This window comes from Chiloscyllium punctatum, chromosome 21, assembly GCF_047496795.1.
Source record: "Chiloscyllium punctatum isolate Juve2018m chromosome 21, sChiPun1.3, whole genome shotgun sequence".
Lineage (NCBI taxonomy): Eukaryota > Metazoa > Chordata > Chondrichthyes > Orectolobiformes > Hemiscylliidae > Chiloscyllium > Chiloscyllium punctatum.
The window spans coordinates 46,278,684-46,422,862 of NC_092759.1; positions in this window are offsets into that span (position 1 = coordinate 46,278,684).

Genomic DNA, 144,179 nt, shown 5'->3' on the forward strand with positions numbered 1-144,179 from the left:
CTCTCTCTCTCGCCCCTTCCCGAACTCTCTCGTCACACTCCCTCCCTCTTTCTCTCGCCCCCCTCTCTCTTGCCACCTCGCTCTCTCTCGCCCCCTCCCTCCCTCTCGTCCCGTCTCTCTCCCTCGCACCCCCCACCCGTCCCACTCTCTCTCACACCCCTCCCTCCCTCTCTCTCGGCCACTACCTCTCTCTCTCGCCCCCCTCCCTCTCTCTCGCCCCCTCCCTCTCTTTCTAGCCCCCTCTCTCTCTCAAACCCTCCCACTCTCGCTCTCCCCTCCCCCTCTTTCTCTCGCACTCCTCCCTCTCTGTCTCACCTCCACTCACACTCTCGACCCCCTCTCTCTCTCGCCGCCCTCCGTCTCTCTCGCCGCCCTCCCTCTCTCTCTCTCTCGCTCCCTCCATCTCCCTCTCTCGCCCCCTCCCCCTCTCTCTCTCACCCACTCCCTCTCTCTCTCAACCCCTCCCTTCTCTCTCTCTTGGCCCATCTCTCTCCCCTCGCCCCTCTGCCACTCTCACTCGCCCCCTCCCTCTCTCCCTCTCGCTCCCTCCCTCTCACTCTCACGCCCCTCCCTCTCTCTCTAGACCCCTCCCTCTCTCTATCTCGCCCCCTCCCTTTCTCTCTCGACCCATCCCTCTCTCTCTTGTCCCCTCCCTCTCTCTCTTACACCCTCCCTCTCTCTCTCTCGCACCCCTCTCCATCTCTCGTACCCATCCCTCTCTATCTCTCACCTCCACTCTCTCTTTCACTTGAACCCCTCCCTCTCTCTCTCTCACTCACACCCCTCCCTCTCTCACTTGCACCCCTCCCTCTCTCTCTCTCCCCATCCCTATCTCTCTCACACCCCTCCATCTCTCTCTAGCCCCCTCCCTCTCTCTCTCTTTCGCCCCTCCCTCTGTCTCTCTCCCCATCCCTCTCTCTCGCACCCCTTCCTCTCTCTTTTGCCCCCTCCCTCTATCTTTTGCCCCCTCCCTCTCTCGCTCGCCACCCACCGTCTCTCTCTCGCTCGACCCCCTGGCTCTCCCTCTCGCCTCTCTTCCTCTCTCTCTCGCCCCCTCCCTCTCTCTCTTGCACCCCTCCCTGTCTCTATAGCCCGCTTTCTGTTGCTGTCTCGCCCCCTCCATCTCTCTCTCGCACCCCTCCCTCTCTCTCTAGCCCCCCTCCCTTTCTCTCTAACACCCTCCCTCTCTCTCTTTCGCACCCCTCTCTGTCTCTCTAGCCCCCTCCCTCTCTCTCTCCACCCCACCCTCTCTCTCTCAGACCCCACTCTCTCGCTGCGTTCCCTCTCTCTCTCGTCCCCCTCCCTCTCTCTCACCCAACCGCCTCCCTCTCTCTCGACCCCATCCCTCTCTCTCTCGCCATCTCCATCTCTCTCTCTCTTGCCCCCTCCCTCGCTCTCTCGCCTCCCTCCCTCTCTCACCCGCACATCTCCTTCTCTCTCTCACCCCTCCCTCTCTCTCGTCCCTCCATCTCTCTCTCACCACTTCCTCTCTCTCTCAACCCTCTCCCTCTCTCTCTCACTACCCTCCCTCTATCTCTCGCCCCCTCCCTCTCTATCTCACCCCTTTCCTCTCTCCCTCGCCCCCTCCCAACCTCTCTCTCACGACCGTCCCACTCTCTCTTGCCCTCCTCTCACTCTCTCTAGCCCCCTCCCTCTCTGTCTTGCCCCGTCTCTCTCTTTCTCTTGCCCCCTTCTCTCCCCCCCTCCCTGTCTCTCTCGCCCCCCTCCCTCTCTCTCTCTCGGACCCTCCCTCTCTCTCTCTCGCTCCCGCCCTCTTTCTCTCGCCGCCTCCCTCTTTCTCCGTCCCCACCTCCCTCTCTCTCTCTTGCTCCCTCCCTCTCCGTATCGCCCCCTCACACTATCTCTCGCCCCCTCCCTCTCTCTCTCTCACACCCTCCCTCTTTTTGTCAACACACTCCCTCTCTCTCTCGCCCCCTCCCCCTCTCTCTCACCCGCTCCATCTCTCTCTCGCCTCCCTCCCTCTCTCTCTCGCTGTTTCCTCTCTCTCTCACCCCTTCCTTCTCTCACCCGCCCCCTCCCTCTCTCGCTCACCCCTCCCGCTCTATCTCTCGACTCCCTCCCTCTCTCTCTCACCCCGTCCCCCACTCTCTCGCCAGCTCCCTCTTTCTCTCACCTCTCTCTCTCGCCTCCTTCCCTCTCTCTATCGCCCCCTTGCCTCTCTCTCTCTTGCCCCCTCGCTCCCTCTTTCTCTCGCCCCCCTCTCTCTATTGCCTCCTCGCTCTCTCTCTCGCCCCCCCTCTCTCTCCCGGCCCGTCCCTCTCCCTCGCACTCCCCACCCGTTCCTCTCTCTCTCACCTCCTCCCTCTCGCTCTCTCGCCCCCTCCCTCTCTTTCTCGCACCCTCCATCTCTCTACACCCCTACTCTCATTCTCGCCCTCCTCTCTCTCTCACACACCCCACCCTTCCTCTCTCTCGGCCTCTCCCTCTCTCTCTCAACCCCTCCCTTCTCTCTCTCTCGGCCTGTCTCTCTCCCTCTCGCCCCTCTCCCTCTCTCTCTCGCCCCCATCCATCTCTCTCTCGCCCCTCCCTCTCTCACTCTCGCCCACTCCTTCTTTCCCTCTCGCCCCCTCCCTCTCTCTCTCACGCCCCTTCCTCTCTCTCTAGCCCCCTCCCTCGTGCTCTCTCTAGACCCCTCCCTCTCTCTCTCTCGCGCCGTCCCTCTAGCTCTCGCCCCTGTCCCCCTCTTTCTCACGCCCCCTCCCTTTCTCTCTGGCCCCACTCCCTCTCGCACTCTTGCCCCCTCCTTCTCTCTCTCTCTCTCTCGCCCCCTCCCTCTCTCTCGCCCCTTCCCTCTCTCTCTCTTTCGCACCCTCCCTCTTTCTCTCGTCCCCCTCACTCTCTCTCGCGCCCCCGCCCCTCTCTCTCTCGTCCCGTCCCTCCCTTTCTCTTGCCCCCTCCCTCTTTTTGTCAACAACCTCCCTCTCTCTCTCGGCCCCTCCCCCCTCTCTCGCCCGATCCATCTCTTTCTCCGCTCCCTTCCACTCTCTCTCGCTGTTCTCTCTCTCTCTCTCACCCCGTCCCTATCTCACCCGCCCCCTCCCTCTCTCTCGCACCCCTCCCTCTCTATCTCTCTTGCCCTCCTCGCTCTCTCTCTCGCCCCCTCTCTCCCTCTCGCCCCTTCCCGAACTCTCTCGTCACACTCCCTCCCTCTTTCTCTCGCCCCCCTCTCTCTTGCCCCCTCGCTCTCTCTCGCCCCCTCCCTCTCTCTCGTCCCGTCTCTCTCCCGTCCCACTCTCTCTCACACCCCTCCCTCCCTCTCTCTCGGCCACTACCTCTCTCTCTCGCCCCCCTCCCTCTCTCTCGCCCCCTCCCTCTCTTTCTAGCCCCCTCTCTCTCTCAAACCCTCCCACTCTCTCTCTCCTCTCCCCCTCTTTCTCTCGCACTCCTCCCTCTCTGTCTCACCTCCACTCACACTCTCGACCCCCTCTCTCTCTCGCCGCCCTCCGTCTCTCTCGCCGCCCTCCCTCTCTCTCTCTCTCGCTCCCTCCATCTCCCTCTCTCGCCCCCTCCCCCTCTCTCTCTCACCCACTCCCTCTCTCTCTCAACCCCTCCCTTCTCTCTCTCTTGGCCCATCTCTCTCCCCTCGCCCCTCTGCCACTCTCACTCGCCCCCTCCCTCTCTCCCTCTCGCTCCCTCCCTCTCACCCTCACGCCCCTCCCTCTCTCTCTAGACCCCTCCCTCTCTCTATCTCGCCCCCTCCCTTTCTCTCTCGACCCATCCCTCTCTCTCTTGTCCCCTCCCTCTCTCTCTTACACCCTCCCTCTCTCTCTCTCTCGCACCCCTCTCCATCTCTCGTACCCATCCCTCTCTCTCTCTCACCTCCACTCTCGCTTTCACTTGCACCCCTCCCTCTCTCTCTCTCACTCACACCCCTCCCTCTCTCACTTGCACCCCTCCCTCTCTCTCTCTCCCCATCCCTATCTCTCTCACACCCCTCCATCTCTCTCTAGCCCCCTCCCTCTCTCTCTCTTTCGCCCCTCCCTCTGTCTCTCTCCCCATCCCTCTCTCTCGCACCCCTTCCTCTCTCTTTTGCCCCCTCCCTCTATCTTTTGCCCCCTCCCTCTCTCGCTCGCCACCCACCGTCTCTCTCTCGCTCGACCCCCTGGCTCTCCCTCTCGCCTCTCTTCCTCTCTCTCTCGCCCCCTCCCTCTCTCTCTTGCACCCCTCCCTGTCTCTATAGCCCGTTTTCTGTTGCTGTCTCGCCCCCTCCATCTCTCTCTCGCACCCCTCCCTCTCTCTCTAGCCCCCCTCCCTTTCTCTCTAACACCCTCCCTCTCTCTCTTTCGCACCCCTCTCTGTCTCTCTAGCCCCCTCCCTCTCTCTCTCTACCCCACCCTCTCTCTCTCACCCACACCCTCTCTCTCTCAATCCCTCCCTTCTCTGTCTCTCGGCCCATCTCTCTCCCTCTCGCCTCTCTTCCTCTCTCTCTCGCCCCCTCCCATTCTCTCTTGCCCCCTCCCCCTCTCTCTCTCTCGCACACCTCCCTCTCTCGCTCTCGCAACCCCCAATCTCTCTCTCTCCTCCACTCTCTCTCTCACCTCCACTCTCTCTCGCACCCCTCCCTCTCTCTCTCGCTGCCCTCCCTCTCTCTCTCTCACCCCTCCCTCTCTCACTTGCACCCCTCCCTCTGTCTCTCTCCTCCATCCCTCTATCTCTCGCACCCCTCCCTCTCTCTCTCGCTGCCCTCCCTCTCTCTCTCTCACCCCTCCCTCTCTCACTTGCACCCCTCCCTCTGTCTCTCTCCTCCATCCCTCTATCTCTCGCACCCCTCCCTCTCTCTCTAGCAGTCCTCTCTCTCTCGCCCCCTCCCTGTCTCTCTTGACCCCTACCTCTTTCTCTTGCCCCCTCCCTCTCTCTCTCGCCACCCTCCCTCTATCACTCGCCACCACTCTTTCAACCTCCTCCCTCTCACTCTCTCCACACCCTCCCTCGCTGTCTCAACCCCCTCCCTCTCTCTCTCGCCCTCTCCCTCTCTCTGGCTCTCTCCATCACTCTCTCGCCCTCTCCATCTCTCTCCCACCCCCGTCAGCCTCAAACCCCTCTCTGTCTCGCCCCCTCCCTCTCTCACTCTCGCCCACTCCCTCTCTCTCTCTCCCCCCCTCCCTCTCGCTCTCTCGACCCCCATCTCTCTAGCCCTCTCTCTCTCGCCCCTTCTCTCTCGCCTCTTCTCTCTCGCCCCATCCCTCTCTCGCTCTCCCCCTCCCTCTCTCTCTCGCCCCCCTCTCACTCGCACCCTCCCTCTCTCTCTAGCCTCGTCCCTCTCTCTCTCTTACCCCCTCCCTCTCTCTCTCAACCCCTCCCTTCTCTGTCTCTCGACCCGTCTCTCTCCCTCTCGCCCCCCTCCTTCTCTCTCTCGCCACCTCTCCCTCTCTCTCTCGCCCCCTCCCTCGCTCTCTCTAGCCCCTTCCCTCTCTCTCTAGCAGACTTCACTCTCTCCCTCGCCCGCCCCCTCCCTCCCTCTCTCGACCCCTCCCTCTCCCAACCCCTCCCTCTCTCTCACCCTCCTCCCTCTCTGTCTCGCCCCCTCCCTCTCTCACCACCTCCTGCTCTCTCTCTCTCCCTCTCGCACCCCTCCCTCTCCCTCTCGCCCCCTCTCTCTCTCTCTCTCACCCCCTCCCTCTCTCTCTCAACCCATCCCTCCCTCTCTCGTCCCTTCTCTCACTGTCGCACCCTCCCTCTCTCTCTCCCACCCCTCCCTCTCTCACTTGCACTCCTCCCTCTGCCTCCCTCCCCATCCCTCTCTCTCTCTCACCCCTCCATCTTTCCCTTGTCCCCTCCCTCTCTCTTGCCCCTCCCTTTCTCTCTTGCCCCCTCCATCTCTCTCTCGCCCTCTCCTTCTCTCTCTCACACCCCCTTCAGCCTCGAACCCTCTCTCTCGCCACTCCCCTCCATTTCTCTCTCGCACCTGTCTCTCTCTCTCTCGCCCCCTTCCCTCTCTCTCTAGACCCCTCCCTCTCTCTTGCACCCTCCCTCTCTCTCTTGCCACCCTCCCTCTCACTCTCGCCCCCCCTCTTTCTCTCTCTCTCGCACCCCTCCCTCTCTCTCTCTCGCACCCCTCCCTCCCCTATCTCTCACCTCCACTCTCTCTCTCGCCCCCTCCTTCTCTCTCTCTCGCCCCCCGCCCTCCCTCTCTCTCTCACCCCTCCCTCTCTCACTTCACACCTCCTTCTGTCTCTCTCACCATCCCTCTCTCCCTCGCGCCCCTCCCTCTCTCTCTGGCATCCTCCCTCTCTCTCTCTCTAGCTCCCTCCCTCTCTCTCTGTCGCCCCTCTCTCTCTCTTTTGCCCCCTCCCTCTCTCTTTTGCCCCCTCCCTCTCTCTCTCGCCACCCTCCCTCTCTCTCTCGCCTCTCTCCCTCTCCCTCATTCGACCCCTCCCACTCTCTCTCGACCACCTCCTCTCTCTCTCACCCCTCCCTCTCTCTCTCAGCCTCTCCATCTCTCACCCCACCAGTCTCAACCCCCTCTCTCTCGCCACTCCACTCCATTTCTCTCTCACACCCGTCCCTCTCTCTCTCAGCCACCTCCCTCCTTCTCTCTCGCCCCCACCGTCTATCTCTTGCTCCCTCCCTCTCTCTCCCCAACCCTTTCTCTCTCGCACCCTCCCTCTCTCTCCCTCGCCCCCTCCCTCCCTCTTTCTTTCGCCCCCACCCTCTCTCTCAAACCCCCTCTATCTCTCCCTCACCTCTCTCTCTATCTCTCTCTCGCCCCCACCCTCTCTCTCTCAACCCTCCCCCCTCTCGTCCATCCCCCTCTCTCTCTTGCCCCTCCCTCTTTCTCTCTTGCTCCCTCCCTCTCTCTCCCGCCCCTCCCTCTCTCTCTGACTCCGTCCCACTCGCTCTCACCTCCTCCCTCTCTCACCACCGCCTCCCTCACTTTCTCGTCCCCTCCCTCTCATTCTTGCCCCCTCTCTCTCGCCCCTCTCTCTCTCGACCCCCTCCCCCCTCTCTCCCTCTCACCTGCTCCTTCCCTCTCTCTCTCTCACCCCGTCCCTCTCCTTCTCTCTCGTCTCCTCCCTCTCTCTCTCAACCCCTCCCTCTCTCACTCTCGCCCGCCACACCCCACTCTCTCCCACCCTCTCTGTCTCACCACTCTCTCCCTCTCTCGCCCTCTCACACACCTTTCTCTACTTTGTGCCCTTCCTCTCTCGCACCATCCCTCTCTCTCTATCGCCCTTGCTCTCTCTCATGCTCTCTCTCTCACCTCCCTCTCTCGACCCTCTCTCTCTTCCCTCCTCGATCTCTCTCTAGCCATCCTGCTTTCTCTTGCCCCCATCTCCCAACCCCTCTCTCTCTCTCAGCCCCTCATTCTCTCTCTCTGTCCTGTCTTTTTCTCTCTCTATCTCTCGTCTCCCCTATCTCCCTTGCCCCCTTTCTATCTCTCGTCTCCCCTATCACCCTTACCCCCTTTCTCTCTCTCGTCGCCCCTCTCTCTCTGTCTCTTTTTCTCTCATGCCCCCTCCCTCGCCCCTCTCTCAGTCTCACTCTCTCTCTCGCCCCTCTCTCTCATTATCTCCCTCCTTGTGTCTCTCTCTCTCTCTCCCTCACACTAACTCTCATCTCCCCCTTCTCACTCTCCACCTCCCTAGGTGTCTCTCTTCTCCCAGCTCCCTCTTTCCCTCTGACTGAATCTCTATCCCTCCTTCTCTCTCTGACATACTCTGTCTCCCTGGTCCTTCCCTCTCCCTGTGACGCAGAGACTGGGGGTGATTGGGGGTGAGGCTGCGTGTGGCGGTTGGGGGTGAGATGTGGGAGGTGGGGTAAATGGGGTAGAGATGGAGTTGTGGGAGGGAGACAGAGACAGTATGAGAGAGAGAGAGGGGGAGAGGGAAGAGTGGAGGCAGGTGGAGAAACCGGGGTTGAGGGTGTGTATGTGAGAGAGAGAGGGGAATGAGGGAGCGGGTTGAAAAAGAGAGTGTGTGCTGAAAGAGAGATAGACAGAGAGAATTGAGGAGAAAGATTAGTGGAGAGGTAATGGGGTGGCCCCGGCTGCAGTGGGGGGGGGGGGGGAACAGAGGGAGTTAAACCCAGCTCCTGAGCTCAGGGCGCAGTGCCCTCCCCTTCCCTGAGGACCAGGACTTGGAGCTGAGTCTGTCTCTCTCCAGCTCAGCTTCTCCAACACAACGACACACAACAACATGGGTCACTCTGCTGCTGGGCACGCTGTAATCAACATTTTTATTGTTTACAAATGGAAGTGATGGATACAGTCAGTGGGATGGTGCCTTTTCTCACCGGCTCCTGAGTTGTGAGAAACATTGAAATGTTTCCCTGTAACCCCCCTGTGGGATAAGGATGGACAAACCAGCGCTACCCTCAGTCTGTTACCATAGCGACAGGCTGCTCCATCGCTGAAACACTGAACTGAAATGAGAAAATTCCAGATGGATTGATTAATGAGGGAATTTGCTGGATGGATGGATTTGGGTGAAGGGATATTTCAGCACATTCTTCAGCTGCTGCCTGAACTTAGTCTGGGTCACGGCATAAATTGCGGTGATTGTGCAGCAACTGAGGAGCTGCAGCATGAAGCCCAATTCCTGCGCAAAGTAATCGAGATACACAGACCTATACCCAATATCATACATCCGTCTGCATATAGAATACAGCATTAACATTGACCATAACAGGATGAAATTGTCCGAGATCACAAACAGTAAAATGATGGAATTTTTCTGGTTTCTCATTTCTGTGTCAGACTGAGCGTCCCCATTGGTGTGAGCGCGGAGTCTCCTGCGGGCTCTGCTGGTCACTAAAATGTGTCTGACGGTGAGAACATTGAGCAGCAGAATCAGGAGAAATGGGACCCCCGGGGTTAGAATGTGGTGGAGGAACTCGATTGTGACCCAGACACTGGAGAATAGAACAGCGTCTGTTACATCACAAAACCAGGGGTCGTTCATCAGCCAATACCGAGCCGTGAGAATAAAATACTAGGAAATGTTCTTTAAACAGCTCAGCACAGTCACAGCTCCCAGAACCACAGCCGCCGTTTTCTCACTGCAATATTTACTTTTCATCTTCTGACAACAAATGGCCACAAACCGATCAAACGTGAAAGTGACGGTGAAACATACAGAGCAGTCAGTGGCTGCATAAAGCAGGACGGCGTAGATATTACACACAGGGACGCAGTATACCAGGAAAGAAAACTGGGACTGTGTCTCAGGATCAGGTCGAGGATATTGACCAGGAGATCTGCCGCTGCCATGGCCCCCAGGTAACATCTGACACATGGAGACAATCCACAATCTTTAAAAAGCAGGACGTAGATGATCACTACGTAGCTGTGAGGAAGGAAAACAAACCCATTATCCATCAGCCTGGAGGCAAAGGGACCCGTTTGATTGGGTTCCAGTGAGATTTTCAAATGTGTCCCTGTATTCAGGGATTTATTAAAATAATTGGAGCTGGAATAACGAATGGGAAGGTCAGAATTACTGACAAAAATGTGACATGAACCACAAGAAACCCTCCCTCCCCAAACACACAGAGACACATCCATAAGGACAGATGGTTTCTAGAACATTTTTACACACTTGATCACTCGAGAGCAGACACAGGCCACTCCTTCCCAGTTCCTAATACGGAGGGTGGAAACGTTGCTGTCCTAAAGGATTCTCTCCCAGTTTCCTGAAGACAAACGGAGTTTGTGAATTCCTGAATTTTGGTCTAAATTGTGGTTGATCCTGTGTCGTGAAGAAATGTAAACGCAGGGAAAACGTATTCACCCCTTTAACTGCCTGAGGGGCCTTCAGAACAGTGTCTTCCTCTCCCTGGAACGGGATCTCTTCCCTCGGGATCTTATCGTTTGTTCAATTCACTGACGTCTGACCATTCGCAAACAATGTCAGGGACAGAACGTTTCGGGGAATGTCAGTTATAGAATGTCAGGGACAGAACGTTTCGGGGAATGACAGTTATAGAATGCCGGGGACAGAACGTTCCGGGGAATGTCAGTTATAGAATGTCAGGGACAGAACGTTCCGGGGAATGACAGTTATAGAATGTCGGGGACAGAACGTTTCGGGGAATGTCAGTTATAGAATGCCGGGGACAGAACGTTTCGGGGAATGACAGTTATAGAATGTCGGGGACAGAACGTTCCGGGAGAATGGCAGTTATAGAATGTTGGGGACAGAACGTTCCGGGGAATGTCACCTTGGAACACTATGTAGGCCCGGCCAGTGTCCTGCTCAGTACAATGCAGCAATCTGTCCAGGTTCATTCATTGCACTGGTCAGTGCCATCCAGCAATCTGGCCAGAGTGGAACACTGCGCAGATAAGATCAGGGCATTGATCTATAAACCCAGATCGTATATCTGTCCAGCACGGGGAGCTGTGGAGACCAAAACAGGGCATTGATGTATCAACCCGGATTAGATATCTGTCCAGCACTGGGAGCTGTGGAGACCACAGCAGGGTACTAATGTGTGAACCTGAAACAAATATCCATCCAGGATGCGGAGCTACACAAACCACATCAGTGCATTATCTATAAACCTCAACCGTACAGTCTGAGCAGCTCAGCGACCTGTGCAGTGATAACCCGTGAATTAATCGGTAAACCAGGAGCAGTTACCCTCCCAGCATGTCGCACTGTGTACCCCACCACAGTGCTTTGAGCAGTAACCAAGGAGCAGTTACCCTCCCAGCATGTAGGACTGTGTACCCCACCCCAGTGCATTGCTCAGTAACACTGTGTTAGATCACTGTCCAGCGCAGGGAAACTTACAGCCCATGCTGGAAGTGACAGGATGTACAGCCCCCACCCATTTACAGCTCCATATCTCCATTGTGCCATGACCAGGGGTGCTGTGGGTGTGAACATTACTGCCAGAGAGAGATGGTGGGGGAATCAGTTTAAATATCACCACATGGGAGGGGTTTGGTAAATAGACAGGGTGGGGGAGACTGACAGACAGTATCATGGAAGGATATGTTCCCAGGTAGCAGAATGCTGAAATGTCAGCTCTTCGATAGCATCCTGTAACATGAGCCTGTCTTCCCAGGAAAGATGGGAAAAAGCGATATTGGAACGAGGTCAGATGATGGAGAATTTTGGATGAGCATTTGTTCTACAGCTTTGTAAATGGACATCCTTCATGGCTGGAGGTACACACCATCACCCAGATGCCCCTGGATATTCCGTGATCCCTGACACTGATGTCATGTTTAAGAGCCCAATGGGCACTCTCCCCCTTAAATTTTAAAATGCCCATCCCTCTCCAGGATGCCTACACACTCCGGCCTTGATTTTCACAAAGACCCTGAGCTTGGGTTGCCTTGTATTGTTAGGGGGAGGAGGCACAGATTGCAGACACAGTCAGTGGGGAGGAGAGGCTGGGCAGTAATCAGCGGCCTGGTGTCATTTCATGGTTTTAGGAAAAGGGGAGTCGCACGTGAGAGTTGGGTAAGAGTGATCGGTGTTTTGGGGTCAGAAATTAAGCTCTTCCTTCATCTCTGGTGTTCAGTAATAAATATCTATTTGAGACCCTTCATTAGGCAGAGTGTGTCTGCAGGATGTCTTTCCTTAATATTGCAGACTACAGATAATAACAAGTAAAGATGTTTATAGTTAGATTCGATGGCAAAGCACGTACACTCAATATCCTACACCTGAGACAAATATCTTGCATTTGTTTAATAATACGAAGTGTTGTTTGTAATTCAGCAATGGTAACCTGAGTATAATAAATCCACACCGAGCTGAAAGTCGGCATTAAAATATGACTCAAAATCTGGATATTGTAGTGTGGTGGGTAGTGTCCCTGTCTCTGAGCCAGAACTCTGGATTTGATTCCAATTCCTGAACATGTGTGGTAGTGTTCCAAGCTCTAGACTAGAAGGCCAGGATTTAAGTCCTGCCTGTTGCAGAGGTATGTCCCAGCATGTCAGGACAGTCTGATGGACAAACACACAGGAGAATACTGTTGCAGATTTATGGGTATTGCTGAGTGATGCTTGTATCCCTACCCCCGGGCACAAAGGTCCAGGCGAAAGGCCCACAGAAGTGTCTCAGGATACATCTGAACAAACTGATTAAAATTGAATAAAATCAGAATGGTCATGGATAGGGTGAGTAGTCAGGGTTTTTCCCCAGGTTAGGGGCGTCCACAACTAAAGGGTATTGGTTGAAATTGAGAGGAAAAAGGTTTTGATGAGGCCGAAGGGCATCATTTCACACAGAGGGTGGTGTGTGTATGGAATGAGCTGCCAGAGGAAGTGGTGGAGGCTGGTACAACTACAGAATCTGGGTACTGAGAGACCTGCCGGGTTTTTTCAGCAATTTCTGTATTTCTTTTAAAAATGCATTCAGTTTAACACAGGTATTCTGAATAAATTAAACATTTTCATTTTTAATGACGCAGGGACATATAAACATATCTTCAAATTGACCAAGACCATTTTCTGCTCAGGGTATGGCTCTGTGTATGACAGCAGCAATGATGCACCTACATGGAACAGGGAATGTGATGGAGACATAGTTTGGACAATGTACAAGGAGACCTCACATGTTCCAGTTTGGGAGAGGATGACATTACTGTGTGATTCAACTCAGAGAGGGAGAAAATGTAATCTGCCTGAGAAGGAATGGCCTATTGCACTCTCTCTCCTTCATTGTTCCTCATCATAGCAATGTGTGCGAGCTAAAAAAAAAAACTCTACAGTCATCGTTAACTGTCTCATTTTTATGGAATCCCTGCAGTGTTGAAACAGGTCCTTCGACCCAATAAGTCCATACCAACCTTCCCAACCCATTTCCCTCTATCTACCCGTGACTAATGCACATAACCTAGAACTCCCTGAACACTTCAGAAAATTTAGCATGACCAGTCCACCGAACCTACACAGTTTGTGGTAGGAAACTGGATCACCCATTAGAAGCTCACACAGTCAAGGGGCGAATGTGCAAATTAAACACAGACAGTCGACCCCAAGTCCCTGGTGCTGTGAGGCAGCAGTGCTGACCACCGTGCTACACTTTGGATGATCCCTAACCAGAATTCACTGGAATCTACTCACTGCCTAAAGCAAAGGGAATTCAGCCAGATCCAAACTCTCCCAGGATGAAATACCATTGCCAGCAGCTGTGTGAGTACAATATCTTCAGAAGCAGAATAACGTTTTGGACAATCTCACAATGTTTCATTTGTCATGAGTTCCAAAAATATTTGGACCAAGTTCTTTCAAACTAAAATTGCAGAGATTTTGTGTGTGTCTGTGTGTTTCAGCATTTTTTAAAAGGGAAATATTAATTATATAATTGCAATACCCAAACAGTTTGCCATTCATCTTTCCATCATAGTTTGAGTAACATTGCTCTGGATCATAAACATGTTGTTTTAGCAGATTAAAGAAACTAGCCTGACTTGTTCCTAAAACTGACCCTGACCCAATCTGAAACCGGTATGATCGGCCATATCGCCGACCTGGTTACATTTAACATTTGTTGTGAGCAGGGGAGGAGTGGGACTAGAAAAGGAAACAGTGACCCAAAAAGCCGGTGAACAAGAGACGGGTGAGCCTGATGTCACTGGTGGGTAAGTTGTTGGAGGGGATTCTGAGGGACACGAATTACATACATTTGGGAAGGCAAGGGCTGATAGGAGTAGATAATGTAGCTTTCTGCATGAGAAATCATGTCTCATTAATTTGGTTGAGTTTTTGGAAGAGCTGACAAAGAAGATTGATGAAGACAGTTTGGTGGACATTGTCCATATGGACTTCAGCAATGTGTTCTTTTAAAGAACAAAGACCAAAGAAAATGTACAGCCCAGGAACAGGCCCTTCGCCCTCCAAGCCTGAACCGATCCAAATGTACTGTCTAAATCTGTCGGTCAATTCCTAAGCATCTGTATCCCTCTGCTACCCACCTACTGATGCAACTGTCCAGACACATCTTAAATGTATCGACCGTGCCTGCCTCTACCACCTCTGCTCGCAACGTGTTCCAAATGCCCACCACCCTCTGTGTGAAGTACTTACCGCGTGTATCCCCCATAAACTTTCTACCTCTCACTTTGAAAGCATGACCTCTCATTATTGAATCCTTCAACCTGGGAAAAAGCTTGTCTCTATCCAACCTGGCTATACCCTTCATGATTTTGCAAACCTTAATCAGGTTCCCCCCTCAATCTCCTTTTATCTAGTTAAAATTAACCTCAACTACTCAGCCTCTCTTCATTGCTAGTATTTCATTCTGATTGGTAGACAGATTATTAAGTTTCAGTCACATAAGATACAGAAGAAACTAGTCACAAATGGCTTGAACGAAGAGGGATATTTTTCAGCCTGGAGGCTTGTGAGCAGCAGTGTGCTGCAAGAATCAGGACTGAGTTCACTGCATTTCATCATTTATGTAAAGGATTTAGATGTGAATATTGGAGCCATAGTTAGTAAGTATACAGATGACATCAGAAAGGTAGTGTAGTAGATTATCTCAGAGTAAAACAAGACCACAATTAGATGAGACAAAGAGGCGAGGAGTAACAGGTGACGTTTAATTTAGATAATTATGAAGCTTTGCATTTTGGGAAGGCAAATCAGGGCCGACATTATATACTTCATGGTCAGGTCCTGGGGAGTGCTGTGAAACAAAGGGACATAGGGCTGCAGGTGCATTGTTCCTTGAAAGTGGAGTCGCAGGTAGAAAGTGTGGTGCAGAAGACATTTGGCACATTTGCCTTAATCAGTCAGAGCATTGAATATAGGAGTTGTGTTGGTCTGTTGTATTTGTACAGGACGTTGGTGAGGCCACTTTAAGAATACTGCGTACAACTCGGTTTTCTGCAGAAATGACTTACACGGATGTCCCAGGACTGGAGGTTTGAGCTGTCGGGAGTGGTTGATTAGGTTGAGGTGCTTCCCCCTGAAGTGTCAGAGGCTGAAGGGTGACATTATAGAGGTATGGAAAATCATCAGGGGCATGGATATTCTAAACAGCCACGTTCTGCTCTCCAGGATAGGGGTGTCCAGAACAAGAGGGCATAGACTGAAGGCGAGGGGGCTTGATTTAGAAGGGATCTGAAGATAAATGTTTCACAGAGAGTGGTGTGTGCACAGAAAGTGCTGTCAGAGGAAGTGGTGAAGGTGGTTACAGTCGCATATTTAAAAAGTATCTGAAAGAGGAGCGATATTGGCCAAATGCTGGCAAATGGGACTGGATCAGATTTGATATCTGATCGGAGTGAACAGATTGGACTAACGGGTCTGCTTTCGTTCTTAATGACTCTCTGGTTCTATAAGAGGAATGATGAAAAATTCTTTAAGGTCCTTTCAAGTCGTACTTCTCTTCTCTGGACGTTTATCGTGCCTGTATGTTCACATTGATTGAAAGCTGCTTTAGTTAAATATTTGGCAAAGAAGTGAGTCACGGATAATGAGATACAGACAGGAAAGTGGGGCTGAGACCCCAACCTGATCTGCCACAATCTTACTGCCTGGTGGAGAAGGCTCAAAGAATCTAATGACCCACTCCAGCTCCTCAGTCCCATGTTCCTGTGTTTCATTCAGCCCCTCATACCTGCTAGACAGGAACAGTTGGAGGCTGCTTACTCCTATAACCTGGTGCACAGAATCAGAGGAGACCATTCAGTCCCTCAAGTCTGTCACACACGCTTTGAGGTGATTTGGGAAATATAATTGGAAAATCAAGGCACGGGTATGAAAGAGGACCCTCATCTCTCTTTAGAAAGCTTCCCCTATCTGCAGCTTGTGCTCCATTTGTTGATCATGTTGTAGACCCAGATTCAATGTGAATACAGCCCAGATACCTCACCCAGAGATGGCTCACAAAATCATCTGGTCTCCCTGACTGCAATATGCAATACCAGGACATGCAAAAAGATAACACCCACGAACTTTCCAATAACAGAATGTGAGAACATCAGAAACAGGGGCATGTCGTTCACTCCCCAAATCTGCCTTGCCCTTCACTAATATCATGGCTGATCTGCTTCTGGCATCAAATCCTCTTTCAAACCCAATTCGTCATAGTCCTCAACTCTCTGACAGGTCAATATCCATCTATTTCCTCTTCAAATACTTTCAGTTAATAAGCTCGCCGAACACTCTTGAGAGGAGGGATCCTGACATTCAATACTACCTGTCTGAAGAAAACACTTGCTGTTCCTATATCATGGCTTATTGATGTGAACAAAAGAGGTTGAGACAAGGGTTCAGGTAAAAATGACTGGCCCCGATATCAAGGCAATGGTTGCCTTCTGTTGACATCAAGGAGTTGGACTTAATGGGAATCAGAGTAAACTCTCCAGTGTTTGGAGTCAAACATGGAACAAAGGAAGATGTTCATCATCTCAGTCCTGGGTCACCTCTGTGGGAGATCCTCAGGGTAGCTTCCTCTTCACAAACATCTTCAGCTGCTTCATCAATGTCTCCACACCCCCACCCTCCCCACCATAAGATCAGAAGTGGGGATGGTCACTGAAGATTCCACAATGTTCAGAACATTTTGTCCCCCGTCCGCTCCTGAACTGGTCTGTGTCCATGTGCAGCAAGACGCAGACTCCATTGAGGCTTCTGCTGTTAAAGTGTCCGTCACATTCATGTAACAGCACTGCCTGGCACTGCACATTGCCACAGTAAAACAAGAGTTCACGCTGGTTTCACTGGAATATGAGGAAGTCATTCAGCCCATTGACACTATTGGGGAAGAACAGGGACAGCCCATTCAGTGCCTCCAGCCTATTACTCAGGAAGGGAAGGAGTCTAGTGTGATGGGCCACACCAGAGCCCCTTGGAAATATTTGACGGCAATAGCCTAGACTCTAATGTACTCTTATTTTAAAGGAAATGCAAAGTGTCTGTTTCAGATGCAATGTGACTGGTCAAACTACTCGGTGTGAAGCTAAATACCATCTACTTAAACACAAAAGAAGAAATAACATCACAGAAAGGAATATAGAATAATGTAATCCTATTGGACAGCTTAACAGAATAATAGATCGAGGAACTATTATTAATGAACTGTTCCAATATAGGGAAATCCCATAAGCACAGCCCTTGGCAAAAAGAAATATTCAGACAGAGAATGTCACAAATATTTCTCCAATCCAGGAATTAAAAACAGCATGAAGAGAAATTTCAGAGAGAGTAGCAGCTAGGAGACATCCACTGAAGCTTCCAACTCTGGAGACGGCAATAGTTTCTGATGTTACTGAGAAACCAAAACACAGTGATCCTACTCTGTGAGAGCTTGCCACACCCATTCAGGTTGCATTGCAATTAACCTAAGGCCTCTCTAACTGTTACTCAAGTGGTCTCAACTAGCCAGCTTGGTAACAATCGTTCAATCTCTCTCATAAAAGAAACACGGACAAAATAACCTCTTAAAGCTGCAGCACTATCACACTTATCAGTACAGCGAGCTGTCAAACAGGAACCAGGGGTAACCCTTGGCCCTGTCTAATTGGACGAGGAAGAAGCCCAGTCAGTCCCTTGAGTCACTTATATAGGAACAGCAGGAGGCCATTCCCACCTCAATGCACTTACACGGGGGCAGAATGAGGTAATTGATGATGATTCCTGATGAATGTCTTATGCCCAAAACTTCGATTCTCCTGCTTCAAGGATGCTGCCTGACCCGCTGTGCTTTTCCAGCAATCGACTCTCTACTCAGATCTCCAGCATTGGCAGTCTTAAGTGTCTCCTAATTGATGCTCTAACATGATGAACAAGTGGAGCAGAAGCTGCACATACAGCCTGTTCCACGTTCTTCCTCGTAGCTCTGTTGCTCATGATACACATATGGGACTTTAACGTGGTTTTCTATTGGTGAGCAGAAAGCCATTGGTCTTGTGTGAAGTCTCAACAGGCACCTTCTATCTCCGAGAAGACAGCCTGGTGTTCTCTATGTAGGGCGGAGGCTGGTGGGAATAGCTACCTGTTTCAGATGGACCGTTTTGTGGCTGCTGTTGGGGATTGTGAATAATCTGACGTTCAGTACAGGGTTCAATCGCCGACTGCACAATTTCATGGGGACAGTTAATGTAGACATATGAACTATTAGGAAAGTCACGTTAGACTGATAAATGGGCTCACTAAGTTCAAATAATGGTGATCTTGTTCATGTTGATCTTGTCTAGTGCACGTCCTGTTCAGTGTAACCTGTGTGCCTTACTCTCTCCAAGTCTATTTCCACCCTATGATCTGTCTGGCCATGCTTACTATGATCTTCCTCCACTGCTCATAAATAAAGTGTTTCCCTGTACTGAGATGCACGTGACAATAAATCAAACTAGTCAATCCTGGGTAAAGTATGGAATTTCTCTCCCTGTCAATGTCTCTTTTGGAAATAAGTGATCGCTGCCACTCCTCGTGTTTCAGCATCACTATTTCTTCGTCTCTCACAGCTCTACAGAATAAACACTCAGCTTATTCACTCTGTCGTCATGTTACTATCACCGGTGTCTGTGGTAAGGGAATCATTCCTTACAAAGGAGATCAAATCTGTACAGAGTGCCCCAAATGCTCTCTCAGCAAAGCTCGACAACAGCAGGAAGATGGCTTTACTTATGTGCTCGAATCATCTTACAATGACGGCCAGCATGAAATTGACTGCACCCATTACGTACACAGGGTTTGATTCGGAGCAGTCAGCAGAGACGTGTGAGTGGGAGATCATGCTTCCCAAATTTCTTAGAGTCCTGTGGTGAAGTGGCCAATAATGTTGATGAGGTCATAGCGGTAAACGTATCTCTATGGATTTCAGTAAGGCCTTTGATAAGCTTCCACATGGCAGGCTGCTCTGGAAGGTTCCATCACGTAGAATACTCGAAGAACTGGCCAATTGGATACACAGTTGGCTTGTTGATAAGAAGCACAGGGTTTAGTGGATGGATGCTTCTTCGACTGGAGGTTGGGTCCATAGCATTTTGTTATCTATGATTTGGTTGAGAATGTACAAGGCATGATTAGTAAATTTGCAGCTGACAGTAAAATAAGTGGGAGCATGATCAGTGAGGAAGTTTATCAGAAATTGCAGCAGGACCTTAATCAGGTGGGCAAGTGAACTGAGAAATGACAAATGGAATTTAATATAGATGTGTGAGGTCTTGCAGTTTGGAATCTCAAATCAAGGTAGGAGTTTCACGGTGAATGGGCGAGCCTTAAGGGGTGTAGTGGGCAGAGAGACCTTGGAATTCAGGTGCACGGTTCCCTGACAGTGGAGTCACAGTTAGGCAGGGCAACACATTCCACCGTGACGTTAAATTTACCTAGACCATCTCTGACACCTCCCTCCCCTTCCTGGACCTCTCCATCTCCATAAATGACGATCGACTTGACACTGACATTTTTTACAAACCCACCGACTCCCACAGCTACCTGGATTACTCCTCTTCCCACTCTACCTCTTGCATAAATGTAATCCCGTATTCCCAATTCCTCCGCCTCCGCCGGATCTGCTCCCAGGAGGACCAGTTCCACCACAGAACACACCAGATGGCCTCCTTCTTTTGAGACCGCAATTTCCCTTCCCACGTAGTTAAAGATGCCCTCCAATGCATCTCTTCCACATCCCGCACCTCTGCCCTCAGACCCCTCCAACCGTAACAAGGACAGAACGTCCCTGGTGTTCAGCTTCCACCTTAACAACCTTCGCATAAACCAAATCATCCACCGACATTTCCGCCACCTCCAAACAGACCCACTACCAGGGAAATATTTCCCTCCCCACCCCTTTCCGCCTTCCGCAAAGACCGTTTCCTACCTGGTCAGGTCCACGACCCCATACAACCAAACCTCACATCCTGGCGCTTTCCCCTGCCATCGCAGGAACTGTAAAACCTGTGACCACACCTCCTCCCTCACCTCGATACAAAGGCCCGAAAAGAGACTTCCACATCTATCAAAGTTTTACTTGCACATTTACTAATATCATTTATTGTATCCATTGCTCCCGATGCGGTCTCCTCTACATTGGGAAGACTGGGTGCCTCCTAGCAAGGCGCTTTAGGGAACATTTCCGGGACACCCACACCAACCAACCATACCGCCCCGTGGCCCAACATTTCAACTCCCCCTCCCATTCTGCCAAGGACATGGAGGTCCTGGGCCTCCTTCACCGCCGCTCCCTCACCACTAGACGCCTGGAGTAAGAACGCCTCATCTTCCTCCTCGGAACACTTCAACCCCAGGGCATCAATGTGGACTTCAACAGTTTCCTAATTTCCCCTTCCCCCACCTCACCCTAGTTCCAAACGTCCAGCGCAGCACTGTCCCCATGACTTGTCCGGACTTGCCCTACCTGCCTATCTCCTGTTCCACCTATCCACTCCACCCTCTCCTCCCTGACCTATCACCTTATCCCCTCCCCCACTCACCCATTGTACTGTATGCTACTTTCTCTCCACTCCACCCTCCACTAGCTTATCTCTCCATGCTTCAGGCTCACTGCCTTTATTCCTGATGAAGGGCTTTTGCCCGAAACGTCGATTTCGAAGCTCCTTGGATGCTGCCTGAACTGCTGTGCTCTTCCAGCACCACTAATCCAGAAAAGGGCAGTGAAGAAGGTTTTTGGCACACTGGCCTTCGTCAGGCAGGCCATTGAGGAAAGAAATTGGGAATTTATGTTGCAGTTCCACAGGACTTTGGTTAGGCCGCACTTGGAGTATTGTGTTCAGTTTTGTCAACTTGTTATTGGGAGGATATAATGAAAGTAGAAAGAGTGCAGTAGAAATTTACAAGGACATTGCCAGGACCCAATTGTCTGAGTTATAGGGAGTGGTTGGACAAACTAGGACCTTTTCTTTAGAGTGTAGGAGACTGAGGGGGGACCTTATAGAGCTGTATAAGATCATGAGGGATATGGATAGGGTGAATGGTCTCAGTCTTTTCCAAAGTTTAGAGAATCGAGGACGAGAGGGGATCAGTTTAAGGTAAAAGGGAAAGGAATAAAAGGGAACCTGAGGGCCCATTTATTTACATAAATGGCTGGTACGTGGATGAGCTGCCAGAAGATGTGGCTGAGGGGGATGTATTAACAACGTTTCAAAAGCATTTGGATAAATAGGTGGATAGGAAAGGACTAGAAGGATATGGACCAAATGCTGGGAATTTGGGTTAGTGTGAATGGACATTTACAAGGTGGAGTCGAACCCCTCTGTTAATTAAAACCAAACACCCAGAAAAGCTCGCCTCACCTCGTAATCTGTTAACATATCAGTGACACAGATCTCCGACATTCCACTACTTAAACAAAAAAAAACAAGTTTGCTTCTTAACTTTAATAGTGAACACTAAACAAAAACTATTCGCAAATACAAGCCCTCTTTTCTTAGCTACTTACTATCTGCCTCCAACTCTGTAAAAATATGCTTTTCCAACAACCCACATATTAAACGTTACAATCTCAAGACCACACAGTCTCGATCTTCCCCGCTGTGTTCACTCTTTCAGCTGCTGATCTCCCTGGGTCATGTTTTTTATAATGCAAGTATGTTTTACACGAACATGTGTCTTTGATAGAGAGTGTTTGAGATGGCCAGTTAGCACTCCTGCTCTACAGCAGTTACTCTGCTGTTGGATGGCAGCAGCTCTCCCTCCAGTGTTCAAAATGCTGGGTTTATGTACGCCCCATGATATAATAATTCTCATAATTTTATTGCTTTCAGGTGTACAAACAATGATATTCAAATTCCATTGGCTTCCGGTATCCTGAGCGTTATTTAAAGTCTTTGATTGTATTTGAATTGTACTTTCGATTCTGCAAACCCGTCCTATCTTAAAGTGAACAGACATTGATTAGATTCCAGGCAGTAACACACCCCAGGCTATCTGTTATTCTGTATACTAACATCCTTGAGCCCCTCGATGAGATTCCAGGCCGTAACTCACTCTGGGCTATCTGTTATTCTGAAAATGACCCATACTGAACACCTTGATTCGATTCCAGTCTGTAACTCACTCCGGGATATCCATTATTCTGTATATAAACAACCCTGAACCCCTCGATTACATTCAAGGCTGTACCTCAGTCCGGAGTATCTGATATTCTGCACATCAACCACCCTGAATCCCTCAATTAGACTCCAGGCTGTAACACACCGCAGAATATCTGTTATTCTGTACATAAACCACACTGAACCCCACGATTAGATTCCAGGCTGTAACTCACTTCGGGCTATATGTTATTCTGTATATAACCCACCCTGAACCCCGCGATTTGATTCCAGGCTGTAACTCACTTTGGGCTATCTGTTATTCTGTATTTAAACCACCCTGAACCCCACGATTAGATTCCAGGCAGTAACATCCTGTCAGGGTTGAAAGAGAAAGCTGGTCGTAATAGGGAATGCTGGCTGACTAAAGAAATTGAGGGTTTGGTTCAGAAAAAGAGGGAAGCATATATCTGGTATAGACAGGCTAGATCGAGTGAATCCTTAGAAGAGTATAAAGGAAGTTGGAGTACACTTAAGAGGGAAATCAGGAAGACAAAACGCGGACATGAGATAGCTTTGGAAAATAGAATTAAGGAGAATCCAAAGTGCTTTTACAAATATATTAAGGACAAAGTGTAACTAGGGAGAGAATAGGGCCCCTCAAAGATCAGCAAGGCGGCCTTTGCGTGGAGTCACAGAAAATGGGGGAGATTTTAAATGAATACTTTGCATCAGTGTTTACTGTGGAAAAGGATATCGAAGATATAGACTGTAGGGAAATCGATGTTGACATCTTGTAAAATGTTGCAAATATACAGAGGAGGAAGTGCGGATGTTGTGAAATGGTTAAAGGTGGATAAATCCCCAGGACCTGATCAGGTGTACCTGAGAACTCTGTGGGAAGCTAGAGAAGTGATTGCTGAGCCTCTTGCTGAGATATTTGTATCATCGATAGTAACAGGTGAGATGCTGGAAGGTTGGAGGTTGGCAAACGTGGTGCCAATGTTTAAGAAGGGTGGTAAAGGCAAGCCAGGGAAATATAGACCGGTACGCCTGACGTCGGCGGTGGGCAAGTTGTTGGAGGGAATCCTGAGGGACAGGATGTACAGGAATTTGGACAGGCAAGGACTGATGCGGGATAGTGAACATGGCTTTGTGCGTGGGAAATTATGTCTCACAAACTTGATTGAGTTTTTTAAAGAATTAACAAAGAAGATTGATGAGGGCAGAGCAGTCGATGTGATCCATATGAACTTCGGTAAGTCGTTCGACAAGGTTCCCCATGGGAAACTGATTAGCAAGGTTAGATCTCATGGAATACAGGGAGAAGTAGCCATTTAGGTACAGAACTGGCTCAAAAGTAGAAGACAGAGGGTGACAAAGAGGTTTAAGAGGTATAGTTAGTAAGTTTGCAGATGGCCCCAAAATTGCAGGTGTAGTGGACAGCAAAGAGGGTTTTCTCAATTTCCAACAGGATCTGGACCAGATGGGCCAATGGGCTGAGTTTTGACAGATGGAGTTTAATTCAGATAAATGCGAGGTGCTGCATTTGGGGAAAGCAAATATTAGCAGGACTTCTACATTTAATGGTAAGGTCTTAGGGTGTGTTGCTGAACAAAGAGACCTTGGAGCGCAGGTTCATAGTTCCTTGAAAGTGTAGTCGCGGGTAGATAGGATAGTGAAGAAGGCGTTTGGTATGCTTTCCTTTATTGGTCAGAGTATTGAGTACAGGAGTTGGGAGGTCATGTTGCGGCTCTACAGGACATTGGTTAGGTCACTCTTGGAATATTGCATGCAATTCTGGTCTCCTTCCTATCGGAAAGATGTGAAACTTTATAGGGTTCAGAAAAGATTTACAAGAATGTTGCCAGGGTTGGAGGATTTGAGCTTCAGGGAGAGGCTGAACAGTCTGGGGCTGTTTTCCCTGGAGTGTCGGAGGCTGAGGGGTGAACTTATCGAGGTTTACCCTGGGGTAAGGGAGTCCCGAACTAGAGGGCATAGATTTAGTTTGAGAGAGGAAAGATATGAAAGAGACCTAAGTAAAAACTTTTTCAAGCAGAAGGTGGTACGTGTATGGAGTGAGCTGCCAGAGGAAGTTATGGAGGCTGGTACAATTGCAACATTTAAGAGGAACTTGGATGAGTATGTGAATAGGAAGGGTTTGGAGGGACATGGGCCAGGTGCTGGCAGGTGGAACTATATTGGGTTGGGATAACTGGTCGGCATGGACAGCTTGGACCGAAGGGTCTGTTTCCATGCTGTACATCTCGATGATTCTTTGACTCGATAACTCACTCTGGGCTATCTGTTATTCTGTATATAAACCACCCTGAAACCCTCGATTAGATTCCACTCTGTAACTCAATCTGGAGTGTCTGTTATTGTGCACATAACCATCCCGAACCCCCTTGATAAAATTCCAATATATAATTGACTTCCAATTTTAAGGGACTCTGTACATTAGCCACTTCAATCCTTTGATTAGATTCCAGTCTGTATCACACTCCTGGGTATCTGTTCGTCTGTATATTAACCATTCAATCCAAACCCTGTTAAAATTGCCCACAGTGTTCAGGGATGTGTCGGTGAGGTGCATTAGTCAGGGGTAAATGTGGGCAAATGGCTCTGGATGGGTTATTCTTCTGAGGGTCAGTGTGGTCTTGTTGGGCTGAAGGGCTTGTTTCCCCACTGTCGGGATTATATGAATCACCCGGAACCTTCTCGTTTAGATTCCAAACTGTAACTCACTTCCATGTATGTGACTGTTTTCAAAAACACCTCAAAACCTTCAATTCTATTCCACTTCGATAAATACGAGGTGTTACATTTTGGGAAAGCAAATTTGAGCAGGATTTATATATTATTGGTCAGATCCGCGGGAGAGTTGCTGAACAATGAGACTTTGAAATGCAGGTTCGTAGCTCCGTGAGAGTAGAGTGGCGGGTGGATAAGATAATGAAGGCGGCGTTTGGTTTGCTTTCCTTTATTGGTCAGAGTTTTGAGTATAGGCTTTGAGAGGTCATGTTGTGGCTGGACTGGACATCGGTTAGGCCACTGTTGGAATATGGCATGCACTTCTGGTCTCCTTCCTATCGGAAGGATGTTGTGAAACTTGGAAGGGTTCAGAAAAGATTTACAAGGAGGATGCCAGGGTTAGAGGATTTGAGCTATAGGGAGAGGCTGAATAGGTTCAGGCTGTTTTCCCTGGAGCATCAGAGGCTGAGGGGTGACCTTATTGAGGTTGATAAAATCATGACAGGAATGGATAGGATAAATAGACAAAGTCTTTTCCTTGGGGTGGGGAGTCCGGAACTAGAGGGCATAGGTTTAGTGTGAGAGGGAAAAGATACGAAAGAGACCTAAGGGGCAACTTGTTCACTCAGAAGGTGGTACATGAATGGAATGAACTGTCAGCGGAAGTGGTGGAGGCTGGTACAATTGCAACATTTAAAATGCAGGTCGATGGGTATATGAATGGGAATCTTTGGAGTGAGATGGGCCAGGTGCTTGAAAAAGAGACTAGAGTAGGTTAGGATATCTGGTCGGCATGATCGGATTGGACCAAAGGGTCTGTTTCCATGCTGTACATCTCTATGACTGTATGACTCCGCGATTTTGTGACTCACTCCTTGTTATCTGTTATTCTGTATGTAAACCACCCTGAACCCCTCAATTAGATTCCAGTCTGGAACTCACTCCTGGGGATCTGTTATTGGATCTGTGAAGTGATCCTTGTTGGATGTTAGAATGAAGACAAGACAAACTAAATGGTCAAATGTTACATTGGGAGCAGGAACACAGAAAGCTGCTGGTTCATTTCTGTCCTGTTACATATCTCCAAGTTTAAGATTGGTGTTGAATTTCTGTCACAATGGGGAAAGTCTCAAAAGCTGTTTACTGTCTTGCATGAATGCATCATCATAACATAAATTCCTTTGCAAGAAAGGAAATGGAGACAGCTTCTGGAAGGTGTCTGTATCCCTTTGTGTGTGATTCTGTGTGTCTGTGTCTGTCTGTTTGTGTGTGATTCTGTGTGCGTGTTCAATGTTTCATATATTTTCGAACTGTATTGATGTTGCCAGTCTCTCTTGCTTTTCCTTATTTATAAACTCAATGTCATCGTTTTATTGATATAAAATGGTGGCTGTGGACAAATCTAAAATGTATGTGTGTGCTTGTCCCTCCTTCCCTGTGTGTGTGTGTCCCTCCCTCACTGTGTGTCTTTGTGTATGTCCTTCCCTTGCTGTGTTTGCGTGTCCGTCCAACACTGTGTGTGCATGTCCTTCCCTCCCTCGCTCTCTGTGTATATGTGTGTTTGTGTGTGTGTGTGTGTGTGTGTGTGTGTGTGTGTGTGCGCGCGCGTGTCCCTCCCTCGATGTGTGTTTGTGTTTGCATGTACTCCCCTCGCTGTGTGTGCGTGTCCCTCCCTCGCCGTGTTTGTGCGTGTCCCTCCCTTGCCATGTGTGTGCGTGTCCCTCCCTTGCCGCGTGTGTGCGTGTCCCACCCTCGCCGCGTGTGTGCACGTCCCTCCCTCGCCGCGTGTGTGCGCGTCCCTCCCTCGCCGCGTGTGTGCGCGTCCCTCCCTCGCCGCGTGTGTGCGTCTCCCCCCTCGCCGCGTGTGTCTGCGCGTCTCCCCCCCTCGCCGCGTGTGTCTGCGCGTCTCCCCTCCTCGCCGCGTGTGTCTGCGCGTCTCCCCCCCTCGCCGCGTGTGTCTGCGCGTATCCCCCCCTCGCCGCGTGTGTCTGCGCGTATCCCCCCCTCGCCGCGTGTGTCTGCACGTATCCCCCCTCGCCATGTGTGTCTGCGCGTATCCCCCCCCTCGCCGCGTGTGTCTGCGTGTATCCCCTCGCCCCGTGTGTCTGCGTGTATCCCCCTCGCCGCGTGCGTGTGTGTGTGTGTCCAAAATTTGCACCATCAGTGAACTGGCCATCATAAATTGACTGTAGTATTCAGGAATGTGTGTTTTAAGTAAGTTCACCACGTGAAATGCAGGGTTTAATGTATAGGTAGAGGGGTGGGTCTGGGTAGGATGCTCTTCAGAGTTTTGGAATGGACTGGTTGGGCGGAATGGCCTGGTTGCACACGATGACAATTGTATTCAGGTTATTGTCTAGCCCTGTCAACCATCCCCATCTCTTACACCTTGCCTTATCCCCAATATTCTCCTTAACACAGTAATCTCCCCCAGACTCTAAAACGCTCCTTGCCTATGTAAGCTTTTCCAGTCCTTGCAAAGATCGATATGTCTGTCACCTCTTCCTGTATTTAGAACCCTCCCTATAACTATTACCATTTGGTACAGCACTCCCATTCATTGTTCCCTCTTGAAACTCCCATAAACATTTGTATTTCTGAAAACTCATCTGGACTATCTCAATTTCTTTTTGACAGTTACGTGGTGAGACCTGCTCTATATCAGTGAAGTAATTAAGTCTTGGCAACACTCACTGTTATAATCTCCCTCCAGCCTTTCAGCACCGAGGATCTGTAGAAGGTCTTTTCAACCCGACAGCCATCTCTGTGTCTGTAATCTCCTCCACTCCCCATAATACATTCTCTCCGAGATCCTCTGTAGTCCACAAAACACTCCCTGACACTGTCTGTATCAGTGTAACCTTCACCAAAACACAACCTTCCCTATCTGTGTAAATGCCTACACCGGTCCCTATCCCTCTCAGCTCCATCTAACAATACAACCCTCCATGTCTGTGTATTCACCATCAGTCCCTACTCACCTCCCTATCTGTGTAACCTCCTCCATCCATTTTTGCTTCAGTCTCTTCAACTGTCCCTGTCAGTGTAACCTCTTCCAGATGCGAAAACTCTCCTCTTTTTGACTTACTCAGACCACACAACCCTCACTATCTATAACCTACTCCAGTCTGAGAAACCTACCTCTGCAAATTGTTCTAACTCTTCAACTCTCCATAAGCTCCTGCAGCTCTTATATCCCTCCCTATCTACCAAATCTCTTCCAGTCCCTAAACACCAACAGTCTTTGGAGACCCGACCACCATCCCTATCAGTGTAATCCTCTCAGGTCTCAGCAGTAATCCTGATCTGTCGAACTCACTCCATGCTTGTGACTCTCCCAATCCAGTCCCTACAAAGCCCACTATCTATTTAACACCCTCCTGTCACTATCACCCCCATGTCAATGTAAGCTCCTCCTGTGTCTCCACCATCTACCCATCTCCATAACCTTGTCCAGCTCTTACACCACTATCTGTTTAAACGTCACCTTCCTCTACAACTTCCTCCTGTTTCTGCTATGCTCCCATATCTGTGAAAATTCTTCTGACCAAAATTGTTATCCCAGTCTCTGAAAAGAAATCCAGATCCCACAGCCTCCATAACCCCCAGAACCTAAGCCTTCCTATGTCTATAAACATCTTCAGTCACGACTACCCTGCATAAGTGTTTGTTCTTCCAGTCGATACAAACACCTTTATCTCTGTAATCTGTTCAGCTCCCGAAAATAGTGTCTGTCTGTGATCCAGCCCTGACCTACAAACATCCTTATCCCTGTAAACTTCTCTATCCATCCCAACATTCCCAACTCCATGAACCCTTCAGCCTTACAGGTCTCCACATTCCTGTAACCTCCTGTGGCTCTATGGTCCTCCTTCCCTGTGAAACTACCTCCAGTCCCCACACCCCTCCCAGTCTGGGTCCTCTGCTCCAGATCAGACCATTGCTGTCTCTGTAAACACCTGCACTCCTGACAACTCTTCCCATTTTGTGTAACCTCGTTCAGACCCAATACTCTCCAGCTTCCTAAATCCTCTTCCTGCCATTGCAACAAAAATCACACGTTTATGTAATATCTACCAGTGCTTACACTCTCCCCAATTCAGTAACCACTTGCAGCCCTAACAAAACACCTAAACTGTGAAACCTCTCATTTCCCGACAATCCTCCCTCCTTCCCTCCTCAAATGCCTTCATCACCATGAAACCTCACAATTACCGAAGCCTCCTTTTGGTACAGCAACTCTCCTAATGTCTGCAAAATCCTCCTGTCCTGATATTCCTCCCTATCTCTGTAACACCCACCACCCTCCAGTGCCCTTCTGGGGAACATGGCAGAGGAGGAAAGATGTGTAAAGTCCGAGCCATGTTACAGAGGTAGAATTCTGGGAGTTACAGATTTGGTCGAATGTCTGTGGTGTCCAGATTATTGGCGAGGACTCTAAAGACAGGATTTATGACTACTTGGAAAACCATAGTTAAATTAGCCACAGTCAGTATAGGTTTGTGAGGGGCAGGTCATGCCTCACAAACCTTATTGAATTCTTTGAGGATATGGCAGAATATGTTGATGGCTCATTCAGAAAAGAAGTAAAATTGGGATACAGGGAAATCTGTCTGTCTGGATACAGGATTGGATGGCCCAGAGAAGACAGAGGGTGGCAGCAGATGGACAGTATTGAGCCTGGAGCTCAGTGACCAGTGGTGTTCTGTAACAATCAGCGCTGGGACTCTGCTCTTTGGGATTTTCGTAAATGACTTGGATGCGGAGGTTGGAGAGTGGGTTAGTAAGTTTGTCAATAACATGAAGGTTGGTGGGGTGGTGGGGAATGTGGAGTGCAGTTGTAGGTTGCAATGGGACATTGACAGGACGCAGAGCTGGGCTGGAAGTGGCAGATCGAGTCCAATCCAGAAAAGTGTGAAGTGATTCATTCTGGAAGTTCGAATTTGAATACAGAATATGGGGTGAAAGGCTGACTACTTGGCAGTGCGGAGGAACAGAGAGATCGTGGGGTCCATGTTCATAGATCTCTCAAAATCATCACGCACGTTGGTAGGGTTGTTAAAAAGTCATATGTTGCGTTGGCTCCCCTTAGAAGGGGATTGACTGTAAGAGCCGTGAGGTTTTCCTGCATCTTTATAGCGTCCTGGTGAGACCACACTTGGAATATTGTGTTCAGTTCTGGTCCCCTGTTTACAGGAAGGCTGTGCACGTTTTAGAGAGTGTACACAGGAGATTTACCAAGATGCTGCCTGTAATGGAGGGCAGCTCTTATGGAGAAAGGTTGTGGGAGCTAAGGCTTTTTTCATTGGAGAAGGGGGGCGGGGCGACTTTGTGGAGGTGAACAAGATGATGAGAGGCACACAGAGAGTGAATAGTCAGAGACTTTTTCTCCGATGGCATAAATGGCTATTACAAGGCGGCATAATTTTAAGGTGAATAGAGAATGGATAAGAGGATAGAGAATGGTAGGTGGTTGGATGGATTGCCAATGGTGGTAGTAAAACTAGACACATTCGGGACATTTAATAGACTCTTGGACAGACACATGGATAATAGTAAAATGAAGGGTATGTAGTTTATTTTGATCTTATAGTTGGATAAAAGGTTGGCATAAATCATGGCCGAAGGGTCTTGGGCTGAACTGTTCTCTGTTCTATGTTCTGTCTGGTAAACTGGGTAATAAGCTCAGATCAGTGGAAAAGGATATGGCATTCAGGAGGAGCTAGTGAACTGGATACAAAATTTTCTTGATGGTAGGAGACAGAGGGTGATGGGAGACATGTTGTCTTTCTGACTGGAGACATGTGACCAGTGGTGAAGTGGGTCCCCTGTTGTTTGTCATTTGGATAAATGGTTTGGATGGGAATATTGGTTTTGTGGTAAGTAATTGTTTTCGTTGACACTCAAACTTGGTGGTAAAGTGGACAGTGAAGACGGTTATCTATGATACAACAGGATGGACAGTACTGCTGGGATAGTGGGCTGAAGAATAGCAGATGGAGTTTAATTAGATAAATGTGAAGTGTTCCATTTTGGAGAAATAAGCCAGGGTGGGACTTGTACAATTAATGTTCAGGCCCTGGGTAGTGTTTTCAGTCAGAGATCCAGTGACCCAGGTAGACAGTTCTTTAAATGTGTGTCACAGGTAGATAGGCTGGTGAAGCAGGCATTTGGGATGGTTACCTTCAGTGGGGAGGGCATTGAGTGTAAGAGTTGGGACGACATGTTGTATCTGTAAAAGACATTGATGAGGCCACCAGAAAAACATTGTTGATCAGTAGGAAGAACTCCTCTAGTTCACAAACCTCCCTTAGTGAAGGACATCAAATATTCTAACCTGGTCTGGCCGACATGTGACTCCAGACCCCCAGCAATATGGCTGACTCTGAGTTACCATCTCAGTAATTAGCAGAGGGGTCAAAGAACGTTTTTCCAGGCAGTGTCACCCACATCCCATGAATGAATATATAAAAATACCTATGTCCCTCTGTACCTCTGCAAACCCCTCCAGCTGCAGCAATCCATCCTGGCTTTGTAACACCCTGACCACTCACTGTAACACTCTCACCACCTCCAGCACCTTCACCTCTCCCTGTTCCTATTGTGTCAATGAACCTTGACCGGGGTTCCCCTTCCCACAGTCCTCCTCCTGCGGGCAGACCCATTGCAATCCATTAACATTTACTCCTAAAACTCTCTCTCACTTCAGGATTTGAAGTACTTTGTGGTGATCTTTTCACCCTCATAATCTAGTATGATTCCTTTTGTCCTGAGTGAGGGATCAGTGGAAATTTCTTGCTGAGTTTTTTACTGTTTCAATCGAATGTCCTTTTGTTGAGTATTTTGCATTGTCCCTTCAAATGTTTTCCACTGTACATTTACAGGCACATATTTCAGTCTGTTTAGCCTGTTTATCTTGGTCAATTCTCCTCTCAAACTCATGTAATTGGCTATTTTTGTTTCTAGCTGTAGCTTGTCCTTTCTGTGATTCATTTTAAAACTTTATATTTATTTAAACTGCACTTTATCACAATTTCCCAGAGGATCTCTTCAGGTGACATTACTCATTCACTAAGTTTCATTACATGGTCGCTCTGCGATAGTTATGTCCCTTAACAGTTGCACAATGTGTTTTTAAAAGAAACACTAAAAACAAATTAACCGAACTCCTTCCAATATCAATGCTGTCCGTGTGATTGTCCCAGACTATACGAATATTGAAGTTTTCCAAAATTATTACAATGCCTTTGTTAAAAAATTCCAATGAGTTCCTGGTAAATGCAGTGATGAGCAATGAAATGCTGTTCGGTGACTAAAATTGTTCTGCTGCTCGTGTCCTTGGCAAGTAGTAGCCAGAATGTACATTCAGACTGACTCTACTTCATAGCCTGAGGCCAAATGCTTTCTCTGTAATGCCTTTGTTGTACATTGTTGTTAGCGTTGCCCATTTTGCCTGAGTTTGCACAAGATTACGCACCACTGAATATTTTTGTTCACCCTGTATCCATGTCTCCCTGGTGTCTAAATCTCTTTTATCTCTGTGTCACAAATCCATCGACCTTATTGCAGCAACATTGTCCATTCAAAAAAAACATAATATACTCTCTTCCACAATTTTCTTTCACAAATCTATTTGCTGATGTACAATTTTAGTTAAACTCTGTCCCATCCTGTTCCTTTCTGCTTGTCTTCAACCACATCCCCATGCTGCTCCCATATTTCACCTTTTCCCTTTGGATTTGAAAGCTCCTTTCACCTGCATCCTCTCTGTCAGTTTAATGCCCTGTCCATAAACCTACTGACATGATTGGCCAGGACACTGGTCCCAGAACAGTTCCAGGGGGACCATCCTAATAGATTTTTTTTAAAAAACAGGTATGGGATGTGAGAGTCTCTGGCTGACTAGCCTTTCTTGCCCTGTCCTAAAAGCCCTTGAACTGAGTAACTTGCTCGGCCATTTCAGAGGGTAATTGAGAGGCAAACACTTTGCTGTGGGGATGTCGTGCAGACCACGTGAGGATGGGCAGATATCCTTCTCTAAAGGACAAGTGTTTGGATTTGTTGTCCATCAGTATTGGTTTCATACTTATTTGTGGATTGTTAATTATTATTTTTAAGATTATTGATTTCAAATGTCTCCTTTTCAGATGGTGGGATTCAATCCTGCCTCCTCTGAACATTAGCTGAGGTTTGGATACATTCTCTCGTAATAATACCACTAGGCCATTACTTCACCTGCTCACTGGGTGCTCATCCCTGAGCACTGATACCAGGGCATCATGAAGCTAAACCCATTTTTCCCACACAATTGTGTGATCCTGATATCTTGCGGCAATCTGGGACTATTACTTAATATTGCTCCATTTTCCAGATCTCTGTGGAACTCAGTGCCATTCTCCATATGTAACCCTCACTGCATCTGTTTAATTTCCCATTTTGTCTATTTTTCTGTCTCCTGTAGGTACTCGGGAAAGTCCTGACTCAATACCCTTTCCAGCTGCTGGGTGGATCGTCCATCACCTCTTTGAACGCAGTTGGTCTGCCAGAGAGAGACAAAGTGAAAGGAGATCTGGAGCCTTCAATAAGTCCTGTAGTGAAGTAAGGTCACCCACAGTGCACAGAGCAAAGAACAATGAGAGGGCTCCAAATATCTTTGAACACAACATGACATAGACACAGTGCTGGAGGGGAGCACAGTACACACACACACCCCAGGCTCAATCACCACCCCAATGTAAGTTCTGTTATATTAAAACTCACTACTCTACAACAGTGTATCTATGGCATGTCTTGTGGTCCAGTGTCTTTATTAATTATTAATTCCTATAACTGATCCTATCGTTGTAACTTCCTCCCTTCCCGATAGTCCCTCCACATATTTGAAATGTACTGCATTCCAGACTACCATCCCTATCCCTGTAACTTGGTTCAGTGTCTACAACATGCCTTATCTCGGTAGTCTCCTCCTCAAATAAGGTAAAAACAAGGACTGCAGATGCTGGAAACCAGAGTCTAGATTACAGTGGTGCTGGAAAAGCACGGCAGGTTAGGCAGCATCCGAGGAGTAGGAAAACTGGTGTTTAGGGCAAAAGCCCTTCATCAGGAACAGAGGCCGGGAGCCTGCAGAGTGGGGAGATAAATGAGAGGGGGATGGGGAGAAAGTAGCATAGAGTATAATAGGTGAATGGGGTGGGGAAGAAGGTGATAGGTCAGAGTGGAGGATGGGGGAAGGTCGCAAAGAGTACAATGGGTGAATGGGGGTGGGGATGGGGGTGATAGGTCAGGGAGGAGGGTGGAATGGATCGGTGGGAAGGGAGATAGGCCATTAGGACAGGTCATGAGGGCGGTGCTGAGCTGGAAGGCTGGAACTAGGGTGAGATGGGGGAAGGGGAAATGAGGAAACTGGTGAAGTCCACATTGATGCCCTGGGGTTGAAGTGTTCCAAGGCGGAAGGTGAGGCGTTCTTCCTCCAGGCGTCGGGTGGTGAGGAAGTGGTGGTGGAGGAAGCCCAGGACCTGCATGTCCTCGGCAGGGTGGGAGGGGGAGTTGAAATGTTGAGTCACAGGGTGGTGGGGTTGATTGGTGCGGGTGTACCAGAGATGTTCCCGAAAGTGCTCTGCTAGGAGGTGTCCAGTCTCCCCAATGTAGAGGAGACTACATCAGGAGCAATGGATACAATAAATGATATTGGTGGATGTGCAGGTAAAACCTTGGATGTGGAAGGCTCCTTTAGGGCCTTGGATGGTGCAGAGTGGGGATGTGTGGGCGCAGGTTTTGCAATTCCTGCAGTGGCAGGAGAAGGTGCCAGGAAGGGAGGGAGGGTTTTTTGGGAGCGTGGAACTGACCAGGTAGTCATGGAGGGAATGGTCTTTGCGGAAAGTGGATAGGGGTCGGGAGGGAAATATATGCCTGGTGGTGGAGTCCGTTTGGAGGTGGCGGAAATGGCGGCGAATGATTTGGTTTATGCGAAGGTTGGTAGGGTGGAAGGTGAGCACCAGGGGCATTCTGTCCTTGGTACGGTTGGAGGGGTGGGGCTTGAAGGCGGAGGTGCAGGATGTGGACGAGATGCGTTGGAGGGCATCTTTTACCACGTGGGAAAGAAAATTCCGATCTCGAAAGAAGGAGGCTATCTGGTGTGTTCTATGGTGTAACTGGCCCTCCTGGGAGCAGGTAAAGTGGAGGCGGAGGAATTGGGAATTGGGGTTGGGAATTTGGCAGGCGGTTAGGTGGGAAGATATGTAATCCAGGTAGCTGTGGGAGTCGGTAGGTTTGTAAAAAAATGTCGGTGGCAATTCGGTTGTCATTAATGGGGATGGAGAGGTCCAGGCAGGGGAGGGAGGGATCAGAGATGGTCCAGATAAATTTAAGGTCGGGGTGGAATGTGATGGTGAAGTTGATGAATTCCTCAACCTCCGTTAGGGAACATGAGGTGGTGCCAATGCAGTCATCAATGTGGCAGAGGAAGACGTGGGGAGTGATGCCGTTGTAACTACGGAAGATGGACTGTTCTGCGTAGCCAACAAAGAGACAGGCATAGCTGGGGCGCATATGGGTGCCCATGGCTACCCCTTTGGTCTGGAGAAAGTGGGAGGATTTGAAGGAAAAATTGTTAAGGGTGAGGACCAGTTCAGCCAAACGAATGAGAGTATCGGTGGAAGAGTACTGTTGTGGATGTCGGGAGATGAAGAAACGGAGGGCTTGGAGGTCCTGGTCATCGTGGATGGAAGTGTGGAGGGATTGGATATCCATTGTGAAGATGAGGCGTTGGGGGCTGGGGAAACGGAAGTCTTGGAGGAGTGGAGGTGTGAGTGGTGTCTCGAACGGATGTGGGTAGTTCCTGAACTGGAGGATAGGACAATGTCGAGGTTGGCAGACATGGGTTCGGTGGGGTAGGAGCATGCTGAGACAATGGGTCGGCCAGGGTGGTCAGGTTGTGGATCTTGGGAAGGAGGTAGAACCGGCCGGGGGGGATCCCGGACAATGAGATTGAAAGCTGTGGGTGGGAGATCTCCTCCTGAGGTGATGTGGTTCTGTCTGCTCAGGGAGATGACGGTTTGGTGATGGGAGGTGGGTCATGGTAGAGGGGGTGGTAGGAGGAGGTGTCTTTGAGTTGGCATCATGGCTTCAGCGGTGTAGAGGTCAGTGCACCAGACTACCACTGCACCTCCTTTTTCTGCCGGTTTGATGGTGAGGTCGGTATTGTAGCAGAGGAAGTAGAGGGCTGCACGTTGTGAGGTTGGAGTGGGGGAGGGGGTAGATAGGTTGAGGCGGTTAATTTCTTGGTGGAAGTTGGAAATGAAGAAATCGAAGACAGGTAATAGGCCAGAGCTGGGGGAGGCGAGGGAGCCTGTAACTGGAGTGGGTGTGGTGTTAGGGGGAATGGGGATGGAGTCATGAGCAGGGGTGGTGTTCCCCTCAGGATTCTGGGGGCAGGGATGGTGACGGTGGGACCTGGGGGTGGTGTCAGCAGAATGCAGATGAGTGGCGCTGGTGGGGGCGGAAGTGGTGGCAAACACGGCAGTTGGTGGGGGGGGGCATGGAAGTCACTGAGTGTGTGACATCAGCGATGATGTGAGGGGTGGAAGTGATGTCACTTGACGTGTGTGAGGAATTGTGAGGGGCGGAAATGGCATTTATTTTATTTTAACCAATAATTTCCTGTCACAAATCTGTTCGACAATGTCGTATTTTAATTAAACTCAGTCCCTTACTGTTTCTTTCTTTTGGTCTTCATTCACATCTCCATGATGTTCCAATATTTCAACCTTTCTCTTTGGACCTGGGAATTTCCATTCACCTCAGACCTGTCCCCCTTCTCATCTGTGTCAATTTATAGCACACTGCATAATCCTGGTACCACAGGACCCGATCCCAATAAAATAGCTCAGTCCTCCCTGAGTACTGGTAGCAGTGCTCACTGGTCAGAACCACTTCTGATGATACCATTGTGTGATCCTGATACATTCCTGCACTCTGCTGATATCACTGTCTCTCTCCATGTGATATCCCTCACTGTGTGGGTCTAATTGCTGTCTCTGTCAGTGTCTTTCGCTCTTGCAGCTACTCCAGATCCTGAGCCAACAGCATTCTCCACTCCAGAGGGAAGCAACTGCACTGGCCATGGATGGAGACTGGGATTTTCCAGATCTCTGTGGGACTCAGTGCCATTCTCCATGTGTAACCTTCATTGCATGAGTCTAATTTCCCATTCTGTCTACTTCTGTCTCCTGTAGGTATTCCTGATGTCCCTGACTCAGCAGAATTCCCAATTCCTGTCTCATCCATCACCACATTGAAGACAGTTGGTCAGCGAGAGAGAGATGGAGAGGGAGATCTGGAGCCTTCAGTAAATCCTGCAGCCGGTAAGATCACTCACAGTAAACAGCACAGGGAGGAGTTAGTGGACTTTAATTCAGACCCTGAGGGCATGATGTAGGAACAATGCTGGGCAAGAAACATGAGAAAATTCTCAGGCTTCATGATCACCATCTTGTCTGTAAATTCATCTGTTCCACAGAACCCTCCCTCTGTCTGTCAATTTCTGCATTGTATGTTTCATCGATACCACTTCCCCTATCTCTATCAGCCCCTACAATCCTGCTTATCCCTGTAAGCTCCTCATATCAGTAAAACTGTCCATGTTTCTGCCTTTGCCTTTAATCTTAGTTCTGTCACATCTCTCCTTAACTGAAGAAAAACAACTCTTCAGTTCCTTAAGCCATCCTGGTCAGTGTAGTCCTTTCCAGACCTGAAAAACCTCTGTCTTTGTGGCTTTTTTGAACTCCTACTACCTTCATGATCTCTGTAACCTTGCCGTCACAACAACAAAAAAGCTCTGTACCTTAGTAACCTCCTCCAGCTGTTAGACTCCTCCTTGTCTCTGGGCACAAAGCAGAGTGACCCTGCTTCTCTCATAAATTAGTTTCTGCATTTCTAATGATGACTATGAACTCTTCCTGTCTCTAAAACGCACTCCGTCTCTGTAAACAATGCTGGTCCCGATTGATGTAATTTCTTTCGGTAACTACAAACCTTTATACCTTTAATCTCCTCCAGACGCAACCACACAGTTTATTTCTATAACCTCTATGAGTGATAGAGTCATAGAGATATACAGCACGGACACAGACCCTTCGGTCCATCCCGTCCATGCCGACCGGATATCCCGACTCAATCTATTCCCACCTGCCAGCACCTTACCCATATCCCTCCACACCCTTCCCATTCATATACCCATCCAAATGCCTCTTAAATGTTGCAATTGTCCCAGCCTCCACCACATCCTCTTCGTTCCATACACGTACCACCCTCTGCGTGAAAAGGTTGCCCCTTATGTCTCTTTTATATCTTTCCCCTCTCACCCTGAAACTATGCCCTCGAGTTCTGGACTCCCTGACGCCAGGGAAAAGACTTTGTCTATTTATCCTATCCTATCCATACCCCTCATAATTTTATAAACCTCTGTAAGATCACCCCTCAGCCTCCGAAGCTCCAGGGAAAACCGCCCCAGCCTGTTCAGCCTCTCCCTGTAGCTCAAATCCTCCAATCCTAGCAACATCCTTGAAAATCTTTTGTGAACCCTTTCAAGTTTCACGACAATTCTTCTGATAGGAAGGAGACCGGAATTGCACAAAATATTCCAACAGTGGCCAAACCAATGTCCTGTACAGCCACAACATGACCTCCCATCTCCTGTACTGAATACTCTGATCAATAAAGGAAAGCATACCAAATGCTGCCTTCACTATCATATCTACCTGTGACTCTACTTTCAAGGAGCTATGAACTTGCACTCCAAGGTCTCTTTGGTCAGTAACACTCCCTAGGACTTTACCATTACGTGTATAAGCCCTGCTAAGACTTGCTTTCCCAAAATGCAGCACATCGCATTTATCTGAATTAAACTCCATCTGCCAGTTAGCCCATTGTCCCCATCTGGTCCATATCCTGTTGTAACCCTCTTCGCTGTCCACTACACCTCCAATTTTGGTGTCATCTGTAAACTTACTAACTATACCCTTTATGCTCACATCCAAATCATTTATGTAAATGACAAAAATTAGAGGGCCCAGCACCGATCTTTGTGGCACTGCACTGGTCACAGGCCTCCAGTCTGAAAAACAACCCTCCACCGCCACTCTCTGTCTTTTACCTTTGAGCCAGTTCTGTATCAAAATGGCTACTTCTCCCTGTATTCCATGAGTTCTAACCTTGTTAATCAGCCCCCCATAGGGGACCTTGTCGAATGCCTCATTAAAGTCCATATAGATCACATGTATCATCTGCCCTCCTCAATCTTCTTTGTTAAATCTTCAAAAAACTCAATCAAGTTTATGAGACATGATTTCCCACGCACAAAGCCATGTCGACTATTCCTAATCAGTCCTTGCCTTTCCAAATACATGTGCATCTTGTCCCTCAGGATTCCCTCCAACAACTTGCCCATCGGCGAGGTCAGGCTGACCGGTCGATAGTTCCCTGAATTGTCTTTACCACCCTTCTTAAACAGTGGCACCACGTTTGCCAACCTCCAGTCTTCCGGCACCTCACTTGTGACTATCGATGATACAAATATCTCAGCAAGCGGCCCAGCAATCACTTCTCTCGCTTCCCACAGAGTTCTAGGGTACACCTGATCAGTTCCTGGGGATTTAATCACCTGCAACCGTTTCAAGACATCCAGGACCTCCTCCTCTGTAATCTGAACGTTTTGCAAGATGTCACCATCTATTTCCCTACAGTCTATATCTTACATATGCTTTTCCACAGTAAATACTGATGCAAAATATTCAATTAGTATCTCCCCCATTTTCTGAAACTCCACACAAAGGCCGCCTTGCTGATCTTTGTGGGGCCCTATTCTCTCCCTAGTTACCCTTTTTGCCTTAATGTATTTGTAAAAACCCTTTGCATTCTCCTTAATTCTATTTGTCAGACCTATCTCATGTCCGTGTTTTGCCCTCCTGATTTCCCTCTTAAGTATGTTCCAACTTCCTTTTTACTCTTCTCAGGATTCACTCGATCTACCCTGAGTATACCTGACACATGCTTCCTGCTTTTTCTGAACCAAACACTCAATTTCTTTAGTCATACAGAATTCCCAATACTTGCCAGCCTTCCCCTGACTGGAATATACTTTCTCTGGATTCTTGTTATCTCATTTCTGAAGGCTTCCCATTTTCCAGCCGTCCCTTTAGCTGCGAACATCTGCCTCCAATCAGCTTTCAAAAGTTCTTGCCATATACCGTCAAAATTGGCCTTTCTCCAATTTAGAACATCAACTTTTAGATCTGGTCTATCCTTTTCCATCACTATTTTAAAACAAATAGAATTATGGTCGCTGACCTCAAAGAGCTCCCCCTCTGACACATCGCTCACCTGCCCTGCCTTATTTCCTAACCTTTCCTAACCTAAACTTTTGCACCTTCTCTAATAGGTACATCTACATACTGAATCAGAAAATTGTCTTGTACACACTGAAGAAATTCCTCTCCATCTAAATCTTTAACACTATGGCAGTCCCAGTCAATGTTTGGAAAGTTAAAATCCCCTACCATACCTACCCTATTATTCTTACAGATAGCTGAGATCTCCTTTCAAGTTTGTTTGGCAATTTCCCTTTGACTATTGGGGGGTCTGTAATACAATCCCAATAAGGTGATCATCCCTTTCTTATTTCTCAGTTCCACCCAAATATCTTCGCTGGATGTATTTCTGGGAATATCATCCCTCAGCACAGGTGTAATGCTATCCCTTATCAAAATTGCCACTCCCCATCCTCTCTTGCCTTCCTTTCTATCCTTCCTGTAGCATTTGTATCCTGGAATATTAATCTTCCAGTCCTGCCCATCCCTGAGCCATGTTTCTGTAATTGCAATGAGATCCCAGTCCCATGTTCCTAACCATGCCCTGAGTTCATCAGACTTCCCTGTTAGGCTCCTTGCATTGAAATAAATGCAGTTTAATTTATTAGTCCTACCTTGTCCCTGCCTGTCCTGACTGTTTGACTCACTTCTGTTCTCAGCTGGACCCGTCTCAGATCGAGCTCCCAAAATCCTCCCTGTGATAGTTATCACGGCCCATCCCTGCATTCCTCTAAATCCCTGTAAAGTCCTCCCATTCCTAACACCCGCCCTGTATCTGTCACCTGTCCCAGCTTCCAAAACCATCCCGATCTCTGTAAGACACCTCCCACCCCCTGTCCCAGTTACTACAGCCCGCTGTATCACTAAATGCCAGTAGTCACTATAATGTCAGAGTAAGGTGTGAAAGCAGGAATACTGTACTGGGTTAATGATCAGTCGTGATCATATTGAATGGTGGGACCGACTCTGTGGTGAAATGACCGATATCTGCTCTTCTTTCCTGTCCTTCTCTATAAATTTACTATCCGTATAACCTCCTTCAGTCCCCACAGTCTTCCCTATCTCCATAAACTCCTTCAGTCCCCACGACTCTTCCTATCCATATAACCTGAATCATTCCCCACAAACCTCCCTCACTCCATAACCTCCAAAAGGCCCCATGACCCTCCCTATCTCCATAATCCCATCCTGACCCAACGACCCTCCCGTTCAGAGAAACCTCCTTCAATCCCCATGATCCTCCTGATCTGTGCAACCTCCTTCAGGCCCAACAGCCCTGCAGATCTCTGTGGCCTCTTTCAGGCCCCACAGCACTCCCTATCTCCATAATGTCCTTCAATCCCCACGTCCCTCCTTATTTCCAAAACATCTATTACCTGTTGAACCTGTAAGCTACATTTTTCAGATTGATAAATACGAACTCCCATAACCCTTTCTGCTGCCAGTCTGAAACCAAACAGTGTTAACCTGATAGTCGGTCGGGAGCTGAAATATGTTTGAAAGGATATGTCAATGAACAATGATTGGACCCTTACAAACGCTTTTAATAAAAAGAGAATGTGTTTTTGAGCGTGTTGGATTTTATTTTTATTGGTGTGAATATAAATGGCAGTATAGATTCAGGTGTAGGGGTGGTTGTACCGAAGATATGGTTAATTTGAATTTTCAGAAACCTTTACACAAGTTTCAATAAGGGCTAAAGAGTAACTTGGTAGAGAATATGGCACCATAATTGTCAGGAGGTGGGTGAGATATTAGACAAAATAGTGTTGTCAGAATTTACTGTGGAGAAAGACATGGAAGCTCAAGAAGTTGGAGAAATAAATAGCGATATCTTGGACAGAATCCTCAAAAGAGAAGAATAAGTGCTGGAATCATAGAACAAATAAAGGTAGATCAATCCTCAGTCACTTATTAGGTCGATCCTAGAATATTGTGGGAATCTGGGGAAGAGATTGCAGTATCCCTTCCAGAGATATTTATATTAGCAACAGATACAATGAGTTACTGGAAGACTGGAGGGTGGCTAATGCTGTTCCATCACTTAAGGTCTGCAGGGAGTAGCCAAGAAATCACAGCCCAGTGAGCCAGTGCTGGGTAAGTTGTTGGAGGAGATTATGAGAGAAAGGAGCTACATATATTTGGAAAGTCAAGGGCTGATTAGAGATAGTCAGCATGGCTTTGTGAGTGGGAAACCGTGTTTCACAAACCGGATTGACTCTTCGAGGGGTTGGCCAAGAGATAGTTGAAGGCAGAGCAGTCAACGTTGTCTACATGAACTTCAGGAAAGCATTTGACAAGGTTCTAAGGGATGTAGAACATCTAGTCAAGAGGAAGAAGGAAGCTAACTTAGGTTTGAGGAACCAAGGATCAGAAGCAGGGATCTAGAGAGTTACATTGGGCAGCATGGTGGCTCAGTGGTTAGCACTGCTGCCTCACAGCACTCGGGACGTGATTTCAATTCCATCCCCAGGTGACTGCGTGGAGTTTGCACATTCTCTCCATGTCTGCGTGGGTTTCCTACAGGTGCACCGGTTTCCACCCACAGCCCAAAGATGTGCAGGTTAGGTGAATCAGCCATATGTTGTTCACGAAATGGAATAGAGATAATCCTGGGAATCACAGACGTGTCAAGTCTTCTGCCTGTGATGTGCAGATAATTGGAGAGGACTCTGAGATACAGGATTTATGATTCTTGGAAAAACATAGTTTGATTAGAGGAAGTCATCATGGCTTTGTAAGGGACAGGTCATGCCTCACAAATCTTATTGAATCCTTTGAGAATGTGACAAAACACATTTATGGCTCATTGAGAAAGTACAGAGCATGTGATACAGGGAAAGCTGCCTGTCTGGACACAGAATTCCTGGCCCAGAGAAGACAGAGGGTGATGACAGATGGAAATCATTCAGCCTAGAGCTCAGTGACCAGTGGCTTTCTGCAGGGAGAGGTCAAAAAAATCTCTGCACTTTGTGATTTTATGAATGAGTGGAAGAGTGGGAAAGTAAGTTTCCCAATGACACGAAGGTTGGTGGAGTGGTGAATAGTGTGGATGTCTGCTTGAGGTTGCAATGGGACATTGACAGGATGTAGAGCTGGGCTGAGAAGTGGCAGATGAAGTCAAATCTGGAAAAGTGTGAAGTGATGCATTCTGGAAGGTGAGACTTGAAAGCAGAATACAGGGGTAAAGGCAGAATACTGAATAGTGTGGAGGAACAGATGGATCTTGGATTTCATGACCAGAGATCCATCAAATTTGCCATCAAGCTTATAGTGTTGTTAAGAAAGAATATGTTGTATTGGCTTTCATTAGCTGGGGGATTGAGTTTTAAAGCCATGAGATTATGCTGCAGCTCTATAGAGCCCTGTTTAGATCCCAATGAGAATATTGTGTTCCGTTTTGATCCCTTCATTACAGGAAGGATGTGGAAGCTTTAGAGAGGGTAAAGGGGAGATTTACCAGGATGCTACCTGGACTGGAGAGCATGTCTTATGAAGAAAGGTTGAGAGAGCTAAGGCTTTTCTCACTGGAGTGAAGAAGAGTGTGGTGTGACTTGGTAGAGGTGAACAAGATGGTGTGAGGCAAAGATAGAGTGAACAGTGAGAGACCTTTTTATCCCATGGCATACATGGTACAAGGGGGCATAATTGTAAGGTGATTGGAGGATGGGTAAGGGGAGATCTCAGATGTAGGTTCTTTACACAGAGAGTGGTGGGTGGGTGTGATGGGAAACTTTAACAGACTCTTGGATGGGCAAAATGAAGGGTATGTAAGTTTGTTTGATCTTCCAGTCAGGTAAAAGATGGGCATGGCATCATGGCCGAAGGGTCTTGTGCTGTACTGTTCTGTGTTCTATGTTCTGGATGGTAAACTGGGTAATAAGCTCAGATCAATGTAAAAAGATATGGCATTCAGGAGGAGCTAGTCCACTGGATACAAAATTGGGCTTGATGATAGGAGACAGAGGGTGATGGGAGACATGTTGCCTTTCTGACTGGAGACATGTGACCAGCGATGAAGTGGGTCCCCTGTTGTTTGTCATTTGGATAAATGGTTTGGATGGGAATATTGGTTTTGTGGTAAGTAAGTTTTTTGAGTGACACTGAAATTGTTGTTAAAGTGGACAGTGAAGAAAGTTATCTATGATACAACAGGATGAACAGTACTGCTGGGATAGTGGGCTGAAGAATAGCAGATGGAGTTTAATTAGATAAATGTGAAATGTTCCATTTTGGTGAAACAAACCAGGGTGGGACCTGTACAGTTTATGTTTGGGCCCTGGGTAGTGTTGTCAGTCAGAGACCCAGGGATGCAGGTAGACAGTTCTTTGTAAGTGGTGTCACAGGTAGACAGGCTGGTGAAGCAGGCGTTTGGGATGGTTACCTTCTTTGGGCAGAGCATTGAGAGTAGAAGTTGGGATGTCGTGTTGTGGCTGTACAGGACATTGGTGAGGCCACCATAAAAGCATTGTTGACCAGTACAAAGTAATCATCTGGTTCACTTAAGTCCTTTAGAGAAGAACATCTGACATTCTAACCTGGTCTGGCCTGCACGTGACATCAGACCCACAGCAATATGGCTGACTCTGTGCTATACTCTGGGTAATTAGCAGTGGGGCAAAGAATGTTGGTCCCACAGTGACATCCTCGTCCCATGAATGAATGAATAAAAATACATATATCCCTCCCTACCTCTGTAAACCCCTCCAGCTGCATCAATCTGTACTGGCTTTGTAACACCGTTCAGGCCCTGACCACTCACTGTAACACTCTCACCACCTCCAGCACCTTCAGCTCCCCTGGTTCCTCTTGTGACGTAAAACCTTGACAATTATTCCCTCTTCCATCTGACCACCTCCTGCGAGCAGACTCTTTGCAATCCCTTTAAAACGTACTCGTAAAACATTCTCTCACTTCAGGATTTTAAGTACTTTTTGGTGATCCTCTAAGCCTGATAATCTTATATCCTTTTTACTTGAGTGAGGATTTGTCTGTTTCAATGGAATGTCCTTTTGTTGAGTGTTTTACAATGCTCCTTCTAATGTTTTCCACTGTTCATTGACACGCGCATATTTCAGTCTGTTTAGCCTATTCACCTTGGTTAGTTCTCCTCTCCAACTCATGTTATTGGTTATGTTTGTTTCTAGTTGTAGCTTGTCCTTTCTGTGATTCACTTTAAAACTTTATATTTCTTTAAACTGCTCTTTATCACAATTTCACAGAGGATCTCTCCAGGTGGCATTACTCATTCACTAAGTTTCATCACACAATGGTCGCTCTGAGATAGTTACGTCCCTCACCAGTTGCACAATTTGTTATTCAAAGAAACACTGAAAACTAATTCTCTGAACTCCTCTTCCAATATCACTCTTGTCAGTGTAACTGTTCCACATTTTGAATATTGATGTTTCCCAAAATTATCACAATGTGTTTGTTAAAAAATTCCAATGAGTTTCTGTGTCATGTAGTGATGAGCAACAGAATGCTGTTTGGTGGCTAAAACTATTCTGCTGCTTGTGTCCTTGGCAAGTAGTAGCCAGAATTTACATTCAGACTGATTCTACTTCATGATCTGAGAACAAATGCTTTCTCTGTGATGCCTTTGTTATCCACTATTGTTAGTGTTACCCATTTTGCCTGAGTTTCCGCAAGGTTGTGATCCATTGAATATTTATATCCACCTTTTGTTCACCCTGTAAGCATGTCTCTGTGTTGTCTAAACCTCTTTTATCTCAGTGTCACAAATCCATCTACCTTATTGATAAGACTTCGTCCATTGAAAAAAAACATAATTTACTCTTTCCCACAATTTCCTGTCACAAACCTATTCACTGAAGTACAGCTTTAGTTAATCGCTGTCCCATCCTGTTCCTTTTTGATTACCTTCAGCCACATCCACATACTGTTCCGATGCTTCACCTTTTCTCTTTGAATTTGGAAAGCTCCTTTCACCTGGACCCTGTCCCTGCATCCTCTCTGTCATTTAAAGCACTGTCCATAAACCTACTGTCATGATTGGCCAGGACACTCGTCCCATCACGGTTCAAGTGGGACCATCCTATTGGATTTTTTTTATAAATCAGGTAGGGAATGTGGGTATCTCTGGCTGACCAGCCTTTATTGCCCAGCCCTTGCTGCCCGTGAGCTGAGTGGAATTGGCTGCATGGAATTGGCTGATTAAAGCCTGGTCTGAGATAGAACCTGTAAATGCTCTCTGTTTCATGACTGGCTCCGTGACTGATCGAAGTGTCTTGCTGGATTTGTGGGTGTGCGTTGAGGAGAAAAGAAACAGGGGTGGCACAGTGGCACAGGGGTTAGCACTGTTACCTCACAGCACCAGGGACCCAGGTGAGCTTGGCCATTTCAGAGGACCATTGAGAGGCAAACACTTTGCTGTGGCTATGTCGTGCAGACCACGTGAGGATGATCAGATCTCGTTGTTGAAAGGGCAAGTGGGTGGCACGGTGGCTCAGTGATTAGCACTCCTGCCTCACAGCACCAGCGTCCCAGGTTCGATTCCAGCCCCGGGCGACTGTGTGGAGTTTGCACATTCTCCACGTGTCTGCGTGAATTGCCTGCGGATGCTCCAGTTTCCTCTCACAGTCCAAGGACGCGCAGGTCAGGCGAATTGGCCATGCTAAATTGCCCATAATGTTAGGTGTATTAGGTCGAAGGAGATGGGTCTGAGTGGGTTACTCTTTGGAGGGATGGCATCGACTGGTTTGGTCGAAAGGCCTGTTTCCACACTGTAGGTAATCTAAGGGATTGTGATTTTTGTAATCCGCAATGGTTTCATATTTGTTTATGGATTGTTAATTGCTATTTTTAAAATTATTGATTTTTAAATTCCACCATATCTTACGGTGGGATTCAATCCTGCCTCTCCTGAACATTAGCTGAGGTTTTGGACAAATGCCCTAACAATAATGTTACTAGGCCATCACTTCGCCTGCTCACTGGTTGCTCATCCCTGAGCACTGATACATGAAGCTAAACCCATTCTTCCAATATGACCGTGTGATCCTGAAGGCTTTCAGCACTCCAGTGATATCACTTAGTCTCTCTCCATGTGGTATCCCTCACTGTGTGGGTCTAATTGCTGCCTCTGTCAGCGTCTCTCACTCTTGCAGCTACTCTAGATCCTGAGCTAACAGAATTCTCCACTCCAGAGAGACGCAAGAATTCTCCACTCCAGAGAGACGCTAACAGAATTCTCCACTCCAGAGCACAGGCCAGGGATGGAGTTTGGGATTCTCCAGATATCTGTTTGGGCTCATTTCCATTCTCCATGTGTAACCCTCACTGCATCAGTCTAATTTCCCATTCTGTTTATCTCTGTGTCCTGTAGGTACTCAAGAAGTTGCTGACTCAATAGACTTCCCAACTGCTGTGTGTCTCATCCATCACCTCATTGAAGATGGTTGGTCAGCCAGAGAGACAAAGGTCAGGGAGATCTGGAGCCTTCAATAAATCCTGCAGTGAGGTAAGATCACTCATAGTGCACAGAGCAGAGAGCAATGAGAGGGCTCCAAACATCACTTACAAGACATGACATAGATACAGTGCTGGAGGGGGAACACAGTACAGACACACCCCATGCTCAATCACCACCTGTACTTTAACTTATGTTGCACTGAGACAGCATCGGGAGTTCATAGTTATCAATCCAGTCCTGTGCTGTCTTAGTGAGCATCAGTACAACAGAGGGGAGAGTAGGTCTCCGACGAGAGGTTGTTAATGCTGCCTGGGATCTTTCTGTTCTGTGTTCTCCCTCCAACACTGTACGAAGACTCACTACTCTACAACACTGTATCTGTGGCATGGCTTGTGCACCAGTGTCCTCAGTCATTTTTAACTCCTACAATAGTCCCTGTCCCTGTAACCTCCTCCCTTCCCGATAGTCCCTCCACATATTTGAAATGTACTGCATTCCAGACTACCATCCCCATCGCTGTAACTTGCTTCAGTGTCTACAACATGCCTTATTTTGGTACACTAATCCTCTTTAACTGGATACAGAGTGATACAGCACGGAAACAGAACCTGTGGTCCAACTCCTCAATGCTGCCCATGTTACCTCAACTGAATGAGTCTCATTTGCCTGCATTTAGCCCTTAGTCTTCAAACCTTCTCCTCTCCATGTACCTGCTCAAATGTCTTTTCCATGCTGAAATTGTTCTTGTTTCTCCCATGTGCCTGAGGCAGTCTGTTCCGTCTATGCACCATCCTCTGTGGATAATATTCCCCCTCAGCTCCCTCTTTAAATCCTTGCTAGCTCACCTCCCATTTATACCCTCTAGTTTTGGACTCACCTACCCTTGGTTATTCACCATTCTTAGGGTCACTTCGTGGCCTCCCCTGCCCAAGGGAAATATTTAGGACAACGTTACAAATATCTCCAACGTATGTAACAAAGTGCTGGCCAATGTTGGTAAATGTGCCAAATATCGCTTTCCCCACACTGTCCACCTGTGATGCCACTTCCGAGGAACAATGTTACTTGCACCCCCTGGTCTCTCTCTCTCTCTCTCTCTCTCTCTCTCTCTCTCTCTCTCACTGTTCAACAACCCTGGTCAGAGCCCTTCAATTAACTGTATTAGTCCCTCCCTGGTTTGTCTTAACAAAATCAAACACCTGAATTAAACTCCATCTTTCATTCCTTGGCCCACTGGCCCAGTTGGTCAGTATCCCCTTTGATAACCGTATTTACTGCCCACTACACCATTCACTTGATCATGAACGAACTTTCGCACATTCACTCCTATTTTTCCAACCAAATCGTTTATGTAGATGATGCACTTCAGTGGGCCCAGCCCTGATCCTTTCTTCAATAATGGAATCAAACCATATTCTTGTCATAGAGCCATACAGCATGGAAACTGACCCGTCAGTTGATACCCACCATCAACTAAAACTAAACTCTTCCCAGCTGCCTGTTGCTGGCCCATATCAATCCAACCCTTCCCTATTCACCTGTTTTTTCCAAATATCTTTTAAATGTTGTCATTGTACGCACATCAACCCCTTTCTCAGGAAGTTCATTCCACACTCAAACCACCCTCTGTGTCGCTAATTGCCCCATACCTTTTTTTTGAACATCTCTCTCCTCTAACCTTAAAATTGTGGCCCCTCCTCTTGAGACTCCCCTATACTGAGGAAAAGCCAACTACCATTAAATTGATCTGTGTACCTCATTTTTAAAAAATAAATCTTTATGGCATCATGTCTCAACCTCCAGGCTCCAGTGAAAAAAGACTCAGCCTATCGAGCCATTTCTCAGAACCCAAGCCTTCCATACCCAGCAACATCATGGGAAATCTCTTCTGAATGCCCTGCAGCTTAATAATATCCTCCCTGTTAACTGGGCGACCAGAACTGGACAGAGCATTGCAGAACTGGTCTCACAAATGTCTGCAAAATCTCAACATGACGTCCCAAATTCTCCACTCAATGGACTGAGCAATAGTCAGGCATGCAAAGCACTGTCTTATCCATCCTGTGATGCAAGCATCAAGGATTATGTCCCTGAACCTGGAGGTCGCTCTGCTCTAAAACACTAACCAAGGCCTTAACATTAATTGTATAAGCTCTACCCTTGTTTGTTTTACCAAGTGCACTACCTGGCATTTATTCAGATTGAATTCCATCTCTAGTTTTTCAGCCCATTCACTCCTTTCATCAAGATCCCTTTGTAATCTCAGAAAACATCCTTCACTGTCCATGATGCCACCCTCCAGCCTGCCAGCCCATCACACATGGCTGTCAGTAGTACACATACCTTTGCTAGGGGCTCCACAATTTCTTCCCTAGCATCCCACAGTGTCCTGTGATACACTTAATCAGCTTCTGGAACTTGCTATTGCTTTGTGTTTTAAAACCTCCAGCACCACCTCTTCTATAACATGCACTCTTTTCAAGTCATAGAGATATACAGCATAGAAACAGACCCCTCGGTCCCCAACTCGTCCAGGCTTACCAGAAGACCTAAATACATCCATTCCCTTTTCCAGCATTTGGCCCATATACGTCTACACCCTTACTATTCAGATGCCCATCCAGATACCTTTTAAATGTTGTAATTGTATCAGTCTCCATTACTTTCTCTCTCAGCTCATTCCAGACAAACATCACGATTTGTGTGAAGAAGCTGTCCCTTCAGTCCCTCTGTAAACCATTCACCTCTAACCTTAAACGTATGCCCTCTAATTCTGGACTCCCCAACTTCTGGGAAAATGCCTTGAATGCTTACCCTATCCATGCCCCTCATGCTTATATAAACCTCTGTAAGGTCATCCCTCAGTCTCCAATTCTCCAGTGACAGTAACCCCAGTTTATTCAGCAACAACCCGGGCAATATCTTGTAAATCTTTTCTGAGCCCTTTCAAGTTTCACAACATCCTTCCTGTAGCAGAGAGACTGGAATTGCAGAGAACTCCAATTGTGGTCTCATGTATTACTCTTGTTCCCTGAGTTCCAAAGTCTTTCTCTACAGTAAGTTCTGGAGTGAAAAAATTGTTTAGGATCTTAGAAAATATCCTGCAGTTCCACACATCGATGGCCTCATTGATCTTTAATTGACACTAGTTTGTCCCGAGTTACTTATGCACTCTTAATATACTGATACAGTCACTTTTGGATTCCCCTTTCCTTCTCTGCTGAGGCTATTTCATTTAGCCTTTCTCCATTCCTGTTTTCTACCCAAAGTGTAGTCCTACAGCCCCTGTATATCCTCAGGGATTCCCTTGATCCAGCTAGCTATACCTGACATGTTGCCCCCTTTTCCTTGACCAGACCCTCAATAGACAGCCAATGTTTCCTAATGTTGTCGGTATTGACCTACACACAAACAGGAAAATTCTGGTGCTGATCGATCAGTTTATCTCACTTTTAAAATATTCTCACTTGCCAAACTTTCCTTTCCCTGTCAATAATTACCTTCCCCAATCACATTTTGAAAGTTCCTGGCTAATATGACCAATATTGGTCCGGCTCCATTTTATAACTTGCACTTGTGGACCAGGCCTGTCCTTTTCCAAAGCTATTTTCAATCTACTCGAACTGTGGTCACTTTGGCAAAACACTTTCCCACTCACATCTCAGTTCCTCTCCCTACGTTGTTTCCCAAGGGGAGGTCACGTTTTGCTCCTTTCTCTTTTCAGGCCATTTACATATTGATTGGCAGTTTTCTGGAACACAATTACTAAATTCCTCCCTTGCAAACGCTGAACACTGGCAGTCCCAGTCGAGGTTTGGAAAGTTCAAAAACCGTACCATAACAGCCCTATTATTATGGTTGATATTTAAGATGTTCCGACATATTCGTTCCACAGTCTGCTTCAGATTTTCGGGGTCAGCAGTCCGATCGTATCAAAGTGATGACCCGTTCTTATTTCTCTGTTCCACTAACATAGTTTCACTGGGTGATCCCACAGGAATATCCTCTCTAAGTACTGCTGTGATGAATCATGCAATCAAAACCCACCACCACACGTCCTCTCTTGCCTCCCCTTCCTGTAGCATCTCTACCTTGAAACAATGAACTGCCAGTCCTGCCCCTCCCTCAGCTGTGTTTCTGTAATAACTATAATATCCCAGTCCCATTTTCTAATCCATGCCTTGAGTTCATCTTCCCTAGCTGTCTGGCCCCTTGCATTAAAATAAATGCAGTTTAATCATCAGTTTTCCCCCATTCCCTGCTATGTTCTTGCCTGCCTTGTCTGCTGAAATTGCTGTCTTTAACTCGTGTACCAGTCTCAATCTTCTTTCTGACCTTACGTTTATTTAAGGTCCAACACCCTGCCAGACTAAGTTATATTATCTCAAGCATCTCTCGCAATTCACCCCACCAGGATATGGGTTCCTCTCCTGCTCCCAGTTGAGGTGCCTTTCCTACCCTGTCTCCTGTGCTGACACCTTCAGGGATCTATGGACTTGTCCACCAAGGTTCCTCTATTCCTCAGTATTCCGCAAGGACCTACCCTTTATTTATTATGTCTGTACTTCTCTTATAGTACCTCCCACAGTGTATTACCTCACTTCAATCAGAACTAAACTCTGCTTAGATTATCATCCGATCGACATCTGACAGCAGACAGAGACCATCCTCCTTACTGTGAACAACACCCTCACCTTTCATGTCATCTGCAAACCGACTAATGATACCTTCTGCTTTCACATCCGAGTTATTAATGTTCAATGATTCCTGCACAGTTCCCTGTGGTACACCCGGTGTTGAATATATTCTATCCACCAATTTTGCATCCTATTTGCCAACTTGCCTTGGAACCCAGTCCTTTTGGACCAGACTTCCATGTTGGATCTTGTTTAAGGACTTATTCAAGTCCATGTAGACCACATCATCTGCACTGCCTTCATCAATATACTAAAGCACCATTGAAAAAAAAATGAACTGAATTCCTCAGACAGTATCTTCCTCTACCAAATCCGTGATGACTAAACCGAGTTGATCCTTACCTTTACAAGTGTTGATTCATCCTCACAGAAGTTTCCAATAATGTCTCTCCCCCTGCTATCAGACTATCTGCTCTTTAATTACCTGGCCTATCCCTGCTGCCCTTTTTGAACAAAGGAACCACATTAGTGAACCTCCAGTCATTAAGCACTTCACCTGTGGCCAGCAAAGTATTATATTTATCCACCAGGGCCCCAGCAATCTCTGGATAATTAGCATGGGGGGTCAAAGAATGCTGGTCCAGGCAGTGACACTCACATCCCATGAATGAACAAATAAAAATACATATATCCCTCCCTACCTCTGCAAACCCCTCCAGCTGTAGCAATCCGTACTGGCTTTGTAACACCGTTCAGACCCTGACCATTCTCTTTAACACTCTCACCACCTCCAGCACCTTCACCTCTCCATGTTCGTATCGTGTCAATAAACCCTGACAACGATTCCCCTTCCCATTGCCCTCCTTCTGATAGCAGAACCATTGCAATCCCTTTAAAACTTACTCTAAAACTCTCTCTCACTTCAGGATTTTAAGTACTTTGTGGTGATAATCTAAGATGATCCATTTTGTCCTGAGTGAGGGACCAAAGGGGATTTCTTGCTGAGTTTTTGTCTGTTTCAGTGGAATGTCCTTTTGTTGAGTATTGTACACTGTTCCTTCAAATGTTTTCCACTGTTCATTTACAGGCACATATTTCAGTCGGTTTCGCCTGTTTATCTTGGTCAGTTCTTCTCTCCAACTCATGTAATTAGCTATTTTTGTTTCTAGATGTAGCTTGTCCTTTCTGTGATTCACTTTAAAACTTTATATTTCTTTAAACTGCACTTTATCACAATTTCCCAGAGGATCTCTCCAGGTGACATTAGTCATTCACTAAGTGTTATCACACAATAGTCTCTCTGAGACAGTTACGTCCCTCGCCAGTTGCACAATGTGTAATTCTAAGAAACACTGAAAAAATTCTCTGAACTCCTCTTCCAATATCACTGTTGTCAGTGTGATTGTCCCAGACTTTGCGAATATTGACGTTTCACTAAATGTTCACCATGCCTGTATTAAAAATTCCAATGAATTCCTATTTATTGCAGCGACGAGCCATGTAATGCTGTTCGGTGGGTGGTCTAAAACTGTTCTGCTTGTGTCCTTGGCAAGTAGTAGCCAGAATTTACATTCAGACTGACTCTACCTCATGATCTGAGACCAAATGCTTTCTCTGTAATGCCTTTCTTACCCATTATTGTCAGCGTCGTTCATTTTGCCTGAATTTGCACAAGGTTGTGAACCATTGAATATTTACGTTCCGCCTTTTGTTCGCCGTGTAACCACATCTCTCTGGTGTCTAAATCCCTTTTATCTCTGTGTCACAAATCCATCTACCTTGTTGCAGAGACTTTGCCCGTTAATAAAAAACATAATTTACTCGTTCCCACAATTTCCTGTCACAAATGGATTTGCTGATCTACAGTTTTAGTTAAACTTTGTGCCATCCTGTTCCTTTCTGTTGCCTTCGGTCACATTCCCACGCTGCTCTGATGCTTCACGTTTTCTCTTTGGATTTGGAAACTCCTTTCACCTGAAGCCTGTCCCTGCATCCTCTCTGTCAGTTTAAAGCCCTGTCCATAAATCTACCAACATGATTGGCCAGGACATTGTTCCACTGGAACTGTGCTGGGAACAATCTGAATGGATTTTAAAAAAAAAAATCAGGTATGGGATGTGGGTGTCTCTGTCTGACTAGCCCTTATTGCCCATCCCTTGCTGCCCTTGAGCTAAGCAGCTGGCTCGCCCATTTCAGAGGGTAATTGAGAGGCAAACACTTTGCTGTGGGTATGTCGTGCAAACCACATGAGAGTGAACTGTTGTCTTTCTCTGAAGGTCAAGTGTTTGGATTTTTATCAAGACTTATTTATGGATTGTTAATTCCAATTTTTAAAACATATATTCATTTAAAATTCCACATGGTTAGAAGTTAGAAAGAAGAGGGGGGGGGGGGTCACTTTGTTGGGACTGTATTGTATACTGTTGTAGACCCAACAGATACCAGAGGAGCAGCTGTGTACAGAGATTGCAGATAACTATAGGAATAATAGAGGAGTGCAGGCTGGAGATTTTAATATTCCCTGTATTGACTGGGCCACCTCGAGTATAAAAAGAACTGGACGGAGGGCAATTTTTCAATGTGTCCAAGGAAGGTTCCTAAATCAATATGCAGAGGGCCCTACTCTACTCAGGCAGGTGCACAACTGGACATCTCTCAGAAAACGAGGTCGGGCACGTGACTGAAGTGTCATTCAGAGAGCACTTTGGGTCCAGTGCCCACAACTGTCTTCGTTTTAACATAGTTATGGAAAAGGATCAGCAGGTCCACAGATTGAAGAGGAAAACTGGAACAGGGCCAGGTTTGGGGCCATTCTGCAGGATCTGGCCAGGGTCAATGCTGTGAATTTAAATTTGCACAACGCCCAGTTATAATCCAACTCACTTTGGAAGGGCTGGTGATCACTGTAACAGATGAAAGGCTTAAACTAAATTTGTTTGATATTATATTCCATGAAACTGCCATCCTGTTGCTATAAATTATGTACCTTAGGATTGTGCTCCACAACCACCTGATGATGAAGCAGTTCTCTGAAAGCCAGTGCTTTCAAATAAACCGGTTGGACTGGAACCGAGTGTCAGGTGATTTTTAACTTTGTACACCCCCAGTCCGACACCGACACCTCCATATTATGATTATAATCGATTGGGTGAGTCTGTTTGAAGGAAAATGAACAACTGGCAAATGGGAGGCTTTTCAAAGTGTGATCTCAAGAATCCAGGACCAGTATGCCCCGTTGGGATAAAGGGAAAAGCTGGCAGGGTTAGGGATCCTTGGCTGATGAGGGATAATTAGGCTCTAGTCTTGAAATGAAGACTGCATGTATTGGGTTTAAGGTTTCCATACCTACATATTCTTAAAGACATGATCAATCTGTGGAGACCCTACAATCCTCTCAGTCCCTGGAACACTCCCAATCTGCAGAAGTCATTCCAATGCCTGTGATTCTTTCAATACAGTTCCTACAAGACCCACTATCTATGTGATATCGTTTCATTGCCAGCACCCACCCTGTCAATGTAAGTTCCTCCAGTGTCTCCATCCATCTACTCATTTCCACAATCGTCTCCAACTCTTACATGTGTAAACACCACCCTCCCCTACAACCCTTCCCACTCTGACCCACCTGGAGGAGGTTACTAATGCTGCCGAATTTGTGAAACTGTCTCCTACCAAAATTGCTGTCTTTATCACTTGGAGAATCTGTCTGATTCCACACCCCCTTTATTTAAATAACCCGAAGATCCTAAGCCTTCCTGTGTCTAAAAACATCTTCAGTCACGACTACCCTCCATACGTCTGTTTGTTTTTCCAATCTGTACAACCTACTTTATCTCTGTACTCAGCTCCATTGACCCGAAACATTTCTGTCTGTGTAAAACACCCCATCCTACCACCATCCTATCCCTGTAAACTGCTCCATTCCTCCCAACCTCCCCATCTGCATGTCCTCCTGTAGGCCTGACATATCTCCACATTTCTGTCACCTCCTGTGGCTCTATGCTCCCCCCTTCCTGTGAAAGCACCTCCAGTCCCCACAATTCCCGCAGTCTGGTCATCTGCTCCAGATCAGGCCATTGATGTCTCTGTTACCTCATACAACTTTAGCAATGCCTCCTATTTGTGTCACTTCATTCAGATCGCATCCTCTCCCGCTTCCTGAAACCTCTTGCTGCCATCATAACCCTTGCTATTTAGAACGTGGAATAGAACATTCCAGTACAAGTCATTTCTCCCTCAATATTGTGCTGACCTTTTATCCTACTCTGAAGATAAAATGAACCTACCTACCTTACATTTTACTATCATTGATGTGCCAATCCAAGAGTTGCTTAGATGTCTGTAATGTGTCTGAATCTACTACCATGTCTGGCAGTCCATTCCACGCACCCCCCACACTCTGTGTAAATAACGTACCAGTCCCTTCCATGCCGACAGGATATCCCAACCCAATCTAGTCCTACCTGCCAGCACCTGGCCCATATCCCTCTGATATCTAAGCTAAACCTTCCGCCAGTTACGTTAAACTTATGTCCCCTTATGATAGCCATTTCACCATGGGAAGTAGTATCTGGTTATCCACTCCATCTATGCCTCTCATTCACTTGTTCACCTCTAACAAGTCATCATTATTCCTCCTTCGCTGTGATCAGAAAAGCCCTAGCTTCCACAACCTACCTTCTATGGGCATGCCCTCCAGTCCAGGCAGCATCCTGCTAAATCTCCTCTGCACTGTCTTTAAAGCTTCCACATCCTTCCTATAATGAAGCGAACAGAACTGTTCACAATATTCGAAGTGTGGTCTAACTGGGGTTCTGTAGAGCTGCAGCAAAATCTCTATTCACTTAAATTCAATCCCCCTGCTCATGAAAGCCAACACACCATCCGCCTTCTGAACAGCCTGTCAACTTGGTTGGTAACCTGAGGGACACAGGATCCCTTTGCTCCTGCACGCTGCTAAGAATCCTGCCTTTAACCACGTAAAGGTTTTCTGCAGAATCCTCCAATCTAAAACTATCCCTGTCTTTGTAAGTTCCTCCAGTCCCTACAACACTCATAAACTGTGAAACCTCCTCAAGTCCATATATTCCTAATGTCTGCAATATCCTCCCGTCCTGATGTCCCTCCATATCTCTGTAACCCCCACCATCCTCCAGTGCTCTTCTGGGGAACATTGCAGAGGAAGGAGGAGTTGGAGAGTCTGGGCCATGTTACGAGGTATGAAGGGTTGCAGAACCTGGAGGATGGTACAAATGTCGGAAGGGACGTGGGACTTGCAGAAGGTTAGAGGTTCCGGGATTCATTGAACCTGCAGGATGGGACAGGGGATGGCTTGTGGAACATGGAGGATATTATGATTTGAACCACAGGTAATTTTTGATTGGACCATTCAGCCGATCTTACAGTCATAGAGATGTACAGCATGGAAACAGACCCTTCATTCCAACCCGGCCATGCCGACAGGATATTCCAACCCAATCTAGTCCCACCTGCCAGTACCTGGCCGATCTCCCTCCAAACCCTTTCTATTCATGCTTCTTAAATGTTGCAATTGTACCATCTGTAAGATTGGCTGATGATCCAATCAAACATTTCCTGTGGTTCAAATCATAACATTCTCCAGGTTCCACAACCCATTCATGGTCCCATCCTGCAGATCAGATATCCCAACCCAATGTAGACCCACCTGCTAGCACCCGGCCCATCTCCCTCTAAACATTTCCTATTCAGATACCCATCCAGGTGCCTTTTAACTGTTGCAATTGTGCTAGCTTCCACAACTTCCTCTGGCAGCTCATTCCATACATACACTATCCTCTACGTGAAAACGTTGCCCCTTAGTTCTCTTATATATCCTTCTATTCTTACCCTAAACCTCGCCCTATAATTCTGGACTCGCACACCCCAGGAGAAAGACTTTGTCTATGTACACTATCCATGCCCCTCTTGATGTTATAAACCTCTATAAGGTCAACCTCAGCCTCCGACTCTCCAGGCAAAACAACCATCACCTGTTCAAACTCTCCCTACAGCTCAGCCCTGGCAAAATTCTTGTAAATCTTTTCTGAGCTCTTTCAAGTTTCACAACATCCTTCCGATATGAAGTAGAATAGAGTTGCTTGAAGTATTCCAATAGTGGCCTCACCACTGTCCTGTACAGCCGCAACATGACCTCCCAACTCCTGTACTCAATACTCTGACCAATAAAATAATGTATACCAAGCGCTGCCTTCGCTATCCTAACTATCTGTGACTTTACTGTAAAGGAACTCTGTATTTCATTTGAAAAATTGCATAGACAGGTTGAGTGGACCGTGGTCTTCTGGGTAATGCTAGTTCAGTCTAAGCTGGTAGGCAGAGCCAGTGAAATATTTGCAGCGCTGTCTGATGAATGTTCGAGAGATAATGCATATGTCAAACAGGCTGTTTTGAGTCCTTATGAATTGCTTCTGAAAGAGAAGCCACTACAATTCCCTTTACTGTACCATCGCTATCTGTCAAAGCTCCTTCAGGTCTATATCCTCCGAATTGTTGAAACCTGCTCTTACCTTTGCAACTCCCATTATTTCCTAACATTGTTGAGTCTCTAAAACCATCCCTATCAGTTTAGTCTCCTCCACTGCCTACAACACTCCTAGCCTGTGTAATCTCTTCGCATCCTTCAGTTCCTATATACCTATTTATTGGTGTGATTGCTTTGTGGCCATTGTATTCTCGTTTATATCTGCAAAAGGCTCCGCTCACTGCAGCACATCGTATGCTCATAAGTGAATCTGGTCTCTCACAAGCCTCTCTACGACCCTCTCCTCCAGTATCTACAAGCTTCCCTATCCCTGTCGTATCTTGCAGCATGTACACCACTCTCTCTCTGACATACCTTCCAGTGCATAAAATCATCTCTCCTTCTAACTTTATCCAGTCTACAACTTCCTCCCTATCCGTGCAACATTATCCAGTCTATATCATCTTACATGTGTTTGCAACATTCGACAGTCCATACCACCCTCCCTATCGCTGTGATATTCTCCAGATCCCAGAACGGTTGTTAAATGTACAACATCCTGGAATCCTGTGAATGTTTCTACGCCCTGATCAACATAGACCATGTAACGATCCACAACCCTACACACATCCCTATCTCTGAAGTCAAATCAAAGACACTTTATCTCTCTAACTTCATCCAAACAATAAAATGTTTTCTCCTGCGAACATTCTGTAGCAACTGTAAATATGTTTAAACTTCCAATATTGTCACGCCCCCAAACATCTCTCCCACTCTGTGACCTCTAACCATCCCTCAAAGGCTCTCTCTCAGTGACATGCGCTATGCATTTGCAACAAGGCAGATGGAATGACAGCATTAACTGAAGGGAACAGATATGATCGAACTGTTTTTGTGGAGGGGTGGCTGCAGAATGACCATGGCTGTGATGTGATTATTGAGGGGTTGTAGGGATTTAGGCAGGATCAGCAAAAAACCAAACCAGGTCCAGTTTTGTTGTGAAGAAAGGACGCAGTCAGTGCATTAGTGAGACAGCCAATTTAATCTGGGAATCAAAATATAGAGTCATTTTGAATCGACAGCTTCCAAATAGCAAGGGGGATCTGGAAGATCAAATCACAATGCATGCTTGTTGTTAAGTTGGTTGCAATATTTTCTTGGTGATAGTAGACAGAGGTATGTGGAGTGGTCAATTTCTGATTGGACATCTGTGGCCAATGCTGTTTCACAAGGATCAGTGCTGCGATGTCTGTGTGTAATTTATATCTGTGATTCAGATGAAAAGGTCAGCAGTTTGAGTGGTAATTTTGCAGACGACATTTGGAAAGGCATGTAATGATTAGGGACAGTTAGGGGAATTGCGGATAGTGAGTAAGAGTGTTAAAGGTTGCAGCAGAATGTAGATCAGCTGGAACGCTGGGCAGAGATGTGGCAAATTGAATTTCATCGGGACAGGTGTGAAGTGATGCATTTATGAAGCCAAATGGAAGAGAGAAGTACACTAATTGACTAGTTCGAAATATTGATAAACAGAGAGACATTGGATGCAAATCCATCGCTCCCTCAAAATAATAACACATTAGGATGTGGTGGTAAAGGAGGAGTATGGTAGGTTTCCCTTCATTGGTCACAGCATGTCATGTTGTGACTGAATGAAACTTCAGTCGGCCATGTTTGGAAGATTGCGTGTCATTCTCATAAACACACTACAGGAAGGATGTGGAGGTTTTGGGGAGCGTGCAACAGAGGGTTGGCACAATGTTGCCTGGATGAGAATGTGTTTACTGGAAGGAGGTTGGAAGCAGTTGGATTGTTTTGCCTGAGTATCGGAGACTGAGGGGTGACCGGGTACAGGTATATAGCATTAGGAGAGGCGTGAAATGTGTGTACAGTTGGAATCCTCCTTCCAATGTAGAAATATCAAATACTCGGGCGCATCGGTTTAAGGTGAGAGTGAGAAGTTTTAAGTGAGATGAATGAGGCCAGTTGTCTTTACTGAGAGGGTGGAAGCTGCTCAGGAGGTGGGAGAGGTGGCAATGAGAGCAGAGTTTTGAAGGGCATGTAGACAGAAACATGAATAGGCAGATAATAGAGGGATATCGCCCATGTGCAGTCAGATGGGATTAGTTTAGAATAGCACAATGGTTAGCACAGTCATGGTGGGCCGAAGGGCCTGTTACTCTGCTGTACTCTTCTAGTTTCTAACTTCACGGCATCCAACCTGTCAAAGCCCCTCAGAATCCAGGATGTTTCATTCAATTTCTTTCCCATTCTTCAAAATCCCATTCGGTTCAAGGTGAATCTACTCCTCCTTTTCTCATTGGAAAATCCCGCCAACTCCAGGATCAGCCGAGTGAACCTTCCCTGGTCTGCCTCCAATACAAGAATGTCTTTCCTTAGGGCACGCGTACTGTTCAATATAATCTAGATGTGGTCTGACTTGTACTTTACATCGTTTTAGCAAGACCCCCCTATTTTTAGACTCCATTCCCTTTGTAATAAATGCCAACATTTGATTTGACCTGCTCTATGACCTGCTGATCCCGTAAGCTACCTGTTTCAGATTGATTCACAAGGATTCCCAAAATCCTTTGTGCAGTCAGTCTGAAACCAAACGGTGTTAGCCTGACAGTAAGTTGGGAACGTGCTGGAATGTGTTTTAAAGGATATGACAAGAAATGATAACTGGATGTTTAGAAACAATGGGAGCTGTATGATTTTATAAAAGGGGAATATTTTTAAATCTGTTGGATTCTATATTTTGGTATAACCATAAATGCAGAATAGATAAGGGTGGGGGAGGCTAGTTGCGGTAGAGGGATATTTGAAATTTCAGAAGCATTTTGAAAAGTTTCAACCAGGGGTAAAAGTTATCTCGGGAAAGAACAGGGCCTCTGAAAGGTCAATGAGGCTGTCTGTGTGGAATCACTGCTGATGGGGGAGATACTGAACACATACTTTGTTTTTGGATTTACTGTGGTGAAAGACATGGAAGCTCGGGAACTTGGGAAAATACTTAGGGATGTCTTGAAAAGAGTGCACATTGGAGAACAGGAGGTGCTGGATGTCTTAAAATGCAAAAAGTTAGATAAAACCTTGGGACATGGTCAGATATATCCCAGCACCTTGTGAGAAGCGAGGGAGGAAATTACAGGTAACCTTCCAGAGATATTTGTAACATCGACAGCTACTACGGACCAGTGAGACTGATGGCAGGGTGATAAGTTGTTGGACGAGATTCTGTGAGAAACGATCATCGTGCATTTGGAAAGGTAAGGACAGATTAATGATCATCAGCATGGCTTTGTGCACGGGAAATCATGCCTCAAACCTGAGGGTTGAGGTAGACAGGTGAGAGGTCAAAGCAGAGCAGTACACGATGTCCACATGAACTTTAGCAAGGCCTTTGACAAGGTTCTGCATGGCAGACTGGTTAGTAAGTTTAGATCACACATAACCAGGGAGCGCTCACCAACTGGATACAAAACAGGATTGACGGTAGGAGACAGAGCATGTTCATAGAGGGTTGCTGCTCAAACTGCAGGCCTTTGACCAACGGTGTGCTATAGGGTTCGGTGCTGGGTCACTTTGCATCATTTATATAAACAGTTTGGATAATAGTACAGGAGTCATGGTTAGCAAGTTTGTGAGTGAGACTGAAATTGGTGATAAAGTGGACAGTGAAGAGGATTATCGAAGAGTACAATGGAATCAACAGTACTGCTGGACCAGTGAGGTTAGGAATAACAGGTGGAGAAATGCAAGATGTTGTATTGTGGTAAACCAGACCAGGCTGGACTTGTACAATTAATGTTCGGGCACTGGGTATTGTCAAGCAGTGACCCAGGGATGCAGGTAAACAGTTTTTTGAAAGTACCGTCACAGGTAGACAGACTGGTGAAGCAGGCGTTTGGGATGGTTACCCTTCATTGGGCAGAGCATTGAGAGTAGGAGTTGGGATGTCATGGTGTATCTGTACAGGACATTAGTGAGGCCACTGGATAAGCATTGTTTATTATCCGGTAAAAATCAACTAGTTCATGTATGTCCTTTAGGGAGGGATATTTGACATTCTTACCTGGTCTGGCTCACATGTGACTCCAGTCCCACAGCAATATGGCTGACTCTGAGCTGCCTCTGGGCAATTAGCAGGAGGGCAATGTATGCTGGTTCAACCGGTGACATGCTTAGGCCGTGAATGAATCAATGAAAAATACATATGTCTATCCCTACCTTTGCAAACAGCTCTAGCTGCAGCAATCCACACTGGCTTTGTAATGTTGTTCAGGCCTCTGTAACACTCTCACCACCTCCAGAACCTTCAATTCTCCCTGTTCCGCTACTCTGATTAAACACTGACAATGTTTCCTCTTCCTACTGCCCTCCTCCACATTTCTAAATGTTGGTTACTTCAGAATTGGTCGGTTCTTTTTCATCTCTTAATCAAATCGGCCAAGACCGTCTGAAGTGGGGGAGGAGCATTGGGAAGGTGTCGAGCACCTCGAGACTTTCTGTGGGGAAAACGAGAATCCAGGAGAAAACAGCACAAGGAGCGCGCTGTCATATCAAAGCCCCACCCACCCCCTTTCCATGACCACCTTCTGCCTCAAGTGTAACAGAGTCTGTGGAAGGCCATATCAGTCTGTACAGCCAACTGCAGACTCCCCCATCCCCACTGAGAGTGGGAAACAGTCAGCCTCATCTGTGAGCCACTGCCAATGAGATGATGAGATAGGACAGTTGAATCCCCTCACAATTATCCCAGTGCCTTTGTTACAAATTCAAACAATTCCCTGTTAATACAAAATGTAATAATGTGCTATCACTCAGTATGTCTCCATGTGGTATCCCTCGCTGTGTGGGTCTATTTACTGCCTCTAACAGCATCTCTCCATCTTAAAGATGGTGTGAGATCCTGAGTCAACAGAATTGTCCATTCCAGAGAGATGCAGCAGCACAGGCAAGGGATGGAGACTGGGATTATCGAGATCTCTGCTGGACTCAGTGCCACTCTGCATGTGTTATCCTCATTGCATCAGTCTAATTTCCCATTCTGTCTATTTCAGTCGCATGCATGTCATCAGGATGTTCCTAACTCCTGTCTCATCCATCACCTCATTGAAACTGGTTGGTCAGCCAGAGAGAGATGGAGAGGGACATCCGGAGCCATCAGTAATTCCTGCAGCTGTTAAGATCACTCACAGTGAACAACACAGGATGGAGGTAGTAGACTTCTATATTCAGACCTGGAAGACCGGACATAGATACAGAGCTGGGTAAGGAACAGCAACATTCTAGGTTTCATTCCCACCATCTTGTGAGGGTCCTGCTTTCACCTCTGCTGTACTGGTCCTCAATGCGACAGCACAGCGGATCGCAGGCATCAATCCTGGCCCATGCTGTTTTAGTGATCTCTGTAATATTCTCCAGTCCCGATAATCCTTCCTCTGTTTGGAATCTCCTCTAGTCCACATCATTCTCTGTGTCTCTGTCTCTGTCTCTGTCCGGTTCTCCAATCCCTAACACCCTAATCCCTAACCTTCTGCAGTAGATACTAAATTCCTTCATCCCTGTAAACCCTGACAGCCCTGTCTATCCCTGTAAGCTCCTCCCACCAATACCACCCTCCATGTCAATGTATTTCTCTTTAACCTCTCCATCCGTCCCTACCTATGTAATCTTCTCCAGCTTCTACAACCCTTCCTTAGCTGTGAAAAATTTGTAATCTCCTTATCCTTCTCCAATTCTTCGATCTTTATCTTGTTAAATGTCACCCTCATTCCCGACACCATACCCCTCCCGACCATGGGAACCTCTTTCGTTTTGTGCAACCCTCCCCATTTGTGTAACTGTCTCCAACCCAGTAACATGGCAATCTCCATTGCCTTCCTATCTATGTAGCCTCCAGAGCCTAGAAGCCTTCTTATATCTGTAAATGTCTTCAGTCAGGACAACCTTCCGTATCTCTGTGAGTGTACACAATAATCTCCTAGATGAAACAGCCCCCTGTCTGTACCTCTCAGTCTGCCTGCCTCTTCCTATCTCCATCCCTATCCCTATCTCCAGAATCTAATCCAGCTCCCTCTATCTCTGTAAATTCCTTCAATCCCCAAACCCCTTTGTCCCACTGACATTCTTTACCAGATGTAACTCTGTTTAGCTCTTAACATCCTTGAGCCACTGTAAGCCTCCCTATCTCTGTAACCTCTACGCATCTGTTCAACCCCCACGACTGAGGAATGTCTCCCTGCATTCGCCATAAGGAAGATGGAATGACAGTGAACAGATGTGATGGAACTGTCATTCCGGAGATATAGCTGCAGAATGACCATCGCCGGGAAGTGAATACTGAAGGGTTGTTTGGATAGAGCCATAGAGCAGAGAGATATACATGGAAACCGACCCTTCGGTCCAACCGCTGTGCAGATATCCCAACCCAATCTAGTCCCGATATGCAGACTAGGCAAAAAGCCAACAAGTTATGAAGGAAGCTTGAGGTTAATGCATTAATGAAACAGTCATGTAGATCTGAATATGAAAAGTAGAGCTGAGAATAAACAAGCAGCAGCAACTGTTATCAGGAATTCATTTGTAGGCACCAGACAGTGATGGGAATGTCAATATGGTTACAGTCAGGACACTGAATGTATTTATGGCAAGGGCAGTACAGTAATGATGTGTGTCAGTGGTCTCCATGCCGTCTGATACAGCCACGAGCCTTTTGGATTGAATTTGTTGGTGTGAATATAAATGGCAGAATTGTAAGGGTGTAGGAGGGGTGAAGGAGTATAGGGGATATGGTGTATTTGAATTATCAGAAGCCTATTATGCAAGTTTCAATAAGGGCTAAAGAGTAACTTGGGAGAGAATAGGGCTCCTTAAAGATCATAAGGTCGCCTATGTGTGGAACCAGAGGAGATGGGTGAGATATTAGACAAAATTATCTTGTCAGTATTTACTGTGGAGAAAGACTGTGGAGGAAGCTCAGGAACTTGGGGAAATAAATAGTGATGTCTTGGAAAGAATCCTCAACAGAGAAGAGAAAGTGCTGGAATCTTAAAACAAATAAAGCTAGATCAATCCTCAGTAGCTCATTAGATCAATCCTATTATATTGTGGGAAGCTCGGGAAGAGATTGCAGTATCCCTTACAGAGATATGTATATTATCAACAGGCACAGTAAGATGTTGGAAGACTGGAGGTTGGCTAATGCTGTTCCATCACTGAAGGACTGCAGGGAAAAGCTAGGAAATTACAGCCCCGTGAGAACAGTGATGGGGAAGTTGTTGGAGGAGATTCTGAGAGAAAAGAGATCCTTACATTTACAAAGGCAAGGGCTGATTTGAGATGGTCAGAATGGCTTTGTGAGTGGGAGACCATGTTTCACAAACCGGATTGACTCTTCGAGGAGGTGGCCAAGGATAGATGAAAGCAGAGCAGTCAACGTTGTCCACATGGACTTTAGCATCTAATCAAGAGAAAGGAGGAAGCTTACTTAAGGTCGAGGAAGCAAGGATCAGACAGGGCTCCAGAGAGCAACATTGGATGGCACGGTGTCTCAGTGGTTAGCACTGCTGCCTCACAGCACCACGGACTCCATTTCGATTACAGCCTCAGGCGACTGTCTGTGGGGTGTTTGCACATTCTCCCTGTGGGTTTCCTCCAAGTGCTCCGGTTTCCCCCCCACAGCCCAAAAATGTGCCAGTTTGATGCCTTAGCCATGCTAAATTACCCATAGTGTTCAGGGCTGGGTAGGTTTGGTGCATTAGTCAGGGCAAATGGAGAGTAATAGGGTGGGGGAATGGGGCTGGGTTGGATACTGTTTGGAGGGTTGATATGGAGGTGTTGGGCCAAATGGCCTGTTTCCACACTGTAGGGATTCTCTGAAGGTACCAGGAAGGAACCGTGGAATGGACTTAGGGCAACTAGAAGGGGGCATGAAAAGGCATTGTTGGGAAGGATTAAGGAAAACCGTGAGGCATTCTCCATTTATGCGAGGAACTGGAGCAAGGCCAGAGTGAGGATAAGGCCAATCTGGGATAGTGGAAGGAACTTGTGCCTGGAGTCACAGGAGGTATGCCTCAGTATTCACTGCTGAGAACGGTCTTGACGTTTGTGAGGACAGCGTGAAACAGGCTGATGTACATGAACAGGTGGATGTTAAGAAGGCGGATGTGCTGAGAATTTTGTAAAAGATAAGGATACATAAGTCACTGAACCAGACTGGATGCGTCCAAAGTTACGACAGGAACCAATGGAGTGGATTACTGAGCATCTGGTGATGACCCTTGCAGCCTCACTGTCCACTGGAGTCGGACCAGATTATTGGAGGCAGGAAAATATTATTCCCTTGTTCAGGAAAGGGAATAGAGATAATCCTGGGAATTGCACACATCTCAGTCTTATGTCTGTGGTGTGCAGATTATTGGAGAGGACTCTTAGAGACAGGATTTATTATTCCTTGGAAAAGCATAGTTTGATTAGAGTTAGTCAGCATAGTTTTGTAAGGGGCAGGTCATGCCTTACAAGTCTTATCGAATCTTTTGAGAATGTGACAAAACATCTTTATGGCTTATTCAGAAAGTACGGAGGCATGGGGTACAGGGAAACCTGTCTGTCTGGATACAGGATTACTGGTAAACAGAAGACTGAGGGTGATGATAGACGGAAATCATTCATCCTGGAGCTCCGTGACCAGTGGTTTTCTGCAGGGAGATGTTACAGGACCTCTGCTCTTTGTGCGGTTATGAATGACTTGGATGTGTGATTGAAAGAGGAGTTAGTAAGTTTCCCAATGACACGAAGGTTGGTGGAGTGGTTGATAATGTGGAGGGCTATTGTAGGTTGCAACGGAGCATTGACAGGATGCAGAGTTGGGCTGAGAAGTGGCAGATGGAGTTCAATCTTGGAAAAGTGTGAAGTCATTCATTTTGAAGATTGAATTTGAATTCAGAATGCAGAGTTAAAGGTAGGATCTTTGGCAGTGTGGAGGAACAGAGGGATCTTTTGTACCAAGTCCATAGATCCCTCAAAGTAGCCACCCAAGCTGATTGGCTTGTTAAGAAGCAATACATTGTGTGGGATTTCATTTATTTGGGGATTGAGTTTTAAAGCCGTGAGGTTATGCTGCAGCTCTATAGAGAACTAGTTCGAACCCACTTGGAATATTGTGTTCAGTTTTGGTCCCTTCATTGCACGAAGGATGCGGAAGCTTTAGAGAGGGGAAAGAGGAGATTTACCAGGATGCTGCCTGTACTGGAGGGCATGTCTTATGAAGAAAGGTTGAGGGAGCTAAGGCTTTTTTCATTGGAGTGAAGAAGGGTGAGGGGTGACTTGACAGAGGTGAACAAGGTGATGAAAGTCATAGATAGATTGAATAGAGAGAGATATTTATTACCCTCATATAAATAGTTATTACAAGGGGGTATAATTTTCGGGTGATTAGTGGATGGTGAAGGGGAGATTTCAGAGGTAGGTTCGTTACATACAGAGTGGTGGCTGAGTGGAATCCACTGACAGCGGTGGCGGTAAAATTAGATGTATTAGGGACTATTAATATCCTTCTGGATAGGCACATGGATGATAATAAAATGAATGGTATGGAAGTTAGAGTCCTAGAGATGTACAACATGGAAACAGACACTTCTGTCCAACCTGTCCATGCCGACCAGACATCCCAACCCAATCTAGTCCCACCTGCCAGCACCCGGTCCATATCCCTCCGAATCCCTATTATTCAAATACCCAAACAAATACCTCTTAAATGTTGTAATTGTACCAGTCTTCACCACTTCCTCTGGCAGCTCATTCCATACACATACTACCCTCTGCATGAAAAAGTTGTCCCTTAGGTCTCTTTTATATCTATCCCCTTTCATCCATAACCTATGCCCTCTAGTTCTGGACACCCCAACCCCAGGTAAAAGACTTTGTCTATTTACCCTATCCATGCCTCTCATAATTTTGTAAACCTCTGTAATGTCACCCCTCAGCCTCCGACGCTCCAAAGAAAACAGCCCCAGCCTGTTCAGCCTCTCCCTATAGCTCAAATCCTCCGGTCCTGGCAACATCCTTGTAAATCTTTTCTGAACGCTTTCAAGTTCCCCAACATTTTTCCGATAGTAAGGAAACCAAAAGTGCTCGCAATATTCCAACAGTGGCAGAACCAATGTCCGGTACAGCCGCAACATGACCTCCCAACTCCTGTACTCAATACTCTGACCAATAATGGAAAGCATAACAAACGCCTTCTTCACAATCCTATCTATCTGCGACTCCACTTTCAAGGAGCTATGAACCTGCACCTGAAGGTCTTTTGGTTCAGCAACACACCCTAGGACCTTACCATTAAGTATGTAAGTCCTGCCAAGATTTGCTTTCCCAAAAGGCAGCACCTCGCATTTATCTGAATTAAACTCTATCTGCCACTTTTATTTTTGATCTTATGGTCGGATAAAAGATTGGCATGTCATCATGGCCAAAGGATCTTGTTCTGTACTGTTCTGTGTTCTACGTGTCGTATGGTAAGCTGGGTTATAAGCTCAGATCAGTGTAAAAGGTTATGGCGTTCAGGAGGAGTTTGTCAACTGGACAGAAAATTGGGCTTGATGGTAGGAGACAGAGGGTTGTGGGAGACATGTTGTTTTTCTGACTGGAGACATGTGACCAGCGGTGGAGTGGGTCCCATGCTGTTTGTCATTTGGATAAAGGGTTTGGATGGGAATATTGTTAAGTAAGTTAAGTAAGTTTTTTGAGTGACACTGAAATTGATGGTAAACTGGACAGTGATGAAGGTTATCTGTCATACAACAGGATGAACGGTACTGCTGAGATAGTGAGCTGAAGAATAGCAGATGGAGTTGAATTAAATAAATGTGAAGTGTTCCAGTTTGGTGAAACAAACCAGGGTGGTACTTGTACAGTTAATGTTCGGGCCCTGGGTAGTGTTGTCAGTCAGTGACCCAGCGATGCAGGTACACAGTTCTTTGTAAGTTGTGTCACAGGTAGACAGGCTGGTGAAGTAGACGTTTGGGATGGTTACCTCCATTGGGGAGAGCATTAAGAGTAGGATTTGGGATGTCATGTTGTATCTGTACAAGACATTTGTCAGGTCACCATAAAAGCGTTGTTGATCAGTGGGAAGAACTCATCTGGTTCCCTGACCTCCTTTTGTGTAGACCATCTGACATTTTAACCTGACCTGGCTAACACGTGACTCCAGACCCACTGCAATATGGCTGACTCTGAGCTGTCCTCTGGGTAATTAACAGTGACACCCATATCCCATGAATGAATAAATAAAAATACATATGTCCCTCTCTACCTCTGCAAACCCCTCCAGCTGCAGCAATCCGTACTGGTTTTGTAACACCGTTCAGGCCCTGACCACTCTCTGTAACACTCTCACCACCTCCGGCACTTTCACATCTCCCTGTTCCTTTTTTGACATTGAACCCTGACACTGATTCCCCTTCCCACTGCCCAACCTCTGCTAGCAGACCCTTTGCAATCCCTTTAAAACTTACTCCTAAAACACTCTCTCACTTCAGTCTTTTAAGTACTTTTTGGTGATCGTCTAAGCCTCATAATCTAATATGCTATATTTTGTCCTGAGTGAGGGGCCGGTGGGAATTTCTTGCTGAGGTTTTGTCTGTTTCAGTGGAATGTCCTTTTGTTGAGTGATTTACACTGTCCTTTCAGATGTTTTCCACTGTTCATTTATAGGCACAGATTTCAGTTTGTTTCGCCTCTTTACCTCGTTCAATTCTCATCTCACATCCATGTCATTGGCTGTTTTTGTTTCTAGTTGTAGCATGTCCTTTCTGTGATTCACTTTAAAACATTATATTTCTTTAAACTGCACTTTATCACAATTTCCCGAAGGATCTCTACAGGTGGCATTACTCATTCACTAAGTTTCATCCCACAATGGTCGCTCTGAGATAGTTACGTCCCTCGCCAGTTGCACAATTTGTTATTCAAAGAAACACTGAAAAAAAATTCTCTGAACTCCTCTTCCAATATTCCTGTTGTGAGTGTGACTGTCCCAGATTATGGGAATATTGAAGTTTCCCAAAATTATCACAAAGTGTTTGTTAAAAAATTCCAATGAGATCCTGTGTAATGCAGTGATGAGCAATGGAATGCTGTTCGGTGGCTAAAACTGTTCTGCTGTTTGTGTCCTTGGCAAGTATAAGCCAGAATTTACATTCAGACTGACTCTACTTCATGATCTGAGGTCAAAGGATTTCTCTGTAATGCCTTTCTTATCCATTATTGTTAGCGTTACCCATTTTCCTGAGTTTCCACAAGGTTGTGATCCATTGAATATTTATGTCCACCTTTTGTTCGCCCTGTAACCACGTCTCTCTGGTGTCTAAATTTCTTTTATCTCTGTGTCACAAATCAATCTACCTTAGTAAAGAGAGTTAAAAATCACACAACACCAGGTTATAGTCCAACAGGTTTAATTGGAAGCACACTAGCTTTCAGAACAACGCTCCTTCATCAGGTGATAGTGGGGAGCTCGATCGTAACACAGAATTTATAGCAAAAATTTAGTGTGATGTAACTGACATTATACATTGAAGAATTGATTGTCTGTTAAGCCTTTCATCGTTTAGAATACAGTGATAGTTTCACTTCTTTCATGTGTAAATCACAAAACATTTTTTTTTAAAGTTGCATTCTCTGGTTAGCTGTTAACAATGGTGATAGCTAGACAATATGTTGAAGGTGTTAGACCCCTGTGTTCTCTGTCTAGGCCCTGATATTTAGATTGATTCTAATCTAAAAAGTGAGATAAGAGTTTGACATAAATTCATGCAGCTTTTGAGCGCAGAGTTCTACATGAATGCATGCAGTTTTTGAGCAAAGTACAATGTAATCCTGCAAGGAAAAATTCACCCCACAAAATACATCTGTGTCTGTGGGTCTTTGTCTGTGTGTGTGTGTCTGTCTGGGGTGGGGTTGGTAGTGTGAGAAAGTGTGTGTGTAGTGGGTGCAGAGTGTCTTAAGTTTGTGAGGGAGTGTATGTGTGAGTGTGGGAGTGTATGTGTCTATAAGGGTGTATGTGGGTGTCTGTGTGCCCGTCTGTGTGTACCTGTGTCCGTGTGTATGTGAGAGTGTGTGTGTCTGTAGGAATATCTGTGTGTGTGTGTAGTGCAATGGTGATCACCTGTAATGTGACATGAACCCAAGGTCCCGGTTGAGGCCCTCCCTATGGGTACTGAACTTAGCTGTCAGCCTCTGCTCGGCCACCTTCCTCTGCTGCCTGTCCCGAAGTCCACCTTGGAGGATGGTCACCCGAAGGTCTGAGGCTGAATGTCCTGGACCACTGAAATGTTACCCAACTGGGAGGGAACCCTCCTGTCTGTTGATTGTTGTGCGGTACCGATTCATCCGTTGTCGTAGTCTTTACTCAGTTTCCCCAATGTACCATGCCTCCGGGTATCCTTGCCTGCAATGTATAAGATAGACAACGTTGGCTGAGTCACATGAGTACTTGCAATCTTTTCTGAGCACTTTCAACTTTCACAACATCCTTCCTATAGCGGGGATACTGGAATTGCAGAGAACTCCAAATGTGGTCTAACATATTACTCTTGTTCCCTGAGTTCCCGAGTATTTGTCCACAATAAGTTCTGGAGTAAAAAATGTGTTCACGGCCTTAGACATATCCTGCTGTTCCACACATCAGTGGTCTCATTGATCTTTAAGGGACAGCACTTTGCCATGTACAAGGTGGGGGGTTTTCCCACGCGTAATCGTGGTATCTATGTCCACAATCTGACATGTCTTGCAGCGTCCACCGTGACAGGGTTGTATGGAGTTGTCCTGAGGGCCATCTGCTTTATCCTCGATTACAACGTCTTCACTGTCCACTATGCCACCCTCCAGCCTTTCCAGCACATCACACATGGCTATCAATGGTACATATATCTTTGCTCGGGGCTCCACAATGTTCTGTGATACACTTAATTAGGTCCTGGGGCTTTCCATAGCTTTGAGTTTTAAAACCTTCTGTAGCATGCACTCTTTTCAAGTCATAGAGATGTACAGCATGGAAACAGACCCTTCGGTCCAACTCGTCGATGCTGACTAGAAGATGTAAATAAATCCATCCCATTTACCAGCATTTGGCCCATGTACTTATAAACCCTTATTATTAATATACACATCCAAATATCTCTTAAAATGTTGTCATAGTATCAGTACATGCTACATTGTCTCTCAGCTCATTCCATACACACACCACCGTGTGCATAAAAAAGCTGTCCCTTCAGTGCCATTTAAACCTTTCCCCTTTAACCTTAAACCTATGCCCTCTAGTTTTGGACACTCCAACCTCTGGGAAAAGACCTTGAATGTTTACCCGATCCATACACCTCATGTTTATATAAACCTCTGTGAGGTCACCCGTCAGTCTCCGATGTTCCAGTAAAAATAACCCCAGCTTATTCAGCAGTAACCCTGGCAACATCTTGTCAATCTTTTCTGAGCACTTTCAACTTTCACAACATCCTTCCTATAGCGGGGATACTGGAATTTCAGAGAACTCCAAATGTGGTCTAACGTATTACTCTTGTTCCCTGAGTTCCCCAGTCTTTGTCCACAATAAGTTCTGGAGTAAAAAATGTGTTCACGGTCTTAGACATATCCTGCGGTTCCACACACCAATGGTCTCATTGATCTTTAAGGGACAGCATTTTGTCTCGAGTTACTCTTTTACTCAATATATTTAAACAATCACTTTTGGATTCTCCTTATCATTCTCTGCCAAGGATATTGCATGTACACGTTCTGCAATCCTGATTTATACCCAAAGTGTATTGCTAAAGTCCCTGTGATTCTCAGGGATTCCCTTGGTCCAGCTGGCTGTTCCTGACATGTGGCCCCATTTCCTTGAGCAGACCCTCCGTAGACAGCCAGTGTTTCCGAATGCTGTCAGCATTGACCTTCACACAAACAAGAACATGCTGGTGGTGATCGCTCAATTTATCTCACTTTTAAAATATTCTAACTTGCCAGACTTCCCTTTCCCTGCAAATAGACTCACCAACCACCTTTTGAGAGTTCCTGGCTAATATTGTCAAGATTAGTCTGGCCCCATTTTATAACTTGAACCTGTGGACCAGCCTTGTCCTTTTCCATCGCTATTTTCAAACTAATAGACTTGAGTCACTTTGGCAAAATGCTTTCCCACTCATACCTCAGTCCCTTTTCCTACCTTGTTTCCCAAGGGGAGGTCAGGTTTTGCCCCTTTCTCTTTTCAGGCCATTTACATATTGATTGGGAGTTTTATGGAACACAATTACCAAATTCCTCTCTTCCAAACAATGAACACTGGAAGTCCCAATCTAGGTTTGGAAAGCTTAAAAACCCCAACCATAACAGCCCTATTATTATGATTGATATTTGAGATCTCCTGATATGTTTGTTCCTCAGTCTACCACTGATTATTCGGGGTCAGTAAGACAATCGTGTCAGAGTGATGACCCATTCTTATTTCTCAGTTCCACTAACGTAGCGTCACTGGGTGATCCCACAGGAATATCCTCTCTAGGTACTGGTGTAATGATTCATGCAATGAAAACCCCCCACCACGCGTCTTCTCTTGTCTCCCCTTCGATGCCTTCTGTTGCATCTCCACCTTGAAACAATGAGCTGCTAGTCCTGCCCCTTCCTCAGCTTTGTTTCTGTAATAACTATCGTATCCCAGTCCCATGTTCCAATCCATGTCCTGAGTTCATCTTCCTGAGCTTTCAGGCCCCTTTCATTGAAATAAATGCACTTTAATCATCAGTTCCCCCTCCCCCATTTCCTTCTATGTTCTTGCCTGCCTTTTCTGCTGAAATTGCTGTCTTTAACTTGTGCACCAACCTCGATCTTCTTTCTGGCCTTATGACTGTTTAAGGTCCAACACCCTGCCAGATTAGATTATATCCTCTCAAGCAGCTCTAACAATTCACCCCATCAAGATGTGGGTCCCCCTCCTGCTCCCAGTTCAGGTGCCTTCCCCACCCTGTCTACCTGTGCTGCCACCTTCAGACATCCAGGGACTTGCCCACCAAGGTGCCGGTGTTACTCAGTTCTCCAGGAGGACCTACACTTCATGATGTACATCCTTCGCTTATGAGACTTCCCACAGTGCATTACCTCACAGTGATCAGAAGTAAACTCCATCTGCCATTACTCAGAGTGTGTACAACTCTGAGTATGACTAACTTCATCCAGTCTCCCCAACCGTCCTTACCTATAATTGTCGAGAGAATCCACAACCCTCCCTATTGCATTAACGTCCTCCAGTCCCTCTCATGGACACCATCCATGTAAGCTTCTCCTGTTCCTGACTATATTTTCCTCCTGTTCCAATAAACCCTTGTGAACTTTGTGACCTAGTCCAATCTCTGCAGTGCTCTGTATAATCAGCCTCACTGTGCCTGGAACCTGGCTTCAATTCCAGCCTTGGCCGACTGTCTGTGTGGACTTTGCATGTTCTCCCCCCGAATGTGTGGGTTTCTTCCGGGTGCTCAGGTTTCCTGCCATAGTCCAACAGACAGACGATACGTGATTGGCCATCATAAATTGACTGTAGTATTCAGGCAAGTGGTGGTTTAGGTGAGTTCACCATGAGGAATGCAGGGTTTATTGGACAGGGAGAGGGATGGGTCTGGTTAGGATGCTCTTTAGAGGGGTTGGTGTGGACTTGTTGTGCCAAGTGGCCTGTTCCCACACTGTGGAGATTCTATTCAGATTACTGCCCAGTCCTGTCAACCATCCCTGTCTCTTGAATCTTGCCTCATCCCCAATAATCTCCTGATATGTGTAATCTCCAACAGTTTCTAAGACATTCCTTGGCGATGTCAGCTTCTCCAGTCCTTACCACGATCGATATGGCTGTCACCTCTTCCTGCTTTTAGAACCCTCTCTATAACTATTGCCATTTGTTACATCACTCCCAATCACTGTTCCATCCTGAAACCCCCAAAAACATTTATATCTCTGTAAACTCATCTGGACTGTCTATACTTCCTTTTGACAATCCCGTTCTGAGACTTTATCTATATCAAAAAAGTCATTAAGTGTAGGTAACTCTTATTATTGTAACCTCCCTCCAGCTTTACGGCACCGAGGATCTGTAGAATCTCTTTTCAAACAGACAGCCATCTCTGTGTCTGTAAGCTCCTCCACTCCCCATAATACATTCTCTCTGAGCTCCTCTGTAGTCCACTAAACACTCCCTAACACTGTCTGTATCAGTGTAACCTTCTCCAAAAACTCAACCTTCCCTATCTGTGTAAATCCCTACACCAGTCCCTATCCCTCTCAGCTCCGTCTAACAATACAACCCTCCATGTCTGTGTATTCACCTTCAGTCCCTACTCACCTCCCTATCTGTGTAAGCTTCTCCATGCATTTTCGCTGCAGTCTCTTCAACTTCAGTGTAATATCTTCCAGTCCCGAAAACTCCCCTCTCTTTAACTTTCTCCGGCCACACAGCCCTCACTATCTGTGACCTCCTCCTGTCGGAGAACTCTCCCTTTGTGAACTGCTCCAACTCTTCAACTCTCCATAATCTCCTGCAGCTCTTACAGCCCTCCCTATCGACCAAAGCTCTTCCAGTCCCTAAAATGCCATCAGTCTGTCGAGACCCGAATACCATCCTTAGCTGTGTTATCCTCACCGGTCCCTGCAACACTCCTGATCTGTAGATCCCACTCCAATGTCTGTGTCTCTCCCGATCCTGTTCCTACAAGACTCATTAACAATGTAACGTCCTCCCGTCACTATCACCCACCCTGTCAATGTAAGCTCCTCCTGTATCTCCAAACATTTACTCATCTCTATGACCTTCTCCAGCTCTTACCCCCATCTGTGTAAAAATCACTCTCCACTCGAACCCTCCCTACCGCAGGAACTTCCTCCTGTTTGTGCTATGCTCCCTTCTCTGTGAGACTGTCTCCAACCAATCTTGCTACCAATTCTCTCAAAAAAGAATCCAGATTCCACAGCCTCCATGTGCAAATAACCCCCAGAACCCATGCCTTCCTATCTCTATAAACATCTTCAGTCATGATGACCCTCCATATCTCTGTTTGTTCCGCCAGATGATACAAACCTCTTTAACTTTGTAATCTGCTCAGCTCCCTAAAACAGTCACTGTCTGTGAAATCCAGCCCTGGCCCACAAACATCCTTATCCCTGTAAACTTCTCCATCCCTCCCAACATTCCCAACTCCTTGAACCCGTCAGTCCTACAGCTCTCCAAATTTCTGTCACCTCTTGTGGCTCTATGGTCCTCGCTCTCTGTGAAACCACCTCCAGTCCCCAAATCCCTCCCATTCTGGGTCCTCTGCTCCAGATCAGACGATTGCTGTCTCTGTAAATGCCTCCACTCCTGACAACTCTTCCCATTTGTGTAACCTCGTTCAGACCCCATACTCTCCAGCTTCCTGAATTCTTTTCCTGCCATTTCAACCAAAACCATGTTTATGTAACAACCTCCAGTTCTTAAACCTCCCCGACTCAGTAAACTCTTGCAGTCCTAACAAAGCACCTAAACGGTGAAACCTCTCATTTCCCTACAATCCTCCCTCCCTCCTCAATTACCTTCATCACCATGAAACCTCACAATTACTGAAGCCTCCTTTTGGCATTGCAACCCTCCTAATGTCTACAAAATCCTCCTGTCCTGATATCCCACTCTGACTCTGTAATCCCCACCACCCTCCAGTGCCCTTCTGGGGAACATGGCAGAGGAGGGAAGATTTGTAAAGTCCGAGCCATGTTACGGAGGTAGAATTCTGGGAATTACAGATTTGGTCGAATGTTTGTGGTGTGCAGATTATTGGCGAGGACTCTCAAGAAAGGATTTATGACGACTTGGAAAACCATAGTTAAATTAGAGACAGCATGGGTTTGTGAGGGGCAGGTCATGCCTCACAAACCTTATTGAATTCTTTGAGGATATGACAGAATACGTTGATGGCTCATTCAGAAAAGAAGGATTATTGGGATACAGGGAACTCTGTCTGTCTGGATACAGGATTGAATGGCCCAGTGAAGACAGAGTATGGCGGCAGATGGATATTATTGAGCCTGGAGCTCACTGATCAGTGGTGTTCTGTAACAATCAGCTCTGGGAATCTGCTCTTTGTGATTTTTGTAAATGACTTGGATGTGGATGTTGGAGAGTGGGTTAGTAAGTTTACCAATCACACCAATTTTAGTGGAGTGGTGGGGAATGTGGAGGGCTGTTGTAGGTTGCAATGGGACATTGACAGGACGCAGAGCTGGGCTGGAAGTGATAGAGTCCAATCCAGAAAAGTGAGAAGTGATTCATTCTGAAGGTCAAACCTGAATATAGAACACAGCGTTAAAAGATAAAAACTTGGCATTGTGGAGGAACTGAGAGAACATGGGGTCCATGTCCATAGATCCCTCAAAGTTGCCACGCACATTGATAGGGTTGTTAAAAAGTCATATGTTGTGTTGGCTTTCCTTAGCAAGGGGATCAATTTCAAGAGCCATGAGGTTTTACTGCATCTTTATAGCGACCTGGTGAGACCACACTTGGAATATTGTGATCAGTTCTGGTCCCCTCTTTAAAGGAAGGATGTACAAGTTTTAGAGAGCGTACAGAGGAGATTTACCAGGATGTTGCCTGGAATGGAGGGCATTTCTTATGGAGAAAGTTTGGGGGAGCTGAGGCTTTTCTCATTGGAGTGAAGAAGGGGGTGGGGTGACTTGGTAGAGGTGAACAAGGTGATGAGAGGCACACAGAGTGAGTGAATAGTCAGAGACTTTTCCTCCTATGGCATAAATGGCTATGACAAGGGGGTATAATTTTAAGGTGAATGGAGGATGGATAAGAGGATAGAGAATGGCAGGTGGTTCGAATGCACTGCCAATGGTGGTAGTAAAATTAGACACATTCGGGACATCTAATAGACTCTTGGACAGACACATGGATAGAGTAAAATGAAGGGTATGTAGGTTAGTTTGATTTTACAGTCGGATAAAAGGTTGGCATAGCATCATGGCCGAAGGGTCATGGGCTGAATTGTTCTGCGTTCTGTGTTCTGTCTGGTAAACTGGGTAATAAGCTCAGATCAGTGTAAAAGGATATGGCATTCAGGAGGAGCTAGTGAACTGGATACAAAATTTGCTTGATGGTTGTAGAGAGAGGGTGGTGGGAGACATGTTGTTTTTCTGACTGTGGGCATGTGACCAGCGATGGAGTGGGTCCCCTGTTGTTCGTCATTTGGATAAATGGTTTGGATGGGAATATTGGTTTCCTGGTAAAGTAAGGTTTTTGGGTGTCACTGAACTTGGTGGTAAAGTGGACAGTGAAGAAGGTTATCCATGATACAACAGGATGGACAGTACTGCTGGGACAGTGGGCTGAAGAATAGCAGATGCAGTTCAATTAGATCAAGGTGAGGTGTTCCATTTTGGTGAAACAAACCAGGGTGGGACTTGTACAGTTAATGTTCGGGCCCTGGGTAGTGTTATCAATCAGAGACCCAGGGATGCAGGTACACAGTTCTTTGAATTTGGTGTCACAGGTAGACGGGCTGGTGAAGCAGGCTTTTGGGATGTTTACCTTCATTGGGGAGAGCATTAAGAGTAAGAGTTAGGATATCACGTTGTATCTGTATAAGACATTGGTGGGGCCACCATAAAAACATTGTTGATCAGGAGGAAGAACTCCTCTAGTCACTTACTTGCTTTAAGGAAGGGCATTAAATATTCTAACCTGGTCTGGCCAACATTTGACTCCAGACCCACAGCAATATGACTGACTCTGAGCTACCCTCTGGGTAATTAGCAGTTGGGTCAAAGAATATTAGTCCAGGCAGTGACAACCTCATCTCATGAATGAATAAATAAAAATACATATGTCCCTCCATACCTCTGCAAACCCCTCCAGCTGCAGCAATCCGTACTGACTTTGTAACACCGTTCAGACCCTGACCACTCTCTGTAACACTCTCACCACCTTCAGCACCTTCACCTCTCCCTGTTCCTATTGTGTCAATAAACCCTGACCATGGTTCCCCTTCCCACTGCCCTCCTCCTTCTAGCATACCATTTGCCATCTATTTAACATTTACTCCTAAAACACTCTCTCACTTTAGGACTTTAAGTACTTTTTGGGGATCTTCTCAGCCTCATAATCTAGTATGATCCCTTTTGTCCTGAGTGAGGGCCCAGTGGGGATTTCTTGCTGAGGTTTATACTGTTTCAATGGAATGTCCTTCTGTTGAGTGTTTTACACTGTTCCTTCAAATGTTTTCTGCTGTCCATTTACAGACACATGTCTCAGTCTGTTTAGCCTGTTTACCTTGTTCAGTTCTCCTCTCACACACATGTAATTGGCTATTTTTGTTTCGAGTTGTAGCTTGTCCTTTCTGTGAATCACTTTAAAACTTTATATTTCTTTAAACTGCACTTTATCACAATTTTCGAAAGGATCTGTGCAGGTGACATTACTCATTCACCAAGTTTATTACACGGTCGCTCTGCGATAGTTATGTCCTTTAACAGTTGCACAATGTGTTTTTCAAAGAAACACTGAAAAAAATTAACCGAACTCCTCTTCCATTATCAATGTTGACCGTGTGTTGTCCCAGATTATACGAATATTGTAATTTTCCAAAATTACCACAATGCTTTTGTTAAAAAATTACAACGAGTCCCTGTGTAATGCAATGATGAGCAATGGCATACTGTTCAGTGGCTAAAACTGTTCTGCTGCTTGTGTCCTTGACAAGTAGTAATTACATTCATACTGACTCTACTTCATGATCTGCAGCCAAATGCTTTCTCTGTAATGCCTTTGTTATCCATTATTTTCAGTGTTACCCATTTTTCCTGAGTTTTCGCAAGATTGTGAACCATTGAATATTTTTGTTCACCCTGTATCCATGTCTCCCTGGTGTCTAAATCTCTTTTATCTCTGTGTCACAAATCCATCGACCTTATTACAGTGACGTTGTCCATTAAAAAAAACATAACTTACTCTTTCCCACAATTTTCTGTCACAAACCTTTTTGCTGATGTACAGTTTTAGTTAAACTCTGTCCCAACCTGTTCCTTTCTGCTTGTCTTCAGCCACATCCCTATTCTGTTCCGTTGCTTCGCCTTTTCTCTTTGGATTTGGAAGGCTCCTTTCACCTGAACCCTGTCCCTGCATCCTCTCTGTCAGTTTAAAGCCCTGTCCATAAACCTACTGACATGATCGGCCAGGATCCTGGTCCCAGCACGGTTCCAGTGGGACAATCCTAATGGATTATTTATTAAATCAGATGTGGGTGTCTCTGGCTGACCAGCCTTTCTTGCCCAGTCCTAGCTGCCCTTGAACTGAGTAACTTGCTTGCCCTTTGAAGATGGTAATTGGGAGGCAAAGACTTTGCTGTGGCTATGTCGTAGAGACCACGTGAGAATGGGCAGATGTCCTTCTCTGAATGACATAGCAGCCTGGGATACATTTCCCTGGGCACTGGGGATTTCTCCACCTTTATGCCTGTGAAAACATTTAATACCTCCTCCTTATTGATCTTAACATATTCTGGAACCTCACCATCCCAACTGAAATCCCCGGCTACAATGCCTTTCTCCTGTGTGAATACAGATGGGAAGTATTCATTGAAGACCTCACCTGCTTCCTCTGGCTCAATGCACAAATTGTCCCTTTGGTTTCTCACAGGCCTCCCTCTTTCGTTGGGAATCCTCTGACTCTCACGATGCTGATAAAATAACTGTGGCTTTTCCGCAATCGTATCTGACAAATATATTTCATGACCATTGCTTGTCCCTCATTTTCCACAATCCCCTTGCACTCTCTATACTTGTGAAGGGCTTTACCTGATTTTATTGTACTGTATTCTCTTTATCGAACTCACGATATTGCTTGATCAGTATTCCCTGGACTTGCTGCCTTTACTATTCACTCTTCAAGGAGCACACTGGCCCTGCGGTCTCACTGCATCACTTTAAAATACTCCACTTTCCTAACATGGACGCAACTGCAGGGAGTTCCTCCCAGTCTCTGTTATCCAGATCCTCTGTAATGATCGTGATACTGATAGGAAGCTCAGTTGTGAGGGGGACAGACAGGAGACTGTGTGGCTCCAGAGGAGACCCCAGGATGGTGTGCTGCCTCCCAGGTACCAGGGTCAAGGATGTCTCTGAGTCGTTATTGAACATTATGAAGGGGGAGGGTGTATATCCAGAGGTCATTGTGCACATTGGTCCACATGACAGAGGTAGACAAAGGGATGGGGTCCTGTGAAATGAATACAGGGAGTCAGGCGAGAAGTTAAAAAAGCAGGATATTGACCTTAATGATCTCCAGATTACTCTCAGTGCCAAGTGCCAGTGAGGATAGAAATAGAAAGGTGGGCCGGATGGATGTGTGCCTGAGGAGCTGGTATAGTGGGCAGGGTTTTCAGTTCTTGGGTCATTGGGATCTCTTCTGGGGTAGAGGGGACCTGTACAAAGGGGATGGTTTGCACTTGAAGCAAAGGGGCACAAGTATCCCAGGGAGGAGATTTGCTAGTGTTACCCTGGAGGATTTAAACTAGTTTGGCAGGGAGTTGAGACTCTGAGTGAGGAGAGGGACCATCGAAAAGTCAGGGGAAATACATCAGCCATCAAGAGCAAGTTACCTATTCAGGATATCCAGGGGCACAGTCGAGGGAGGGAAAAGACATCTGGTTTTAAAGGGCATTTATTTCAACACACGAGGCCTGACTGGTAAGGCAGACGAGCTCAGAGCATGGATTAGCTCTGGGGACTGGGATATTATAGCCATAATAGAAACATGGCTGAGAGAAGGGCAGGGCCGGGAGCTCAGTGTTCCAGGGTAAAGAAACTACAGGCGTGACTGAAGGACAAGTAAGTGAGGAGGGGGAGTTGTCCTTTTGATTAGGAAGGACATAACAACTGTGCATCAAGGCAATTCTGTGAAACAGTCATCAAATGAGGCCATAAATTTAAAAGTTAGAAACAAAGAGGGGATGGTCAGTCTGCTGGGATCGTGTTCTACACCCTCAAATAGCCAGCAGGTACGAGAGGAGCAAATGTATAGTGAGTTTGCAGGTACCTATAAAAATAATAGAGTAGTATTGGATGGAGATTTTAAACTCCCCTGGATTGGCTGGGTCACCCAGAGTGTAAAAGGCCCGTACTGGGTGGAATTTGTAAAATGTGTCCAAGAAAGTTTCCTAAACCAAGATGTAGAGCGCTCTATGCTACTCAGGCGGGTGCAACACTGGACCAGTCCTCAGAAAACGAGGTCAGGCAAGTGACTGAAGTATCAGTCGGAGAGCACATTGCGTCCAGTCACCACAACTGTCTTTGTTTTAACATAGTTGTGTAGAAAGATCAGGCAGGTTGACAGATTTCGGTCTTAAACTGGAACTGGGCCAATATTGGGGCCATTCAGCAGGATCGAGCAGGGGTTGATTGGGTGAAGGTAAAACTCACACAACACTAGGGTATAGTCCAGATGGTTTACAGAGGAACCTCGATTGTCTTAATGAGATGGGCGGGCACTATTCCGTTCAGATAATTGATTATTCGGTTAATCGATTCAATGCCTTTCCTCTGGGGCTCGGAGTTTTCAGTCCAGTCTGCTCCCTGTTCAGGTGACTCGGCAGCAGCAAGCCATGAGCGAGCCCCCACACCCTGTCAGACCCCCAAAACACACCCCGCTCGCCTCCAAACCCATCCAACACTGCCCCCACCCGCCTCTCAACGTCGCCCCCCCAAACTGACCCAACAGCGAATCCTGCCCCCAAAAGCGTCCGACACCACCATCCACGCGCTGCCTGCCCCCACTTCCCAGACACGTCCGACATCACCCTCAGCCCGTCCCCAAACCCGTTCAACACCGCCCCCCCGCCCACCACACCCACCGTCCAATCCATGTCCAAGCCCATGCCCCCGGATGTGTTACCTAGGTAAGCGGATAGTGGAAAAGATGTTTGGTATTCTTTCCTTTATTGGTCAGAGCATTGATTATAGCAGTTTGGAGGTCATGTTGCAGCTGTAAAGCACACTGTTTAGGACACTTTTGGAATATTTCATGGAGTTCTGATCTTTTTCCTATTGGAAGGATGTTGTGAAACTTGCAAGTGTTTAGAAAAGTTTTACAAGGATGTTGTCAGGGTTGGAGGATTTGAGCTATTGGGAGAGGCTGAAACGACTGAGACTGTTTTCCCTGGTGCGTAAGAGGCTAAGGGGTGACATTCCTGAAGTTTATAAAATCATGAGGGGCATGGATAGGATAAACAGACAAGGTCTTTTTCCTCGGGTAGTGGAGACATGAAATGGAGGGCGTAGGTTTAGGGTGAGAGATGAAAGATTTAAAAGGGACCTAAGGGGCAACATTTTCACGCAGAGTGTGGTTATGTATGGAATGTACTGCCAGAGGAAGTGGTGGAGGCTGGTATAATTGCAGCATTCAAAAAGCATCTGGATTGGTATGTGAATAAAACCGGTTTATTGGGATATGGGCCAAGTGCTGGCAGATGGGACGAGATTAGGAAAGGATATCTGGTCGGCGTGGACGAGTTGGACCAAAGGGTCCGTTTATGTGCTGTACGTCTCTAGGTCTCTCTGGCTCTAAATGTTTTCCACTGTTCATTTACAGCCTGACATTTCAGTCTGTTTCCCCTGTTTACCTTTGTCAGTTCTCTCTCAAAATCATATAGTGGTCTTTGTTAGTGATGCTCGGGTGTGCTTTATGGTCACTTTAAAATGTCATAATCTCTTTGAATTATGGTATAATTTCTTGGAGGATCTCACTCAGCTTCATCACCCAACAGTCGATCTGAGATAGTTACATCCCTAGCCATTTGCACAATGTGTTATTCGAGGCAATACTGACAAAATCATTCAAGGAGGATCTCGGATAATATCACTCTTGCCAATGTGTCTGTCCCAGATTATACAAAGATTGAAGTCTCCAAAAATTATCACACCACCTTTGCTACAATTTCTAATGAATTCCTGTTTAATGCAGGGATGAGCAATGAAATTCTGCAAGGCAACATAAAAACTGTTCTCCTGCTTGTGTTTTTGACACATAGCACCCAGAATGTGCATTCAGGCTGATTCAGCTGCATAATCTGAGACCAAATGCTTTCTCTGTAATGCCTTTGTTATCCATTAGTGTCAGGGTTCCCATCTTGTTTTTCCATTCTGCCTGAGATCCTGTAAGGTTGTTTACTGTTGAATATTTATGTTCCACCTTTTGGTCACCCTGTAATCACGTCTATCTGGTGACTAAGTCTCATTTTTCTCTGTGTCCCAAGTCTATAACCTTATTGTAGATACTTTGTCCATTCCAAATCATAACAACATTATGATTTCCTCTTCCCCACGATGTCCTGTCACAAACCGATTCATTAATGAACAGTTTTAGTTAAACTCTGTCCCTTCCTGTTCTTTTCTACTTCACTTCAGCCACATTCCCATGCTGTTCCGAGGCTTCACATTTTCTCTTTGGATTTGGAAAGCTCCTTTTATCTGAACTATTCCCTGCATCCTCCATGTCAGTTTAAAGCGCTGTCCATAAACCTACCGACATGATTGGCCAGGACACTGCTCCCAGCAGTGTTGATTTTAAATCACTCATGGGATGTTGCTGTCTCTGGCTGGCCAGCATCGCATGCCCACCCTGACCAGCCTTAGAGCTGAGTGGCTTGTCAGATCATTACAGTGGGCATTTGAGCGTCAATCCCATTTCCCTGGGTCTGGATTCATATGTAGGCCAGACTGGCAGCCTAGAACAGATTTGCCTACTGAAAGGGTATTATTAAGTGGTTAGATGGGTATCCCTGACTCTGGCATTAAATTAGGAAAGGATATCTGGTCGGCGTTAAATTCTGGATGAACAGTCTCGTGACAGTAACACGAGGTCATTGCCTGGTCCACTGATAGCTCCCTCATCCCTGAGTACTGATCCCAGTGCACCTTCTTCCTGACCGTGATTTGATCCTGATAACTTCGTGCACTCTGGTGATATCACACAGTCTCTCTCCACATGGTATCTGTCACTGTGTGGGTTTAATTGATGCCGGTGACTGGACCTTTTGCAGCTACTCCAGATACTGAGCCAACAGAATTCTCCACTCCAGGGAGATGAGGCAACACAGACCAGGGATGGAGACTGGGGTTTTCCAGATCTCTGAGGAACTTAGTGCCAGTCTCCATGTGTAAACCTCACAGCATCAGTCTAATTTCCCATTCTGTCTGTTTCTCTGTCTCCTGTAGATACTCAGGATGCTCTTCACTCAGCGGAATTCCCATTTCCTGTCTTGTCCATCACCACACTGAAGACAGTTGGTCAGCCAGAGTGATGTAGAGTGAGATCTGGAGCCTTCAGTAAATCCTGCAGCGAGACAAGATCACTCACAGTGAACAGAGCAGAGTGTATTTAAGGGATCGAACTTTGGTCCAGAAGACATGACACAGATACATTCTTGAAGGGTAAACACAGAGCATGATGGTCTCAGGCTCAAACCCCACCCTCTTGTTAATTTTCATCTGTGCTTTATTGAGCATTCCTATGTCAATACAGTAAGTTGACAGTTATCAATTCAGGCCTGTGCTGTCTTAGTGAGGATCAGTACAACAGAGGGGAAAGCAGGACTCCCTCAAAGAGATGGTATTGAAACATGGGATCTTTCTGTTCTATATTCCCTCCTCACGCTATCTCTTGTCATGTGATTGAGTCATACAGCAAGGAAACATGCCTTTCGGTCAAATTGTTTGAGCCAATGTCTTGAATGCTTGTAATTCCCAGAAAATTTCCTATTTCTGTAACCTCCACCCCTCCCATATTCCTGCTGTATATTTGAAACCTACTCTGATGCCGATGACTCTCCCAGTATGTAAATTGCTCCAATGTCGATAACATGCCCAATCTCAATAATCTCATCCTTCACTCAGTACAATAATTCCTATTTCTGTAGTTTTGCACAATACTTACAGTGCCCCCGTCTCTGTAAAATCTTCCAGCCTAGAGCAAAATACCCACCTGTGGACCTTCCTCAAGCCCCAAGAAAACATGATATCACTGTAACCTTCTGCAGGTCCGATCACACTCCTGCCTCCTGGCCTATAGTACCACACGACCACAGTAACCTTCTCCCAACCCTACCGACCTCCTTACCGATATGAACACCTCCAGACCCTTTTCAAGCCACAGCAGCACTCCACATCTCTGTTTGCTCGTCCACTCCCTGTCGTCCTCCCACAACCACAAACACACTCTCTTTGTGTAATTCTGCAATTTGGGGCAGCACGGTGGCTCAGTGGTGAGCAATGGTGCCTCACAGTGCCAGGGACCCAGGTTTGATTTCAGCATTAGGTGACTGTCTGTCTGTGTGGAGTTTGAACCTTCTCCCTATGTCTGCGTGGGTTTCCTCCAGGTGTTCCAGTTTCCTCCCACAGTCCAAAGATGTGCAGGTCAGGTGAATTGGTCATGCTAAATTGTCCATGGTGTTAGGTGCATTGTCGGAGAGAAGTGGGTCTGGGTGGATTACTCTTTGGAGAGTTGCTGTGGACATGTTGTGCCGAACTACCTGTTCCCATGCTGCAGGGAATCTAATCTAAACTCTCCCACTGCGTTCCATATTACTGTACCTAAATATACCCCTCTATCCATAATCAGCCCCAACCCCTTCAAACCTCCGAGTCTCTGTGAACTCCCACAGCTCCAACATCCCTCCATAACTGGGTAACCTTTTCCATTCCTGAAACACTCTGAAAATGTGGACATCCTACAAACCTCCCTATCTGCGTAATCCTCTCAGGACCCTGTAAAACCCCCGATCTGTGGAACCAGCTCCAATGCTTGTGACTCTTCTGATCAGTTTCGACAAGACTTACTATCTGTGTAACATCCTCCCGTCGCTATCACCCGCCCTGTCAATGTAAGCTCCTCCGGTCTCCCCACCAATCTAATAATCTCCATAACCTTCTCCACCTCTTACACCCCTATCTGTGTAAACGTTACACTCCCCTACAACCATCCCAAAAGCAGAAATCTCCTCCATTGTCTGCAAAACTCCCTATCTGTGTTTGTGTCTCCAGGATCTATTGCTGTTCCTTTCTCTGTAAACTCTGACAGATTGTACAGCTTGCCAGTCCGTATACTTTCCAGAACTTCAGCATCTGACATCAACAAAAGTCTTCATTAACTATAGCCTTCCATATCTCTGTTCTTTCCTCAATTCTATACAACTCTCTTAATCTCTGTAAGGAGCACAATTCCATAAAATACCCCCTGTCTGCGTAAACTGACCCAATCCGATAGTGAGAAGCCTCACTGCCCTCTTGATCATCTCTAGTCCCTTCAGATCTCCCTGTATCTTCTCTGACTCCATTCAATATAGCCCATTTAATGTTATAACTCCTCTAACTCATATGTTACTCCCCATCTCTGTGATATTCTTCAGTTACTGCAATTCTCATTCTTTATCTCCAGAGTTTCCAATCCCCCGATCGATGTAAGGTTTTGATCCTCTGCAGCATGTTTAACACCTGTAGCAGCCTCTAACTCCTCAACGCATCCTGTCGCTGTAACCTCCTCAAATTCTACAGCTCACTGTCTTTGTAATATCTTCCAGTATCTGCAACCCTCTCGATTTTTGTAACCCCCTCCAGAACAGCATTCCACATCTCTGTGTAACTGATGGCAATGCTGCAGACCTGCCTTCACAGTCCTCAGTAACTCTGAACTCCTGCAGCTCTACAACCCTCAGTATCTCTGGCTCCTCCAATCCCTACACTTCTCCCTGGCTGTTTGAACTGATCCAGCCCCTTCAACCCTCCCCTCCACTCTTGTCCATGTCAGTGTAAATCCCAGCACCAACAATCCTCCCAGTCTCTATAAACTCCTGAAGCTCCAACTACCACCCTAATCCGTGTAATCTCCAGTCCCTCCAGTCCTTCCTTTTTCTATAAACTTCTGTAGCTCCAAACACCACCCCATCTGTCTACTTTCCAGTGCCTATAACCCTCCCTTTCTCTAAAAGGTTCTGTAGCTCTAACTCCTACTGTGTAATCTCCAGTCCCTATATTCCTCCCGATCTCTGTAAATCCTTCAGAACTGATAATCCTGTAACTCCACTTGACATCTTTCAGCCCGACAACCACCTGATCTCTAACCACCAACAGTGATCTCAAACCACCGAACTCTGTAACATCCTCCAGTCTCTACAGCCCAACTTTTCTCTCTTAGCTTGGCTGGTAACTGTATTCCCCTTCATCTCCGGTTACAGATCCTTGCACAGTGAAACAATGTCTCAGTATCGAATCTGTAAGAACACAAGAATCTTTGGTGTATCAATAAATTTGCCACATTTTCTAAATTTTAACGACTGCAAGTTCAACCTTCTCCATCTCTTCTCATCAATATCCCTCAATTTTGAAGACCAGCCTGGTGAACCTTTCTGCAGTTGATCTGAAACCAAGAGCTGACAGCAATAATCACGAAAGTGCTGGGATGTATGTTAAACGATATGCCAGAAATACTAACTGCACACTTAGAAACTTATGGAATAAGCGCAGTCCATAAGATCATCATATATAGGGGTAGAATTAGACCATTCAATCCATCAGGTCCATTCCACTATTCGATTGTGTATGAATTGTTTCTCAACCCCATTCTCTCACACCCTGTAACCCTTGATCTCCTTATTCATCCAGAACCTGCTTATCTCTGAGTAAGATACACTGAATAACTTAACATCCACAGCCCCATGAGGCAGTGAGTTCCACAGATCCATCACCCTCTGGCTGAATAAATTCCTCCACATCTCTATTCTAAACGGTCATCCCTTCACTCTGAAGCTGTGCCCTTGGCCTCTGGTCTCTCCTGCTCGTGGAAACATCTTGCCCACTTCCACTCCATCCAGGCCCCTCCGTATTCTGTAAGTTTGAATGAGATTCTGCCACCGCCTCTGAAACTTCATCAAGTGCAGACCCAGAGACTTCACCTGCTCCTCATATGACACAAATTTCATCCCTGAGATCTTTCTTGGAAACCCATTTCTCAAACCCTTTCACAACCTTTGCTCAGACTCTTAATGAAAAACGTGTTGAGTGTAGTCCCAACACTGACCCCGTGGAGCTCCCCCATCACCAGTTCCCATCGTGAAAAAGACCCCTTTCTTCACACTCTCTGCCTTGTGCCAATCTATCCATGTTCAGCATGTTGTTCAGACACGGAAATGTCATTTCACACCCACTGCTGGATTTATTTTTCTGTCTGGTTGTAAACAGCAGAGTTTCACCATTACCTTCCCATCTGTAATTCCCTGGAGAAGGTGGTGGGGAGCTGCCTTCCTGACCCATTGCAGTCCTTTGGGTGCAGGGACAGACACAGTGCTGGGAGGATGGAGCATGGCTTGGAAGGCGCCTTGGAAATGCTGGTGTTCCCGTGCTCTTGGAGTTCGTCTCTTTCCAGGGTATAGTGGTTCCGGGTTTATGAAGTGCTGTTGAAAGGGCCTTCCTGAGTGACCTCAGTGCTACTTGTAGATCTTTTATTCCTTCATTCATTCATTCATGAACATGAGCTTTGTTGGCTGAGCCAGCATTTACTGGTGATTTGGAGTTGTCCCTGAGAAGGTGGTGGTGAGCTGCCTTCCTCAGCCACTGCACCAGCAGTTAGAACTGTCGTTATCTGTGTCCCCTCCAGCAGGCGCTACAACACTCCTCACGTCTGTAACTGCAAACAGATAATTCACCTCTCCCTTTTATATCTCACATCCTCCCCGCCATACAAATCTGACAGTTCGTCACCATATCTCACCTCCTCCATTCGCATCTGTGCTAGAGATCACTAAAATTACTTTATTCTTGTTTAAACTTCTGATCATCCAAAATCTCTCCCATTTTAAATTTGTAACCCCTTCAGTTTCTGTTACTCTCCATATAACTGCAATCAATGATAGCACAGGTCCCCTTCCTAAATCTCTAATTACAATGATTGCGTGTGCTAAAGTGCCACTTTTCTTCCTCCCTGTCCATCTCGGGACTTCCAGCCCCTACAATCCCACTATTTGGAATGCTCCCAATCTCTGCACCTCCTCAAGTCCTGGTGGTCCTTGAAAATTACCAGTGCTCCAAAGGTTTATATTCCTCCCAGTTACTGCAAGTCTTCTCACTCTGTCACATCCAAGTCTGTCACATCCAAGTCTCCATCCAAATCTCCAGGACCAGGCAACACTCGCTGGCTCTCAATTAACATTTGTTGAAGTCTACACATCTCTGTAAGCAGCTCAGAAAAAGTCATTTAGACTCTACAAAGCTCCGTCATGCACAAGCCACCATCTCTCTTTTTCCCTTGCCTTCTTCAATGTCTGAAACTCTCACTGTATCTTCCAATAACGTTCTTGAGTTGATGCACGTCTGCCCAGCTCCCCAGAATACCTGTTCCATCCCATATAGCACACTCAATCACTGTAACACTCTCTGCTTTGTCTGGACCTGCCTTTTCTAATGTTTTTTCCAGGCACAACAGCGATCCTATAAGAGAGCAATACGGAATGGAATGTTATAAATTTCAGCTGAGGCTTGAGGCTTATCATTACCTGGGAGTTACAAAGGGAGGGAACCTGGGAGAGAGCAGCACAGAGCGGGAGAATATTAATCAGCAGTGAGGATCGAGGCCGACTGGGACTTGGAGTTGGAGAAGCAGGAGGTTCGAAATCAACACCGAGTCACAGAGGGAGTGACCATGTGACGGAGCAACTTGGAGCAGAGGCATGAGGCTCACTCACAACTGAGTGTGACAGAGGCAGCAAAGTGGGAGGATAGAAATCAACACTGAGGATCGAGGCCTAATCGTGCCTGGGAGTCACAGAGACAGTGACCCTGTGAGGGAGCAGAGTGGAGTGGGAGCTGGAGGATTACACGTACCTGGGAGTCACAGAGACGGTGACCCTGTGAGGGAACAGAGTGGAGTGGGAGCTGGAGGATTACACGTACCTGGGAGTCACAGAGATGGTGACCCAGTGAGGGAGCAGAGTGGAGTGGGAGCTGGAGGATTACACGTACCTGGGAGTCACAGATACAACTTCTGCTGCTGGGATCTGCCTGCACTGAGTTTGAAAGAAGTGCAAGAGCCATCACAGAAAAGGCTGTAACTTCATTGATGATAAATACACCGCTATTAGCGACTGTCAGTTAATTGCTATAAGTTAGCAATTTTTTTTTCAACTTCTGAAATAAGGGTTGAACACAGAAATAAGAGAGAGAACTGAAATTGTGAGCCAATATAATAAACTAACCTCAGTAAGACCAGTTGAATAAGGGACTTAACCATATTGTTATTTCCCAAATGCTAACTTCATTCTAAGTAATTAATTAAGTTACTCCAGACATATTGCATTTTAAGACATGGCAAGACTTATTTGTCAGATGGAAAATGTGTTCTGTTACATTGGGAAGTCATAGCCCCTGCTTGTGTCCTAGATGGGCACTTGGTCATGGAGTTCAGACAGTGACTAGAGACTCTATGGGACATCTGTGATGCTGAGAGTTAGGTCGATAGCACACACACACAGCAGATTACCCTGCCGACATGACAGCCTGGAAGAAGGAAAGGTCTGGGGGATGAGGCAACCAGAGAGAAACAATGAGGTAATACAAGAAAATCCTGGTATCTCCCTCCCAATTCAGTTTCCCAGTTTGGAAGCTGATTACATTGTAGGCTGCTCAAGGGCGGGCAGTCAGAGCCATGTCTGTGGCACCACAAGCAGCCTGACTGTACAGGAGGGGAGGGAGAAGGAAGGAGGAATAAGAGTCACAGGGGAGACAGGAAAGTGAAGAAGGTGTCAGCGTGTCTGTAATTCCAGGAGAGTGGGGTTAAGAATGTCACTGTGTCCGCAGGACATTCGTCTGGGGGACAGTGAGCAGTCAAAGGTCATGTTCATGTTGGTAGGAATGACCTGGGTAGGAAGGGCGAAGTGGTCTGGGAGTCAGAAATTAGGCAGCAAGGTGGATGGTTAGCAAGCCGGTCCGCAAATGCAGCAATCCCTGGAATACTCCAAGTGCCGTGTCCAAGTGAGAACAGGACTCGTGGTTTTAGGTAGATGAGAGTGTGACTGGAACGATGATTCAGCAGGAAGGGCTTCAGATTCCTGGGACATTGGGACTGGTGCTGGGGAAGGCAGCAGCTATACAAGCTGGATGGGCTAACGTGACAGAGCTGGGACTGAGTTCCTTGTGCGGTGTTTGGGAGGGATTGAAAACAACTTGGCGTGTGCTTAGGATCCAGAATGGAATAGAAGAGGAGACTACCAGAATTCTCAAAATAATGTAAGATACAATTGGTACTAATTTATAACAACAAGTTTATCAGTGGAAGATGGAGTAAGAAAGAAAGCCTTAATCTGAGGTACTCTGCTTGGACGTGAATACTCAGTGTGGGGATTTCCAGATGCAGATTGGTGTGTGGAAATCTGATGTCCTGATCATCGAGAGCTGGCTCAAGGAATGGCAGAACTGGGTGTTAAATAGTGCTGGGTATAAGGGATTCCAAAATGATAAAAGTGAAGGGAAAAGATGAAGGTAGAAGTATTTGTTTTGATTAGTGTTAGTTAAGGGGTCCAAGAGAAAGAGGATCCGTCCAAGGACAGAATGAATTTGGCTGGAGCTACAGAACAAAAAGTGTACACTTACACTGTGAGGTACAGTCTGTCGACCAGCAACCAAAGAACTGATGGAGAGAATAAATATGCAGGGTCATTTGAGAGCGATGACAATACAACAGATCGGTTATACTGAGAAACGTAATGTTTCCAGATATAGACAGGGATACTGATGGTGAAAGGTCACGAGGGGCAAGTGTTCCTGGATTACATGGAGGAGAGCTGACTGTAGGAGAATGTGTACAGCCGAAGAGAGCATGTACTGTTGGACCTGGTCCTTGAGAAAGATGTGGGGCAAGTGGATCCAGTGTCGGTAGGGGATGGTTTTGGGGCACAGCGATCATTTTATTGTAAAGTTCAGGATGATGTAGAGAATGACATGCAATAATTTTGACTGAGAAACATTAGTTGATTGAGAGCAGGCTTCAATGGGGCAAGAATGAAGCTGGGAAATTTTGAACAAGGCCAGTGAAATGATAGCATTAAATAGTGTGAACCAGGTCAGATTGAGCTGGGATTATGGAGATATGGCTGTAGTGTGACCAAGACAGACCTGGATAATCAAAAGTTTTCCCCATTTCGACAGGAAGGATAAACAGGACAATACAGTGAAGTAGCATTGTGTATAAAGGATGGGATCAGTAATATTGTGATGCTAATCAATTCACACACTGCTCCTCCTTGCCCTCACCCCTCATCCCTGTGTATTAATCCTATCAGATATTGGTAACCTTTGCAAACTTCAGAAAATAGCACAGTATAGAGGAGATCACTCTGTCCACTGTCTGCATTGGACAAGATGTAACGTTGTTTTTTAAAGCCCTAGTTCTTTCTCCCCGGACAGTGGAGGCCTTCAGGTACAGATCCCGGCACCTTTTTAAAATGTTTTGAGAGTTTCTGCCTCTACTCCACTTCCATGTGTGACTCCCAGATCCCGACCATAAACTGCGTTAAATAACAACTTTCCTCATCAATTCTCTAATATTTCAACCAATTACATTAAATATTTGCCACTGATAACTGAGCTCTCCAACAGGAGCAAGGTATTCTCTCCCTTTCTACCCAGGCACCTGACAATATGTGCACCCCAATCTAATCTCCTGTCAGCACCCTCCGTTCCAATCTTTACTCATAACTGCACTTCCACTGTCACAGGGTGAAGAATCTCCTCTGTACCCTCTCCAGTCCAATCCCATCCTTCCATGTGATGGGGTGGACCAGAACTGCACACAGTCCCCAAGCTGTGACTGAACTCATTCTTCATACAGTTCCTGCATAAGCTTCCTGCTGTGAAATTCTGCCCTTTGGCTTACAGAGGAAATGATGCCATTTGCTCCATTAACGAGATTTTTGGTGTTTCCAGCTACCTTCATTTATCTGCCCACATTGACCACGTTCTCATTTATTGCACATTCTCCTCTATTGCTGATGTCCCTAAATGCCTTGCCTTACACTTTTCTGGGTTGTTTGCTTCATTCACCTGGACCCCATAGTTTCTGTTTTTAAACAGTCTGCCATGGGATCTCTCGTCAAATGCAAGTAATTCACATGCAGTTACAGGTTAGTGCCTCAGACCAACAGTCAGATTAATTACACACGATCTTCCTTGACCAAATCCAGACCGACTGTCCTGGAGTCCCTGGGACTTCCTCAGTGACCATTTATTCACTCTCAGAGTTCCAGCCTCGACCTAATCACTCAGTCCCTTGCTCCACAGTAAACAAAGTTGCGGTATTAGCCATTTTCCTGAGGATTGGATAATGTAGGTAAATATAAGGCAGGGGATTTTCCCTGCTCCTTTTAACAGTCTGGAACATTGTGTTACCCCTTTTTTGAGGATTTTAATCTACTGTATAATTCTCCACTCCAAGATTGTTGCTCCCAATATTTCATCCCTGTTTTGATTCAGACAGACACAGGCCTAAACCATCTTATGATATGGTCAAGTATCATTTTAATCTGGTTTCATGGAGGGTTACTGTCCAACAGGTGAAGTGCATTTTCTCATGATACGATCCCCAATCTGCCTCATTAACTACTCTCCCTGCCCGCTTGGTCTTCCTCTCATCTGATATTAACACAATGATTTTTCCCCTTCGTCATAACAGCTGCCCTCTGACTGGATATCCCAGAATGCACCGGCCTCCCTGTTTCCAGGAGCCATCTTTAAAAAGTCATTTTACTCTTGAATTGTGAATCTGAAACTGGCCTGGACATGGCAGAGGGGGTAAAACTGGGGCTCCCCATTGTGGACAAGCCCCTGGTCCTGGTGTATGACATGATGCATGAGAGGGACATTATCTTCCTCCCGGGCAGGCAGGGGAAGCTATGACACCAGACCCTTCCAGGTTGGTCCGAGGCTGACCCCTGGGTCAGTGCGATTCCAGCCTTCTGGGTGAATGCCTAGCAGTGTAGGAAAGAGGTCAGTGACCTTTTCCCCTCTACCAGGGTAAGTGGCATCATCTCCACTTCTCCCACCCTCAGTGAATGCAGCACCTTCTCTCAGTCTCTCTCTCTAATCTCTTCTCTGCCCCTCTGCCCAACTCTGCCTGGTGTCTGTGCTTCCAACTCCCTCAGTCAGAACCCCTCGACAACTTTCCCCCAACTGTCCCAGCACTAACAGCTGTACCAACCACTTTCATTTCCCTAATCCTCCTTGGTAATTCTCACATTCCGGAAGGAACTATCCCACACTAGGGCACAAAGAGTTAAGAGGGATATGGGGCAGCCTAACATTCATCTCCTCACCCCCTCACAGGGGAAGGACCCTGACCCCAACAACCATGAGAGGCTTACAGACCGTGTCTAAGCTCCCGAACTGGGATCTGAGACTCCCCCTGACTCACTGCTGGGCACAGTGACTGATTGTGGACAATGATATCAAGCTTCCTGGTTTGTGTCTCTGCTAAACACCAAGACAATACAGCAGACAGGTGAGCCTGGTAGGTCTGGCTGAGGGGAAACGCTGCTAAAGGCAGGGTAAGGCAAGGCAATAATTTTGTGAGCATTGAAGTCAGGTCAAAGTGAGTGTGTACAAACACGGAGTGAGCAGCCCAGAGGGACAGTCAATCAGCTGGGTGTGGGTCCCTGCGCACAGTGTCCTTGCAGCAGCATTCCAGTTTGAGTTGTCAGCGCGCCCTGAGCTGCAGCATTGAAGTACAGAAGCGTGGTGTCAGTGGGTCAGAGATGTGCTGGGATGGCATGGTGAGGCCGGCATGTGACATATGCCAGCATTGGTGGGTGTGGAGTACATGCAGCTTCTGTCAGTGCAGTTTCCCCCAGACGTTGGTATCCAAGATAGAATGACGCAGGAGCGAGGGTCAAGATGGCGTCACCAGGTACCAGCTCAGACATTCATGTCAAATTCTCAATATTGAGTTTCCCCACGGTGGGGAAGGATATGAAGTTACAAGTTGATGAGGGGAGGGATCCACAATAATATGGCTGTTGGTAATCAGTAATCATTCAGTGAGCATCTCGCCACCCCCAGGCTCAAATCTTGACATAAAGAACGGTCCAGCTCAGGAACAGGCCCTTCAGCCCAGCAAGCCCGCACTGACACAGGATGCCCTTTTAAAGTTAAAACAAAAGTTTTGCTCTGATAGCCTCTATGTCATTCTATTCCCTACTTACTCATACTTGTGCCAAGATCCCTCTTAAACCTTGATATATTGGCTTCTTCCCCTCTATCCATGCATTCAATGCACTTTCACATTCTGTCTGGAACAGAAAAAAAACCTATCACATCTCCTGAACTTTCTCCTTTTTACCTAAAACCTACGGTCCTGAGTAATTGATATTCCTACTCTGGGGAAACAAAAACTGTCCTTCTATCTTTACCTCTGATAGTTTTGTAAATATTTATCAGGTAGCCCCATAGCCAATGATGCCCAGGTGCACACGAACCATGTGTGTTCAATTTCTCCTTCTGGCTAATACACTCCAAACCAGACAACATGCTGGTAAACCTTTTCCATACGCTCTCCAACACTTCAACATCGTTCTGCTGGTGTGGCAACCAGTACTGTATACGATATTCTAAATGTGCCCGAGCTAAGTTTCTCTACAGCTGCAATATGACCTGCTAACTTTCATACTGCATGCTCTGATGCCTGTCTGCAAGTTTGTCATCAGTCGTTTTGGTCACCCTATCCACCCGTGTTACCACTTTCAGGGAACTGTCGAACTGTACACCTAGATCCCTTCGGATGTTGATGCAGCCAGTAGTTTTCCCATCCACTTTGTACTTGTCTCCTGCATTCGACCTTCTAAAACACATCACATCGCAACTGCCCAGATAAAGTTACAACTGTCCTTTCTCTGTCCAAGACTGCAGCTGACAGTGGGAGGTATGCCGGGCTGTGATGGTGACTGTACAGTTGGAGGTATGTTGGGCCGTGATGGTTACTGTACAGTAGGAGGTATGTCGGGTTGTGATGGTGACTGTACAGCGGGAGGTATATCGGGGTGTGATGGTTACTGTACAGTGGGAGGTATGTCGGGGTGTGATGGTTACTGTACAGTGGGAGGTATGTCGGGCTGTGATGGTTACTGTACAGTGGGAGGTATGTTGGGCCGTGATAGTTACTGTACAGTGGGAGGTATGTCGGGTTGTGATGGTTACTGTACAGTGGGATGTATGTCGGAGTGTGATGGTTACTGTACAGTGGGAGGTATGTTGGGCCGTGATGGTTACTGTACAGTAGGAGGTATGTCGGGGTGTGGTGGTTACTGTACAGTGGGAGGTATGTCGGGCCGTGATGGTTACTGTACAGTGGGAGTTATGTCGGGCCGTGATGGTTACTGTGCAGTGGGAGGTACCTCGGGCCGTGATGGTTACTGTACAGTGGGAGGTATGTCGGTCCGTGATGGTTACTGTGCAGTGGGAGGTAAGTCGGGCAGTGATGGTTACTGTACAGTGGGAGGTATGTCGGGGTGTGATGGTTACTGTACAGTGGGAGGTATGTCTGGCCGTGATGGTTACTGTACAGTGGGAGGTATGTCGGGCTGTGATGGTTACTGTACAGTGGGAGGTATGTGGGGGTGAGATGGTTACTGTACAGTGGGAGGTATGTCGGGCCGTGATGGTTACTGTACAGTGGGAGGTATGTCGGTGTGTGATGGTTACTGTACAGTGGGAGGTATGTCGGGGTGTGATGGTTCCTGTACAGTGGAAGGTATGTCGGGCTGTGATGGTTACTGTACAGTGGGAGGTATGTCTGGCCGTGATGGTTACTGTACAGTGGGAGGTCTGTCAGGCCGTGATGGTTACTGTAAAGTGGGAAGTATGTCAGGGTGTGATGGTTACTGTCCAGTGGGAGGTATGTCGGGGTGTGATGGTTACTGTACAGTGGGAGATATGTCGGGCCGTGATGGTTACTGTCCAGTGGGAGGTATGTCGGGGTGTGACGGTTACTGTAGAGAGGGAGGTATGTCGGGGTGTGATGGTTACTGTACAGTTGGAGGTATGTCGGGCTGTGATGGTTACTGTACAGTGGGAGGTATGTCGGGGTGTGATGGTTGCTGTACAGTGGGAGGTCTGTCAGGCCGTGATGGTTACTGTACAGTGGGAGGTATGTCGGTGTGTGATGGTTACTGTACAGTGGGATGTATGTCGGGGTGTGATGGTTCCTGTACAGTGGGTGGTATGTCTGGCCGTGATGGTTACTATACAGTGGGAGGTCTGTCGGGGTGTGATGGTTACTGTACAGTGGGAGGTATGTCGGGCCGTGATGGTTACTGTCCAGTGGGAGGTATGTCGGGGTGTGATGGTTACTGTACAGTGGGAGGTATGTCGGGCCGTGATGGTTACTGTCCAGTGGGAGGTATGTCGGGGTGTGATGGTTACTGTACAGTGGGAGGTATGTCGGGCCGTGATGGTTACTGTACAGTGGGAGGTATGTCGGGCCGTGATGGTTACTGTACAGTGGGAGGTATGTCGGGGTGTGATGGTTACTGTACATTGGGAGGTATGTCTGGCCGTGATGGTTACTGTACAGTGGGAGGTATGTCGGGCTGTGATGGTTACTGTACAGTGGGAGGTATGTGGGGGTGAGATGGTTACTGTACAGTGGGGGGTATGTCGGGGTGTGATGGTTACTGTACAGTGGGAGGTATGTGGGGGTGTGACGGTTACTGTACAGTGGGAGGTATGTCGGGCCGTGATGGTTACTGTACAGTGGGAGGTATGTCGGGCCGTGATGGTTACTGTACAGTGGGAGGTATGTCGGGGTGTGATGGTTACTGTACAGTGGGAGGTATGTCGGGCCGTGATGGTTACTGTACAGTGGGAGGTATGTCGGGGTGTGATGGTTACTGTACAGTGGGAGGTATGTCGGGGTGTGATGGTTACTGTACAGTGGGAGGTATTTTGGGATGTGATGGTGACTCTACACTTGGAGGTATGTTGGGCCGTGATGGTTACTGTACAGTGGGAGGTAAATCGTTCTGTGATGGTTACTGTACAGTGGGAGGTATGTCGGGCCTTGATGGTTATTGTACAGTGGGAGGTAAATCGTTCCGTGACGGTTACTGTACAGTGGGAGGTATGTCGGGCCGTGACAGTTACTGTACAGTGGGAGGTATGTCGTTCCGTGATGGTTACTGTACAGCCGGAAGTATGTCAGGGTGTGACAGTTACTGTACAGTGGGAGGTATGTCGGATCGTGATGGTTACTGTACATTGGGAGGTATGTCAGACCGTGAAGTTGCATACTGTATGCGCTGTACGGGGTATGATTCTGCTGCTGCTGATGGCCTTCTGCACCTCATGGCCGCATCATCATTAATTATTCAATCTGTTTAAATTCTGTCCAATTCAATACTCAAGGGGCTACATATCATAGTGAGGAGGGTCTGCAAAATGTGAAGGTACCCCTTGCTCCCCATTGAGCAGTGACCATTTTTACTGATATCTGAGATGGAGAGGTGTATCTGCAGCAGGCAGATCGGTGATGATGTGATTAATTAAATGTTTCCCTTTTATTGATTCCACCATAACCTGCTGCAGAGCAATCTAGTAACCACAGGATCCAGCACTATCATTAGATTTGATCCCTTTCAGGATGGGAACAGGCCTTTCAGCTCAACCAGTCCACACCGACCTTCCAAAGAGCAACGCACATATCTATGACTAATGCACTGAAGATTATGGGCAGTTTAACATGACCAATTCAACTGAGGTGCATATCTTTGGACTGTGGGAGGAAGCCCACGCAGACCGAGGGAGAATTTGCAAATTCCACACAGGCATTTGCCCGAGGCTGGAATCGAACCTGGGACCCTGATGGTGTGAGGCAGCAGCGCTAGCCACTGAGCCACTGAGCCACCATGCCACCCCATATTGACTATATACCAATTAGCAGTCCCCCTTTGCCTGGCTGTCTCCTGTCAGTGGGACAGAACCTACCAGAGAGGGTGGTGATGTTGCCTGTGACATAGTCCTGTTCACAGAATCCTGCTTTACAGACAATATCTGACTGTTGCTTGATTAATCCATGGGAAATATATACCTGGTCTCTTTCACATTTTCTGTAATGAAGAGTTAATATCACTTTATTTCTTACATATTTTAAAATAAACCAACCATCATTGTTTTTCACTTGAAAACAATTGAAGTGAACAATAATTGAAATACCAGAGCGCACACCTAACTATTACACAATTCAGTAACTATAGTAAACAGCCGATTCATGTACAGATCAGTGAACACACCATCTTGCCGGCAACAAAGCTGTTGAAATGTCTTTGATGAAAAGCCTGAATTCAGATACAGTTTTATTGGGGCTCACCAGGACCTCCAAAACACTGGCCATCTCCAAAATCTGACAAAGACCATCTAAACTGGAGCTGGGCAGTTGCTCACACACTCCCCCAGAATAGACTGATTAGAGGTACACCTGAACAACAGGGAGATGTGTGTGGTTCAGACTGGTCAATGGACTAGCACATGGCACTGGTCCAGATGCAGTTCAATATTTATAACAATGACCTATAAACAGCCATATCTTGCAAGTATATCTCCTCTTGCGTGCCACCTAAACTCTGTAATTCTGCACCTTGGACCCGATCCTGAATGAATGTGTTGTAAAGGTGATGGGCTCCTACAGCACATGGCATCTTACATTGAATCCCTCATAAAACATATCCAGTGTATGATAGCCCCACAATGTCAGTGTCTAAACAGAATTGTGCAGCTCCATTGATGGCCAGCGTGATGCCAGCCCAACAACCATGTGTGTGACTTGAACTGGAAATCTCTGTGTAAATGTTTGCACCATTGTTCTAAACATTAACAGCAAAGTCTCTTTACTAAAGGTCCGATATCCTTTCATAATACCAACTTATAGTTTGTCCAACAAGCACAAAATCCACCCATTTATTCAGTACACTGTTATAACAACAATATGATGAAAACTCACAGTAAGCAGCATTGAAATAATGAGTCTCATTGCCACACCCAAGAACAAATTATAATTAAGTACAAGGACTTTGAAAATATACGATTATTTTCCCTTGTATTAATATTGTTAACTAATAGTCGATTCTCCTGCTCCTCAGATGCTGCCTGAACGTCTGAGTTTTTTTTTCAGAATCACACTTTATGACTCTGATCTCCAGCATCTGCAGTCCTCACTTTCTCCCTGCTAATATTCACTCATAATCATTTTCGTGGCAACAATATCACTGTGTGTTTAAACAGTTCCAGTCAGATATGAGTACGTTTTCAGTTGCTTCTGTCTATCTCAAAGCTCAGTAATGTGGGATGAGAATGCCAGTGTCTGTGTAATGTTCGGTATGTAGGCCATCCCTCTGAGAGACTGACAGATTGTTTCAAACAGCATATCTCTTCAGCTGTTCACAACATGCAAGGTACTGTCTGGACCAACTAGCCTGAGCTCACAAAACCCGAAAGACAGTGTCCAGTATTGAACAGGTTGAGTCAAACATTTTCTGTTAATTTATTCATGAAATGTCATTTGTACGGCATTTATTTATATATAGGGAACTTAAAACAGTGACACTGAAGGATCGGCAATATACTTCCCAATCAGGATGGTAGATGGCTTGGAACAGAACGCGAACATGTAGGGGGTCCCGTGTATCTGCTTCCCTTGTCCTTCTCGATGGTCGGGGGTTTCAGAGGTATGTTGTAAGGAGCATTGGTAAATTTCTGCAGAGCACTGAGTAGATGGCAGGTATTGCTGCTACTGATCGTCAGTGGATGAGGGGTGAAGCTGCACTCACACAGGCAAATGGAAGTATTTAATCACACACACACATTCAACATGTATCTTAGCAATAGGTGACAGGCTTCCGGAAATTTTGAGGTGAGTTATTCCTGCAGAATGTCTAGTCCCTGACATATTCTTGTAGCCAATGAAGTAATGTGCGTCAAAAAGTGGCGCTGGAAAATCAAAACAGGTCAGGCAGCATCTGAGGTACAGTGGAAGTCAATGTTTTAGCATAAGCCCTTCACAGGAATAGGTAATGAAATCATATGGTCATTCCAGTTCAGGTTAACGATAATCCCCGCGATTTTGTTTGGTGTGTGTTAAGTGATGGTGGTTGAATTGAACGTTAGAGGATGTGGTTCAATTTTCCATTGATCTCAGTAATCCTTGTCTGGCACATGTGTAATGGAAATGGGATTGTCACTGTTAAGCACAAACCTGCATATCTCCAGGTTCTGTTACATTTGGACAAGGACTGCTTCAGTATCTGAGTAAATCATGAATGGTGTTGAATACTGTCCAATCATTGGCAAACATCCTCACTTGTGATTTTACAGTCATTTATGAAGCAGCTGAAAATTATAGAGCCTAGGGCAGAGAGCACTCTTATAGCTCACTAATACTGTCCCTCTCTCTGAGCTAGGAAGCTTTCTTCTAGTTCCACCTGCTCCAAAGGTGTTTACCAACATATCTGAATGGAATAATATTACAATATCTGTCACACAGAGCTGCGTGAGGATTTGGTTAGCTCAATCAGTTGGATGGTTGGTTTATAATGCAGATTAATGCCAACAGTGTGGGTTCAATTCCTTGGGTGACTAAAGGACTGTCCTACTCAATCTCTTCCTTACTTGAGGTATGATAACTGTCCAGTTCAACTACCGCCAGTTGTGTCTATCATCCTGTTGGAGTATGGTGCCCTACCTTTACATTTCTGATCTACAGGCTTACCCAGAAACCCCGTCCCGGGGGAACTTCGGTGAAGCTGAGATGGCTGCTCTCCACCTTCCTTTGTACCAGGTATAACTCATGCCAGTGCAGACGATTCCTATTTGCTCCAGGTTTGCCGTTAATCCTGGATATGACATTTGGTCAAATGCAGTTATGATCATGTAAAAAGTGCAGTGACTGTCACCTCACCTCTCGAATTCAGCTGTGTGTTCTCTTGTTGTACATCATTAAACCAAGGCTTCAATGAGCCCAAGAGATGAGAGCCCAAACTGAGCTTTCGTACTAACCGAGCAGGTTAGTACTGAGGAAGTGCTGCTTGATCCCACTGTAGATGACATCTGCCATCCCTTTATTAATGACAGGGATTAGAGCAATGGGGTAGTCACTGATTGTCCGATGTTTTGTCTGTGTATCTACAGAACACTCCCGGATAGTTTCCAAAATTGTCAGGTAGGTCCCAATGCTGTATCCCAGCAGGAACAGCCGGAATGGCCCACAGCCTTTGCATTCTCCAATCCCTCCAACTGTTTGTAGACACCACACAAAGTGAGTCGGATTAGCTGAAGACTGCCATCTGGAGGAGACTAAAATAGATCATCCCATCGATATTTCTGTCTGAACATTGCTATGAATGTTTCAGCCTTAGATTTCGATTGTTGTGCTAAGCCCTTCCATCATTCAGGAAGGTGGTGTTGGTGGATTCTTCTCCTCCAGTGAGTTGTATGATTGTCCACCACTACTCACCCGGATTGTAGAGATTAGGTCTGATTCACTGGTTACATCTGTGTCTCATTTGCTATTTATACCATGTGATGAGTAAGTGGCCCAATTTAGTAACTTCATCTCATTCTGAGGTGTATTTGGTGCTACTATAGTCAGGCCTTCCTGTTTTCTCCATTTATCAAGGGTGTATCCCTGGCTTGACGGCCAAGATAACGTTAAGTATATGCCAGGCAGTGATAGTGAAAATTATACTGGAGTACAATTCTGCTGCTGTTGGTAATGACCCGAACCACCTCACACAGGCCAGTGCAAAATTCCAAAATCTATTGGAAATCTGCCCCGTTGAGCACAGTGATGGTGTCACATATACACAGGGGTCTTCACAATGTAAAAGTGGAAAATGTCTCCATAAATACTGTGTGCGGTAGTTCACCATTCCCAATACGGTCATTGAACAATGGGTTTGCAGCCGGTAGGTTGGTGATGGTGAGGTCAAGGATGTTTCTCCCTATCAGTCGTTCCCCACGACCCGGTGCAGACGCAGTGAAGCAGTTGTGTCCTTTTGAACTCGACCACCTCGATCAGTAATGCTGCTGCTGAGCTCCTCTTGGTGGTGGTTTTGAAATGGCCTACACAGTATACATCCGCCAGCTCTGTCAGTCTCTGTGCTTCCTCCAAGTGTTGTTCAATGTAGAGGGACACTGAGGCAGGGGAGTCAGCAGGAGGTTTCTGTGTCAGTGCTTGATCTGACACGTGAGTCTGAGGGAGGGGAGTCAGCAGGAGGTTTCCGTGTCAGTGTTTGATCTGACACCGTGAGGCTGAGGGAGGGGAGTCAGCTGGAGGTTTCCGTATCAGTGTTTGATCTGACACCGTGAGGCTGAGGGAGGGGAGTCAGCAGCTGGTTTCTGTGTCAGTGTTTGATCTGACATAACAAGCTTCAAACCTCCTCCAAACCTACCCCCTTTGCTATCTCTCTTTCCTTCCCCAAACCCTACGTTCCTCTCTGTCTCTATAACCTCCTCCAAACCTTCCACCCATCCCATCTATATAACTTCCTCCAGCCCCTACTGCCTTTGCTATCTCTATAACACCCTCCATGCACTGTACCCCTTTTATATCTCTCTAACTTCCTCCAAACTCGACACCCCACCCTATCTCCTTAACCCTTTCCAAATACTGCACCCCTCCCTAGCTCTCTAAACTCCTCCAATCACTACTCCCTTCCCTATCTCTTCAACCTACTCTAGCCCCTGCACCACACTCTATTTCCTTAACCATTCTAAACCCTGCTCTCCTCCCTATATTTCTGAACCCTCTAAACCCTATACTTCTCCTAACTTACTCAACCCCACCAAACCTTTTCCCTGTCTATCTGATCACATCCAATCCCTACACCTTTCCCTATCTCACTAACCTGTTGCAAACCCTATGCTACTCCGTATCTCTCTCAAATCCTGCACGCCTCCCTATCTCTCTGACCCCTCCAAACCTAAACATTTCCCTATCCGTCTAACCCCCTCCAATCCGTAACCCTTCTCTATCTCTCCAACCTCCTTCAAACCCTATACTACTCCATAACTCTCTCAAACCCTGCACGCTTCTCTATATCTCAAAGCCCCTCCCAAATCATGTACTACTCCCTATCTCTCTCAACCCGCTCATAATACCCGCTAATGTTTTATCACGTCTCATATTTACGCTTCTACTTCCGTTTTAAGTTTAGCCTTACACATATGGTAGTTGCCTCCATTGACCTGCTCAATTTGTACCTGCTTTAAGCTTCTCTTTCCGATTTAATTCCCTTCTTACTGCAGCAACTGACTCCATAACTAATAATGCATACCACCTCCTCCTTTACCCCTCTCCAGTGCTGCCTATAGTTCTTGTACCGCAGAATATTGAGTTGTCAGCCCTGACCTCCCTCAAGCACATCTCTGTAATGGCAAAAATGTCACAATTCCACGTGTCACCGCGTTCCCTTATCACATCTCTCTGTCCGATAACATACCCAACATTAAGGGAAAGCACATCCAGCCTGGAATATATCACCTAGAATACTCTGTACTTCAGAGTTCTTCAGTCATTGACTGCTCGTTATCAAGCTGCCTAATTCATGAACCAAAACTGTAACTCTGGGACTGAATGAATATTTGTTGAATAGTAATTTCGTTTTCAGTAAATGTATTCATCAAATGCAACTTTTCAGAACTGAACAGTCAGTCTAAATACAGCGAGTTTCTGCTGATTAATTGCCTGCTTAGTGTGCAGAGGGGACAGCCCTTTGTAAAGAAGAAAGTGAGACCTGGAGATGCTGGTGATCAGAGTCGTAAAGTGTGGTGCTGGAAAAGCACAACATATCAGGTGACATTTGAGGAGCAGGAGAGTCAAAGCTTTGGGCATCAGCCTTTCATCGGGAAGGCATTGGTGCCTTCCCATGTTTTCCATTCCATGATTAACAGGTTATAGGGAACCATATGTGTTCAGATAAGCAGACAATCAGATAGTTGGACAGTGAGTAGACATGGTGAGGTGAAGTACAGACTGATTGAAATACAAACATAGGGATAGATAGATCTCCTAGGCGAGGCGGGATCCACCCTGGCTTACTACAGGAAGAGAGCGAAGAGATTACTGTACCTTTGGAGATGATCTTTGCATCCTCACTCTCCATTGGAGATAGCCAGATGATTGGAGGGAGGCAAATGTTACTCCCTTGTTCAGGAAATCGAATAAAGTTAATCCAGAGAATTACAGACCAGTCAGTTTACATCAGCATTGGGCAAAGGTTTGGAGAGGATTCTGAGAGACAGAATTTATGATTACTTGTAAATCATAGTTTGGTTAGAAATAGTCAGCATGGCTTTGTGAGGGGCAGGGCATGCCTCACAAAACTTACTGAATTCTTTGAGGATGGGATCAAACACATTGAAGAAGCGAAAGTAGTGGATGTGGAGTACATGGTTTTTAACCAGGCGTTTGGTAAATTTCCCCATGGTAGGTTCATTCAGAAAGTAAGGACGCATCGGATACAGGGAAACCGGCCTGTCTTGATGCAGAATGGACTGGTCCATAGAAGACAGAGGGGGATGATAAATGGCAAGTATTCAGTCTGGAGCTCGGTGAACATTGGTGCTCCATTGGGATCGGTTCTGGGGCCTCTGCTGTTTGTGATATTTATAAATGACTTCAATGAGGAAGAGGGAAGGTGGATTGGTAAGTTTTCAAATTAACAAAGTATGGTGGAATTGTGGTCAGTGTGGAGGGCTATTGTAGTTTGCACAGGACATTGACAGGATGCTGAACTGGGCTGATAAGAGACAGTTGGAGTTCAACCTGGAAAATTGTGAAGCGATTCAGTTTGGAAGGTCAAATTTGAATGCATAATACACGGTTTAATGTAGGATTCATACATTGTGGAGTGACAGTGGGATCTGATGATCCATGTCATAACTCCCACAAAGTTGCCACCCAGGTTGATAAGGTTCCTAAGAAGCCGGATGATGTTTTCATTAGCATGGGGGTTGAGTTTAAGCAGTGAGGTTATGCTGCAGCTCTATGGGAGGGTGAGATCACACTTAGAATGTTGCGTTCCGTACTGGTCGCCTCGTTATATGAAAGATGTGGAAGCATTGGTGAGTGTATTGAGGAAATTTATCAGGACGCTGCTTGGACTGGAGGGCAGGTCTTGCAAAGAAAATTCAGGGAACTAGGTTTTTTTCTCATTGGAACGTAAAAGAATGGAACATGACTTGATAGAGGTGGACAAGATGATTAGAGGCATAGATAGAGTGGATAGCCAGAAACGTTCACCCAGGACGGAAATGGCTGTGATGAGGGGGCACGATTTTAAGGTAATTGGAGGAATATTTATGGGAGATGTCCGAGGTAGGTTCTTTACGCAGAGAGTGTGGGTGTGCGGATAGGCACATGAATGATCGTATAATGAAAGGTATGTAGGTTAGTCTGATCTTAGAACAGGATAAAATGTCGGCAGGACGTCAAGGGCTGAAGGGCCTGTACTATGATTCCTGTTTCACCAAGCTTGTAGATTCTCATCAATTCTTGACTGTGTGAGGGAGTGATGTGTGTGAGATCAGTTAGCTTTGACGAGGTGTTAGGTCAAAACTTACATTTACGTTGTGCATTGTTACAGTCACCTGAGTGCCAGTACAATATGTGTAGGTCACCACACACCAAACAGAATCCGCTATGTTCAGTTATTAACGTGCTTTAGGCCTGCCATTTGCTGCTGTTTTCATCAGATATATTCTGTTTGGTGAACCATGTATTAATCTCTGGCCATCCACAGAGATGTAAAATTTCATTTTGATACTGGTGATAATGAAGGTGACATTTATTGGACATGGTTTCAGAGGTTTCTTTGTGAGACTCAAGATAGTGCATCAGACTGTCAACTTTTTAACGTCTTTTCCCAGCATCCGGAACAGGATGCAGATGTATGGAGTCTGGGAGACAGGCCAGGTTTCAGCACCATAATTAAGTTGTGCGGTGTAATTCTGACACTGCATGTCGACACATCTGCCCACTTGGCCAGGCTCTGACTGAAGATGATTTTTTTAAAACCTGATTGCTGGTCAGCCATTGATTTGGACATTATTTGTAGCTACACTGAGAGCATTGATAGTCTGTTAGCGAGCTCCCACCTTTCCCAGGGTGGATTCCAAATTATTTGTTGTGAAGAAATGTTTGACTGACTGCCCTGACCCAGGTTAGAAACTCTTTGCATAGATTTAGGAGCAGGTCAGTGTGTCACTCAGCATCACATGCAACTGTGAATTCCAGTAACACTGTAAGTGATTCAAAATCTTTTGGAAGCCATTTTTAGCGTAGCTCATTGCAAGGTGTTGAGTTTACTGACCCGAACAATAATCAGCTGTTAGCAATGTTTCGTGAATTGGGCAAAAATGAGATATGAAGTATGATTATTCAACTGAACTATAATCTCTGAAAACAATTAGGTCGATTCTATATTTATGGGAGTAAAGTATAAACTCCTATCAATTTTTTGTAACGCAAAAATAAAGAATGCACATTTTATTTTACTTCCAATAAAGAACATGGTACGTTACTGTTATGATCAGAATTATACATTCAATGTCAGGATTCAAAACAATGCATTGCCACTCCAACATTTTGAAAATGGTCGGCTTCTGAATGATTACATGTTCAGAGAGAGTAAACGATTGGACAATCAAATAGAATTAGCATTCATATACATTTATATATAATCAATCAGTTAAATTTCTCAGTGAAATGTACGAGCTTCAGCTAATAGCCAGCAATTTAGAAATAGCAATAATTCAACATGCACTGTGAATGATTACATTCTCAAATTTTAGCGAACAATAATTTGAAAACTTCCGATTTTTAGAAAGAATGCTACTTAATATGAAATGTGGACAGTGAAAAAAAGGACATATTTTGGCGTGAGGGAAAAGTCAGACCTTTTCAAAGAGATTTGTGCCAAAGCAATGAGATATTTGTTTTCGTTATCAGAACATAACATTTAAAATATTCATGTTCTGAGAAATAAATAGACTACATAATGAGACTGACCTTGCAATATTTGCATTTTAAATATTTATCCTGCACCAAATAATCAGATATTTACGATCACTTAAAACGGGAAATAATCCGATACTGACTTTTATTTGCATCAGACACATGATAGAGTACAAGCTTTTAAAGTACAGAAGGAGGCCATTGGCCACTGTGTGTGCACCAGCTCCAGTAATGTTTCCCAAGCACCTTCCATTTGCCAGCCATATCTCTGTAGCCCATTAAATTTATAATTTACAAATATATATCCAATTCTTTATTGAATCGTTTTCTACAACTCTCCCAGGCAGTCTAATCCAAATCCTAAGAACTCTCTCAATAAAGAAGTATTTATGTATCTCAGTCCCAGCTCTTTTGCTGACCATTTTGAAATTAGAACTCCTTGATGCTGTAATGCCAACTAACAGAAACAGAGTTTTCCTGTTTTACTCTGCAACTTTCTTCAAACTTCAAAGTTCACATCTTTGTCTGTTCTGCTCCAGGAAGAATAAGCCTTGCAAGAACTGTAACAAACACTACGTCAGAAAAACAGGCAGAAAATGAGCCACCTGGATACATGAACAACAACTATCCGGAAAAAAGACATGACCCACGATCACTGGGTCCTTACATACGGATGAGGAAGTATATCATTTTAACTGGGTCTACACATCCATCTAGGACCAGACAAAGAAAGACACGCACGAGAATTCCGAGAAGCATGGCAATCGAACCGGAACTCTATCAACAAACACATCGATTTTGATTCCATCTAACACTCTCTGAGGAAAAGGACCAGGCATGAAATCACCAATACTGGAAATTACATCACTGACTCAAAGAAACCTAAACACTTAAATAGCAAGTGGGACGTAAAACTAGCATTTCACCGGAGTCTCACTGATAATGTTCACTCGGATAGTGATGAACCATCGGAAAATGAACTCTCCAACTCAAACTGACATCCAGAAGAAATGCAATTTCTCTCGTCCTTTCTTTAACTAAATCCTTCATTCCAGTTATGATTCTGATTATTTATAAAGTTATTGGTATTCTTCTGCAAAGTAATATGGTGTCTGTCTGATTGTGTGTGCGTGTGAGAGAGAGACAGAACAATCCTCTGTAATCTCTGAATTACTCCCCGTGCCATATGGAAAAGAGGTAAGGATGAGGACGGTGGCATAGTTTAACATGTTGTTAAAAAGATAGTTCAGGGTTGATGGTTTCAGATTTTTGGAATATTGGGAATTCTTCCAGGACAGGTGGGACTTGTACAAAAAAGACAGAATGCATCTTAACTGGAGGAGCAACAACATCCTTTTGGGGAGCTTTGCTAGTGCATGTCGAATGGATTTAAACTAATAAACCAGGAGTTTGGTATCAAAGCAGTGGGTCAGAAACTGAGTAGAAAGTCGAGATGATTAGCACATCAGGCATGGCCAGTCTAATGACCATGCTGAGGGAAGGAATCATATCAGTTCACATTGTGAGATGGAGATGAGGCTCAGGTTTATCAGCGATTCAGAAATGAGGATGGAGAGTGTGGGGGATGTGAGGGATTGAGATGTGAGAGATCAGGAAGACAGTGCAAAAGAAAATATTAAAGGTTAAATATTGAAGGGATGGAGTGGAGTGGGGAATTCTATGATAAATAACTGGCAGCAAAACACATGAAAACTTGCTTTTTATCAAAGTGAATATCTGGGAAGTAATTTATTATGCTTCAGAGAAATAGCACCCTCATAGCTAGAAGTCTGCATTATATTGAAGGAAAATCTGTGTCCATGACATTGCTGTAGCTATAATAATGGCGGTAAACAGCTGGAAAAATGCTCGTGCTGTTGTTAGACAATGCTTGCACTGAGCATGTGAATTACCCTGGATGTTCCCAGAGATGGCTTGGATGCTTTAGGTGGAGAAAGGGCTGAAACTCCATGAGATGATTCTGGTTTGTGATCTCGCCACTTTCTGAGTCTAGTCAAAGGAACAAACCAGCAACTGCCATTGCTTATTGCTTCAGAATATATCAGAGCATTCATGGCTGCCAACGCATAGAATCATGAAACGAATTAAAGGCCTATCACGTCTTTGCCAGAGAGTGCACATCCAAAGGCTTTGTAAACGTTTGTGAGGTTACCTCCCTCAACGACCCTCCTAGACAATGCATTCCAGATTCATACCACCCTCTCATTACGAAACACATTCCACAAATGCTCTCTCAAATCCCTGCCTATCACTTCAAAAATGCGTTCCTTTGTTTTTGACCCTTTGACTAAGAGAAACAGTTTCTGTTTATTCATCTTCTCCATACCCATAGACTCCAGTATACCTGTAGCAGATTCCCTCCTCAACCTTCCCTGCTGCAAAGAAAAAACGCGCAAATTTAGCCCTCCCCATTCATAGTTCGATTACTCATTTGTCTTATTACTTCTGACGTGCATCATCCCACATTTATTAGTGTTACATTTCATCGGCCATTGATCTGGCTGTCTGAATAATCTATTTATATTCTCCTGATTGTGAGCCACTCAGCTCAGCTTTGTGTCATCCAAAACATTGGTCAGCATTCCATTGCCCCCACCACCACCCCCCCCGCCCCCATTTTCCACATGCTCACCATCGTCATTTATGAATATCACAAACAAACCGTGATTTCCTTCCTGTTTCCCAGATGTTATTCAGAGGAAGATTTGAGAATTCCAGTCTCTGTCTTTTCTTATTTTGGTCAATTTACAGAGTGATTTGGTTAACATCTTTTATGAGGAAACCAGAAATAACGGTTTTGACACAGAGTTGAATTCATGTTTTACACTTTGCATGTTTTATTCATAAAGCTTGTAAATAATTTAGGATGAACTAGGTTTTGGCATCTTGCGCTGGAACATTAACCTTTTGGAGGCACTGCAATAGCCAGAGCTGGAGACATTTTTTCATCTGCAGGATGGACACAGACTAATTCATTGTTTGTTTAAAACAGCTAGTGTGATGAGGATAAATACTCAATTAAATACTATGTTATGGACAAACTGAAGGTGATCAAATCATATTCTCATGTCTACCTTGAATTGGAAGCAAATACATACTGTAAAGAAAAATCAAAAATGTTGAAACACCACACAAGACAAGAAAAAAAAAATCCTCTGCACTTGATACAGAAAGATAGAGTACATGTATCATCTTAACACGAATCAAGTGATAGAAAAGAAAGAACATGAAATCTTTTCTTAATTTTGAATGGAAACCTGATCTCGATTTTCCTGAGCAGTGATGTTTTCACATCCAAACCCGCTTCCCCAAAAACAAGATTTTCCTTGTCACTAAAACTTCATCCATCATTCTTCCTCCTTCGTCCTACTCTTTCCTCACACTCCTACTTCCCTTGCACTACCCCTTCTGCTGCTACATGCTTTTCCACTGATGATTTCCCTTTACACCCTCCTTCTGTCACTCCCACCGTAAGTTACACCAATTCCCCAATTACTCCCACTTCATCTGACCATCGCATTCCCTTTTTGGTTTCCAACTGGGATGATGGGAGCCGCTGGCTTCTGTTCTGCTCTTGATCATCAGTGAATGTTGAGATTGGGATGATCAATGTCCAATTGGAACAGACAATAGTGCGTGTCTGTCACTGTCTGATGCACCGTGAACAGGATGGTTTTGTTCCCCATGGTCCAGAGTAGAGTATCTTTCTGTCTCTGTGTCACAGTGCACAACCAAACAGCCTCATCACAAATAAGATGAACCTTTCCTCAGAATCAGAAGTCCATGCATCAGTTTTCCCTTAAACATTGTGAGTTCAGTGAGCATATTGTTCAAACAAGCCGTGTTTTACACTTTTACTTTTTATTATTTTCACGGTTTACATCTTTTGAGGTGAGATCAGAGTAACTTCCCTTGCATCAAAGTAGTATTTGATTCATGTGGCATCACGGACCCTGAGTAAACAGGGGTCAATGGGAATCGGAGGGAATTCTCTCCTGGTAATTTCCTCACTGAACGATGACACCTTCCCCAGAGCTTTTGAGAATGACAAATAAACTCTGTCCTTTCTAATACCTTCCAAAACCAGAGATGACCTTGTCCTGTTAATAACATCAAGATTTATTATGTTATCACAGTTTTGTCTAAAATCTCAGAAAAGTAAGGCTTTGCTGATTGAGTGTCACTCCAATGATGTCAGGGCATACCAATAAGATTATGTTCATTTTCATTCAGTTACTTCCTGAGGACTGATCATGTGATTGCAGTGTCAGTGATATCAACATTTTATCTGTGCAACAGCATCACATCTCATTGGCTCAAGGCTGCACCACTCCCCAGTTCTATTTCTTTCTCCGGCTCATTCGCCATTCTCATCAGATATATGAGGCAGACAAGATGCAATAACACAGAGATGCCTATGACCCCTTGGAACCTGACTCTCCACCCGTGCCTTGCACTCTGACTGCATCCCCTCCCCCAAATGCACCTCCTGTTGTATCTTCACTTTCCCTCCTACCCTTCCACACTCTGATGTTGAATGTTCTGTACTTAACAGTGGTCTCAGCGCTATCCCGCTGTGCCCCGACTTTAATGAATTTCGGGTACGGCATGACGTTGAACTCTTCTCCCACTATCTTCTCCTAGGTGCCCATTTCTTTGGGCAAAGATTCTATTCCCTGTTCCACAGACTCTTCGCCAAGCTCCAATACTCTTCCTCCACCTGGACCTCTCCCTGTGCTGTTTACTTGAACTCAATCTGTTCATTGAGAATGTTCGATGTGACATTGAATGTCTTAATTTATCTGCATCCCCTCACCCGATCCAATAAATCACCCTCTGATCAGGCAGTATGCTGTGTGCTTTGATCCAAAACTGACTTTATTATTCAGCCTGTACTGGTAAGGATGATGCTGCTGTAGTCTGGTGAACGGACCTCTACATTGCAGAGACTGAGGGCCAGCTCTCAGTTATCTCCTCATATCACCTACTGGACCATGACCCGACCATGGCGCATCAGGCCATTGTATCAACTATGATAATTGACCACATTTCATCTGGTCATTCACACCGTACTTGCCCCCACCTAACGGTCCCCAAGCTGATGGTCCTCTGATAGCAGAGCTCACTTCTATCTCCTCCTGAAAATCCACAAACAGAACTGCCCTGGAAGACCCATTGCTTCAGCCTACTCCTGCCACACAGAAGGGGTGCATGGATACACACGTGGGCTCCAGTCATACCTGTTTCTTCAAGGGGTACATAGACAATTCCCTGTTCCACTTCTGTTCCAGACCCATCCACAACTCTTTATCCAATGCATAGATTATACCATGGATTCTGCTTCTCTCTCTTGTCCTGAATTTGAAAAAAAACATCGATTTCACTTCCAATTTACATCCCTCCCTCACTTTCACCTCATCTTTATCTGACTCATCTCTTCCTTTCCTCGGCATCTCTGTTTCCATTTCTGGAGATCGACAGGCCACTAATATCCAGTATTAACCAACCGACTCCCACAGCTACCTGGAGTATACACCCTTACAACCTGTTTCTTGCTAATACTCCATTCCATTCCACCAATTTTTCTGTCTCCACCGCATTGCTTCTGATGATGTCAATTTCCAAACTTTCCACTTTCTTCCTCAACTGAGAATTTTCCAGCACTGTTCTCGAGAGGGCCCTCAACCAGGTCTGACCTACGTCTTACATTTCTATTCTCACCGTCTCTCTACCCTCCTGCAAAAGCGAGAGAAATCCTCTTGTCCTGGCTACCATCCCACCAGCATGAACTGGATCAAAAGCTGCATTTCCCCCACCACCAGCAAGATGCCATCTCCAGATACATATTTTCCTCCTCAAAATTGTCCACCTTCTAGAGGGACGAGGACACACTGGTTCACTTTTTATTCACTCCCATTGCCCCACCCTCACCCCCACCACAGGCCCACTTCACTTGCCCCTGCAGAAAGTGTAACATGTTCGCACTTCTGTCCTCCTTTCGCACTATCCAAGGGCCCAACCACACCGTACCGATGAAGCAGCACCTTACTGACATTTCCCATAATTAGTCTACTCGATTCACTTCTCACAATGTGGTCTTCTCTACATTGGGGAAACTAACGGTAGCCTGGGTGACAACTTCGCTGAACATCCAAACTGTACCTATGCAAATGATCCTGAGCTTCCAGTAGCCTGCCAGTTTAATACCACATCCTGTTCCCTGGCCAATATCTCTATGTCAGGCTTGCTGCAGTGTTCCAGGAAAAGTCTATGCAAACTGAAAGAACAACGCCTCATTTACCGTGTGAGGACCCTACAGCCCTTCAGACTCAAAATCAAGTTCAATAATTTTCGGCCCTGAACTCCCCAATGTCCTCGCCCCCGACCAATAATACACCAGGCCTAGTTCTCACATCGCCTTCCATTACACACCCTCTATGTTTAGCCACTAACAATCTCCATTGACAGCTGTCCAGCCCCTTCTGCATTTCAACCAACATTTTCCTAGCTCCCATCAGTTCTGATGAAGCGTCACTGAACCTGAAACGTTAACTGTGATTTCTCTTCACGGATGCTGCCAGACCTACTGAGCTTTAGAAGCAACGTCTGTTTTTGTTTCAAAATTTTCATGGCACGTTTTCACAATCCAATACGTCATCAATATTTAGAGCCTTGTCAAACATAGGAACTTTGTAATTTCTCATTTAATGTCAAGAAGAAATTACTCGAGATCCAAGTGAGACAGGGGCTTTGCTGTTAACGTTCAGATCAGACAATTTGCCGCAGTTCAGAAAAAAAAAAGAAATCGAAAGAGCTGGAGCAAAACTCAGCAAATCTGGCAGAATTTGAGCAGAGATGCATAGAATTAACCTTTGACTTTTCAGAAATGTCACATCATAATCAATATGTTAACTCTGTTTCTCTCTGCAGATACTTCTTCATGTTTTTATTTCGTTTCTCCACCATTTTCAGTTTGTATCTCATGTTTGCATATCATTATATCTCAGGTCTCTTGACAGGTCCATATGCTGACCTTGGTTATATTTGGACACTGTGGTCCTATTACAGTTGGTGTGTCTGTGACACGTGTCTTAAGGCCTAAATCTGTTTCTTGTATAAGATTCAAAGAGAAAAAAAACATGTTTCTGAATATCCTGTAAATCTCAGAAAACTACTGTATTCAAACACTTTTCATTGCAACTGAACTCCATGATATAATAAGAATCGATTTTTGTTGATGGAACAGTCTGTGTCCTTTATTGAACAAGCTTGTCTTGCACCCCCCCCCCCCCACCCCCACCCCCAATAGGCTTTCAATACATATCACAGAATTATTACAGCAAAGGTTGAGGAAACACAACCCATTGTCTCTTCCAGCTTAGAATGAGCTGTATCTCTACTGTTATTCTGCATACTGGCAACTGAAAGCATTCTATTCGTGTGATATGGTAACTACTCTGCCCAGGACCATAGGAAACTACAGACGGTTGTGTGCACAGCACATACCATCACGGAAGGCAACCTTCCATCCATTTTTACTTCTTATTGTAACCGAAAGGCTGATAACATAAAAAAATCTCTCCCAAACCGGTAATGATCTCCGACAACCTCTTCCAACAGGAAGAAGATAGAGAGGCTTGAAAACATAGACCAGCATACTCAGGAACACTTTCTTCCCTACCGTAATTAGACTGACGAATTGACATCTCTAACTTCATATAATACTAGTCTTGCTTATAGCGATCTTGTTTTGCACATCTCCTGTGCAGCTGTAACCTTATATGCCTCACTCTGTTGAAGTACCTCAGGAGCTGTGTTTTTTTGTCTACTATCATGTTCCTGTACGACTCACAAAACAAAGCTTTCCATTGTACATTTGACTAAAATAAATCAAATCAAATCAAATCAAATAAAACACGTGGACTACAGTGGCTCACAGTCTTCTCAAGAGCAGCTAGAAAAGTGAAGTAATGCTGGCCCAGCCAGTGATAACCATATCCCATTAACGAATGTAAGAAGATGACCACCGTTCAGGGCAGAGAGACAGGGAGATAAAATCACTTTAAACTTTGTATTAGACATATGCAGGTTTCCCTTTATTGAACAAGCCTGTCTCCCGCCCTCCATTGGCTTTCAATACATATCACAGAATTATTACAGCAAAGATTGAGGAAACTCAATCCATTGTCTCTTCCAGCTTAGAATGAACGGTATCTCTTACTATTATTCTGTATACTGGCAACTGAAAGCATTCTATTCGTGTGACATGTTAACTGCTCTGCGATTTTAAGTACAGTGTTCCTTTCATAAACCGATATGGTGTAAAGTGAAGAAGCATTCATTTGTATGGGAAAAATTTCGGCAATCTTCGTAAAAGTGAAAATCCTCTTTGGATTTGTTTTGATTAGCGAAAACAGGTCCTAATGTAGGTCATTTGGAAAGGGAAGCGGGGAAAAGCGAACTTTTGAAAAGCAGGGAATACCTGTATTTACGTGGGCATGTCATCAGCGAACTTGCAGCTGGCGTTGTTTGGAATTTGGCAACACAGCCGCGTGTGGACAGGGAGTACAGTAGGGGGCTGAGGGACACAGCCGCGTGTGGACAGGGAGTACAGTCGGGGGCTGAGGGACACAGCCGCGTGTGGACAGGGAGTACAGTAGGGGGCTGAGGGACACAGCCGTGTGTGTACAGGGAGTACAGTAGGGGGCTGAGGATGCATCCTTGGGGTATCCAGTGTTGAGTGTGATTGTGGTCGAGGTGCAGATACCTCTCTTCAAAGATTGTGATCTGTTGGTCTGACACCGGGGGATCAAGTTGCAGAGGGTGGAGCCGCGACTAAGGTCACGGAATTTTGAGATCAGTCTCGAGGGAATAACGATATTGAAGGTGGAGCTGCAGTCAGTGAGCAGGAGTCTGGTGTAAGTGTCCTTGTTGTCAAGATGTCCCAGGGATGAGTGCAGGGATTGGGGTATGGCATCCGTTCTGGACCTGTTACATCAGTAGGCAAATAATATGGGATCAGGTCAGGCTGGGAGACTGGAGCTGATGTGGGCCATAACCAGCCTTTCAAATCACTCCATGTTTATTGAGGTCAGAGCCACTGGGCGGTAGTCATTAAGGCACGTTACATGTGCTTTCTCACTTACAAGGATGATGGTGGTCTTCTTGAAGCGGGTTGGGACTTCAACTTGTAAGAGGGAGAAGCTGTAGTTGTAAATGAATACCTTTACCAGTTGGTCCTCATAGGGTCTGAGTACACAGCCGGGAACATCGTCCAGGTCTGTCGTTTCCCTTGCCTTGACTCTCAGGAAGACTGATCATGTCTGCAGCGGTGACAGCGGGCACAGATAAATCCGGGGCTGTCGGGGCAGGTTTCAGCCTGGCAGTCACACAGTCATTCATCTTAGACATTCCTTCCCCCACATCCCTCCATCGTCATCAACACACAGTTTGTCCAGACAGAATGCCATCAATAGAGTGGGATTGTGCGCCATAATGAAGTAAACTCACTACATAATGGGGTAGGGTGTGCTTCTATTGAGAGTCAGTGAAGCAGGGAGTGAAGACTTTGCAGGTGTAATTCCACTCAAGCCATTGCTTCAACATGAATAGATTCAAGCACCTTGAGTGTTGTGCCTTGTAGATGGTGGACAGTCCTTAGGGAGCCAGGAAATGTATTATATATGGACAAACTGGAAAAAGGAGCTGAGGGCAGTTTTGCTAAGTTTGAAGATGATGCAGTGATGGTTTGCTGGGAAGATGATATTGAGGAAGTGGGGAGGCTGCAGAAAGACTTGGACAGTTTTGGACTGTGGGAAAACATGTGGCTGATGGAACACACTATGGAATCGTGTGAGATTATTCACTTTGATAGGCGGAATAGAGGCAGACAATATGTTATAATAGGATCCGTTCACTCTGAAGCACAAAAGGATTTTGAAGCACTCGTCCTCCCTTATGGTTAATATGCAGGTTTAGTTGGCAGTTACGAAAGCAAATGCAATGTTCGCATTCATTTCAAGAGAACAAGGATACAAGAGAGGAGACATACTGTTTAGAATATAATGGGCAATGGTCAGACGGCATTTGGCATAATTTGAACTGCTGAGGGATGACGGCTTGTCCTATGAGCGGCAATGTGTGTACTCGATGGAACTTAGAAGAATGGCGGGGGGGGGGGGGGCATCTGATTGAAACTGAGCGATTACTGCAAAGATTGATACAGTCAGTGTGTCGAATATATTTCCACTAGACAGAGAGACAATGCTTAAACAGCACAGTGCAGAATTGTAAGTCTCTGATCTGCTCTTGTATTTATAAGTTGATTTGACTTCACGTTCTGGTCAGTGGCAACCTCTGTGAAATAGACGGTGGGAGGATTCAGTGTAACCAGTAGTACATTAATCTGTTGAATGTAAGCTACGATCTGCGAGTCTCACCTGGCGGGAGTACATTGTCTCTACTATGATTGTCATTTGTAATCTGATCATTTTGAAGGATTGAGCCTGTTACACCAGCATTGTTGATTTTAACTAAAAAGGTGCAATTTATCACAGCACTCAGCAACAATATGTCATCGAATATGGAACACTTTTCCAATAACAGAAAAAGTCTAAAATATTCAATATTAGAAACATTGTTTTCCTGTTCGTGTTCAAATCAGATAATCTGTCCCATCGAGATGCTCAACTTGGAACTATTTGTTTAAATTTTTTTTTTTGGATGTGGGCATCACTGGACGGGCATTTCTTGCCCGTCCCGAGTTGCCCTTGAGAAGATGGTGGTGAGCTACCTTCTTGAACTGGTGCAATCTACATGCTGTGCGTTGACCCACTAGTGATTAAGCAGGGAGTTCTAGTGTTTTGAACCAGCAACAGGGAAGGAACAGGGATATATTTCCAAATCAGCATGTTGACTGGTTTGGAGGGGAATTTGAAGTTGGTGGTGTTCCCAAAAGTCTACTGCCCTTATCATTCTACATAGAAGTGTTCGTGAGATTGGAAGGAGTTCTCTGAATTTCTTTGTGGAATTTCTGCATTGTGTCTCGTAGATAGTACGCACTGCTGTTCCTGAGCGACCATGGTGAAGGGAGTGAATGCTTGTGGATGTGATGCAAATCAAATGGGCTGCTTTGTCCTGAATGGTGTCAAGCTTCTTTAGTGTTATTAGGGCTGCACTCATTCAGGCAAGTGAGGATTATTACATCCCATTCCTTACTTGTGCCTTGTAAATGTTGGACAGGCTTTGGGAAGTCAGAAGGTGAGTTAATCGCGCCGTATTCCTAGTCTCTGATCTGCTCTTATCTGTGGCGAGTCCAGTTGAGTTTATGGTCAATAATACCCCCCAGGATTTTGATAGTGGGGAAATATAGTTATGATAATTCTGCTGAATAACAAGTGGTTATATTGTTTCTTATTCGTGATGGTCATTGTCTGGATTTGTGTGGCACGAATGTTACTTGCAACTTGTCACTCCAAGCCTGGATAATCCCCACTCCCGACCTTATGATGGAAGGAAGATCATTGTTGAAGCTGCTGAAGATGTTTGGAACTCGAACATTATCCTAAGGGACTACTGGAGAGATGTTCTGGAGCTGAGAATGCTGACCTCCAACAACAATGACCATCTTCCTATCTGTCAGGTATGACTCCAATAATGCACTGTTGGCCTGCGATACCTTTTTTGCTTGGGGTCCTTGATGTCACGTTTGGCCAAATGCAGCCTTGATATCAAGGGTTGGAATTCAGTTTCTTTTTCTATGTTTGAACCAAGGCTGTGATGTGGTCAGGAGCTGAGTGACCCTGATGGAACACAGAATGGGTGTCCTTGAGGAGGAACTGCTTGATAACACTGTTGATGACACCTTCCATCACATTACTGATGATGGAGTGTAGACTGATGAGGCGGTATTTGGATCGGTTGACTTTGTCCTGCATTTTATGTACATAACATACTTGAGCAGTTTTCCCCATTGTCTGTTTGTAACCGTATTGGAGCAGCTTGTCTAGCGAAGCGGGAAGTTCTGGTGTACAAGTCTTCAGGACTATTGTCAGCATGTTATCAGGGTTATAGCCTTTGCAGTATTCAGTACCTTTAACCGTTTCTTGATATCAGTCAATCGAATTTGCTGAAGACTGCTATCTGTAATGATGGGGACCACGGGAGGAGGCCGAAATGGATCATCCACTCAAAACTTCTGACTGAAGATTGCTGCGAAAGCTTCAGCCTTAACTTTTGAACTGATGTTCTGGGATCTTCCATCATTGAGGATGGGGATAGTTGTGGAGACTCCTACTCCAGTGAGTTGTTTGATCATCCACCACCATCCATGATCAGATTAGGAGGACTGCAGTGCTTAAATCTGATGCATTCATTGTGGGATAGCTCAGTTCTGTCTGTCCCTTGCTGTTTATGTTATTTGGCACGCAAGTATTTCTGTTTAGTAGCTTCAGCAGATTAACATTTTATCTTTGTATATTCCTGGTTCTGCTCCATTGAACCAGAGTTGATCCTCTACCTTGATGGTAATGTTTGAGTGGGGGGATATGATGGGTCGTGACATTACACTTTGTGCTGGAGTACAGTGCTGCTGCTATTAATAATCCACAGTGTCTTATGGATGCTCGTCTTGAGTTGCTAGATCTCTTCGAAATCTGTGCCATTTAGCATGGTGATAGTGCCACACAACACAATAGAATTTGTTCTGAACCTGACCACGAGACTTTTACCAATACTGTCATGGACAGATACGTCTGCAGTTGGTAGATTGGTAAGGATGAGGTCATGTTTGATTTTTTCCCCCCTCCTTTTCTTTCCCTCACCACCTGCTGCAGACCCAATCTCATAGCAATTTCCTTTAGGACCCGACTAGCGTGATCAATAGTACTGCTGCCAATCCATTCTTGGTGGTCGACTTTGAAATCTCCCAGCCAGAAAACGCTTTGTGCCCTTGCCTCAGTCAGTGCTTTCTCCTAGTGTTGTTTAACATAGAGGAGCACTGATTCAGATGGGGAATGACTCTACGTGGTAATCAGTAAGAGAATTCTTTGTCCATGTTTAATCTGAAGCCATGGGACTTCATTAGGTCTGGAGTCAATTCTGGAGAGTCCCAGAGCAACTACCTACCGACTATATCTCACTGAGCTGCCCCCTCTGCTGGATCGGTCCTGCCTTTGCGGCAGGACATATCCAGGGATGGTGATGGTGGTGGCTGGGTTATTTTTGTAAGGTATGATTCCGTGAGTATGACTATGTCAGGCTGTTGCTTGAATAGCCTGTAAGTCAGTTGTCCAAATTTTGGCACTACCCCTTAGATGATAGTAAGAAAGACTTTGGAGGTTCTACAGTGATGTTTCTAATGTTGACTTTTCCAGTGCACAGCTTGATGCCAGGTGGTCCAGCCGGTTTCATTTCTTTGAAACTTTGTAACCATTGGTACAAGTGAACGACTCACTGGGCCATTTCAGGGAGCGATTGGCAGTCAATGACGTTGCTTTGGGTCTGGATTTGCATGACAGCCAGACCAGGTGAGGATAAGATCCAGATGGATTTTTCTAAAAATCGGCAATGATTTTATTTTCATAGGTAGATTCATAATTCCAGGGATATTTTAAAATTTTTGAATGGAATTTCCACTATCTGCAGTGGCGGGATTCGAACCTGAGTCCAAAGAACAGGAACTGATTGTCTGGATTGATAATCTATCGGTAACACCAGTAGGCCTACTTGGAACCACATGTTGTACTCAACTGGTCTTTCTTGTGTTGCCCTGTTTTTCATTCATTGATTATGTTATTCTGGAATCTCATCCATCATTAAATCCTGATTGAAATACACAGTCATGAACGTCGTCTCCACTGCTTGAATTTCATTCAATCTATTTGGTTTGAACAGACATTTCAAGGCAGCTGCATATCAGAAAGTAACAGAAAGTAAGAATGGCTGACTGTGCACTGTACCTGTCACTGGACCAGCATTTATGGGTATGTCAGTTCGTCTGATCTTCGAGTAGGATAAAAGATTGGTAGGACGTCAAGGGTCGAAGAGTCTGCAATGTGCTGTACTGTTCTCTGTTTTATGTTACACCCAGCCTGTGGATTCTTATCAATTGTTGAATGTGTGAGGGAATGATATGTGTAAGATCAGGAAGTGGGGGAGGGGCTTTAGTCCAAAACTTCCAGTTATGTTGTTCATTGTTCCATTCACCTGAATGCCAGTATGTATGATGTCCTACACGAGGCAGGCTCCGCCCAGTTCAGTTATTAACGTAATTCTTGACTTATCATTTGCTACTCTTTTCTTCGGATACAATCTGTTGGGTGACCCATGTATTAATCAGATGTTTGCTAAGTTGAGTGAGTTAAGCAAAAATAAGACATCAACTACGATTATTCAACTGAACTATAATCTCTGAAAAGAATTAGGTTGATTCTATATTTATGGATCAAAAATATAAACTCCTGTCAAGATTTTCTAACACAGAAATAAAGAATGTACATTTTATTTTGTATTGAACAAACAAAATGGATGTAAATCTTTTGGTGATCAGAATTACACACACAATGGCAGCATTCAAAATAATGCATTGTCACTCCAACATTTTGAAGGCGGTTGGCTTCTGAATGATTACATGTGCAGGGTAAGCAAACGATTGAATAATCAAATAGAATTAGTGTTCTTATACATTTATACATAATCAATCAGTTTAATTTCTCACTGAAATGTACAAGCTTCAGCTATTTCCCAGTGAATTAGAAATGGTTATAATTCAACATGCACTGTGAATATTCAACTAAATAAATGATTTGTGTTATCAAACTTTAGTGAGCAATAATTTGAAAACGTTTAACATTTAGAAAAATGTTATTTAATTTGAAATGCAGACAGTGAACAAAAACGATAAACATATTATCGTGTGAGTGAAAAATCAGACCTTTTCAAAGAGACTTGTGCCAAAGGAATGACAGATTTGTTTTCGTAATTGGAATTCAACATTTAAAATATTAATGTCTGAGCAATAATTAGACTATATAATGAAAATGGTCTTGCAATACTTGCATTTTAAATACTTATGCTGCACTAAATAATCAGATATGCGCGAGCATTTACAATGGGAAATAATCGTATACTGACTTTTACTCACATCAGACACATGATAAAGTGTGCGCATCAGCTCCAGGAATGTCTCCAAAGCCCCTCCCATTTGCTAGCCTTATCTCTGCAGCCTGTTAAATTCATATTTCCAAATACATATCCAGATCACTTTTTGATCTTCATCCAGAACTCTTCCAGGCAGTCCATTTCAAATCCTAACAACTCTCTCAATAAAGAAGTTTTTCCTTATCTCAAACCTGATTCTTTTGTTAACAGTCTTGGAATTAGAACTCCTTGATGCTGTAACGCCAACTAACGGAAACAGATTATTCCTGTTTTACTCTACAATTTTATTTCGTACTTTTGAGCACCGCAATAAGTTCACATATTTGTCTGTTCTCCTCCAGGAAGAATAAGCCTTACAAGAACTGTAACAAGCACTACAATGGAAAAACAGGCAGAAAACTAGCCAACTGGATAAATGAACAACAGCTATCCAGAAAAAAAGACATGACCCACTATCACTAGTATCCTTACATACAGATGAGGAAGTACACCATTTCGACTGGGTCCATCTAGGACAAATCAAACAGAGACACGCACAAGAATTCCTAGAAGTAGAGCATTCCAACCGGAACTCTATCAACAAACACATCGATTTTGATTCCATCTAACACTCTCTGAGAAAAAGAACAGGACATAAAATCACCAATACTAGAAATTATGTCACTGACTCAAGGAAACCTAAACACATAAATAGGAAGTGGTACAGAATGCCAGTACTTCACCAGAGGCTCACTGATAATGCTCCCGAGTACAGTGATGAACCATCTGAAAATGAACTCTCCAGCTCAGCGAGCAAACTGACATCCAGAAGAAGCACAATTTCTCTCATCCTCCCTTTAACTAAATCCTTTATTCCAGTTATCATTCCCGTTATTTTAAGGTTATTTGTATTCTTCTGCAAAGTAATTTGGTGTCTGTCTGTCTTCTCAATATGTGTCTTTTTCGGGGGGGGGGGGGTGGGTTCGAGAGAGAGAGAGAGGGCGAGAGAGGCAGACGGAGAGAGGCAGAGACAGAGAGAGAAAACAATCCTGTATAATCTCTGGATTAATCCCCGTGCCATGTGGAAAAGCGGGATGAATGAGGAAGGTAGTATAGCTTAATACGTTGTTAACAAGCTCGTTCAAGGGTGGGGATTTCAGATTGTTGGATCATTGCGATCTCTTCCAAGACAGGCGAGGACCTGTACAAAGAATACAGGTTGTATCTTAACTGGACGAGCACCAACATCCTTGTCGGGAGGTGTCCAGTGCAAGTCAGATGGATTTGAATGAACCAGGCGAGTGAGAACCAAAGCAGCAGATCAGGAACTGAGCAGAAGGTCGAGGTGAATAGGACATCAGGCATGGCCAGTCTAATTACCATGCTGAGAGAAGGAATCAAATCAGTCCAAACTGTGAGTTGGGAGTTGGAATAAATTATAGAGATTAGGCGCAAGTTTTTCAGGGATTAATAAATAAAGATAGAGAGTGTGGGGGATGTGAGAGAGTGAGGTGTCTGAGAGCAGAAAGACAGTTCCCCCAAAAATGATAATGTAGAAAGAGGGTGGGGTGAGGAATTCTGTGAGAAATAACTGGTAGAAAAAAAAACACAAGCAAACTTGCTGTTTGTCAAAGTGAATACCTGGGAAATAATTTATTATGCTTCAGCGAAATAACATCCTTATTGCTAGAGGTGTTTATTATAATGGAGGAAAAGCTGTGTTCAAATTATGGCTGCAACGATAATAATGGTGGCAAACAGCTAGAATAGTGTCAGTGCTGTTGTTGGACAATGCTTGCACAGAACATGTGAATTACCCTGGATGGTCCCAGAGATGGCTGGGCTGACTTTGGTTGAGTCAGTACTGAAGCTGCATGAGAGGCTGCTGCTTTGTAATACAGAAACTTACTGAGTACCATTAAAGGAACAAAGCAGCAAATGCCATTGCTTATTGTTTCAGAATATGCCAGTGTTCATGGCTGCCACTGCAAAGAATCATGCAATGAAAAACAGGCTCATCACGCCTGTGCCAGCAAGTGGACATCCAAAGGCTTTTTAAACGATTGTGAGGTTACCTGCCTCAACCACCTTCCTAGACAACGCATTCCAGATTCAGGCTACCCTCTCAATTCGATACACATTCCACAAATTCCCTCTCAAACCCCTCCCTTTCTCTTTAAAAGTGTGTCCCCTATTTTTTGATCCTTTGACTAAGGAAAACAGCTGTTGTCTGTTCATCCTCTCCATACACCTTATGCTCTTGTACATTTGTACCAGATTCCCTCCTCAGCCTTTCCTGCTGCAAAGAAAAATCAAGCAAATTTAGCCCTCCTCTTTCATACTCACTTTTGAGTACTTACTTGTCTTGTTACTTCTGACTTGCATCTTCCCAATTTATCGGTGTTAAATTTCATCAGGCCATTGATGTGGCTATCTGAATAGTTTGTTTATATCCTGATGTAGGCTAACAATTCCCTCCTGACTGTGATCCACCCAGCCCATCTTTGTGTCATCCACAACATTGATCACCATTTCACTGCTCCCCACCTCCACATTCTCACAATCGTCATATCTGAATATCACAAACAACCAGTGATTTCCTTCCTGTTCTCCAGATGTTATTCAGAGGATTATTTGACAATTCCAGTTTCTTGCTTTCCCTATTTTGGTGAATGTATGACTGATGTAATTAACACATTTTATGAGGGAGCCACAAATAGCATTTTCGACACAGAGTTGAATTCACCTTTTACACTCCGCCCCTCTGAATGTTTTATTTATAAACCTTGTAAATAAATTAGGATAAACTTATGGCATCTTGCGCTGGAACATTAGCATTTTGTGTGGCACTGTTCTTTGTAACATTCCCTGCAATAGCCAGAGCTGGCGAAATGTTTCATCTGTACGATGGATGTGGACTCATGCATTGCTTGTTTAATTCAATGGGTGTGATGGGGATAAATATTCAATTAAATTCTATATTATGGGCAAACTGCTGAAGGTCAAGCCATGTTCTCATATCCACCTTGAATTGGAAGCAAATACATACTGGAATATAATCAAAAATATTGAAACACCACAGTAGGGGAGAAAAAAAAATGTTGTCTGCACTTGATAGAGATATAGAAATATATAGTACATGTACAACCTGAACAAGGACCAAGCGATAGAAGAGAGAGTACAAGATATCCTTTCTTAATTTCGAATGGATTCCAGATCCCGATTTTCTTGAATAGTGATGGTTTCTCATCCAATCTCACCATCCAGTCTTTTACGCATATAAACTAACATTTTCCGTATTACCATCAGTTCTGAGGAAGGAGCACTAGACCTGAAACGTTAACTCTGATTTCTCTGCACAGATGCTCCCAGACCTACTGAGCAGTTGCAGCAACTTCTGTTTTGTTTCAACATTTTCATCGCAAGTTCTCACAATACAATACGTCATCGATATTTAGAGCCCTGTCAAACGGAGGAACTTTGTAATTTCTCATTTAATGTTCATAACAAATTACTCAAGATTCAACTGAGATAACAACTTTGTTCTTATCATTCAGACAAGACACTTTGTCACAGTTCAGAAAGAAGAAAGCAATCAAAAGAGCTGGAGCGAACCTCAGTGGATCTGGCAACATCAGAGCAGAGATGCAAAAAAAAACCTTTGATTCTAATAGGACTTTTCAGAACAGTGTCACATCATATGACATATGTTAATTCTGTTTGTCTCTGCAGACACTTCCTCACCTTTTTCGTTTCTCCAGCATTTTCTGTTTGTTTTTCATGTTTCCATTATCTCTATATTCCATGTTTCTTGACAGGTCTATATGGTTAACTTGGTAATATTTGGACAATGTGGTCCTTTCATGTTTCTATTACAGTTGGTGTGTCTGTGACAACTGAATTACAGCCGAAATCTGTTTCTTCTTTAAAACAGAATGTAACAAAAATGCTGAACATCCTGGAAGTCTCTGTAAATCTATTTTGTTTGAAAATGCATATTAGAGGCAGCTGAACTTCATGAAATAATAGGGATATATTTTTGATGATGGAAAACTTGTGTCCTTCATTGAACAAGCTTATCTCCCCAATCTCCAAAAGCTTTCAATGCATAACATAGAATTATTCCAGCAAAGGTGGTGAAAACTCACCCCATTGTCTCTTCCAGTTTGGAATGAGCGGTATATCTACTATTATTCTCCTGTATTGTCCACGTAGCCCAGTACATTTCGTTATTAGCATCTGCTTTTAATTCTAAGCATTCTGCCAGATATGACCAATATGATCAATCTCAAACAAAAACAGACGTTGGAGGGAAAGCTCAGCAGGTCTGGCTGTATCTGTGAAGAGACATCAAAGTTAATGCTTCAGATGCGGTGACCCTACTCAATCTGTATTCCCAATGATTAAATGGTGTGTATATAAAATATAGTTCACTCTATCACATTTAAAAGTATCCTATTCCGTTCACATTGTCATTGAGCATTGCATATCCCAAACGTTGGCTCGTTCCTTGATGTGAACTATATTAATTCTATCTGACGTTAAGAGTGCTGATGACTGGGGAATATCATTGTACTCCCCATGCAGTTTCCGCAGCCACTGGCCCCATTCCGACCTATCTACTAGGTAAATCTGACTAATTAATTCATAAGTCTTAATGAATATGTTCACTTTTGGTTTTGGACTGAGGGGAATAAAGGTAAAACTTACTGATTTACAGCAAATAAAACTGCATTAAGATGTTTGTCAATTTGTATAAATTAATTACTTAAACATATTCGAATGGAAGTTTCAACGTTTCTGTATTAGAGCAGTGAGAGGACCATTCAGAGAAGTCCACACTTCCTGTCTATGTTCAGGGCAATTGTGCCCAGTGACAGTCTGTTGGCTGGGGTGTGTTCCCGTGAAGGAGAGATCAGCTCAGGAACAACATCCTGATTGTGTTTCTTTTTTTTTGTGGAGGGGCGGAGATTCGGGGTAAGATGGTGACAGCATTGCAAGTGTACAACAGGGCAGAGTCATCTAGCCTGCGATAAGAAAACGTTCATCATTCTCCCTCACAACTGACTTCACTAGAGTAATTGATGATGGGAGATGTGACTAATAGCCAGCGATGTCAGCATCCAGTCCAGTCCAGTCCAGATACATTGTGAACTGAATGTGCTGTATTGAAAGCTAGAGCTGTTTGCTCAGTGACTGCGATTGATGTCAGTCTTCATGCATTGTAACTGTGTCCTATTGGTGAGGGGCTTCACTCAGTGAGCTATCCCAGCCTCGGAGCAGATGCATCAGCTCCAACAGAAACAGAGCTCAGCAGCTGCACAGACGTGGAGAGGACAGATCTGAATTTGCGAATAATGGACTGGATAATTACACAAATGGAGAGGAGGCTTTCCTTGGGTCTTTTCAACATTTTCCTCTGTTGGAAATTTCCACCTTATCGGATATTAGTAGTGCTGATTGGGCGGGGTTGAGAGTATGTTACTAACCTATGGTGAAGGAGCGACGCTTCGAAAGCTCGTGTGCTTCCAATTAAACCTGTTGGACTATAACCTGGCGTTGTGTGATTTTTAACTTTGTACGCGTTGGTCCAACACCGGCATCTCCAATTCATAACCTATTCTCTCTATTGTTGGTGTTCTTTACTTCTGTTCATTCATTAATTGCATAAACAATTTTGAACTTCATTGCAATTTCTGTTATCTATATTTTTCAATGAAAGAAACTTTTATCTTCAATTTCAGTTGCAGTTTCTATTCATCTGAATTGCAGACCACTCCCTTACAAACATCTGAGACAAAACTGTGCACAACCTCGAGATCCCTTTTTCCCTCTCTTGTTCTCTCTGTCACGAACCCTGTCCACGACCAGCTCACAATATCCCCAGTCTCCATCTCTGCGTCAGTGCTGTGTCTGAACAAACCATTGTCTGCACGTTGGTAAAATTCAGACTTTATGTTTCAAGCTCTCTTCTGGTCACTTTTCCAGTTACAAGTATTTCAATCACAAAATTGTTCTCGTCTCGGTCGTTACTTCATGATTAGGAAAATGTATCAGAGTAGGAATGTCGCTGGATGTAATTCAGGAGCAAAGCTTATTAAACGAAAGACATTGTTTCGAGCGATTTGTTTCAAGTCCTACTACAGCTGATGGCAGAACTTAAACAAAAATGATAAGAATTGGAATAAAAGTGAATTTCACGAAAAACAACCTAAAAACCCACATTTTGTCTGAAAACGTTCCTGTTACACTGATGACCTTCGATAAGGAAATCTAATGTTACTACCCGTCTGGGTTAATTGTGACTTCAGACACATATCAATGTGCTTCACTTTATATTAGTTTGTGGAATGGCCTCACAGTCGGGCAATTAGTGATGATTAACAATTGCTGCCCTTGGCAGAGATGCCGACTTCCCTCGGAATAACACATTTGAAGGTTAAACCAAATAAAGAAAAAAACTGGAGATCTGAAATTCCATAAATAATGCAAAGATAAGATCAGGAAGTGCTGGGAAGCTTTTCTGAACTGAAAGAAGCTGGAAAATAGTGTGAACAATGCTGGGGACAGGGAAGTCTGCTTTGTAGGGCAGGAGGAGTGAGTTGAATCGAGAGAGAAAGAGGGAGATAGAAGACAAGGAGCAAACAAAGGGAATGATGATCAGCTGGGGTGGAAATAAAATGTGAGATTCCCCTCATTGATTTGTAACTTTTCCCACCTTCCTGAATATCACGCCCATGCCGGTACATGTATCCCCAACTTTTCAAAAATTCCCTTTTTGCCACTTCCCTTTCCGAAACACTTCCATTACGCCCTGTCTTCGCTAACCAAAAGAAATCCGAAGAGGATTTTCACTTTCAACAAGAAAAGTAAATTTTCCCCACATAAATTAATGACACCTCACTTTATGCCATATCAGCTTATGAAAGGCTTTGTAGGAACACTCTACTTTCAGATACTGAGGGAAATCTCTATCTATCTAAGATCATGTTTAAAGCGATTTGATCCCACCTGTCTGTGTTCCCTGAGTGTCGTCATGTTATTCTATTTATTAATGGGATATAGGTATCACTGGCTGGGCCAGCATTAGTTCACTGTTTTTGATTGCTCTTGAGAAGACCTTGAGCCTCACAGGGCACTTAGACAGAGTGAGGCACACAAGGTGACAGCTGCACAGGAGCAGTGCAAAGCAAGAGCTACTTCAGTAAGATTAACATCATTTGAAAAGTTAGAGATGTCAATTCATCAGTCTAATTACAGTAGGGAAGAAAGTGTTCCTGAGCATACTGGTCCATGTTTTTAAGTCTCTGTATCTCCTCCCTTTTAGAAGAGGTTGTAGGAGATCATTACCAGTTTGGGAGAGATATTTTATGTTGCCAGCCTTTCACTGACAATGAGAAGCATAAATGGATGGAAGGTTGTCCTCCATGATAGTATGGGCTGTGAACAATTCCGTCTGTAGTTTCTTATGGTTCTGGGAAGAGAAGTTACCGTCACACTATTATGCACGTGAATCGAATGCTTTCAGTTGCCAGTATGCAGAGCACTGGGAGAAGGCAGTTCCAGAATATTTAGATGTAACAATTGGTGGTTAAATGGATATCTACATTCTGGTTGCTGTTTTGACAACAATTGAAATTTAACTAATAAATTTAAATTATATTTAAATACGAAAACATAAATACCATCACAACGAGGGAGAAAGAGACAGCCATGTAGAAGGAGAGAGAGAACACAGTGAGGGAACCAGAAGGACAGTCAGTAAAACAGAGAAAGGAAACAAAACAAGAAACAAACAGTCACATGGGCAGGGAGAAGGGGAGATAGTAAGTTCTGGGAAAGAAACAGAAGACAGAGAAAAGGAAAACACGGATACAGACAGTGTGAGAGAAATAGTGAGATACAAAGCACACAGGGAGCTGGGGATGGGGAATGGTAAGTTCTGGGGTGAGGACCACAGACAGCTGGGAGTGAGCACTGGCACAACTGGGGGAAAGGCAGTGCGGATTTACTTTGACCTGTACCAAGATATAGAGGCAAAGCATAGTAAACAATGATGTACAGAACAATGGCTATAAAATATGTTTTAGAGCCATGCAGGTGACGCTGCACAGGGCGTGTGCGAGGCGAGATCAACAGGAACAAGATCAGCATTATCTGAGATTAGAGAGTATACTCATCAGTCTAATAACAGTCAGGAAGAAGCTGTTCCTGAACCAGCTGCTCAGTGTTATCATGGTTCTGTACCTTTTAACCTTATGGTAGAGGTTGTAGGAGACCATTACTGGGGTCTGATGGGTCCTTGATAATGTTATAACAAAGAACATTCCAGCACAGAAACAGGCCATTCGGTGGTACAAGCCTGTGCCGATCCAAATCCTCTATCTTAGCCTGACGCCTATTTTCTAAGGATCTGTATCCCTTTGAACCCTGCCCATTCATGTATCTTTCCAGAACCATCTTAAAATAAACCACTGGTCACACTTCTCTATTTTGAGAAACTCCCTCCCCCTACTATTCTCTGCCTCCTGTTGCCCAGCCAGTTCTTTATCCACCAGCTCGCGCATCATGTGACTTCACTTTCGACATGCCCCGACCATGGGGAAACATACCAAACGCCTTCCTGAAGTCCACGTACATGACATCTACAGTCCCTCCCTCATCAATCAACTTTGTCACTTCCTCAAAGAATTCTATTCATTTGGTAAGACATGACCTTCTTTGCACAAAACCATGTTGCCTATCACTAATAAGACAATTTTCATTCAAATAAGATTAATTCCACAAAGTCCCTGTCTTCGTGGAGCTTTTTACAATCTCCCCTTGACTGCATTGGGAGAATTAACTCTTTTAGAACATAGAACATAGAACAATACAGCGCAGTACAGGCCCTTCGGCCCTCGATGTTGCGCCGATCAAAGCCCACCTAACCTACACTAACCCACTATCCTCCATATACCTATCCAATGCCCGCTTAAATACCCATAAAGAGGGAGAGTCCACTACTGCTACTGGCAGGGCATTCCATGATCTTACGACTCGCTGAGTGAAGAACCTACCCCTAACATCAGTCCTATATCTACCCCCCGTTAATTTAAAGCTATGCCCCCTTGTAATAGCTGACTCCATACGCGGAAAAAGGTTCTCACTGTCAACCCTATCTAACCCCCTAATCATCTTGTACACCTCTATCAAATCACCCCTAAACCTTCTTTTCTCCAAAGAAAACAACCCCAAGTGCCTCAGCCTTTCCTCATAGGATCTTCCTACCATACCAGGCAACATCCTGGTAAACCTCCTCTGCACCCGTTCCAGTGCCTCCACATCCTTCCTATAGTATGGCGACCAAAACTGCACACAATATTCCAGAAGCGGCCGCACCAGAGTCTTATACAACTGCAGCATGACCTCAGGACTCCGGAACTCAATTCCTCTACCAATAAAAGCCAGTACGCCATATGCCTTCTTCACTGCACTATTTACCTGGGTGGCAACTTTCAGAGATCTGTGTACATGGACACCAAGATCCCTCTGCTCTTCCACACTACCAAGTAGTCTACCATTAGCCCAGTAATCCATCTTTTTATTACTCTTACCAAAGTGAATCACTTCACACTTAGCTACATTGAACTCCATTTGCCACCTTTCTGCCCAGCTCTGCAGCTTCTCTATATCCCGCTGTAACCTGCCATATCCTTCCTCACTGTCTACAACTCCTCCGACTTTCGTATCATCCGCAAACTTGCTCACCCAACCTTCTAACCCTTCCTCCAGGTCATTTATAAAAATGACAAACAGCAATGGTCCCAAAACAGATCCTTGCGGAACACCACTAGTGACGGCACTCCAAGATGAATCTTTGCCATCAACTACTACCCTCTGTCTTCTTCCAGAGAGCCAATTCCTAATCCAAACCTCCAACTCACCCTCAATGCCATATCTCTGTATTTTCTGCAGTAGCCTACCATGGGGGACCTTATCAAACGCCTTACTAAAATCCATATATACTACATCTACCGCTTTCCCCTCATCTACCTCCTTCGTCACCTTCTCAAAGAATTCAATAAGGTTTGTGAGGCACGACCTGCCCTTCACAAAACCATGCTGACTATCCTTGATCACATCATTCTTATCCAGATGTGCATAAATCCTATCCCTTATAATTCTCTCTAAGACTTTGCCCACAACAGAAGTGAGACTCACTGGCCTATAGTTACTAGGATTATCCCTACTCCCCTTCTTGAACAAGGGAACCACGTTTGCTAGCCTCCAGTCCTCTGGCACTACTCCTGTAGACAAAGAGGACACAAAAATCAAAGCCAATGGCTCTGCAATCTCCTCCCTTGCTTCCCAGAGAATCCTAGGATAAATGCAATCAGGCCCAGGGGACTTATCTATTTTCACCCTTGCCAGAATTTCCAACACCTCTTCTCTACATATCTCAAAGCCATCCATTCTACTTATTCGTGCCTCAGTATTCATATCGACAACAATGTCCTGTTCCTGAGTGAATACTGACGAAAAGTATTCATTCAGCGCCTCCCCAATCTCTTCAGCCTCCACACGCAACTTCCCATTACTATCCTTGATTGGACCTATTCCTTCCCTAGTCATTCTTTTATTCCTAACATACCTATAGAAAGCCTTAGGGTTTTCCCTAATCCTACCAACTAAGGACCTTTCATGTCCCCTCCTTGCTGCTCTTAGCTCTCTCTTCAGGTCCTTCCGGGCTACCTTATAACTCTCAATCGCCCCTATTGAACCTTCACGCCTCATCTTTACAAAGGCCGCCCTCTTCCATTTAACAAGGGATTCCAACTCCTTATTAAACCACGGCTCCTTCACACGACCCTTTCCTCCCTGCCTGATAGGTACGTACTTATCAAGGACACTCAATAGTTGCTCCTTGAACAAGTTCCACATATCAATTACGCTCTTGCCTTGGAATCTACTTTTCCAATCCACACATCCTAAGTCATGCCTCAACGCATCATAATTTCCCTGCCCCCAGCTATAACTCTTGCCCTGTAGTACACACTTATCCCTCTCCATCACTAGAGTAAAAATCACCGAATTGTGGTCACTGTCCCCAAAGTGCTCACCTACCTCTAGTTCTAATACCTGGCCTGGTTCGTTACCCAGAACCAAATCCAGTATGACCTCACCTCTTGTTGGCTTATCTACATATTGTGTCAGGAAACTCTCCTGCACACATTGCACAAACAAATTTCTCTCGCCACAGTATGTTTCTATGTTTGTTTCAGGTTTCTGCCATCTGTAATATATTTACTTGTATTTGATGGAGAATTGCTGCAAATATGACGGGTTGATTGGTGCTCTGGCTCCCCAAGTACTTGGGATTCTTGCCCAGCCACTTATATGAGTGCATGTCTCTGATTACCTGCTTTGTCGCTCTCAATCCCTGAGTCCATCTGTCACTGCATGCAGCCTTTCATCAAGCCACACCAGGATTCCCCACACCCCATCACCTGGCACTGGATGCTCCCTACGCAAGGAATGCACAAAGACACTGGGGAGTTTCTGACCCGCTAGGGATGCAGGGCGAAGACTCTACCATTAAAAGGAACAGAATAGCTAAAATCCAATTGAACAGCAAGCAGAGTAAACAGGCTGAATGGCAGCCATCTTTTCTGACATTTTCTGGTCTTTTGGACTAATTCTGTTTATCCTCGTCTATCTAGAAATAGAGGCTCCATATGTATACCTTGTCACAGGTTTGGTGAAGGTGATAGATATCAGATCCTATGGCCATTGCGACTGATTTATTGGGCTCCACTTTTCTCGTTAATGAGATCACACTAAGTTTTTATTGTCAAATCCAACCATTTCAAAGTAACGATCTTGCCGGAGTTGTGCAGAAAGCATATTTGAATGTTGGGGAGACTAGGTTATGCCACGTGCCAGTGAGGTTAGGAATAGGAAGGCAGTACAGTTAAAAACATGGCCAAAGAGCTGGTAGGGTAGGCAGCACTTGCAATATGTGGATCATTTGGATTCCCGGGTTGGTAGGATATACACAAGAAGGACGGGATACATCTGAACTGGCAGCAATCTCCGATATGTGGGTCATTGGGAATCCTGGGTCAGTATGAAATACACAAGAAGGACGGGATGGACGTGAACTGGCAGCAATCTCCTGGCAGGCAGGTTTGCTATTGTCACTCAGGAGGTTTTAAACTAGTGTGGCGGTGGAGGAGGGAGGGTGGAGCCAGAGCAGTACGTCCACAAGCACAGTGACTGAAGAGTAGTTGGAGACTAATCCCAGTACAGCTAAGAACAACAACAAACTGGCAGTGTGGAGTGAACACAATGGGACTGGCAGTCTGAAGTGTGCTGATTTTAATGTGAGCAGTGTGACAGGCAAGACAGATGAGTTTGGAGATTGGCGTTTGAATGAGTAAATATAACTATGATATAAATATCACAGAGAATTGGTTGAGAGAGGGATCAGAAAACAGTTAATCCAATAGGTGCAGAGAGAGTTGAAGAATGTGCATTGAGAGGCTGGAAACTGTTGTTTGAAGCATAATAATTATCCAGCATTTTATTGGAATTGGACAGTGTGTGATGAAATGGACAGATAGAAAGGACAAGGGAGGAAACAGAAATTGTCTGTTTGCAATATATTCTGCTTTACTGACAGTCTTTTCTAATCTACTATTACCAGAGAATAGACGAGGAGAATTTACATCAGGGAAACTCAAACCAAATATCAGGTCAGGATCTGATGGATTTGGGCTGAAGTGCATTTATTTCAATGGAAGAATTATTATGGTTAAAACCAATAAACTGACAGCCTGAATCCGTGCATGGGACTATGATGTTGCAGCTTTACAGAGACTTGCTTGAGAGAGGGAAAGGATTGGCCGTTCAACAATCCAGGGTTTCATTGCTTTATGCGAGATGGAGAGGAAGGTAAAAGAGGTGGACGAGGTGTTTTACTAATAAGGGAGAATGCTCCATCTTTACTTGAAGAGGACATACAGGAGGGATCATCCACTGCAGCAATATGGGTAAAGCTAAAAAATAAGATGGCTGCAAGCACTACGTTACTATAATCCCCCCAATAGCCACGGAGGGATTGAGGAACAAATATGTACGTCGATTAAGGAAAGGTGTATTAAAAACAGAGTGGTCATAGTGAGTGACTTTAATATCCCCAGTAATGACTGGGAGTCCCTTGGAGCAAGAGGTTTCGACGGGGCAGAATTTATTAACTGCAACAGTATTTGGATATCCAACAAGAGGAAGAGTCATACTGGATCTCGTATTGGCTAATGAGCCTGGCCAGGTGACTGACCTTGCAGTGGGACATAATTTTAGAAACAGTGGTCACAGCTCCTTCAGATTTAAGATAGCTACGAACATGGATAAGTCAGGACCTTGTGTGAAGCTACTAAATTGGCGGAAGGCAAATTACGTCAGTATCAGGCAGAGCTAGGCCATGTCAATTGGGAGGAGATGCTGTCAGGCAAATCCACATTTTGTGTGTGGGAACTGCTTCTTAAATCCTGACAGCAAAATCATCTGGTGAACGTCCTCCCGCCTGCTCGATTTTCAGTCTGTTTTGTTTGAACAGATATTTCAAGGCTGCTGCATATCAGGCAACAGGAAGACATAAAGGATGATTCTGCACTGTGTCCTTCGCAGAACCAGCCTGTCTCTCCAGGCACCTGATGTCTTTATTGTGCTGAAGTCTTCATTGTGGTTCAGAGAGCTTCAGAATTAATAGAGCACTGAACGAGGCCGTTTAGTCAATTGTTCAACGATGAGCTCTCCAGCATCACAATTTGAAAACAGAGAGAACTGTGTGTGTGTGTGTGTGTGTGTGTGTGTGTGTGTGTGTGTATGTGTGAGAGAGAGAAAAATTAACAAAGAAAACGGAAGTGAAGAGAGATAAAAGGAATGGAGAGAAAACGGAGCGACAGATTGAGTGAGAGCAAGGGGTGTCAGACGAGTGTGAAGTTGGATCAGAAAACAGCACGAGGAGAAATACACAGAAATGTTACTTAGAAATTCCCACAGACTGCAAGCCCTTTGTCTGGTACCGTACCCTGTGAGCACTATGCTGACATCCCAGATCATTTATCGCCAATAATTTCACAGAGCCGTTGCTGACTGCTGAACAAGGTCCAAAATAACAATAGATTGGTTCCAGGGAGAAGGTGAATTAATTTAAATATTCTAGGCTAACAGGAACTTGTCGTCCCTCTAGGCAATGTGTGAGTGACAGGACGAGAGAATCTCAGTAAGGGGGATCACTGACTGGGGGGAAATCAGCATCTCAGCTGTGGGTCAAATAATGACGAATAAAGCTTGAACACCTCGTCCGTGGTTTTGTAATTCACATTTCAATTCATATAGCTCCACATCGTAAGTGAATTTTCACAGACTTGCCTCTTTGTAGTTTTCATGTTTTGGTATGTGCAGAAACGCTTGTGTCTCGTCCAAGTATTTTGTGTTGAATAAACACATTTTATTGTTGTGGTTCTGTTCGCCGAGCTGGGAATTTGTGTTTCAGACGTTTAGTCCCCTGTCTAGGTGACATCCTCAGTGCTTGGCAGCCTCCTGTGAAGCGCTTCTGTGATCTTTTCTCCGGCATTTATAGTGGTTTGAATCTGCCGCTTCCGGTTGTCAGTTCCAGCTGTCGGTTGCAGTGGTCGGCATATTAGGTCCAGGTCCTTTTGAACAGTGTCTTAATGCAACTTCTTTTGTGTGTGTTGGGGTGGTTGCTTTCGTCGTTCAGTACTTGGTCTGTGTGTGTGTCTTTCCTGTAAACCTTTGTGGTGAATTCTCCGTTCGGTCTTCTCTGTACCATCATGTCTAGGAATGGAAGTTGTTTGTCCTTTTCTTCCTCTCTAGTGAATAGGATTCCTGTGAGTGTGGCGTTGATGATTCGGTGTGTGTACTCCATTTCTGTGTTTTTAATGACTACAAAGGTGTCAACCATATATCTGACCCAGAGTTTGGGGTGAATTTGCGATAAGACTGTTTGTTCTAATCTTTGCATTACCGCTTCTGCTATGAGTCCAGAGATGGGTGAGCCCATGGGGGTGCTGTTGATTTGTTCATATATTTGGTTGTTGACTGTGAAGTGTGTTGTGAGGCACAGCTCCAGTAGTTTGAATATGCAGTGTTGTTGATTGGTTCCCCGTCTTGTTGTCTGTTCTGCATGTCCGGCAGGTTGGCTATTGTTTCTCTGGCTAGGGTTTTGTCAATAGAGTTGAACAGTGCCGTTACATCGAATGAGACCATGGTTTCTTCCTTGTCCATGTGTATATTTCTGATGATGTCCAAGAAATCCTGTGTTAACTTTATAGAGTGTCTGGATCCACGGATCAGGTGTTTCAGTTTCTGCTGTAGTTCTTTAGCCAGTTTGTGTGATAGAGATGTCCCTGGTAGAGATACTATGGGTCTATGACCTCTTACATATCCTTGAAATACACTCGACCCCTTCTGTAATGAAAAGTGTAAATGTTTTGGAGGTGGTTCAAAGGAGGTTTACTAGACTGATAGCTGAAATGACTGTGATGTCTCATGGTAAATGTGTGGAAAGACTTTTCTTACAAACAGCCAGACAACACACACCGGCTCATCAACACCACACTCACAGGAATCTGATTCACTAGAGAGGAAGAAAAAGACAACTAACTCCCATTCCTAGACGCGATGGTACAAAGAACACCGAACGGAGAATTCACCACAAAGGTATACAGGAAAGCCACATACACAGACCAAGTCCTGAACTACGAAAGCAACCACGCCAACACACACAAAAGAAGTTGCATCAAGACACTGTTCAAAAGAGCCACAACACACTGCAGTACACCAGAACTGCAAAAAAGAGGAAGAAGAACACCGACACAATGTATCGCCAAAAACGGATACCCTCGCAATTTCATCAACAGATGCCGAAGGGAAAGACAACGGAACGAGGACATGCCGCAACCCAAAGGACGAGCCACACTACCATACATCAAGAACATTTCCGAACTGACAGTCAGACTACTGCAACCACTAGGACTCATAACAGCACATAAACCAACAGCCACTCTCAGACAACAACTCACCAGAACGAAGGACCCGATACCCAACATGAGGAAAACTAATGTTGTGTACAAAATTCCATGCAAGGACTGCACAAAACACTACATCGGACAAACAGGAAGAGAGCTAATTATCCGCATCCATGAACACTAACTACCCATGAAACGACATGATCAGCTATCCTCAGTAGCCACACACGCAGATGACAAGCAACATGAGTTTGACTGGGACAACACTACTATTATAGGCCAAGTCAAATAGAGAACAGCCAGAGAATTCCGAGAGGCATGGCACTCATCCACAAATTCAATTAATAAGCACATCGACCTGGACCCAATATTCCAACCACTGCAACTGACAGCTGGAACTGACAACCGGAAGCAGCAGATTCAAACCACTACAACTGCCGGAGAAAAGATCACAGAAGCGCTTCACAGGAGGCTCCCAAGCACTGAGGATGTCACCGAGACAGGAGATGAAACATCTGTATCACAAATTCCCAGCTCGGCGAGCAGAACCACAACAACGAGCAACCGAGCTACAAATCTTCTCACAAACTTTAAACACATTTTATTACGAAGGAAGTAATAATCTGTTCCGATGGGACAGTCTTCATCTGAACCGTGCTTGGACCAGATTCCGAGTGAATCCTAACCAATGATGTGGACAGAGCTTTAAAATGATTAGGTGTGTGTGTGTGTGTGTGTGTGTGGGGTGGGGGTTCTGTTATAGGGTTTAATTCGAAAAGAGGAGATAAGAGTGCAGAGCTCAGGAGAGGTTATTCAAATCTCCACCACAGACGCAAATAGGACAGAGTGTATGGAAAGTGTAAGTAATTAAACTTCAATCACGCTGCCGTGGGTGGCACGGTGGCACAGTGGTTAGCACTGCTGCCTCACAGCGCCAGTGAACCCGGGTTCAATTCCCGCCTCAGGCGACTGACTGTGTGGAGTTTGCACATTCTCCCCGTGTCTGCGGGTGCTCCGGTTTCCTCCCACAGTCACAATGATGTGCAGGTCAGGTAAACTGGCCATGCTAAATTTCCCGTAGTGTTAGGTAAGGAGTAAGGTAGGAGTATGGGTGGGTTGCGCTTCAGCGGGGCGGTGTGGACTTGTTGGGCCGAAGGGCCTGTTTCCACACTGTAAGTAATCTAATCTAAAATGGCAATTAGAGATTGAAGGGTTATATCTGAATGCCTGCAATATAATGAATAGGGTAAATGAGCTTGTGGCATAGATTTAAATTGATAGGTATGACGTGATGTGCATCATAACGGAGTGGCTGCAAGGGGATTAGGATATTCAAGGACATATATCCTATCGAAAAGATAGAGAGAGTGGGTTTACATTATTAGTAAGAAATTGAATTAAATTAACAATAAGAAAGGAAGTAAGGTCAGATGGTGTAGAATTGAGGACCCACAAAGGTAAGACAACCACAGTTGGAGACTTGCACAGGCCTCCAAAGAGTAGTCAGGAGCTGGGGGACAAGATGCACCAGGAGATAGAAAAGATCTGTAGGAAAGGCAAAGTTACAGTGATCCTGGGGGATTTCAATATGTAAGTGCAATGGAAAACCAGGTTGGTAGTGAATCGCAAGAAAAGGAATTTGAAGAAAGTCTACGGGATGGCTTTTTGGAGCATCATGTGGTGGAGCCCACTCGGGATCAGATGACGCTGGACTTAATGACGCAGGCTTGACAAGGGAGCTTAAGGTGAAGGATAACTTCAGAAGCAGTGATCAGAACGTGGTTGAATTTATTTTGCAATTTGAGAGAGAAGATAGAATCAGAGTTAACAGTATTTCAGCTGAATAAAGGCAACAGGAGAGGCATAAGGGAGAAGCTGGGTAGAATTGACCGGGACAGGAGTCTAGCAGGAAAGACAGGGGAGTGGCAATGGCTGGAGATTCCTCGATAATTTAAAAGACACTGCAGAGATTCATGCTGAGTAATAGAGGCATGGTACAGGGAGGATGAGGCAACCAGGGCTGACAAGGAAGTCAGGGATTCTATTTAAGCAAAAGAGCAAGCAAAGTGAAGGGCAGTGGGAAAATGGAGAATTGGAGCCAACAGAAGGCAAGAAAAAATAAATAAGGAGGGAGAAGATTAAGTATGGGGGTAACCAAACCAGTAATATCAAGGAAACTGTAAGAGATTCTTTAGACAGATAAAGTGCAAAAGAGAGGTAAATGTAAATTGGGCCACTGGGAAATGATGCTGGAAAGACAGTAGTGGGAAGCAAAGAAATGGCTGAGGAATTTTGCATTAGTCTTCACGGTGGAATACACGAGTAATTTCCCAAGAATTGAAGAGAGTGTGAGGGCAGTCCTAAATACAGTGGCTATCACCAAGAAGAACGTGTCAGAAAACGGAATGGCCTGAATGTGGATAACTCACCTGGTCCAGATGGACTACACCCTAGATTTGTAAGGTAGATCGCTGAAGAGTTAGTGCAAGTGTAAGTGGTAATCTTTCAGGAATGACTAAAATCAGGAAAGGGCCAAGTGGCTGTATAGTTGCTAACACGTCACCCTGTTTAATAAGGGAGTTAGGCAGAAGATGGAAAACTGCAGACTGATTAGCCTAACCTTGGTTGTGGGTGACATCATGGAATTCATCGTGAAGAATGGGATTTCTGAATACTTGAAGGCCTTTGGTAAAATAGGACAGTCAGCATGGTTTCATCAAGGGGAGGTCATGCCTGACAAACCGGCTAGAATACTTTGAGGGAGTAATGTGCAGTTTAGATCAAGGGGAACCGATAGATGTTATCCATCTGCACCTCAAGAATCCTTTGACAATGTGCCATGCATGAGGCTATTGAGAAACATATGGGCCCATGGTATTAGAGGCAAGGTGGAATTTGAAGTTTGGCTCTCTGACAGAAAGCAGAGAGTGTGGATTAAAGTGTCCTTCTCAGGATGGCAGCCAGTGTCAAGTGGTGTTCCACAAGACTGAGTTTTGGGACCACAACTTTTCACTTTGTACATTCATTATCGATATGAAGGAACTGAGGGCATTCTGGCTAAGCTTTCAAACAGTGCAAAGATAGATAGAGGGACAGGTAGCATTGAAGAGATGGTTTGGCTGCAGGAGGGTGCTCTAGCTCATCTCCTCAACTGACCAAAACTGTGCCCTTGAACTTCACCCTTCCAACTACAACAAGTTAGAACCTCTCTGGTGCTTGCCTTCCATCCCACCAACCTCAGGATACAATGCATCATCCTCCGC